This window comes from Oncorhynchus masou, chromosome 30 (genome assembly GCF_036934945.1).
Source record: "Oncorhynchus masou masou isolate Uvic2021 chromosome 30, UVic_Omas_1.1, whole genome shotgun sequence".
NCBI classification, from domain to species: Eukaryota; Metazoa; Chordata; class Actinopteri; order Salmoniformes; family Salmonidae; genus Oncorhynchus; species Oncorhynchus masou.
The window spans coordinates 21,166,323-21,287,145 of record NC_088241.1 but is presented as its reverse complement, the minus strand read 5'-3'; the positions used below and the strand labels follow the sequence as shown (position 1 = coordinate 21,287,145).

Sequence of the window (120,823 nt, the reverse complement as noted above, 5' to 3'; positions counted from 1 at the left end):
ATCTGATGGTCCATGCCAAATCTTTTCAGTCTCCTGAGGGGGAATTGGCTCTGTGGTGCCCTCTTCACGACTGTCTTGGTGCGTTTGGACCATGATAGTTTGTTGGTGATGTGGACACCAAGGAACCTGCTCCACTACAGCCCTGTAGTCCACAATCATCTCCTTTGTCTTAATCACGTTGAGGGAGAGGTTGTTATCCTGGCACCACACGGCCAGGTCTCTGACCTCCTCCCTATAGACTGGCTCGTCTTTGTTGGTAATTAGGCCTACCACTGTTGTGTTGTCGGCAAACTTAATGATGGTGTTGGAGTCGTGCCTGGCCATGCAGTCATGAGTGAACAGGGAGTACAGGAGGGGACTGAGCACAAACCCCTGAGGGGCCCCGTGTTGAGGATCAGTGTGGCAGATGTGTTGTTAGCTACCCTTACCACTGAAAATTTCAGTGAAGACACTTGCCAGTTGGTCAGCGCATGCTCGGTGTACACGTCCTGGTAATCTGTCTGGCCCTGCTGCCTTGTGAGTAAGACCTTTAAACAGGTCACATTCACATCAGCTACGAAGAGCGGGATCATACAGTCAGCTAGAACAGCTGATACTCTCATGCATGCGTCAGTGTTGCTTGTCTCGAAACAAGCATAGAAGTAATTTAGCTCGTCTGGTAGATTCTTGTAACTGGGCAGCTCGCGGCTGTGCTTCCCTTTGTAGTTTTGAATAGTTTGCAAGCCCTGCCACATCCGACAAGCATCGGAGCCAGTGTAGTCCGATTCAATCTTAGTCCTGTATTGAAGCTTTGCCTGTTTGATGGTTCGTCTGAGGGCCTAGCAGGATTTCTTATAAGCGTCCGGGTTAGAGTCCCGCTCCTTGAAAGCTCAGTGGGAATGTTGGAGGTAATCAAATCAAATCAAATGTATTTATATAGCCCTTCTTACATCAGCTGATATCTCAAAGTGCTGTACATAAACCCAGACTAAAACCCCAAACAGCAAACAATGCAGATGTAGAAGCACGGTGGCTAGGAAAAACTCCCTAGAAAGACCAAACCTAGATAGAAACCTAGAGCGGAACCAGGCTATGAGGGGTGGCCAGTCCTCTTCTGGCTGTGCCGGATGGAGATTATAACAGAATATGGCCAAGATGTTAAAATGTTCATAAATGACCAGCATGGTCAATAATAATAATCACAGTAGTTGTCGAGGGTGCAGCAAGTCAGCATCTCAGGAGTAAATGTCACTTGGCCTTTTATAGCCGATCATTAAGAGTATCTCTACCGCTCCCGCTGTCTCTAGAGAGTTGAAAACAGCAGGTCTGGGACAGGTAGCATGTCCGGTGAACAGGTCAGGATTCCATAGTCGCAGGCAGAACAGTTGAAACTGGAGCAGCAGCACGGCCAGGTGGACTGGGGACAGCAAGTAGTCATCATGCCAGGTACTCCTGAGGCATGGTCCTAGGGCTCAGGTCCTCTGAGAGAGAGAGAGAGAGAGAGAGAGAGAGAAAGAGAGAATTAGAGAACACACTTAAATTCACACAGGACACCGGATAAGACAGGGGAAGTACTCCAGATATAACAAACTGATCCTAGCCCCCCGACACATAAACACATAAAATCCATGGCTTCTGTTTGGGGTATGTACGTACAGTCACTGTGGGGACGACGTCATCGATGCACTTATAGATGAAGCCAGTGACTGATGTGGTGTTCTCCTCAATGCCATCGGAAGAACATATTCCAATCTGTGCCATCAAAATAGTCCTGTAGCTTAGCATCTGCTTCATCTGACCACCTCTTTATTGACCGAGTCACTGGTGCTTCCTGCTTTAGGTTTTGCTTGTAAGCAGGAGTCAGGAGGATAGATATATGGTCAGATTTGCCAATTGGAGGGCGAGTAAAGGTGGTCTAGAGTTATTTTTCCTCTGGTTGCATATTTAACATGCTGGTAGAAATTAGGTAAAACGGGTTTAAGTTTCTGTGCATTGAAGGCCCCGGCCACTACTAGCCACTAGCCAGGATGTTTGAATGTGATCAGGTTCCTACAGTACAATACGCTGACAGAGGATGAGAGGGAGGAGAAGACAGAGGTGGAGGTGGAGCGAAAGAAGGGAAGGAGGGAGGGAAGGATAGTTATCTCTCTCTCTCTCTTACAAGCCCCTGGGGTTCCATCCATCTTTGCCCTTCTCTGTGGAATCCCATTGAACTGATTTACAGAACGTCCGCTGAGACTCTAGTTCTAGGGCTCTGGCTTGGCCTGATTGCTCCATCAAAGCACACCAGGCTTGATTTTGCAAGGCAGAAGTCTCCATCTCTCTCCTTCTCTCTCCTTTGTTTTTTCATCCCTTGTTTCTGGACCCGCTCCCGTCGCGCCGCGACTGCCAACTTTCCGCCTGCGCTCTCTCTCTCTCTGGAGTGGGCCGCCTCACCGCTGGAGCCACCCAGAGCATTATGGGTATTAGTAAGATCAAGACTTTCATGGCTGAGGCTTACAGTGTGCATTCCAACTGACATCCTATTCACTATAATGTGTGCTACTTTTCACCAGAGCCCTATGGCCTTATGCTCAGTAGTGCACTATAAAGGAAACAGGGTGCCATTTGAGACATGGCCCTAAACTTCCATGGCTGAGGCTTTAGAATGTGCCAAGCCCATTGCTTCTGCAGTAATGACATTCTAATAGTGTGTAGACACACACAGCCAGGAGGTCGGTGATGGTGAATTGTCTTTCACTTTCGCTGACCCCAGAACAGTAGAAAGGTGAAAGGCCTCATGGACAGGATAGGTTTGTTGTGACCTTGGAGCATGGAGAAAATAGTGCTGATACGAGTTGAAAGAGTAGACTGAGACACTGAAGGAGTCCCTTGGTGACTTAATCATGATTGGGAACATAGCAGAATGTTGCTGTTGCTACATTACATTATTTTGCTACATTACTACTGCACAAGCAGTGTGTGTTATGTGAGTGTCTGCACATGCATGCGTACGTGCATGTGTGTGTGTGTCTGTTTATCTGTGTGTCTGTATGTGTGTGTTGGGGAGTGTTTCCCGTGGCTCTCATACAGTTGTTAGGCCCCAGACAGAGTAGCCTCTCTGGAGAGACATTAACCTGCTCAGCATCTCTCTGTTGACTGGGTTCAAAGACAGGAGTCAAGTGTGTCTGCTTATAGCGAAGAGGGAGGAACTAGACCCAGCAGGAGGAGGGACGTGTGTGTTTTTACTACATACATACACTATCGTTCAAAGGTTTGGGGTCACTTAGAAATGACCTTTGTTTTTGAAAGAAAATCACATTTTTTGTCCATTAAACTAACATCAAATTGATCAGAAATACAGTGTAGACATTGTTAACATTGTAAATGACTATTGTAGCTGGAAACGGCTGATTTTTTATAGAATATCTACATGGGTGTACAGAGGCCCAGTATCAGCAACCATCACTCCTGTGTTCCAATGGCACGTTGTATTAGCTAATCCAAGTTTATAATTTTAAAAGGCTAATTGATCATTAGAAAATCATTTAGCCTTTATGTCAGCACAGCTGAAAACTGTTGTCCTAATTAAAGAAGCAATAAAACTGGCCATTGTTAGACTAGTTGAATATCTGGAGCATCAGCATGTGTGGGTTCAATTACAGGTTCAAAATGGCCAGAAACAAAGAGCTTTCTTCTGAAACTTGTCAGTCTATTCTTGTTCTGAGAAATGAAGGCTATTCCATGCGGGAAATTGCCAAGAAACTGAAGATCTCGTACAATGCTGTGTACAACTCCTTTCACAGAACAGTGCAAACGGGCTCTAACCAGAATAGAAAGAGGATTGGGAGGGCCTGGTGCACAACTGAGCAAGAGGACAAGTACATTAGAGTGCCTCACAAGTCCTCAACTGGCAGCTTCATTAAATAGTACCCGCAAAACACCAGTCTCAACATCAACAGTGAAGAGGCGACTCCGGGTTGCTGGCTTTCTAGGCAGAGTTGCAAAGAAAAAGCAATATCTCAGACTGGCCAATAAAAAGAAAAGATTAAGATGAGCAAAATAACAACACAGACACTGGACAGTATCCCGGAGTCGCCTCTTCACTGTTGATGCTGAGACTGGTGTAGGCTGTCTCTTCGTTGTTGGTAATCAAGCCTACTACTGTGGTGTTGTCTGCAAACTTGGTGATTGAGTTGGAGGTGTGCTTGGCCACACAGTCATTGGTGAACAGGGAGTACAGGAGGGGACTGAGCACGCACCCTTGTGGTCCCGCAGTGTTGAGAATCAGCGAAGTGGAGATGTTGTTTCCTACCTTCACCACCCAGCAGCAGCCTGTCAGCAAGTCCAGGACCCAATTTCACAGCGCGGGTTTGAGAACCATGGCCTCAAGCTTAATGATGAGCTTGGAGAGTACTATGGTGTTTAATGCTGAGCTATAGTCAATGAACAGCATTCTTACATAGGTATTCCTCTTGTCCAGATGGGACAGGGCAGGGTGCAGTGTGATGGCAATTGCATTGTCTGTGGACCAATTGGAGAGGTAAGCTAATTGAAGTGGGTCTAGGGTGACAGGTAAGGTGGATGTGATATGATCCTTAACTAGTCTCTCAAAGCACTGCATGAGGACAGAAGTGAGTGCTACGGTGCGATAGTCATCTAGTTCAGTTACCTTTGCATTCTTGGGTACAGGAACAATTGTGGCCATCTTGAAGCATGTGGGGACAACAGACTGGGATAGGGAAAGATTGAATATGTCTGTAAACACACCAGCCAGCTGGTCTGCAAATGTTCTGAGGACATGGCTAGGGATGCCGTCTGGGCCGGCAGCCTTGCGTCGGTGCCACTGTATTATCCTCAAAGCGGGGAAAGAAGGTGTTTAGTTTGTCTGGAAGCAAGATGTCTGTATCCAGGATATGGCTAGTTTTCCTTTTGTAGTCCGTGATTGTCTGTAGACCCTGCCACATACATCTTGTGACTTCACTTTGTCTCTATACTGACATTTTGCTTGTTTGATTGCCTTGGAGAGGGAATGACTACTCTGTCTTAGCACGGGAACTTTCTGTTTGAGTTTCTGCCTATGGAAGGGAGGAGCAAAATGGAGTCATGGTCAGATTTGCCGAATGGAGGGCGGGGAGGGCCTTGTATGCATCGCGGAAGTTAGAAGTAAAATTGGTCCAGTGTTTTTCCAGCGTGAGTGCTACAGTCGATATGCTGATAGAATTTAGGTAGCCTTTTCCTCAAATGTGCTTCGTTAAAATCCCCACCTACAACAAATGCAGCATCGGGATATATGGTTTCCAGTTTGCATAAAGTCCAATGAAGTTCCTTGAGGGCCTTTGCGGTTTTGCTTGAGGGGGGATATACACGGCTGTGACAATAACCCAAGATAATTATCTTGGGAGATAATACGGTCGGCATTTGATTGTGAGGAATTGTAGGTCAGGTGAACAAAAGGACTTGGTGTGCGCACCTCCGAAGTCTGACTAGAAGACGGCGTTGTTTTGGGTCGGCCTCTGGAATCAGTTCAAATGTCTTGAGTGCTGCGGACAAAGGATTTGCGTCGGGAAAGTCGTATTCCCTGTCGTAGTGCAATTAAATTGATGGCGCTCTGATATCCAATAGTTCTTCCCGGCTGTATGTAATTACCATGTTTCAGGAGAAGAACAAGATGCAGACAGTGTTGAAGTAACAAAAGTTTATTACTAGAACAGGGTGCAGGCAAAACAACAGGTCATCCAGATCAGATCAGAGTCCATATGGTACAGAACGGCAGACAGTCTCGGGGTCAGGGCAGACAGAGATCAATAATCCAGGGTGGTGTTTAAAAATATATGTTTTACCTTTATTTAACTAGGCAAGTCAGTTAAGAACAAATTCTTATTTTCGATGACGGCCTAGGAACAGTGGGTTACTGCTTGTTCAGGGGCAGAACGACAGCACCTTGTCAGCTCGGGGATTTGAACTTTCAACCTTGCGGTTACTAGTCCAACGCTCAAACCACTAGGCTACCCTGCCGCCCCAACTGTGACAACGTACAGAACGGCAGGCAGGGTCAGGGCAGGCAGAATGGTCAAAACTGGGAAAACCAGAAAACAGGAACTAGAAAAAGACAGGAGTAAGGGGAAAAACGCTGGTAGGCTTGATGAACAAAACAAACTGACAACAGACAAACAGAGAACACAGGTATAAATACACTGGTGATAATGGGGAGGATGGACGACTCCTGGAAGGGAGTGGAGACCAGCACAAAGACTGGTGAAACAGATCAGGGTGTGACAGTAATAACACTAAGATATTCTGGGCTAACAACGTAAGAAATAATAAATAAAAAAAAACAAAGTACTGCAAAGTTTCCTAAGGATTAGAAGTGAGGCATCCCTCTCTGTCAGCGCCATTTTAGTCTAGTACTTTGTTGAAGCACCTTTGACAGTGATTACAGCCTTGAGTCTTCTTTGGTATGACACTACGAGCTTGGCACATCTGTATTTGGGGAATTTCTACCATTCTTCTCTGCAGATACTCTCAAGCTCTGTCAGATTGGATGTCTTGGTTGTTTGCTTAGGGCCGTTGTCCTGTTGGAAGATGAATCTTCGCACCAATCTGAAAACCTGTTCCGGAGCGCTCAGGACTTCATCAAGGATCTCTCTGTACTTTGCTCCGTTCATCTTTCCCTCAATCCTGACTAGTCTCCCAGTCCCCGCCTCTGAAAAACATCCCTACAGCATGATGCTGCCACCACTATGCTTCACCATAGGGTTGGTGCCAGGTTTCCTCCAGACGTGACGCTTGGCATTCAGGACAAAGAGTTCAATCTTGGTTTCATCAGACCAGAGAATCTTGTTTCTCATGGTCTGAGAGTCTAGGTGCCTTTTGGCAAACTCCAAGTGGGCTGTCATGTGTCTTTTACTCATGAGTGGCTTCCATCTGGCCACTCTACCATGAAGGCCTGATTGGTGGAGTGCTGCAGAGATGGTTGTCCTTCTGGAAGATTCTCCCATCTCCACAGAGGAACTCTGGAGCTATATCAGAGTGACCAAGGCCCTTCTCCCCCGATTGGCTCAGTTTAGCCGGGCGGCCAGCTCTAGGAAGAGTCTTTGTGGTTCCAAACTTTTTCCATTTAAGAATGACGGAGGCCGCTGTGCTCTTGGGGAACTTCAATGCTGCAGACATTTTTTGGTACCCTTTCCCAGATCTGTGCCTCGACCCAATCCTGTCTCGGTGCTCTACAGACAGTTTCTCTGACCTTATGGTTTTGCTTTTGCTCTGACATGCACTGTCAACTGTGGGACCTTTATATAGACAGGTGTGTGCCTTTCCAAATCATGTCCCATCAATTTAATTTACCACAGGTGGACTCCAATCAAGTTGTAGAAACTTCCCAAGGAGGATCAATGGAAACAGGATGCACCTGAGCTGAATTTTGAGTCTCATAGCAAAAGGTGCAAATACTTATGTAAGTAAAGTATTTCTGTTTTTTATATTTAATACATTTTTGCTTTGTCATTATGGGGTATTATGTGTAGATTGATCAGGAAAAATGTATTTTAATCCATTTTAGAATAAGGCTGTAACGTCATTTTGGGGGGGGGATAAATCAAGGGGCCTGAATACTTTTCGATTGCACTGTATGCATGCATGCATACCTACCCACATATGCGTGTGTGTGCGCTCATGTGTGTATCCCTGCCTGCGATTGAGGGAGTATGTGTTTGTGTGTGTCTAAGAATCTCTTAGCCCTGTTATGCAGATGTTTGAGTATTGCATCCCTCTCTCCTAATGTGGACTGTAGGCAGGCTAGCCATATGGACGGGAGGGGAGCTCTGGAAACATCCCATTACAAGTCATATATCACACTCCTGACAGCACCCATTCTGCGCTGTTTTCATTTCAATCATGAGTGCAGCTGCATGGGAGAACTCAGGGCTCCACCATGTTAACCCCCTACTGCCCAGGACAGCCACAGGTACCCCAATGTATGGAGGTGGGGAGCCAACGGTATAAGAAGAAAGGCTACCCTCTCACCTTGTGGCAGCTTTCTTGACTATTCAATATCTCACTTTATTTATAGTCAATGCAGTCTCGACGGTACTGTAGAAGCGTATCCTCCTTGCTCAGAAAGGTAGAACAGTATGTTCTATGTCTTGATTTGGACACAAGTTAACGGAAACTACTCAAAAATAAAGATCTACCACATTCATTTCTATTTGTCCTGCTCTGAGCCCATTTGTTTAACTCATAATGGTCCTCTAATGAACTACCCTCTCTTGAAATCAAAACAAAGTGAGTGAGAGTGGATTTGTTGAGATTCCTACTTGGTGAACCAGTGTTCTGCTCATATTGCCTATTTACAGACGATCAAACCCCCGCTTCCGCATGTAATCTCTTCCATGTGCATTATTTTCCCAGAGAAGTCTATTAAAATGTAGCGTAGTAAGGCCAACCGAGAGATGGGAGCAGAACAAATACAGTACCCCCGGTCGATCCAACATACAGCCCGGCCTTTTATGTGATTTGTGGGGTACTCCTGGGGCCTTGCTTCACTTTCAAACACAATCCATCTCAGGGATGGGTACAGTTCACATCACAACCTCATGTATCTGTAAAGTGCTGCAGTGTAAAAACGTATGTCCAACCTCGACGTTGTGACTTTGGTCTCAGGCCCATGTTACCTCCCTCTCCTTCTTTTCTTCAGCCCCCCCTCCTCCTTCCTTCCTTCCTTCCCTCCCTCCCTCCCTCCCTCCTCCATCCTCTCCTTCCCTCAGTGGGGAACCTGTTGCCAGGACAGGTAGTGAGGGGCGGAAAAGCGGGGGACATTCCAGGCCCTGTTGTGCTCTCTCACTCCCTCCCACTCTCCCTCCCTCTCGGAGGAAAACAGCTGGGGCGTCCAGAGGAAACGCTGCCTTTTTTCCCATCAGGCCGTTGCCTGTGATGGACAGGGGCCTGGTTTGGCTTGCGCTGCGAGGTAGGATGCAGTTTATGGGCCAGAACACAGAGGGAAAGGGGGTTGGGGGAGGAGGGACAGGCGCCACAGGACAGCTTTTGGCCGAAATCTCTGGCATATTCCCCCGTGGCGTCCGACTTCTTGACCCCAACATGAGAGCATCATGGGAGATGACTTTGCCGTACTTCTTAACCTTTGCCAGTCCTTATATATCCCGTGCTAATATGTCTGGGTCGCAGTCTTTGTGTTTTCTTTCAATCAGGTATTAAGTGAAAGTTGATGCTGTGTTATTTCCTTTATCAATTATGGGATGGATATAATATATATCCTTCCTTAATATCCTATGTATCTAGCTCTGTCAATCTGACCATCAATCATGTCCAGTGCACAGACAGACATACAATGGTGCACCAAAAAATGAGGGTAAGCGAATAAAGCAAATCAAATCTACTTAGAAGCAATCCAGAGTACTTTGGAAACATAGCTAAAAACAATGTAACGTTTGTTTGGGGTAAGTGCTCAAGAACAGCATCCAGTCACAACAAGATGTAGGTGTAAAATGAGTCAGTCAGTACTCACAGACACCTAATAAAGTAAAGAGCACATTGGCATAACTCCTCTCTCTCTCTCTCTCTCTCTCTCTCTCTCTCTCTCTCTCTGTCTGTCTCTCTGTCTCTCTCTGTCTCTCTCTGTCTCTCTGTCTCTCTGTCTCTCTGTCTCTTTCTCCGTCTCTCTCTGTCTCTCTCTGTAAGGCCTTTGTCTCCATCTCCCTGCTGTACTGGGGCCTGCAGACATTCAGCCAATTGATTGCAGTCAAGAAGAAGACAACATGAGTGTGTCAGGTCCCATTGGCTTACTGTACCTGGCTTCACCAAATGTTTGAAGGATTTTAGCCATGACTTTAGGTAGCCACACTTTACCATGTATTAACCAACTTACAAGCTTCTATGAATCAAAGATGATATATAATGAGCATATCTTGCCTCATAACAATATTTGATAGTGTTTTTAATCGGACAAGCATATTATGTATGAATGGCCATAGGCCACTATACCTATGGCCATTCATAGTGTTTCTACGCTTTATCTTATGGGAAGGCAGCTTTTCTGATTTTGTTCAAATTATACTGTTATATGCTGCTATTGATTGACTGATTGATTACAATCAATACAATACATTTCAGTTTAGTGAGCCATTGAGAATATTATGAATGACTTTTAAAACTTTACCTACACCTTTACCTGTACAACAAATACCTCCTAAAACTGCAGGATAACTTTTCCTAGGATCTCTTTTTTCATGAAATATAATTTTACATTTTACATTTAAGTCATTTAGCAGACGCTCTTATCCAGAGCGACTTAATACTTCTTAACTCTATATTTTTCCGTTCCATTTTTGACTAAACATTTTTCTGTTACCAGTTTCACTCATCAATTTCAGAAATAAACGCTGTATTAGATATTCATGTATTTTATATAATTAAAACGGTGAGTCATTTGTATTATGGCATCTGAATAAGTAACACTACAGTACACTACATTACTCTACTTCACTACCATGGGCTGGAAAATAGTTTCAGGATTCTGCACCAGGTGGCACTATTGTTGCCTTAAGACTGCGTTCATTTTATAGATAAGGTTGCCCCTAGACTCTGGTCTTGGGTCAGTTTTGTATTTTCCCAAATAATAGTTAAGGTAAGGATTGGAGAAGGAAGATCTGTACCTGGGGTTGCCTAATACAGGTAACTGACAAAATATTAGAAACACTTGAGTAAACAAGGGACTCAAAGTATATTGAAAACAGGTGCTTCCACACAGGTGTGGTTCCTTAGTTCATTAAGCAATTAACGTCCCATCATGCTTCGGGTCATGTATAAAAATGCTGGGCTGACCATTATTTTTGGCTTCCATGGCTATGCCCCCATAGGATGACAATGCCCCCATCCACAGGGCAAGAGTGGTCACTGGAGCGGTTCTGGGATGACACCAGAGACAGAGTTTTCCACCATCATCAACAAAACACCAAATGATGGAATTTCTCATGGAAGAATGGTTTCGCCTCACTCCAACAGAGTTCCAGAATAAATGCCAAGGTGCATTGAAGCTGTTCTGGCTTTGTGGTGGCCCAATGTCCTATTAAGACACTTCATGTTGGTGTTTCCTTAATTTTGGTAGTTACCTGTACATCAGACCGTGGGCAGCTGGCCTGGTCATAGAATAAAACAATCAAAAACAGTGTAGGTGGCCTACCCAATGGACGCCTAGTTGAACTGCAGAAACGTGAGTAGACTCGTAGGCCTACAGAACATATCGCTGGTGCCTGTTATTCAATGTCCAATGAGCTGTTCACGTACTTACCGTCGGGCAGACGGTATCAGAGTATAAGGTCTGATACCCACAGGCTCAGAGACAGTTTCTATCTTCAAGCCATCAGACTGCTGAACACTTGAACTGGACTGACCACCTGCTCTGATTCTCCTCACCTTAGCACACATACACCCACACATACATACACTTTTGTGTAAGAAACATTAAGAAAACACCTGCTCTTTCCATGGCATAGACTGACCAGGTCAATCCAGGTGAAAGCTATGATCCCTTATTGATGTCACTAAATCCACTTCAATCAGTGTAGATGAAGGGGAGGAAACAGGTTCAAGGAAGATCTTTAAGCCTTGAGACAATTGAGACCTGGATTGTGTATGTGTGCCATTCAGAGGGTGAATAGGCAAGAAGTGCCTTTGAACAGGGTATGGGAGTAGGTGCCAAGAACTGCAATGCTGCTGGCGTTTTTCACGCTCAACAGTTTCCCGTATGTATCAAGAATGGTCCACCACCCAAAGGATATCCAGCCAACTTGAAACAACTGTGGGAAGCATTGAAGACATCATGATTCCGCATCCCTGTTGAATGCTTTTCAAATCAAATCAAATCAAATGTATTTATATAGCCCTTCGTACATCAGCTGATATCTCAAAGTGCTGTACAGAAACCCAGCCTAAAACCCCAAACAGCAAGCAATGCAGGTGTAGAATCACGGTGGCTAGGAAAAACTCCCTAGAAAGGCCAAAACCTAGGAAGAAACCTAGAGAGGAACCAGGCTTTGTGGGGTGGCCAGTCCTCTTCTGGCTGTGCCGGGTGGAGATTACAACAGAACATGGCCAAAATGTTCAAATGTTCATAAATGATCAGCATGGTCAATAAAAATAAGGCAGAACAGTTGAAACTGGAGCAGCAGCACGGCCAGGTGGACTGGGGACAGCAAGGAGTCATCATGTCAGGTAGTCCTGGGGCATGGTCCTAGGGCTCAGGTCCTCCGAGAGAGAGAAAGAAAGAGAGAATTAGAGAGAGCACATGTGGGGTGGCCAGTCCTCTTCTGGCTGTGCCCGGTGGAGATTATAACAGAACATAGCCAAGATGTTCAAATGTTCATAAATGACCAACATGGTCGATTAATAATAAGGCAGAACAGTTGAAACTGGAGCAGCAGCACGGCGAGGTGGACTGGGGACAGTCATCATGTCAGGTAGTCCTGGGGCATGGTCCTAGGGCTCAGGTCCTCCTCCGAGAGAGAGAAAGAGAGAAGGAGAGAATTAGAGAAAGCACACTTAGATTCACACAGGACACCGAATAGGACATGAGAAGTACTCCAGATATAACAAACTGACTATAAATTGTGCCTTCCTGTATTATACTTATGCTAAAATGTTTATTCAATTCTACTGAGCCATTTACTTTATGTACGTGTTCTTATACTTTATTATTTCTTATCGTTGCGTTGTTGTGTTCGTATCCTGTACAACAGACTAATACAATTTGAAACAATGTCTCTGCAGACATGACCATGGTTGGTATAGAAGTGTATCAGAGTCACTAGCTGAGCCCTGGTCTTCTGATGCTACTGTTTGTTCTGTTGTTGTTGTGTGAAAACACTGTGAATTATTCAAAACAAACAGGAGAGTCAGATGGCTTCTGTCTCACATATTCCCTCAGCACTGTTTGATATTGCACTGTCGCTTTCCAAAATGCCAGTATGTTACACAGCATATGCCAAATAAAGCTACACGAAAGACGTGTTCCATTCAGTCAGTAGTATTTACTGCAGGTTGTTTTGGTGTAGGAAAGGATATCACATGCACTGTTACTTGGAGATACACAGTTAACAGGATTTTGTCTCTTACCTGTAAAGGTAGTCAGTATTTTTTTACAAACATTGGAGTAAATTAAGTTTATATTTGGGGTTCTGATGGGGTACAATTATTGAACTAAACTCATGAGGCATTTCTAAGTTATATTCTTCAAGAATCAGTTGGTACATAATTCATTTATGAGTCCAAAAATAGATGTAGTATAACCGGTGTCAGTGTGCTGGCTTAGCATGTAGAGCTGCCTCAGTGAACTTGAACCAGGGCCCTCTAACTCGCCAACACACATGACCACCCGCTTGACAACGTACGAGTTGTTTGAGCTATATAAAAGTTAGCTGTGGAGGGATGTTACAATTCGCTCTTAACTCTGTTATAGTTGCGTAACCTTTAAATGAGTAGGGCACAAGCTCTGTGACACCGATCAATGTCTCTTTTAGATAGAAATTAAGTTACAACCATAGGCTTCAGAATCCAATTTGATAGGATTACTTCTCCAACTCACTCCACCTATCATCACTTTGAGACGAGCCAAAGCATGCCGTCTCATTCCTAATAGAGCCTCACCATTCGGAGGCTCAATTAGGAAATAAAGGCATACAAATGCCAGACTCAATGCTTGAATAAAATGTGTCAACCCCAATGAGTCTAGAAGTAGTGCTGCAATTCGTTCTACATTATGTACATAGTGTTTAGGCCATATAAGTTTGCGAGGATGTTGGTTATGATGCTTCCAGATGTGTACTGTTTGTCTTTAAATATCAATTCAGACTGTTGTATGTGTATCAATCTATCATGTAAACTCAGCAAAAAAAGAAACATCCTCTCATTGTCAACTGCGTTTATTTTCAGCAAAGTTAACGTGTAAATATTTGTATGAACATAACAAGATTCAACAACTGAGACATAAACTGAACAAGTTCCACAGATGTGTGACTAACAGAAATGGAATAATGTGTCCCTGAACAAAGGGGGGATCAAAATCAAAGTAACAGTCACTATCTGGTGTGGCCACCAGCTGCATTAAGTACGGCTCTGCATCTCCTCCTCATTGACTGCACCAGATTTGCCAGTTCTTGCTGTGAGATGTTACCCCATTCATCCACCAAGGCACCTGCAAGTTTCTGGACATTTCTGGGGGGAATGGCCCTAACCCTCACCCACCGATCCAACAGGTCCCAAACGTGCTCAATGGAATTGAGATCCGGGCTCTTCGCTGGCCATGGCAGAACACTGACATTCCTGTCTTACAGGAAATCACGCACAGAATGAGCCGTATGGCTAGTGGTATTGTCATGCTGGAGGGTCATGTCAGAATGAGCCTGCAGGAAGGGTACCATATGAAGGAGGAGGATGTCTCCCTATAACGCAGGGTGTGGGAGAATTCTCCCCCTGGGTTTACCCTAATGAAAAAGGAATGTAATACCATTAGGAACAGTCCTTTTCCCTTACAAACATAATGAAGCCTCAGTATCTGTTTTCCTCCACTTCCACTCGTTTTGTCTCCGTCTTAATACTTCTGACCTAAATCATAAATGAATGCAATAAGACTCAGACTGCATGAATGTCCACTTCCCTGCATGACACACCATGTGCCTCCGTTCCCTAGTCCCAGAATATCAAGTAGTGACATCAAAAAGGAAGGATGCCCATAGGTGTCAAACCTAGTACACAACACCAATATTTGTGAGATTTCCTGTATGAGATACTATACAGTAATTGTACTGTACCTGAATTGTTTTGTTTTGGCCTCTTCAATAGCTGCACTGAGAGACAGCATACCTGTAAGTGATATCAACATCACAGTGTTTTGTGTTATGACAGCGTCATTTTGTCAGTTATCCCACGTTGATATCTTCTTATGACATCTGTTGTGCAGTTAATATGACACATAGCTTTTATGATCGAAATTTACAAAAAGCCTTTTCTCTGACCAAAGAAAACATTGTTTCCTCTCCATCTCAGTCTAAAACGATCCAAACAGTTCCATGATATCATCCAACAAATGAATGTCTTCTACAGGCCCACGTGTATCACTTGCAGACAGAGTTATTGGGTGAGTAACGCATCTCTGCAATCTCCCGCGGGGAACACCAAGCCTTCAACACAAGATCTCAGGCAAACATCAATAAGAATGCATAGACACTAATGCTATTTACTGTCATAATGTCTTCCAAGAATGAATCCTTATTCGTCGGAACGCTTGATTCAATCTCTGTTCTATTCTTGTCTTAAACGTCCCCCACTGAAAAATACTCCAGGATGAATTCTGAGTGAACGCCTATAGTGTGGACAAGGATGGCAGAGTATATTGTAATATACACTTTATATACAAAAGTATGTGGACACCCCATCAAATTAGTGGCTATTTCAGCCACACCCATTGCTGACAGGTGTATAAAATCGAGCACTCAGCCATGTCATCTCCATAGACAAACATTGGCAGTAGAATGGCCCTTAATGAAGAGCTCAAATACTTATTTTCCACCATTTGTCTGTCATAGTTGAAGTGTACCTATGATGAAAATTACAGGCCTCTCATCTTTTTAAGTGGGAGAACTTGCACAATTGGTGGCTGACTAAATGCTTTTTTGCCCCACTGTACAACATGGTGCAGAATGTGCCTCTTCAACCTCAGTTTCCTGAATAAATTTGTCATGTCACCTAAAACACTCACAAATTTTTACAGATGCACAATCGAGAGCATCCTGTCGGGCTGTTTCACCGCCTGGTATGGCAACTGCACCACCCTGAACTACAAGGCTCTCCAGAGGATAGTGTGGTCTGCACAACGCATCACCGGGGGCAAACTACCTGCCCTCCAGGACATCTACAGATGTCACAGGAAGGCCAAAAAGATCATCAAGGACAACAAGCTGCCGACCCACTACCTGATCACCCCGCTATCATCCAGAAGGTGAGGTCAGTACAGGTTCATCAAAGCTGGGACCGAGAGACTGATAGAAGCTGTTTATCTCAAGGCCATCAGACTGTTAAACAGCCATCACTAACATAGAGAGGCTGCTGCTAACATACAGACTCAAATCTCTGGCCACTTTAATAAATGTACATAATAGTCACTTTAAATAAAACCACTTTAATAATGTTTACATATCCCACATTACTAATCTCATATGTATATACTGTTCTATACCATCTACTGCAAAATCCATATATTTATATGTACATATTCTTATTCGCCCCTTTACATATGTGTGATAAGGTAGTTGTTGTGAATTTGTTAGATCACTTGTTAGAGATTACTGCATTGTCGGAACTAGAAGCACAAGCATTTCGCTACCCTCGCATTAACATCTGCTGACCATGTGTATGTGACCAATAAAGTGGTATTTGATTTGATTTGACTAGGGACCCATATTGTAGTTGCTGTAGTATACTGGGGATGGTACTTATGTAATATCCTATTATTATACACAGCCAGCCAGCCAGCCAGCCATACTAGACTCCAACCACTATACTGTGGCTATATTTAGCATAGAGAGGGAAGAAGCTTTAGGTGGGGTAGTCATTATATGTGTTTGTTGAAATAGCATACTTCCTTCCATATGTATTATTTGTGAGACAACATGCTTTGCCATCCATTAGTGAGACTAGGTTATAGGATTACTATACAGATACCGTAAAAGTATCTGTCCAGGGAAAAAAGTTTAAAAGTGAATATTCTGTTAACTCACAACCAAATAATGTTGTTGACTCGTCCTATACTCACATTTGTGGACATAGAACATGATATCATGTTGGATCATTGGCCAAGCTGGCCAATCAGCAGTCTACCCACATTAATATTTTGAAATACCGGTATGCACACACACCATTCTGTTTGTTGGAGTACTCCTACGCCATTCCAACAGAGAATAGATGCTTTTTAACATATTTAATTAAAAATAATTCTAAAGGAAAATGATTGCACTCATATTGTAATTAATTATAGGTCATATTTCCTAGAAATCTGGAAACACTGGACAGTTATTTGAAATATAGCTTATATCTTTAGTACATAGCTTATATAATGTGTCTACAGTATACATCTTATATACAGTTTATAGCTTCATCATATATATTTGCTAAGTAATAATATTTGATTAGTAAGCCCACAGGCTAAAGCCTCATCTGTGTGGTGGATGATCTACAGAAGACAACAGTCAATTATACAGTGATGCTAAGATCAATAACAATTGTGTCAGGAAGTGGAATGACGTAGGTCTCATCTATGCCCTGGTTCATACTTTGTTTGAGTGACTATTCATCCCCACAGCGACTGACTGTTTTCATTCATAGTAGGGATGATGTAAGCACGGCACAACAGACAGACAATCTGACTCACCTAGCTACTGCACGTTGATCATAACGCAATTCTATTAGCATTTACGTAGTGGTGCTTTCATGTCGTTCACCCGTCATTGTTTTGGTCTGTGTCACTGGACCATAGCATGGATGGGTGATGCGTGTGCGTGGATGCTCCCTCCAAAAAAAGAAGCCAGCCGCTACTACCCTACTATATACACTAATTGCGCAGTCATGGGTTAGCACTAAAATACACTGTATGGTAAATCCATAGTGAATTTGAAACCTGGAGTGGGAATATGACAAGTACATAAAATGTGATAAACAACTGCTAGGGAATGATATGTTTTCTACGTCAATGTGATGAGCTTTCCCCCAACCCCCCCAACCCCCCCGACTGTCACATGGGAGAAAATGTCAATAACTAGACTGGAGCCAGGCCCACTGGCAAACAACACAAATACCCTTGGCCTCGGTCGACTAAAGACTGAGAGAGAGCCTGTAGGTGTTTCTGAAAACTTAAACAGTATTGGCAGATTTGGCCTCTATTTTTCACTCATTGTTTCAGGCATCTGATATTCAATTCAATACACTGAGAGCTTATTGTCCAATGAGACAACCTCCCAAATAATGGCTAAAGGTGTGAAGATAGCTGACTATGTATAATCCGAAGCTGTTAAATGAATTGGTGGGTATTAGCTTTGGTCCAAATAGCAGAGTAGACTGCTGGGAGGCGCAGTGTTTTTTGTCCGACATGTTCGCTCTTTTGTGAGGCTGGTACATAACAGCAGCAAGTTGTACATTCTGTATGAGTAGAAATAATGTCACTGCTTTTCAGCAATAGCTGTTATTGTACTCATATGTTGTGTGCTTCTTTGGTGAACACATGGCGTCAAACTATAATATTGTATCCCTCCAGTCTTTTCCCTTTGTATTTCAGCTACAGCCATAGAAAACACAATGTATTTTAAGTATCTAAAATGTCAAGGACCCTTGTCTATCATTTTTCCTGTTGATTCTGAATGTAATTGGCCTTGGGCTGCTATCCAATAGCCCTCCACAGCTGCAGCACCACAGTGATGAGAGAATATTACTCCTGATTCATGTCTGTTGAACACGACACCCCCTCCCCGAGACCCCCGGCCCTTGCCCCTTTCACATCCCATCAGTTCAATCAAGAGGTGTTCCCACAGGTCGCCGCGGTTACCACCTGCCTGCTGAATGCTAATGGTGACAAGCGCCACGGCAACGGGAGATAGAGAACGGAAGAGAGAAGGTGAGGGATAGGGAAAGCGGGAGAGAGAGAGCGGGAGAGGGAGAGGGAGAGAGCGAGAGAGGGAGAGAAAGAGCGAGAGAGCTGGAGAGAGCGGGAGAGGGAGAGGGAGAGAGCGAGAGAGGGAGAGAAAGAGCGAGAGAGCTGGAGAGAAAGAGCGAGAGAGCTGGAGAGAGAGAGCGAGGGAGGGAGAGAAAGAGCGAGAGAGCTGGAGAGGGAGAGGGAGAGAGCGAGGGAGGGAGAGAAAGAGCGAGAGAGCTGGAGAGAGCGGGAGAGGGAGAGGGAGAGCGAGAGAGCTGGAGAGAGCGGGAGCTCAGGACATCATCCTCACGAGGGAATAGTGGGGGAGCAGAAAGAGGAGGAGAGGAGGGATAAGGGTGACGTAAGCAGTGAGTATGGGAACTGATTATCATTGCGGACAAGCGAAGATCGTTCTATGCTTTTTATCACTCTCTCCCTCTCACACACACACTCCCCCTTTTCTATTGGAGTTTCTATCCTCTAGCACTGACTGCTTCTAAACAAACACACACTTACACACACATACACAGCCACACACGCATACTCTTACACACAGAGAAGACGGTTGAGTCTAACACACACACACTCACAAACACAGCCACACACGCATACTCTTACACACAGCAGACAGGGGGGTCTAACACACACTCACAAACACACACACTCACATACACACCATCTGATGACAAACCCTCTACACTCTCCTCCAGTACATTCAGCGGGGACATGATGTGAGTGAGGGTGTGTATTTTGTATGTGAGAGTGTGAGAAAGAGCAAGATGCGTGTGTGTGAGAGTGTGTAAGCGTCATCTGTAAGCATCTGTCTGGAAGACTACTCCCTGCTCCAGGCAGTTTGCCTTGGCTGTCCAGCAGGTGAGTATCATGTTGATACTGCAGTCTATTGTTTGTTCGTTCATTGACCGTATGCGAGCGTGTATTTAGTGGGTGTGTAATGTAGTGAGTGTATTTGTTCATGTGTAGTGTCAGCTACTCTAGTCGTATCGCTGGTGTCTCTTGCAAGTAGAATCCTCTACCGGGTGTCATATTGCCGATGAATTAATTGATAGATGCAGCAACAGTGTTTGATAACCTGCGGTGACACCACTGGAAATGAATCAAGCCTATCGGTATCACAGTGCTGCTACTACAAATACAGTTCACTGCTTGTGGATGTAGACTCACAGCATTGAGACATTTGCTAAAGGGTTGAAGTACTGCTGTGATGCTGCTGTTGCAGTTCTATGGACATTATGATGAGGATTGTGTGTATTATACTGTATGTATACCAGTGGTGGCTGGTGGGTAGAGCTATAGGAGGACAGGCTCATGGTAATGGAATGAAATGGAAAGGAAGAGGGAAAGGGGGTACAACTGAATGCCTTCAACTGAAATGTGTCTTGAGGAGGAGGGGGGGGGCTGCCTTAATCGATGTCCACATCTCAGACTAGAGGGAATGGAGTCAAACGTAGCTGGAGTCAAATGTGGATTCCATATGTTTTATGTGTTTGATACCATTCCATTTATTCCATTCCAGCCATGACATTGAGGCCGTTCTCTTATAACTCCTCTCACCGACCTCCACTGATGTAAAAGGATTATAAACAATAGAGAATGAGAATAATTTTTATCATTTTGCTTTCCTGTGTATCTAACACTCGTAGGGAAGGGATTGTAAATGTGAATTACAAGATAAATGTAACAACTCATATTTATGATAGGTATAAGTATGTACGAGTCCTAGAGAGGGATTGCAGAGTAGCGATATGTATTTGTCGAACAAGCAATTGATCAAAGTTTATGGGAGGTAGTGCCAATGCCTGGAGCAAGTGATTCAATTGACTTCTGTGATTTTTCGCAGTCTAAATAGCATAATAATGCATACATGGCACCACATTACGGTCTATTTAGCCACAGATACTGAATGTATTTCAGATGTACAGTATATTCTTCTTAAGTCTTCTGTCAGTACTGTACAATTGCATCAATAATATATCATATATAGCACTATATAAACACTATATATAGTGCATTCGGAAAGTATTCTGGCCCCTTGACTTTTTCCACATTTTGTTACGTTATAGCCTTATTCTACAATTGATTAAACTGTTATTTTCCCTCATCAAGTTACACACAATATCCCATAATGACAAAGCAAAAATATATATTTTAAATGTAAATTAAATATCACATTTACATAAGTATTCAGACCCTTTACTCAGTACTTTGTTGAAGCACCTTTGGCAGCGATTACAGCCTCAAGTCTTATTGGGTATGACACTACAAGCTTGGTACACCTGTATTTGGGGAGTTCCTCCCATTCTTCTCTGCAGATCCTCTCAAGCACTGCCAGGTGGATGCTGCACAGCTATTTACAGGTCTCTCCAGAGATGTTCGATCGTGTTCAAGTCCGGGCTCTGGCTGCGCCACTCAATGACATTCAGAGTAATCTCGAAGCCAATCATGCGTTGTCTTGGCTGTGTACTTAGGGTCGTTGTCCTGTTGGAAGGTGAACCCTTGTCCCAGTCTGAGATCCTGAAAGCTCATGAGCAGGTTTTCATCAAGGATCTCGCTTCACTTTCTCTGTCCATCTTTCCCTCGATGCTGACTAGTCTCCCAGTCCCTGCCGCTGAAAAACATCCCCACAGCATGATGCTGTCACCACCATGCTTCACCATAGGGATGTTGCCAGGTTTCCTCCAGACGTGGCGCTTGGCATTCAGGCCAAAGAGTTCCATCTTGGTTTCATCAGACCCTAGAATCTTGTTTCTCATGGTATGAGAGTCCTTTAGGTGCTTTTTGGCAAACTCCAAGCGGGCTGTCGTGCCTTTTACTGAGGAGTGGCTTCCATCTGGCTACTCTACCATAAAGGCCTGATTGGTGGAATGATGCAGAGATGGTTGACCTTCTGGAAGGTTCTTCCATCACCACAGAGGAACTCTGGAGCTCTGTCAGAGTAACCATCGGGTTCTTGGTCACCTCCCTGACCAAGGCCCTTCTCCCCTGATTGCTCAGTTTGGCCGGGCGGCCAGCCCTAGGAAGAGTCTTGGTGGTTCCAAACTTCTTCCATTTAGGAATGATGGAGTCCACTGTGTTATTTTGGTTTGCTATCCTGTCTCGGAGCTCTACTGACAATTCCTTCAACCTCATGGCTTGGTTTTTGCTCTGACATGCACTGTCAACTGTGGGACCTTATATAGACAGGTGTGTGCCTTTGCAAATCATGTCCAGTCAATTTAAGATACCACAGGTGGACTCCAATCAAGTTGTGGAAACACCTCAAGGATGAGCTTTGGAAACAGGGTGCAGCTGAGCTCAATTTCGAGTGTCTTGGCAAAGGGTCTGAATCCTTATGTAAATAAGGTAAAAATATATATATAACGCCTTATTTATTATAAAAACATATTTTTGCTTTGTCCTCTGGGGTATTGCGTGTAGATTGATTAGAACAAAACTATAATTGAATCATTTTAGAATAAGGCAGTAACATAACAAAATGTGGAAAAAGGGAAGGGTTGGAAATACTTTCCAAACGCACCGTACGTGCCCATGCATATTCAAGTGTCTCAAGGGTTCCTTAAGTTTAGAACTGTGCAATTACTATGGGTATGTTCACGACATCCACATACAAACTATGCCTGTACACAGATACACATACACGCACACGAATTCCCACATACTAGTACACACACACACACACGGATGATTTCATGCCAGCTCTTTCATTATGAAATAGTTGTGAATTGAGGTGGTAAAGTACTGTTACATGCATTTGTTGCTGTGAGGTTTTATAATTGGGTCAAAAAGGAAGGAAGCTGGCTCTGAGACGAACACAGGTGCATTAAGAGAGCAGGGGGGAGTGGAACATTTAGATTCAGTAGCCCACAGAGCACAATACCCCAGGCTATATAATGTAGCAACCGACTAACCCCAAAACACTCATTCTCACACACACACACACACACACACACACACACACACACACACACACACACACACACACACACACACACACACACACACACACACACACACACACACACACACACACACACACACTATTTATTTCTCTTTACATGAATGTGTAATGCTTTTGAACCCTTTTCAGTAGTTCAAGTAGTTACAATGTAGAACAGATTAAGATTACAGTAAGCATATCTTGTATTGTGCTAACCCATTGTGTGTGTGTGTTTGTGTGTGTGTGTGGGGGGGTCTACTGCAAGGGAAAAGTGGCATAACATCCCTCTTTTCTGACACTGTCCAATCTTCTGTCACCATGGCATTGTCCATAATCAGTGATTCCAGCTGGCCCATCATCCTGTTGTCTTCAGACAGCGTCAGCAGTCCTGGACAATCATGACTTAAACTCCTACATGTTCCTTATACTGTCTGTCATAAATGCTTCTTTACGCATAAACTAAATGTTGTCCTAAGTAGAGTTGTAGGGTCTTAATTTGAGCCAGTTTGCTAGAGCAGGCAACAGGAAATGTGAATTATTATGTGAATTATAATTGATGGACATTTTTGTAGGGGTTGGTACATTTTTGTTAGGGAAAATGAAGCCTGAAATGTCAGCCTTTTTAAACCTCAAATACACTACATGTTTTAAATGTCCTGCATTGCAGGAAAGTTCTCCTGCAACAGGGTGATCAAATTAAGATCCTACGTCTGTAAGTAGGACAGACGTCAAATAATGCATTGAGTTGATGAGTTCATGTTGGACATTGACATGCCATTTAGCAAATTATGAGCTAGCTATAGCACATAGTGCTGGATAGGCCAAGATAGCATTAGCTTGGTTGTCAGTCATACTAAGAGTCATGTACTTGTCTGATGTAATACTTATGATAGCATGAAAAATGGGTTCATTAGCGGGTTCAATACGTATTATGAATCAAAAAAAGTTCTCAGCCTCTAATTGACTGACAGACTGATATACTTTTTGGTTACAGATGGACATTTTAGTTTCATAGTTTCTGCTAAACTACGCTATACTATACTATAGCAATGTAATGACGTGAGGATCAATATACAGTCATTCTATGCAATTTTATGACCGGAGATGATGGAATGAATGTCAGAACCCAAACCAAATCTCTTTCTGTTAACAGTCCGCCACTATGATGAAAGAGGCCTAACAACATGTTGTTCTACGTTCTGTTCCAGAGAGTGGACTGTGGGATGATAGTTTGGGGATGTGAGGGAGAAGAGGACTCATCACAATGACCAACCAGGACAAGTGGGTCACTCTGACCCCAGCTGAATTCTCCCTTCTGCAGGAGTACGCTCAATGTAAGTCTGTGTCTCTGACTGTGTGTGTGTGCGTGCGTGCGTGCGTGCATACACACACCGTCGCTTAGGCTCTCACAATCAAGTTTAAACTTCATTGAAAATTGAATCTAGTCAGGTATAAAATGTGACACTGGATTAGTAAACTACTGTAAAGCCCATCCCAGCAGTATGTCCTAATCCACCTCACACAGAGAGAGATTTCCCTACTGCTTGACTACAGCAGGATAACAGAGCCCAGTTACTGTAATGGTGACTGCATAAGAGCAGAGAATATCTCCATGCACTGTCACTGCGTTATGAAACCCAGCCTAAACCAACTAGATTTGGTGTAAAGCTCAAACAGTACAAAACCCCCTCTTTCTCTGATGACTTGGAATCATCCATATGTCTGTAATCTGTTCTTTAGCACCCCTTCTGATTTTGCAGCATACCAGGTCAAGCATGAAATCTGTCTGGTGCTCTGGTGCTGTTTATGTTAAACCGTTATTAATCATAACACAAAAGCTTCCCCTGCGGGCCAAGGAGAGTTATGAACGTCTTGAAGTTATACTGCAAGTATTCAGGTTTTTGGAAATGAAAAATTTGACACTGCAAGTTTTGAGATGGATGGTTTTGTTGCCTTTTCAATGGGAATAGTAAGATATACTGAAGCCTTTCTTGCGTTGGTGGTTTCCAGGGTAACAATTTTATTATATTTTGGTTTTAAAATAGTTTTCGTAAAAGGAAGGAATCTCAAAAGACCTCCCACATGACCACAACAATAAGAACTTCATCCCACTATAGTAGAGGAGAATAAAACAACAGAGCTCATTTGAGCAGCAATAAAGACTCTACATCTATATAGTGTCTTGACTGGAGGTTATTTTATTACATATTCACAGACCTCAATCCAAATCTGAATAAGGAATGTTTTTTTTGCTTGGGATCTCTTCTGCAGGCCAAGGGTTCCACTTGGCCATGACAAGTTAATTGCTCTACTCGTTTTGACAACATTGTTCCGCCGACAGTAAGCAGTTCTCCAGCCTCTCTTTACCGTCTCTGACTGGGATCGTTTTTCTTCTTCTGCAGGGTTTACCAGGGGCGCAGCTTTGGTTCTAGAAGTGTGTGTGGGGGGGGATTGAGGGATTGGAAATGATGCAGACAATTTACATCTGCAATATTAAAGCTGATCTACCCTCTAAAACAAATCCAGCTCAGCTATAATGTCTGAAAATCTGAGAAGAGACGGGGTTTGGGACCAGGGTAAATGAGAAGGAAAGAAAGAGTGAGGGACAGTGTGCGATAGAGAGATTTGGATAATCGTGTTTCAATGGGCTCACAGCTAGTCATTGTGCTCCGTGTGCAGCGACAGGTTATACAATATCCCATTCTCCGAGCTGCAACAATGGACTTTCCTCTGTTTCCACCTCTCCCTCCCTCCAGCTTACTTTAGCCCCTCCCCCCCACACCCTATTCTCATTAAAAGGTGAGGTGGATGATATTGCACACTTTCCTCACTTCAGATGCCGCATGAGCACAAATACTCTACAGTCTACCGTACTAGTTATGACTTCATAATCAGAGACGATTATTAGAATGGATTATTTTTTTTGCACAGTGACATTGCGGTTTGTATTGTCCCAGGTGCTGTGCAATAGAACACTGACGTGACATGCATTTTGGCCTAAAGTAACCTACACTCAGTCATTTCCTTTAAAGTGTTAGCATTAGGACGACAACGTGACAGTTTTTTGACCATGTAGAGGAGTGATAAAAAAAACAGTGCATGAGTTAATAGTTCATACTTTTGAAGTTTTTTTTGGTGGGTTTATCACGCAAACGACCAGTCACACGTTTCATGGTCTCACATGGTCATCCTTCCAAATCTAGTCTTGTTGCTCCAGAAGCTACACATATCATAATGGAACAGCTAGAATAACATAATAAAACAATGTCTACACCAGGGGCCCAAATGGACCAGTCCTGCCAGGACACTCCTAGGGCTACACTCCCATAGTTTGAAAATACAGGAAGAGACCGTGACAGGAACCAGACCAAACGGACCAGGCAGAGGAGTCTAACCTCCTACCGGTTCCAGAGTCTGGTGATTCCTCCTGTAATTTCGATGCGGTCTGGTGGGTGTCCGATGGAATTCCTCCTGTAATTTCGATGCTGTCTGGTGGGTGTCCGATCGAATTCCTCCTGTAATTTCGATGCGGTCTGGTGGGTGTCCGATCGAATTCCTCCTGTAATTTCGATGCGGTCTGGTGGGAGTCCGATCAAATTCCTCCTGTAATTTCGATGCGGTCTGGTGGGTGTCCGATGGAATTCCTCCTGTAATTTCGATGCGGTCTGGTGGGTGTCCGATCGAATTCCTCCTGTAATTTCGATGCGGTCTGGTGGGTGTCCGATCGAATTCCTCCTGTAATTTCGATGCGGTCTGGTGGGTGTCCAATGGAATTCCTCCTGTAATTTCGATGCGGTCTGGTGGGTGTCCGATGGAATTCCTCCTGTAATTTCGATGCGGTCTGGTGGGTGTCCGATGGAATTCCTCCTGTAATTTCGATGCGGTCTGGTGGGTGTCCGATGGAATTCCTCCTGTAATTTTGAAGCGGTCTGGTGGGTGTCCGATGGAATTCCTCCTGTAATTTCGATGCGGTCTGGTGGGTGTCCGATGGAATTCCTCCTGTAATTTCGATGCGGTCTGGTGGGTGTCCGATCGAATTCCTCCTGAGCCATAGACTGGATCTTTTGCACTCTAACTCCAAGTTTAGAGATAATTGGATGAGATCCTGCAGTGGGATCTCCCTTCACGGACACGATATCAATTGCTATTTAACGGGAAGCCTTTATGGTTATAACATGTGTTGAGTGTTTTTCTTTTAGACTCAACCAAGAAGCTGAAAGATGTGCTGCAGGAGTTCCATGGAGACGGAGTGTTGGCGAAATATAACCCAGAGGAGGTAGTCTTTCCTCCCATAAGACACTGTTCTGGTAGTAATGTGCCAACATTAGCATTGCATGAACCATTGTAGAACTATTTTGAGACTTCTTCATAATGTAGAAAACTACCATCACTTCAGACTTGCTGCCAAGTCTTGGTCATTTTGGATGGCAACAACATTCAACACTGGTATTGGTCTATCGTCACCTCAGACCAATATATCTTGGTTTAGTTTTGGAATTTGAATGTAAGAGGCACTACTTACTTTGGTTATAGTGGAAATGCCGAAAATGACACACCATGGTTGTTTGTATGCTTTTCAGGATATGAGTAACTTACTTTTTTAAAAGTTTGATTTATTGAGATTCCCAATGTCTTTATTCAATGCTGCATAGAAGAAAGACATACTCAATCAGGTAATGCATTCCTTGTTCTCCCAGACATGATTTGGTAATGATATGGTAATCAAAGCTTCCTTCATGGGAATTATACCAACCAGGATCATGTTCTGTGTCTTGTTTCAGGAGATTGACTTTGAAGGCTTCAAGGTCTTCATGCATACGTTTCTGGAGAGCGAGCTGGCAGAGGAGTTCTGTCAACACCTCTTCTTATCATTCAGTAACAAGGGACCAAAACCCAGCTCTTCTTCAATAGACAAGCCCAGAGTTACTGGTAAGACCCTGCACTTCAGCTATAACCTTCAGATGATGTCCCTAAGGGGAAAAGTAGCTTTTATGTTGTCTGCGTGCACTGTTACTGAATTGTTAAAGCTACTTTGCCCTTAGGACCACCGTACCTTCACTTCAGACAAAAGCAAAGGAACAGATCAAGAACGCATAGAAACTATGACCTCTATGACCCCAGCAGCAGATAAATAAAAGCCTAAAGTTGTTTAGGTCTGCTTTAGTGTTTCCTCCTACCACAAAGAGCATGTTCACTGGGTGATAGGTGCTGTTGTAATTGGTTCAGTATGGTTAACTCTGTCGTCAGACCCCCCCAGATTGCCTTGTTGTTGTGGACTGTAGCTTACAGGCAAGTCATTGAGTGCAGTGTATGTAGCCACAGCTTGTACTTTTTCACAAAATGTCCAAACTGTACGTGTCCTGAGGTACTACGGACAATCATCATAAACTAAAATCTGTGCTGTCTAGTCAACATTTACTACCGTAATAAGGGCAAAGACCACACCTATATAACATCTGTAATCAATTTCACAACATGAATTTAGATTTATTGGTAGACAGTTTGAAAGACAGTTTGAGGTTGACATTAGAGGCATAAAGCTCAGCAATGATCCTAACCGGTCTACATTTTGACCTTCTTCTCTGGCCTTCTTCTCTCTGCAGGCCTCAAGCTGATCAAAGGGAACTCGACCCCTCTGAAGGTGCCCCCTCTACCCAGGACTCTGCCCAGACCTCTAGGCATGGTTCAACTGAAGGACATCGTCTGCTACCTCTCACTGCTGGAGGGTGGCCGACCCGAGGACAAGCTGGAGTGTGAGGACTAATGATTGTTTTTCCTCTAAAAGGGGAATACAGTGGGGCAAAAAAGTATTTAGTCAGCCACCAATTGTGCAAGTTCTCCCACTTAAAAAGATGAGAGAGGCCTGTAATCTTCATCATAGGTACACTTCATTTATGACAGACAAAATTTGCACCATTGTATACTGGAGCTCCTTTGGCTATAATGCAGAATTAGGATTTCCAGAACAAGAATGTTATTTTGTGGTTTACCCGTGAGAATAATGACATTTGTGTACCGTAAATACAGACACTCATAGCCAAATGAGATAGAGCTTCATCCCAATACACTGCTAGATATTTCCCACTAAGTAGGAGTAGCAGATATTAGCAGATATTTCCCACTAAGCAGGAGTAGCAATCTAGCCTTCTCACTGTAGTCTACTTGAATCATTATGTTTACTGAAAGCCCTTATTAGCGTTGCCATGGCATCTCTTTATTCTACTTAAACTTTAGATGTGTACTTATTTATTTATGAGATTATATTAGATAATTGAACATCAGACTTTTTATGTGTTCTTATAATTCTCATCCAACTGCTGAATAATTGAAGAACAGAGGCGTTCATTAAGCGTTAAGTGTGTTAATAATTTAGCTGGTCTGGCCCAGGGAGCACATCATTGGTTTAGCCTTGGATGCTACAGTATCTCTCCTTGTAGTGAGAATCCCACTCTGCCCACCCTACCCCTCCTTCCATCCAGCCTCAATGATGTCTTGTGGAGCTAAATAAGGCCCTCTGCTGGTTCTTCTAAGAATGACAGGTTTCAATTTACACGTACAGTACATTCATTTAAGCTGCTATATCTGTTGGTCTACATACCTTGTTCAAAGTCAGGGAATGCATGGCAAAAAGAGAAACATCTAAAAAGTGAGTATTGATCATCAGTAGCAAGCTAAATTCCCTTGGTTCTGTATGGTTGAGGAAATATACCCTACGTCACCACAGTGGATTCAGTTATTGTTACTGCAACTAGTACTAGTTCAGCTTTGAAGAGGAGGTGAGGTGATGACAACGATAAATAACAGTCTTTATACTCTAGGTGCATAGGGTTAGATAACTTAGCTCTATGCCTTTTCTGAGTGACTCGACTGTATGCTATTCCTCTCATCTCTCTCCACCACAAACACCTTCCCAGCTCCAGCAGAGTTCTCATTCCTCCAGGCATCTACCTCACTTCCCTTCCTCCAGCCCCAGTGGACCGACGTGACCACACCACAGCAGGAAGCTGTCAATTAGCTCCTAATTAGCGTATGACAAACAGCAGCTTGACGTCAACCCCATATGAAATGAACAACCCCCCTCTTCGAGTCCTTAGTGAACTCACCAGCTCACCCTCTTCAATCCAGCTGGGTTTGTCACTAGCCGCACCACTACTGAGATTGAGGGAGTGGGTAGCGTCACGCTGAGACTGGGCTAAAAACACTTTTTCCACGTATTGGGAATATCCATTAGTATGTAAATTACTTGGGGCAGAGGAGAGTGTTGTCACGATTATACTACTATAGAACTGGTGTTTGTGTGTCTGTCAGTCACTCTTGTATTAGATAGCCAATCCACTGTTCTGGTGAGGGAGCTGTCTGTTTCCATGGTGATGGTGTTAAGCTGTGGCTGGGGGCTAGTGCAAGAACCAATCAGACTTCAACACTGAGATGCTAAGAACACTTTTATGAGGGGAAACATTGCTTTGAATTGATGGGAGTTCAATAGCTGATTGTACCCTTAAAAACTAAAGGAAGTTTTTGTGCTTCAACATAGTAAAGTGCATCCATGAAACTAAATTGGTAGTAAAAATGTGTCTCAATGACATGTATTGCATCTCAAACAACAATTGAAACTCATAAATGTTTGATCTCTTTCTCTACAGTTATGTTTCGTCTCTATGATACAGATGGGAATGGGTCTCTGGATAGTTCGGTAATCATTTTTCCTTCATACATATTCAAAAATATGCCAAACATTATTTGAACACAGCCTTACATGAAACAACATCTTTGTTATTTTCTAAAGCCTATACTAGTGCCATGTCTGGTTCTGTCCTATACACGCCATGTTGTTTACTGTACTAAAAAATGATTTGGTGCTGCAACCTGAGCTCAAGGGTAGACTTAACATAGTAAATGTAAATCCAAGTGACTCTCCAATTTGTTTCGTATGGCATGTATTCATTTGTGGTTGTATGTCATCCATTTCATATGATATGTTACAAATTTGCAATATGTATGATATGTTATGAATTTCAATTTGTTGTGTCTAACGTTAGCTAGGTGGCTAACGCTAACGTTAGCTAGGTGGCTACCATTAGCTAGGCTAGGGGTTAGGGTTAATGTTAAGGTTAGGGTTAAGAGTTAGGTTACTAAGGTTAGTGCTAGGGGAAGGGTTAGCTAAAATGCTTGTAGTTGCAAAGTAGCTAAAAAGTAGTAAGTAGTTGTAAAGTTGCAGATTAGCTAAAATGCTAAAGTTGTCCGTGATGAGATACGAACACACAGCCTTTTGGGTTGCTAGACTTTCGCGTTATAAGTCTATCCATTCACCCCGACCAACCACCCTGCTTTCGTTTTTGCCTTAAGTAACCTTCTGTATTATGTAACTATACCAAACATAACATATCATACTAATTTGAGTGTCTCAGATTTACATTTACTATGTTACGTCTAGTCTATGAGACCATGCTGCGTAAAATTGTACATAATAGCTACCTAATGTTCTATAAATACAATTATTATTTAGAGGACCTTCTGGAAATCTGAATCTTAGTCATTCTAACCATGACACTGACATATGGAAATGTAGAATATTTTGTACAGTATAATCTGAAGTAACATTACACAAGCCCAAGTGGTGCAGCGGTCTAAGGCAGTGCATCTCAGTGCAAGAGGCGTCACTACAGTCCCTGGTTTGAATCCAGGTTGTATCACATCCGGCCGTGATTGGGATTCCCATAGGGCAGCACACAATTGGCCCAGTGTCGTCCGGGTTTGGTCGGGTAGGCCGTCATTGTAAATAAGAATTTGTTCTGAACTGACTTGCATGGTTAAATAAAGGTTATATTTAAAAAAAAAAGCTTTGGCTTGTTGCGGAGGAGCAGGCGAGTGAATTGTCTCATGTTCATTGCTCTGGCCTGCATGTGATGACTCTCCACTAGATGATAATTGCCCTCCCGTAGGGCAACCATTGTAATTAAGTCATCAAGCCTGTATCAGTTTGCAAGCTGCTTTTGTTGTGCATTGTACAACTCTCCTTTGGAGAGGGAAGATTGAACCAACTGACTATTACATGCTGTTCATCAGTCTAAAACCATTGATGTTTGTCATCAACTGAAGAATGGCTATTGTACCATAGATGTGTTTTGACACACGATTTGTTTTCTACTTCTAGGAACTGGAGCACATCGTCTCTCAAATGATGCATGTTGCTGAGTACTTGGAATGGGACGTGACAGAATTGAAGCCGGTAAAATACATATTTTTCATGAACATTTAATATACTGCAGATCCATACACCTAAAGATCTATGGCCCCTTAGTTTCAGTTATATCAAAAACAGGAAAATACTGTAACTTTGTAAAGCTTGAATGAGGGTGTCATATATTTAATCTGTGTTGACAGATCCCACTGTACTGTCTCTGATTGTTTGTGAGTAGATTCTGCAGGAGATGATGCAGGAGATTGACTATGACCATGACGGTACTGTGTCTCTAGAGGAGTGGATCCAGGGAGGCTGCACCACCATCCCCCTACTGGTACTACTGGGACTAGAGACGGTGAGTAGTCATAAACATCATCACTGTTGTTACTTTCAATGGCAGATTTTCTAGACCAGAGCCATAGAGATGGTCTATGTATGGCTCTGAGGTGTCCAATTCTAGTCCTGGAAAGCCATAGTGTGTGCAGGATTTAGTTCAAGCCCAGTTAAAGGCCAAATGCAGCCATTTTTATTTCAATATCAAATCATATCTGGGTAACAATGTAGTACCTTACTGTAAAAAATAAACAAAAATAGCTTTTATAAAGCAAAAACTATTTCTCACGCTAGAACTTTGCTAGGACTTTCTGGTAGCAGTCTGTGGGGAAAACTAGCTGTTTTTGGCACACAGTAAAAAAAGGGGTGTAAAAATTACAGTGTTGACTTATTTTAACTCCGTCCATGCAAAAACTGCTAATTAGGTCCTGTGTAGATTGTATTTTCAACCAGCAACTGGGTTGTTCCACAAAATGGGTGCCTTTTGCGTCCCTTTGATATTTTAAGTAGAAATTATGCACCAATATTGAACTTTAAAAGCATGTTATATTAAATGAAGTGCACTTTAATATAGACCACATGAAGAATTCAATGAATCTTGTTTTTAATATGAAGAAAGGCTTGCTAAAGTGCCAAGATTTCAATCTACTTCAACCTAAAATGTATCCAAGTTACACCATCATTGTAAAGCCCTAGTTATTGTTCTTGCTTTCACAGTCATCTCTGAAGATTATGATTGATTTCTCATGTGATTAGTGATTAATGTACGCATGTCCCTCATGTTCAGTGAGGTGTGAATTGAACTCTTGTTTAAATTTGCTGGTACTACCCCTTTAAAAATATGTATTTCAAAAGAAACGTTGAACATCTAATAGTCAGATCATAGTGCAAAAGCAGATGAGCTGGTTCTACTCTTTTTGGCCATTTTCTGGTGTTTTTGGGTGGAAAACTGTGCGGGTCGAACATAACACGTCTTCCCTGTTACCCATAGATAGACAGGCTAGAAATGTTTTAGATATGTAATTGTTTTGTAAAACATGCATTCAATTGCTACCTCCCTGTTGCACACAACAATCAGGCAGTGTTAGTTTCATCAGCTGTTGTATAATATGATAGAAAACGCAGACAAAACATAATTTTGACTGCGCTGGGCCTTTAAACCCACCATAGCCTGATTCACACTACCAAGCCAAACCGAGCCAAGGCGAGCTGTATTAGGCCAGCCTGGTTCATCATCCAATATAGTTGCTGGAACCGTGGTGGAAAGGACAATGTGGGAAAAGCATATTTGAGCCAGCACAGTATGGTTGGGGTGGGCCCTTTTGTGTGAATCAGGTACAAGGTCTGGACATTCCCACCACTTCCAAACTAGTAAATAGCTTCGTCAGACGGCACCACTGATGTCCCAGCTCTCCTTGTCCACTAGATGGAGTCATCTTTTCAGTTTCTTTTGCTGCCTTTGTCTTCAATGATCTTGAACAAGTTGTCACTTATCACAGGCTAATGAGACAGTCTCTTACAGTGACACCAGACTGTCATTTTGCTGTGATTGACGTAATAGGTGACACGATTAATGACACAGGATTAAAGGGAAGAACCCAGGCAATCCTCCCCACTGAAGATGATGGCTTTGGAGAACAGTAAAAGAAATATCAAAATCGTTCACATGGGCCACATTCAGTTGCCAAACGTTGTCGAACGCTGGAGATGAAAGTGCCACGAAAACAGTCGGTGTGATTCCTTATTGTGCGTGTCAGAGAGGCATGTTTGTTTTACATGGCCTATTTATATCTGCCATGTAACGAATCACCCAACCTTCAACCAGTCAATAATTAACCAATCACTCAAACCAATCAGTCATCTTTCCTTTAGAATGTGAAAGACGATGGGCAGCACGTGTGGAGACTGAAGCACTTCAACAAGCCGGCCTACTGTAACCTGTGTCTGAACATGCTTATAGGCCTGGGCAAGCAAGGGCTGTGCTGCTCATGTGAGTATGGCAACGTCAACAGTTGTCTCCTCATGTCTACACTCATTTTTACCATTCCCAAAAGGTTTATTCCATTCATCTTTTCATCATTAAGAAGGCATTTTTGTAACCCAAATTGCCTCTCGGAAATGTGTGTCTCCATCCTCAGTTTAGTGTTTGCTATTCTTAGTTGTTTTTATGATTTTTTTGTTTGGGGGGGGGGTTCAAAATGTGTATTCCACCTCTTCCAGTTTGCAAGTACACTGTCCATGAGCGCTGTGTGGCCCGTGCTCCTCCGTCGTGCATCAAAACCTACGTGAAGAGCAAGAAAAACACAGAGGTGCGTCCAATTGGAGTGTTTACTAATCGGCACGCTCGGATCAGCGATGCTCCACGGAGCTTAGATCCAGGGCTCCTTCCTCACTAATGGAATTAAACAACTCATTCAGATACTAAGCATAGCTAATTACAATATTTAGTCTGGTTTAAATACATGCCCAATACACAGACAGTATTGTCACATTTTTGTTACTTTCTTTCTTGATTTCTTTCTTTCTTACTATTGTGGATTTCTCACTTGTTTTCTGTTCTGCTTTTCTCCTCTGTTTCTCTCTGTTTCTCGCTCCACAGGTGATGCACCATTTCTGGGTGGAGGGAAACTGCCCGACCAAGTGTGACAAGTGTCACAAAACCATTAAGTGTTACCAGGGTTTGACTGGGCTTCACTGTGTGTGGTGCCAAGTCACGGTACGTCCCCCCCTCCCCCCCCGAGGAGAATCAACCACCTCCTCATTATTTTCCACTGCTTCTTGCTGTTTATGATTTATTTTTTGCACCTTTTATCCGAGTCTTATCACTTTGCCAATTTACACCAAGTAACAGTTATTTCCAGTATTCTGCTAATAGAAAATAAACCACATTGAAAATCTGTTTTGATATCATTCTTTTTCAAATAAATCCAGTGTTAGGAGTTGTGTTTTTGTAAATCACACAACATGCTCTTACTTTTTACTCAACAGCACTTGGTGTTTAGCTTAAAACAATTCTACATAGCTGATACAAACTGAACGTTATATTTTATGGCCCCCATACATTTTAAAGGAACTGACCTCTAATATCGAATTACAATCAAATTAAAGGTAACATTGAATAATAATATGTTATGATCTTGAATGTCACCCTTATACTAATATGGTTGTAATCGAGTGTTTCCCCTCATCCAGCTTCATAATAAGTGTGCCTCCCATGTGAAACCTGAGTGTGACTGTGGACCACTGAAGGACCATATCCTGCCCCCCAACACAATCTGTCCTGTCGTACTGGTGAGTTTAACTTTCAAAACGATGCCATTTTCTGCTTATATACAAATTCACCACATGATAGCTTTATGAAAATATATGTATATTTCCTCATACATAGATCACAGTTTCCCATATTTATAGAGGCAATATCTTTTTGATAATGTCTATTAGATTGTTTTCAAGGTGTCCATTTCTACTGTCTGCACTTTGACCCCCAGGAAAGACAGTCTACGGTGAGGAAAGATTCCAGATCCAGCCAATCAGGAGGCAGAGGGAAGATGCAGAGAGCCAACTCGGTCACAGTGGATGGCCAAGGACTACAGGTGACAATCCAAACATTTTAATTTTTATTCAAAATTTTGTAGAAATTTGTGAAGAATGTGTACTGTAAATTGACATTTCTAATCTAACCACAATTTAGCCTTTGATGGGCGCAGGATAATATGAAATGACACTGGTGGGATTAATATGAGATTCGTTTCTACTGGTGAACAAAACAAGAATCAGCTCCATCCAAATCCTCCCTAATATCTAACAGACAGACAACCGGTGACAATCAACCTGAATCATCTCCCCGCCACATCCATCTCTGCCTTCTCCGGCTAACCAGAGTAATAATCAGGATTATTATTTATAATTAGAGGAAGTAATGGATCACTCCTGGCTGGACAGGGAGCTCATTAATCCACCGCTCGGCCTGCTGGGATAGCAGACAGGGAGAGTTAAGAGCTTCATCTGTGTCAAGGAGATGCACGGGCGCACTGTCACCGCCGCCCGCCACTGAGCGGCAGGAAGGCCAACTCGTAGGCTTCAGCCCGCGATTAGGGCTTGTTTTGTTTATGCCTCGCCCCAGCCCTGGCTGCCTCCTCCGTGGAAGTGGCCTGCTGCTTCTCTCTGTCCACTGCTCTACCAGAGGTAGCAGTGAAGAGGCTTGTCCCTAAGGATGGCCCCCATGTCACGCAAGACTCAAAGTGCTTCTCCCAATCAGGAGATGGTGATGGTTATAACTTGAATAAGGAGGGTTATCTTTGTTCAATTTCCTGGGATTTTGTTGGGTATTGGCTGTTGTTCACATGATAAATGTTTGAACCTTAACAATAACAAGAGAGGCCAGGGTGAAGCAGCCAGGCAATGTTTTAAGTAAATATGAATGTTTTTTGTATTCACTGTTTATAATAATGATTTTACTCTATACTCTAACGTCAGATCAGCCTACTGCATCATAAGCAATTGGACTGAAATCTCTTTCTGTTTTGATATATTTTGCATAGATCACAACAATAGAGGGAACTCATCCTCTGCTAGTGTTTGTGAATCCAAAGAGTGGAGGGAAGCAGGGAGACAGGTAAGCACACTCTCTCCCCACACTCTAACTCTCTGTAAAAAAATAAATAAATGGGATTCTCAGAACTGCTCTTCAATCAAAGAGCTGCAAAGCCTGGCTGCACACAGAGTGCTCAAGGCTTAGTTAGTCAAATAGAAACACAATAACATTGACCTACAGACTCCTGGTTGATTCTGCAGAGGTTCTTAGATGGCACTGTCTTTGACTGTCACATCCCTGGTTGTCAGTGTATAGATTTAGACCTCCTTCTTTAACCCAGGGCCTAATTGGGTTATTACTGAACACATTCATTCTACTCCTTATTACTCCAGTCCTCATTTGTTTAAATGATGAGATCAAAATATGACTTGAGCCAGTTGATATAATGAAATTGAAATGAAAATGAATTAGTCTTTCTAATGACTTCGTCCTCGGCATTGGAGCTGTCAATCATACTGTAGCAAAACGGCATAAGGACTTTGTACAGAGGTTCAGTTGATCACATTTCAATTAAGCGTTTGCATTTGGACTTTTCTTCACGAACCAGATGTTCTGTGGTAGCTGTAAGGGGGAGATGTTTCTGTGGGTCAACTCAACACTATATTGCTGGTTGACACAATTTTATCCTCTTCTTTCCTTGTTTCTCTTTTTTTCCTCTTTCCTACTCTCCTCTTTCCTACTCTCCTCTTTCCTACTCTCCTCTTTCCTACTCTCCTCTTTCCTACTCTCCTCTTTCCTACTCTCCTCTTTCCTACTCTCCTCTTTCCTACTCTCCTCTTTTCTCCTCTCCTCTTCTCTCTTCTCCGCTCCTCTCCTCCAGGATCTACAGAAAATTCCAGTACCTCTTAAACCCTAGGCAGGTATACAACCTGGCCAAGAACGGACCCATGCCTGGGTAAGTTCTGCTCTAATCATCTCACACAGACTAAGCAACATCACCTAAAGTGCACAGAACACTCTACAGTCATGATTCAACTATCATTATTATCCTCAAGTTACATGTGGAATCAGGGTGGTGGATGAGCGACTGTTTACAAAGCCCTAATGTATTCTGCTGTTGCCCAGTCATAATATCCAACATCTCATGCAGGGGAGGTCTCTCAATTTGAGCCTCTCACTCAATCCGGATTCATATGCAGACGTGATTGAAAGGTGAGATCGGAGATCACAAACAGTGAGACAACAACACTGTGCTTGAGTCTAGTATTGGTTACAGTGTGTGGGAATAGTGAAATATTGTGAGTGACGCGAGGCATGCTGATGTGTGATCACGTATACTGCTGTAGGCTGCACAGGCATGGGTCTGGGGTTGTTGGACTATGCGTGTCTATGATTAAGAAGATGAGCAGATCATCTCGATGCACAAGGTGCCGCCCCTTTTGTTTTAGACACACCAATTCCGGAACATTCTGAAATGCAGGAACACGTCACTGCCGTGCTCTGATGTTGCTGGACTTTGATTAGGTTTTGAAAGCAGAATGTAAATGGTTTGCGAAGAGGAAAAGTCCAATATAAACTTTTGTAGACAGTTAAGTTTATGCTCATAATTACAGTGGCCCAGAGGGGCAAAATAATGTCTTTATGCCATATATTTATCTTACACAGTCGTAAGATTTGAAATTGACATTGTCGGCCATATTGTGTCTTCAGTATTGATTCTCTGTGTTTGGAGCTTTGTTGGCTGGGAAGGCCATGTTTATTGACGAGGCTCTAAGAGACGTGTTGCACTCAGAAGAAGCCCCACTCTATCTTTAGTTGGGAACATTCCAGATGACCTTGCCCGGCTGTAACCTTGTTAATATTTGGTGAAGTGTACGTAATGCGGTTGGCATTAGCAAGGTGACTCGTCACCGTGGTCACTAGCAGGCTGAGGCAGCCGCACACACTGCTGTCAATTAGCACTAGCGCTAATGCAATTAGCCCAAATGAAGTGTTTGTTTCTTGGTATTTAAATATCCCCAAAGTTGCCTTTCATGTTCGCGGCCGTCTGTTTTGCACCTAATGCGGTTTGCAGTCCCAGTTGGAGAGTAATTGAGCGAATCATTTATCCGCCGTATGAGGTTTGGAGGCTCCCTGATTCAGTTAGGGCTTTGTTATTGTGAAGGAACGGAAGAAGTTGGACTGAACATTGGCCATCTTGATCCGATTAGCCTCTGAACAGACTAGCTGGCTGAAGGAATAATTGTCAATGTGATATGTGTTATTTTGAGAGATTATAGGGGCCTTTGCAGAGCCGCTCCAGTGCAGCAGAGTTACAATATACTGTAGATGTGAGATAAAATAGGGATAAGTATGGAGATAAAACACGTCCAGTACCTTTGAATAAGGTATCTTTGAGTTCAATTTACTGTTGGACAAAATAGTGCATTTTCTCAGGGCAGAATGTCTGAAGATTTTTATTGAATTAAAGTAAATAAAGAAAATAATGTGTTTCTCTCTAAAAAAAGGGATTATTTCCTGCATTACATGATTGATATTGTGTATATGATTTTTTTGTTGTGTTCAAGGTTGAATTTCTTCCGAGAGGTTCCAGATTTCAGAGTGTTAGCTTGTGGTGGGGATGGGACAGTCGGTTGGATTCTGGATTTCATAGGTGAGTGTGCACTTCCACTGCCACACCAGTGCTACATTGGTGAACAGACTGGTGAACACATCCTGGTAAATACTAGTGATTATACTAGTGGGATGAATGGAACTAGGCCTAAGTATGAATTTGGTCCTCTCAATTCTAAATATAACATAACTTTTGCATTATAACATTTGCCTTCTTTCCTTAACATTTCATTGTGCTTTCTTCAAAACCTGTACAATTGTGCCATACAGTGACATTTTTTTGTGCATTTCAATTATTATTAATTTTGTATTACTTTGGTGAAATTAACTGTGCTCTTGTTATTTTGCAAGAAAACATCAAATATACTTTTATGATTTGTATATAAACATTTTCATTACGTCCAAGCCGGCGTGTTCAAGGGAGGTAAAACAGGATGATTATGTGAGTTCAAAATCGGCATATTAGTCGTCATTTGAGAAACAGCCTCAAATCCATTTTTCCTTGAAGACTTATTCCTGGTTCTGCCTTTAAAAATTGCCTCCATTTTTTATCAATCAAGACAAAGAGAAGTAATAACATGGACAGAATGAATGCTACTCCTGAAATAGCCTGTGAGACTGGACATTCACATCACCGTTTGTTGTTGCACAGATGTCAGAGTTTAGATTTGAGTGATGGTCAGATAACCATGCTGCACTGAATGGGATTTTTATTTTTTTACTCAGAGACCTGGGCAAATGAAAGTTAAATAAAAATGTATACAGTATATTAAAGTGGAACCGTGTTCAGTTTTGTTGTTGTGGTCCGAATGTGGGGGTGAGGTGCTCTGCCGCTGGGCCAATTGTGCGCCACCCTATGGGGCGCATCGGTCTTAGGCACTGCATCTCTGTGCTTGAGGCGTCACTACAGACACCCTGATCCGAATCCAGGCTGTATCACAACCGGCCGTGATTGGGAGTCCCGTAGGGGGGATTGCCCCGATGTTGTCCCGGGTTTGGCCGGTGTAGGCTGTCATTGTAAATAAGAATTTGTTCTTAACTGACTTGCCTGGTCAAGTAAGGTTACATGAAACTCCCACTCACGGACGGTTGTGATACAACCTTGAATCGAACCAGGGTCTGTAGTGACGCCTCTAGCACTGAGATGGAGTGCCTTAGACCGCTGCACCATTCGGGAGCCCTGTTTGACTGTAAGTTGCTCTGGATAAAAGCGTCTGCTCAATGGCATAGTAATAATAACACAGTATGATGTTTTTGTTGTACCCCTTGTGTAGATAAGGCCAATCTGGACAGGAACCCCCCTGTGTGTGTACTTCCCCTTGGAACAGGAAATGACCTGGCAAGGTGTCTGCGATGGGGAGGAGGTATGTTTAATAGCAATTTACTGATCCAAAGTGTGCAATTTTTTCACAAATGTGTGGCCTCATTTTTTTTGTCCAATTACATGATTCATGAGATTGAATTTAGATTTGAACATATATTAATTTTCTCCTTTGACTGTAAATGTTACCTATGTTTTCATGTAGGAATAAATCAGTAGGCGTAAATAGTTACAGAGAATAATGTTATAATAAAATACTTATGGCCTATACTGTAACAGGTTTTAGATTATGTTCTGGGGTATTATCTACAACATAAGCTATCCTATGTTGTTTGTGTATTAGGTTATGAGGGAGAGAGCATTCTGAACATCCTGAGGGGCATAGAGAACAGCTCTGAGGTGATGTTGGACCGCTGGAAGATTAACGTCACACCCACGGACAAGGAAGAGAGGGGAGACCCTGTGCCTTACAGCATCGTCAACAACTATTTCTCTATTGGGGTGGTGAGTTATTTACACTAATATACAGAGCATATGTCACATTAAAGGCCTAGTTCAGCGATTTGAAATATTTGTTTCCTAATATTAGCAAATCTTGGCATTGTCTATTTTAACAAAACGAAAGTGTGGATTGCAGTCACTCCTTGTCCATAGACTGCTTTCAAGATAAGTAAACACATATCTAAATATCTGAAATGATCTATCCCTTTCAGCAAGAACGGTGGGTGAACAAACTGGACTAGTCAATAGGAAAGGGCCATGTTTGATCTAAGGCTCTCACCTAAAACAACACGACTGACAGCTTCATGCTTATCGTGGATCATCCATTTCAATCGAATGATCTATACAAAGGCCTCAATTGGATAAATTGGATACTGTATACCGAATTTAAAGAAGCAACACAATCATATGTTCTTCTGAGTAATCTTACTCATTTTGATCAAATGCTAGTTAATACGCCTTTATTGAGATGTGTTAAAGCTTCAACCACCTCTGATTGAAGAATATGTTGTATTTTGTGCATCTGCGTGGTGTTACGCACCTTTAAACTCATCAACAGAAGAGTCAGGCCCATCTCTGTCCATCTTCAACATAATGACACTGATTACACCCAGCTCGTGTGGGTCATTACTGATAAATGTCAGGGGAAATACGGTAATTGACATTTGCAGGTTGGGAGACAGCAGCATCTTGGTGTTGTGACATTCGAACATGACGTGGAAATGAGGGATGCATGTCCTTAGAAATGTTAGTCAAATAAATACCTTGGCTTTGTCCCGTATTGATGAAGGTAGGTCCACTTAACAGACGGGGTTGTAAGCATTGGAATAAATAAAGATAATTTCTCTCATAATTCCTCAATATTCGTCATGGCTTGAGGCAAAACATGTATTCTGAATGTATGTACAGATATTGCAATAACCTTCAACCAAAGAAGGGTAGCAGCCTTAGCAGAAGTATTACTTTAAGCCATTGCAACCAATAGACTTCATTGTTATAACACTATTTTCATGGCCTTCTAACAGTGGGATTAGTATCTAACAAACGTGTTGACAAATGAAGTTGTTTTCCCAGGATTAGGAAGACTTGGAGCTCTCGATGGAATTGAGTGTGATATATTTTGTCACATTTCACATCAAATCTTGCTTTCCGTTGGAAAGAAACACTGAATACAATAAAGATTACAAAACAAGTCAAGCTAATAATTACCTCAGAGATTATGCAGATGAAGAAAGATTGTTTCTGTAATGACATTTCTGCCGAGTCAACCTCGGAGGATCAGTAGTAACCAAAAGGGTTCACTATGTCGAGCCACAAAAAAAGTGTAATCATAAGCATCTTATTATTGGATTTCAAACATTTCATGTGCAGAGTACACATCTTTTTTTCGTCTCAAAAATTCTAAGCATTGCAACACCGGTTGGCATTCATTGTTGTTATTGCACAGGAGGCAGCTCTACAGAATGGTTCCTAGCTGGCACAGCCACCAGGTCATAAAATCTGATTTTAAGCCGAACCTTAAATTAAGACCAAAAATCAAATTTTTGTTTTTCCTGAATTTTTACAATATAGCCAATTTTTACTTTGCAGCTGGCCCATCCAGCGGAAATCGCTAATTTCAGATTCATGACAATAAGCATCAACCTGCCATTGCATCAGGCGTTGAAGTGGGCTGGGGCTTTGCACAAACCGAAAGGCGTGTTTGAACTTGCACAAGCCCAGGGGTTGGTGAATGAACGGGTAACCGTGTTGGATGGGGTGAGTATATTTCAAAACATATTTTAAACCCACCATCCCTGTCAAACTTCACAAAGTACCAGGATCACCTACAACTTCCTCTTCCATTTTTACAAGATTTACACCAAACGCCAAGTCATAAAGTCTTCCCAATAGACCATCATCCGACCACATCGTCAACTATTTTAGCACACCTCCTGTTCCTATCCTTCCAATCCAGCCATTCCGTCCAGTTGAATGGAATTAATGTTGCCATCCCTTTATGGGGACGTTAAAGTGACGTGAAGTGTAATGATCTCAATCAGGGCTTAGTGTGCTGAAGGAACAGACCTAATCACAGAGGAGGTCCTAAGATGATGCAGTCAGTTCGTCTAATGACCCAGGCTCGCATGTCAAAGTCATTACTCTCCCCGTGAAGGAGAGTCATCAGCTGCCTGAGCACCACTCATAATTGGACTAAATTTTGAGCTATGAGGGCACATTACATTACAGACGTCCTGTATTAATTTGGATGCCAGAGTTTTACAATGGTAATTATTTTAAGGCGCCCCCAAGATGAGTGAGAGGGAGTGTGAGAGTGAGACTTCATTGTCCTACTGCTGTTTGGGGATTGAGGTTGAAGGTGTTTGTATCATCAGCTCAGATAATCTACTGTTAATGTCCTCTTATTGTACATGTGAACCTGCGCTACATTAAATTGGCCCTGAGGAACAAAGTAGCTTTAGTGGAATGTAGTTGCAGTAGCAGTCCATCTAGTTACAGTTAAAGACTGACGGGAACTTCTACAGGAAGGACAGGAACTTCTACAGATGCACCATTGAGGGCATTGTGTCGGGCTGTATCACCGCCTGGTATGTTAACTGCACCATCCGGGACTGCAGGGCTTTCCAGCGGGTGCTGTGGTCAGCCCCACACCACACCGGGGGCACGTTGCCTGCCCTCCAGGTCATCTACAGCACCTGGTGTCACAGGAAGGCCAAGAAGATCATCAAGGACCTTGGCCACCCGAGCCACGGCCTGTTCACCTCGCTACCATCTAGAAGGCGGAGACTGTACAAGTGTATCAAAGCTGGGACAGAGAAACAGCTACTTTCTCCAGGCCATCAGACTTTTCAATAGTCACTACTAGCTGGCCTCCGCCCAGTAAACTGCCCTGAACTTTAGTCACTGTTACAAGCCGGCTAACACCCGGTACTCAAGACAGCTGCAATATGTACATAGTCATTGAACACTGGTCACTTTAATCATGTTTACATACTGTTTTACCCACTTCTTATGTATATACTGTATTCTAGTCAAGGTTCATCCTATATAACTACTACTGTAAACACATTTTCCATTCATATACTGTCCATAATGTCTATACATACCAATGTCTATGCACACCGAACTCTGACGTTGCTCGTTCTAATATTTATATATTTCTTAATTCCTTTATTTGAATTTTTGGATTAGCGTGTATTGTTTAGTATTTCTAGGTATTACTGCACTGTTGGAGCGAGGAACATAAGCGTTTCGCTACACCCGTGATAACATCTGCAAAATATGTGTACGTGACCAATAAAATTAGCTTTGATTTGACGTATTGTATACAAGGTTATAGTGTACCTTCTTCAATTTGAAGGTTACTTGAAGTGGTTGCTCACTGGTTTCTGAGCTGCAGTATATTTTCACAGATTTCAAACCAAAAGGGAAACAACTCCTCCTTCCTTTCACTCTCTTGTTTTCAGTTATTGTCCTGTTTGTAAGAAAATCAAGTTCCAATCTTTCAGATATATCCATCATCTCACCTCTTCTGGCTCATGTTGAAGATAAATAGAGTCTGCGGGGATCTTGGAAATTCTTTGGTCTTTATTTAACAGCGTCTTGAAAAGACATGAAGAAAACGGCATTGATTTTTTTGGTTTCTCCTACATGTTGTACTGAGAGCTAGCAGGGGGTCCTCCCTGTGGCTGGCGTTTCAATAGAGCCACTCAACATGGAGCGGGTCAAAACAGATTGCTCAAGTGGGGGGGATAGGAACAAACCCTAAAAGTTTCCTGAAGTTTTCCCCCCTTTTTGTGGTTGAAGACTATTTGTCAGTTGTTGTTTTTACTTGGCAATCATCGTGACTCACAAAGACCATGGTAAATTCTAGTGAGGTTTCATCTTCAAATGGCCCAAGGGTAGTCTACTTTTTTGGTAGCATTTCATAGAATACACCGAATTTTCAACAAACAGGCACAGATTTTCTTTCCTTAGATTCTCTTGATTAATAGAGTAGCTGTCAATCTCAGTCTGTCATTATCATCAAACATGCCTGCATGCATTCAAGCACACACACACACACACACACAACACTACCAGTGAGTCTACCAATGTGGTGCACTTCTAGCCCCGGGTCAGAGAGAGAGAAAGAGAGAGAGAGGGAGAGAACAAGTTGGTTGCCAGGGGAGCCGGCAGCATCCTGTACGTTGGGAGCTGTGATTACTAGCAATGTGTGTTTAATTAATTAGCCTGTGTGGAAAGACGGCGTGCTGTTCGTCAAGCTCTCTGTCAATACCCTCATCCCTGGCTCAAACCTCTACCACCGCCCGCCTTCCAGTTGGCCAGGAATTGAAAAACACCCTGGTTCTGTTTAGGCATATCAATATGCATTGGGCATATGTGTCGTTGTTTGGGTGCAATAGAAAGTTGGCTGAGATGCTTATCAGCAGAGGGGAAGAAGTCGACTTTAATTGATGTTAAAAAGCCATCGTATTGGTTTTAGTACCAACATCTTGCCTATATTTTGCGACATCTTTGTATCTCATAAATGTATTAATTTAAATAACAATATCCCACATGTAAATGTAAACTCTTTTAGTCTTTGTAGCTTATTACAAAATGAAAATATGTATACAGTTTTATACCCCTAATATACAGTACCAGTCAAAAGTTTGGACACACCTACTCATTCCAGGGTTTTTCTTTATTTGAACTATTTTCTACGTTGTTGAATAGTAGTGAAGACATCAACACTATGATATAACACACATGGAATCATGTAGCAACCAAAACATTATTTTGTTTTACAAATAAATGACAAAAAATGGAATGAGTTGGTGAGTTGGTTACTAATCTTTGACTAGTAATGTACCCCTTATTTATACAGTAACTGATTAATAGGCCTTTTCCACTGCATACATTAGTAAAAAAGTCATTGCTGAGTCCATGTTATTTTCTCTCCCTTATTTTAGGATGCTTCCATTGCACATCGGTTCCACATGATGAGGGAGAGACACCCTGAACGCTTTAACAGCAGGTATGTGTTGTTGGGTTTTAACCAACACTGCATGTTAACTCCTCCCCCCCTGTTGACTGTCAGCACCTGTGAAGCTGCCACTTCTTACTGGTGTAAGGTTAACTCTGGTATTTCCTCTCTCTCTTTCCTCATACTATAGACCATGTCTTTCTGAATTTGTTTGTTTTATTTACTACAAATATATTTAGGAGTCAGGCGGATTTTGCATTGGTACAAGGGGGACTTTTAGATTGTTTGATTGGTCAATGTATACAGTAGGTTCTGTCAGAGTATACAGTTCAAACATACTAGGGATAGTTCTGAAGTGGATCCTTCATTTAGCAATATGGGAAACAAGTGGCATTCAAGACCTCTGGTAGTGTGACACCTGTGAACAGAAATACTCACCAAGTCAGAAAGCTCTATACAATACTGAACCTTGGTCCTTTAAAAACATGGCTGGAACCCTCCTATTGCAATAGACTCTTTCTTCTTCTTCTTTCTTCAGTAGTCACTTGATGCAGTAAATGGACATGCCTCAAATTTTAGCATCTGTGATTACCTTAAATATCGTTGGAGATGAACAAATGTGGCGTCTATGTTCCCATTAATATTTAACATGACCAATACGTCTCCACTAGCAGTAGGGAGTAATGGCGTGGGTAATTGAATTTGCTTGGGTAGTTTGACATCGTGTATCTGTCGGAGTGATGACACACAGTCTCCTAATAATCCCATTTGTATTCATTTATCATATTTACTCTGACTTTAGTTCAACATTTAGCAAACTATTATCCAAAGGTTTGTTTCGGCTACGTGATCTGCAAGGGTTGCTGCAGTGCAAAATTATATATGGGAGGGTACTCAATTTTTCCTTGTATTGCAGTTTGTGGTTTTTTCTCTCCAGTATGTGTGTTTTAGGCATATTCCAATGCTAGTGTAGCCATACATTGAAGGTACAGGTTTAGCCACACTGCATCTTTTTAAATCATTGGGTTAAATCTCAATTCCCAAACTGTTAATATCAATCAATAACACTATATGGCTATATATATTAATACACAGTACACAAAACATGTATACAAAGACATCAAATATATTGTTTTATACCATTTTAAGCCCATGTGAAAAATGATTGAGATATTTTAAGAAAATTATACCATCTGTTATTTGAATTCAATGAATAATTTACAGGAGGGAATGGGTTTAGGATCTCTCTATTACACACTATCCTTGCCAATTGAATAATGCATGATTATAGTTTTTCAAGGTAGCATATATTTTGTTGGATTTGTCCAAGGGGCTCATGTCCATTGCAAGTAGAATGCAACTTATCATGGAGCCATTTCCTGTGTGGCTCAGTCGGTAGAGCATGGCGCTTGCAACGCCAAGCGTCGTGGGTTCGATTCCCGCTGGGACCACCCATATGTAAAAGTAGTGGCCCCAGCCGACTTGTAAGTCGCTTTGGACAAAAGCGTCTGCTAAATGGGATATATATATATATATATATATTTCCTTCCGAGTGTATGAACAGTGTTCAATAGCGGTTGTAAGGCAGAGAACACTGTCTGTACAGGATAGAACACTTGGGCCTGTGTAAAGCCAACACCAAGACACATTAAAAGTTCACAGCAGCCCCAACTCAAAAACACAGCCTGACACACATTCCCACGTGTCACAGTTGAACTGCCTATACATGTCTGACTCTTCCAAATCAGATACATTCACCATCTCTCAGTTACTGTATTACTGTCTTTCAGCAGCCATCAGGCCTGGCATGAGAGACTACTAAGTTACAATGAATCCCCCCACTCCATTCCTACCTTCCTCCCCCATCGAAATCACAACAGAGACTGCGAGTCTTTCTCTCTTTCTTCAGAGCATGTCAATTACATTTGTCATCGGGTTGACCTTAAAGAAGACATACATATTTGATCAGGTTTAATTAGCAACAAAATAATGGCATATTGTGTTTTAAATTATGAAACGAGGGGATTTGGTTGATGAATGTAATGAATACAGGGGCCGGGCCGGGGGTGACTCCCTCTCTGTTTTGGCACCTCTGGGCGGTTATGAGGAAGAATGTGTGAAGATTTGACACGTCGGCAGATAGATTCATTTACTGACTGCAGCCTGACCAAGAGGTGATAATGAGGTCGAGGATTAAAAGTAAGACAATCAGTCGACCCGTGACGACGCCACACACTACCTCCCTCTGCCTAGTTAAAATATACTGCTCCTTTTTCTCTCTCTTTGTTACTGATCTCCCATGTAATTACACACTAATCTCTGCCTCAGAAAGAGAGAGAGAATGTAAGGGAGGGAGGGGGGGAGAAAGAAAAATACGTGATTTATAGCCAGGTAGAGAGATTCTCGTCGTTTTTGCCTTTGTACCCTCAAAAACAGTTAAACTTTCAGCCAATTTCAATAACCTGTTAGCAACAGTTCAATGGCCACAAACACAGGTCTGTGTTCTAAGCCTGAGGTATTGTATTTGATGTATGGCAGTCTATTACTATTACTACTACTGTCTTAAGCACTGGTTATATTACCACTCTCCCTCATGTAGCCTGTGGCTGTTCTGTTGAACCACTCTGGCGTTAACCTTTCCTGGAGGCACAGGGAAGCCCAGGCATGGAGCGCTTTTTAGCATAATGAGTGTGTTCATCAAAGCCTGCCGTGCGCGCAGGGCCCACTGGATCCACTCGCACACTGCCACACACACTCCCAAACTGCTTCCCCACAGGGCCCCTGTGGACCCGGGCAGGGGCCGCCCTCGGACCTCATTTGAGGATGAAATCGTTTGTCTGACCAGGATGTCATCTATAATTAATGGCCACTTGTGAGTGTAATTTAGAGAGACCTCACCTGTGGCCCTGTCCCCAACCCAGCGTGAATGTACACACAGTCACACACATACGCATACATATACTGTACACACAAAAATGAACAAACGCACACACCCACTAATGAATGGATACACACATACAGCCGTATCATATATAAACATAGTTTCACACTTGTCTGGACCTCAGAAGTGAGCCACCAGTCTTGTTCAGTAAATCCCATAGACTCTAATTCTAACTGGTTGGTATGTAATATTTAATATGACACTTATATACAGCTTTAGAAACAAAAGGTGTAGAACCCTTTTGGATTCCAGATATCACCCTTTTGGGCTTCCATGTGGAACCGTTTCCAGAGAGGGTGATACATGGAACCAAAAAGGGTTCTACCTAAAACCAGCCGAAGAACCATTTTGGATACTTTTGTTCTAAGATTGTAGATGAAAGCCCTATAGTAGTCTCAATGCCCTGTGATGTCTCACATTGTAGCAGCAGCTCTTACTGTCCAAGACCCCAGCCACATATTGACTCCCCATCACTCCTCCAAAAGTCTCCTAGTCCCTGTTGTGTCCCCCATCCTCTGTCGAGCCCCCATAGCCCCTGCAGAGCCACCAGCTGGCTACACAGTTCCCTTCTCACACCTTCCCACCAGCAGTATGTTCACGTCTAGGGTGAGAGATAACAGACAGCAAATAATATACATTAGATAGATAGTTTTTAGATTTTATGTGTCTGATTATTGTAGTCCCTATATTATAACAATTGATAGGACCATATCTCTTACAAGCCATTCTGTTACTTCAGTACATTTATTGTGATGAATCTAGGATTATTTGTGTTTCAATATTGGACAAAAAAAAAAAAAGATCCCTCCTTATAGTATGAGCAGAGCTTTGTAACAGAAAAGTTCCAATGACAAGGAACATTTTTTATAAACTAAAATAAAATGATTCGAGCTATCCCAGGAAATCAGGAAAATTCCCAGAACATTAGCTAAGATTCCCATTAAGTTCTATTTATGGTTTTATTAACATTATGATGATAACATCCCAAAAACATTAAAATATATATTGTGTGAACATCAATGGAATGGTATGCAAAACCTAAAACAAATACAAGTAATAAAAACAGACTCATTTGGAAATTGTGGAACATTGTGCAACATTGTGGGTATGTTCTTTGCAACCTCTTAAGTACAATATGTTAACATTCTTGCAACATCCAGACAACTCCCATAACTTAATTAAATGTTCTGGGAACCTTAAAATTTTGGACCAGGTGTTCTGTCAACATTCTTAAAACATTAAGGGAATGTCGAGAGCAACCTAACTTAAACATGGAATGTCATCACAACTGAGCATATCTTGTACCCACACTGTTCCCATAACCTAATTAAATGTTCTGGGAACCTTTAAAAACTTAGAAACGCTGTTCTGTCAATGTTCTTGCAACATCAAAGGAATGTTTTGTGCACCCTGATACAAACATTATCTGAATGTCAGCACAAGTGTTTTGGGAACCTTGTCTCCACAATGTTCCCACAATCTAATGAAACATTCTGGGAACCTTTAAAGAACAGACTACATGTGTCCTGGGAGCGATCTTGCAACATCAGGCGAATGTTTTATGCAAACATTGTCTAATAATTAGCAAGACTGGACAGTTTTTGTGTTACGAGAACATTTGCAACATAACAAATGTTCTGGGACATTTGACAGAAATACTTTTGGTTTGCTGGAAGGATACTGATATTGTAAATACACCCAGGGATCCTTTGCTTGGAGTTCAAACAAACCCATTCATTGTACTGTTTTATTTGACATGTCTCTTTAAGAAAGTGGAGACAACACGACACAGGCCATTTTTCAAGCTGCCAGTCAGAGTTGTAGCACTCGGGGCGGTGTCATGTTAAACAAAACAGCGCATTGATGCAATGCACAAAGACTTGGTTATGTCAACGTGATATTTATCACCTCTGATCAAAAATAAATTAGTGTGAAAATAAGGTCATAGATCATGGGGGCTTAGATTAAGTGTCAGAGGGAAAAAATCAATGGCTCTGTGCCTCATGCTAACAGTGGACAGTAGAAAGATCATTGAAGAGTATTGCAAGGTGCTGTGGCCTGGGGATAGCCTAGCCATGCTACACTGAAGCCTGTTTGCCTTTGACACGTTCTAATACAGTGACGAGACAGGGGTTTATAAAGTAGATGAGTTGACTGATGAGGGGAGAACAGGGGCATAATACTGTGTTAAGTCTGCGCAAGGAGCTGCTTGCTTCAGTGGTTGGTGAAACCTGAGACAGTGTTGTCTTTTGACATCGCAGTTGTAGCTACATATAGTCTCTCCTGCACTCAGTGGTGGAAAAAAAGTACCTTTCTTTGTTTATCTGATCTTCAAAATGAACTTACATTTGCAATATACTATAAGTTATGATATTATGGACACACTCTGGTTAATGAAACCCCTTTATATTCACTTTTATTGCAAAGTCAAATCTCTTGACCCACATTAAAAGTATCAATGTGTTCAGATGATCATCATTTTCAGTTGATTCTCCATTGATCCTCAATGGCCATCTCACTGGAGCCTCTCCCTGTTCCAGTTGTGTTTCAGATCATGGTGCTGAGCGCCAGTCTATCAGCACATAAAGGATGGGAATCCGATGGGGCCAATGGGATGCTCCTAATTATCTCATGAACAGGGAGATAAGGCCGTGATTTGTTGCCATGGCTCTCTTGTTAGGTTAAGTGGAGGGAATCGACAGGATAGTCAGATGTCGACTCTATCAGTTCTACTTGTTTCCATGTTTAACTACTACACAAAGTAGTAGACGGAAAAGTGCTGGGTTTTGGTTTTGGTTATGTTGTACTGGAAAGAAGTCAATGCTGTAGTAGTATTGTGTTGATTTTGACTTTGTCTATTCCCTTCTTTGACTATGTTAAGTAGACTTGAGAATGACAAAGTGCTGTGTTTTGGTTTAGTTTACAGTAAAATATAACCTTGATATTGTACTGAAAGAGTGAATTTGCTGTATAAACTACGGTATGTTTTACACATGTTTCAGACATCCTACATTAAGTAGAGGGAACAATCAGGGTATTCAGATGTCAACTATCTATTTCCATCTTTAACTACTACAAAGTCGACTTGAGACTGTCTAGAAAGTGCTGTGTTTGGTTTTGGTTATATTGTACTGTATGTGCTGTGTGTACTGTATGTGCAGTGTGTACTGTATGTTATGTGTTTTAGACATGCTGTATTAAGCCTATTACTGTGGTGATAAGTGGTGCACTGTACAAAAGGTACTGTACATCAGAGGAGAGTAATAGCCTCTTGAGTTTGCCTCTCATGTAAACAGAGAGGAACTTTCCGCCTGGCAACCAAATAATACAGCTGCTTGGAAACCTGGGTAGTTCCCCTGTGACTTAAAGGTCGCAGTGCTTCAGATGTGCTAGAGCCTCTTGAAAATAACAAAAACAAACCAAAACAATTTCACCTCAGCGAGTGCTGCAAATGATTCCTCCAACAGCTCACTGCAGGTGTAAAGGCTGCACATCGTTTAGTTTCAGTCACACCACGAGTTGCTTTGTTTTTTAATAAGCTCGTGAATAGGCCACCACATTTGTTTGTTTGCAAATGATGCTCATGTCTGCATTTGTGTTTTGTCTGCGACAGGAGTGCTTGTGTGTTTTCGTTCTCGGCTGCCATAGACAAGTCTCTCGTGAGAAGGAACCAGACCTGGGTTCAAATAGTATTTGAAATAGCCTACATTGCGCATTTGCTGTGGCCGGCCTTGTGTTAGGTCTGCTAAGCACACAGATTTATGGTGAGGGTTGCACATGGAGCCCAGGGCAGCTGTTGGAAGTCATGTTTGAGAGATGCTAGATGTGTCATTGTGTAGTAGGCCCTCTCAGCACGCCCCATGTCTTCCCCCACTGTCTCTCGCTCTCTTTCGCTCTCTCTTTTGCTCTCGCTTTCCCTCTCTCGCTCTCTCCCTCTCTCTCCTTACTCCTCTCTTCCCGCACCTATTGACCATCTTGCACATTATAAATCAACTTTGAGCCGGGCTATCCTGCAAGTGGCTAATGAAAGCTAATTTATAAAGCAGCTAAATGGCCCTGACAAAACTCCTAATGAGGAAATCAATAATTTAGTGATTGTTACTCTGCTTACACTAATACATCCCGCTTGTAAGGCTTTGATTCCAGCGAAAAGAAGGCCATTTTTTATTGTCTTCAGTTCTGCATGTCAGCACTGTGGTAAGGTTGTTTTTTTCTCTCTCGCGAAAGCCCCATGATGATAAATCTTCTGTTGGCTGTGTGGTGTGCTTTCAAAGAAATCTCTAAAGAAAGTCAAGCATTTAGCTGTAAATAGACATTGGTGCTCATAAACTTTCTATATATGGATGGGATGTGATGTGATGTGATGCTATGAATGTTAGAGCAGCATTTAGTCCGCCATCAAATCAAATGTTATTGGTCATATGCACATGTTTAGCAGATGTTATTGCGAGTGTATCTAAATGCTTGTGCTTCTAGTTCCGACAGTGCAGCAATATCTAGCAAGTAATATCTAACAATTCCACAACAAATACCTAATGGAATAAGGAATGGAATAAGAATATATAAATATAAATATATGGATGAGAAATGGCAGAGCTCTATAGGCCAAGATGCAATAGATAGTATAGAATACAGTATATACATACGAAATGAGTAATACAAGATGTATAAACATTATTAAAGTGACTAGTGTTGCATTTATTAAAGTGGCCAATTATTTCAAGTCTGTATGTAGGCAGCAGCCTCTCTGCGGTAGTGATGGCTGTTTAACAGTATGATGACCTTGAGATAGAAGCTGCTTTTCAGTCTCTCGGTCCCAGCTTTGATGCACCTGTACTGACCTTGCCTTCTGGATGGTAGCAGGGGAACAGGCAGTGGCTCGCGTGGTTGTTGTCCTTGATTATCTTTTTGTCCTTCCTGTGACATCGGGTGCTGTAGGTGGAGGGCAGGTAGTTTGCCCTCGGGGATGTGTTGTGCAGACTGCACCACCCTCTGGAGAGCCCTGCGGTTGTGGGTGGCACAGTTGCCGTACCAGGCGGTGATACAGCCTGACAGGATGCTCTCAGTTGTGTATCTGTAAATGTTTGTGAGGTTTTTAGGTGACAAGACATATTTCTTCAGCCTCCTGAGGTTGATTAATACCTCATTAAATTCACTTATTAAACTGAGCTCCAATGTGTACTACATGTACAGTACAGAATCTACAAAGAGTAGCTAATATTCCTCATTCAGAGAATGCTCCATCTGTTTTTGCCAAGTGAAAGATGTTTGAACATCTTTCTTAACACATGTTGATAGATATCTTCTTTCTCCCACTTAATTCATGCTCAAAGGGCTGTGAGTTATTATGACTCTTTCAAGGCTCACCAACTCTATGGGCAGAGTGCAATAGGTTGAGACAAGTCATATTTGCTGGCCAAACTGTGGCTACCAGAGCGTTTAGTAATATTGATTCACCTTGTAGGCCTTTTAAACCAGGAGAGTCTAGAAGAAATCCTGTCTTCATAGAGATTTTTGTTCTCTGTTCTGTATAATAGTTTCCCTTTGGGTATTAGGCCTACAGTTATTAATTCTCACTCATCGGTCCACGTGGAGTATTTCAGAGTTTCCATTTGCTTTGTTTCAAAGCTTGCTCTGTCTTAAGGTGTAGCCTACGTTCTGCACCAATCTTCAGACTAACACCTGGGACAGTATTCAGAAAGCATCTCAGGGTAGAAGTGTTGGTCTAGGATCAGTTTGACCTTTTTAGATTATAATGAATGGACAACGGGGACCTGATCCTAAATCTGCACTCCTGCTCTGAGACGCTTAATAAATACAATCCGGCTCAGTAAAGCAAAAGCATATAGGCTCTATACAGAGTATCACACTGTTATAACAACAGATGGTGACTCTAACTAGCAGGGTCATTGATCATCAGGCTTAGCTCTGGGATCATGTGCCCCTAGGAAACCAGGGGAGCAGCACCCCAGTCCTCAGTTAAATGAAGGGCCAGTTAGATTACCCTCTCTCACCCCTTGCTGTGTTTTAATGCTAAGTACCCACCCCACATACTCTGGTGGTTATTCGGCTTTACGTTAGTCTTTCGGCTTCTACGTGTGTGAGACATTATGATTAATGAATGATGTATGTTTTCGGAGATTGGATTTTGTGAATATGTTTTAAATCCAATATCAAATGTATTTTAAATTCTCAGACAATAGTGGATGGTATTCACTGTAGCGGGTTATAGGGCAGCAGGTAGCCTAGCGGTTTTAGTGTTGGGCCAGTAACCGAAAGGTTGCTGGTTTGAATACCCAAGACAACAAGGTGAAATATCTGTCGATGTGCCCTTGAGCAAGGCCTTTAACCCTAATTTGCTAGTGCCGTACTACTATGGCTGACCCTGTAAAACAACACATTTCACTGCACCTCTTGGGTGTATGTCACCATAAAACTTGTTGCATTATTATCCATTTTTTTTGTTGATAAACAATGGTGGAGAATACTTCCAAGTCAATTCTGAAAAGTCTGAGATAAATACATTTAAATAAAAACTGTACATGAATTAAAGCTATTACAGATAGAGAGCTATTCCATAAAACGCAGACTAACTAAAAGAGAGGAATGCGAGAGAGAGGGGAATCGCTTCATCCCCTTTTTGTATTGCTGACTGTGGGAGAGAGATTTTGATGTGGGGAGAGAGAGATTTTTGTTTCCTCCTAGTCCCCTTACACTTCTTGTTGTCTTGTTTTTCAGAACAAAGAATAAGCTGTGGTACTTTGAGTTTGGCACTTCTGAGACCTTCTCGGCCACATGCAAGAAGCTCCACGACTTTCTGGAGGTTGAGGTAAGTACAACTGCCTGCTTTCAATTTTGGGAGATTGGACTAAGTATTTTTATGCTATTTAATGCTATGACTTGTCACCATTTGATTCCTCTACTGTGTAATGAATAAGCAATAATTCACCATAAACTACTCTCACTTGTACTGTTTTCTGCAACAATAACACCTACTGTTAACATGCAAAATTAAGTCTTTTGAAAGAAGACACAATGCAGTGGGAACAAGAAGCAAAAAGTATAACACCTAGGTACAATCTCCCGGGGAGAGAGAATAATGCCTCTAATCTAGTGCACACCATTTTAAGATACTGAGCACCAGCCACCTCCTGATCCACAAATAGCCTTCCATTTGTACCAATTTCAGTCTGGAAGTGTTGAGGAGGGAGGGAGGCCTCCCCTCTCCCCCTCCCACTCCCCTAACGGATCCTCAGCCCAACACACAGGTAATTATCCCGGCACGGTCCTGCTGTGTGTGATATTGAGGGATAATGAAGGTGGTGTCTAGCCGATCCATCTCCCCTCCTCAGAGCCATCAGCGGTGGTAGAGGTCTTCATTAATTAGCCGTGGATGGCTACTTAGAATGGTACTGAAGGGGAGCAGGTTCGGTGTGGAATTACAGGCCATGTATTTAAACTCCACTGAGAGAGGACAGAGAAGTGGCCTGTTATTATACAGCTGGCAACTGAGGGAATTCCTAATATGGATGCCGTACTGGTATAAGGTTGTTCGGAGTCATGGCTGGTGGCAGGTCCCCTTCTGGTGGACATTTCCAGCTTGTCAAAGATCGAATGGTTTCGACATAAACTGTTAATTATCACTCAGCAGTGAAGGCTGCCAGATGAGCATGGTCAAGTTTTGATAACACCTAACTGAGAAGCTCTGGCTCATGCATAATTAGCATGATCTACTTAATGTTATTTAATTGCTACACAAATGTTTCAAGAGGAACATTTTGATTATTGATTTGATGTAATCCCTCTCTCTCTCTCTCTCTCTCTTGCTCCCTCCCTCTTCCCTCTCTCTCGCTTTCTTTCCTGACCCTTGTCCTTTGTAAAGTGCGACGGCATCACTCTGGACCTAGACAGCATCTCTTTGGAAGGCATCGCAATTTTAAACATTCCCAGCATGCATGGCGGCTCCAACCTGTGGGGTGAGAGCAGGAAAAGGCGGGGCAACCGCCGGGGAGGGAAGAAGACCCAGGATAAGAGGACAACAGTGCTGGACCCCAAAGAGCTTCAATTTGCTGTCCAAGGTAGCTATCGTAATGATGGATACTGGTGAATTTGAAATGTATTTATTGCAATTCCAACTTTGAGGAAACATTGTTCACATATCCCATGTAAAATAAATGTGCCAATTTTACATAGGTCCTTTAAGGTCTTTTAAATTGTCAAAGGCTTGCTCATATTCAGGTATGCCTCTTACAGATCAGTACTACAACCAAACGTACACAGGATAACACCAGGCTTGAAATGCTACAACTCAATGGCTGATCGACTGCCATTTTGTGTATAGATTCTTTAGCATAGAAGACCCTTTCTCCTAATAACCTGTGACACTAAGAGGCAAGACCTTGTCCAAGCTCACATTAGACAGATCAGAGGCAAACTTTGGGACAAAGTTTTCCCTGGCCGCTGGTATGAATATTTCACCAATGACAAGTTGAATCACAGTGCTTAGATTTGGTTTGGGATGAAGGGGTGCGGTTTAATGTCACTGTTTCGCACTGTCACTTGACTGGTAATGGCTTGTGTAGGCGGAAGTGGACAACCCGGCTTAATAGGAGCAGACTGAGGGAGCTCAGTGTCAATTCTGCCGCCTTTATGGGCCCTGAACACAGAAATATGTCAGATGGGAGCTCATCAATGAGGATCTATGAATTAACACAGATGATTGTTTAGGAGGAGTTAAGGTCAGCCGGTAAACTGGTAAATTGTCTTCAACGGAACGCTGTGTTTACTTTGCAGCATCCCATTTCAGAGGCAGTTGCAGTGAGTTCTGTGAGGTGCATGCTTTGGATTTATCAAACAATATCATCAAGTTGTATGCGTAGACCACTTGACAGAAATGGTGAATGTTAAACTTTTGTTGCACACATGTCCAGATGATGCCGCATACCATTTTGCACAATGACACTGTAGCTGTGATCAAGGTGTTTGTATTAGAAGGTGTACAGTATTTTATTACAAGGGCATTGTACAGATATAGGATCTTAATTTGACCAGCATTGTTGTAGCAAAATAATAGCAACAGGATTTAAACGTTTAGTAGTTGCTTGATTGGTGGTTAGGCTATTAGCTGGACAAAAGTAGGCCACATGAAAAGTGCAATACTGTTAACACAACCATGTTTTAGTGCGGGTTTTCAGTGAATTTATGTCAATCACGAAACTAATCTGCCCTCCCTGCACCGCAGGAAGATTCTCAGCAACAAAAGAGTGATCAAATTAAGATTCTACATCTGTGGTATGTGGTAGTATTTTGCTGGTGTATTATGTCCAGGCTTGATTAGATCATAGATCAACCAAATCAGATCCATACTGTGTATAGTGAAAGTCAAATCATACATGACTGGGCATGTGACAATTTCTCACAGTCAAATGTACAATCATACCAAGGATGTTTTCATGAATTAGCAACACTGCGATGTACACGGCACTGTATAATAGGCAACCCATTGACTACATACCAAATCCATTATCTGCCAGTGTGCTTCCATTATCTGCCAGTGTGCTTCCATTATCTGCCAGTGTGCTTCCATTATCTGCCAGTGTGCTCCCATTATCTGCTAGTGTGCTCCCATTATCTGCCAGTGTGCTCCCATTATCTGCCAGTGTGCTCCCATTATCTGCCAGTGTGCTTCCATTATCTGCCAGTGTGCTTCCATTATCTGCCAGTGTGCTCCCATTATCTGCCAGTGTGCTTCCATTATCTGCCAGTGTGCTTCCATTATCTGCCAGTGTGCTCCCATTATCTGCCAGTGTGCTCCCATTATCTGCCAGTGTGCTCCCATTATCTGCCAGTGTGCTCCCATTATCTGCCAGTATGCTCCCATTATCTGCCAGTGTGCTCCCATTATCTGCCAGTATGCTCCCATTATCTGCCAGTGTGCTTCGCACAGTGGAGTATCGAGGAGATTCCACCTGCTCTTTAATTTCAGTCAATACGAGTCAAGCACTGATGGATGAACCCATTTGGATCATGCATGTTCTTTCTAATAACCTAGGGCATCATCCATTTCACTGAGTTCTACTCTTATAGACTGGGAGAGAGGCAATGGACAGAGCCCAAGAAATGTCAGCTTTGGCAAGGGGGGTTAAGATGGTAGTGGTGGTCGGAGATGATCAATTCACACACTGTTGATACACTACAGTAGTCCCTCCCTTCCATTAATTCACCCAAAAATCAATCGATTTGGTGCAACAGATTTTTTTTGTTTTATCCTAACCCTCAGCCTGAACCTGAAAAGGCACTTAGTGGCCAGTGAGTGAGTGCTGGTTGCCCTTGCTGAAGGTGTGCTCAAGATGAGAGGCCCAACTTGTCAGATCAGAGAATGGCGTATTAGAGGGGCCCGTAAACACAGAGTGCATTAGCCTGGGGGGCCGTGGGGCTGGGGGCAATGGGGGCTGTACATGTACCCAGAGCACGGAGTGCGAAGTGCAGATCAAACTGGGAAAAAACGACTGACCTTTCTGGAACTGTTAAGTTGTCCCGCTGTTGACGCCAGGAGACAAGCCCCTCAGGTGGAAGGGAATGGCTATGGGTGAATTATTTAGAATGGGGACGGGGGGAGGGATGGGGGGGACGGGGGAGGGATGGGGGGGGACTGATGCCCTGAGACATGTACCATGAAGATTCTAAAGGTGGTCTCAACGTCGTTCACCCACTCCCTCTCTGTCACCCTGCATATTGTCAGTGGAGTAGAGACTGCCATGGACAGGTATTTGACAATGACAAGGATGCTGGGAATAATCTTGCACTGTGACAACTCGATTATGAGGCGTGGGCTGCCTAATATAGGACTTGGCTGTGTGCGTAAGCCACTGTAACATCTCTGTGACTCGGTCTTGTCTTCTATCTGAAATAAGTGATGTTGATGTGCGAACAGGAACGATTTGGTCTTTATTTGGTCCCCTCTTTTTAAAACAGATTGTTTTGAACACTATGAGTGTAAAACTACATTTGTATTATTTGTATGACTGTATTTTCCATTTATCTACGATAAGGGTGTTGATGTATGAAAAAGACAAGTTGTAGTGCTAAGCGATTAAGCAATTTTTATTCCATTTAGTTCTGTTTTTTTTTGTGAGACCAATGTGCCGTTTTCCTAGAGCAAAATCAAATTATTCATGAGAGAAATCAGGTCAAGAACTATGTGGGATGCTGGGCTGAAGGGAGTTGTAGTTTTCATTAAGCAAATATTTAACCTAGTTCAGTGAAGAAACGTGGTAATTAACTACAATGGCCATGATCTGTTGCACCTGTTCTTTCTGGCTCAGATAGAGATGGATACACTTTATGCCTGCTACATTAGGTTAGATACACAGAGACCGCATAGACCACATGAGAGAGGAATGTACACAACACTACCACGAGTGAGAGAGATAGAGACAGTTTGTGAAAGTATGCCTTATCTACCTTGAAGAACTAGTAAAATGGTTTCTTGAGACAGCTTCGCAGCATACTTAGGCAGGCTAGCCTAGCTAAATAGGATGACTACAGACAGTACAGTATGGCTTCTACTGCCAAAGCAAAGATGAGATGATGACTTTAAGGAATGAAAATGTAATATACACAACTGAAATATTGTATTATTTCATAGTATATTTCTATGTTTCTGTTGATGTCTACCCAGTGTGGACCTGACCGAGACAATGGAATATTTTCCATATTTTGGCGATTGAATGATCATTGTTTTTGACTTTGGAATTTCTATTAAAAAGCTCTAAAATCATTTGAATGTAAATGCAATCTAAACCAAATATTTTTTACTAATCGAACCAAAACCAAACTGACCTATAAAAATCACTAATCGCCCAACACTAACGAGTTTTTATTTTTGCCAGATCTATGTTTCTACTTCACCCTCCACCTTTTTACCCCTTTTAAACACTGCATGATGAGTGAATGTGGGTCTTCTCTCAGAGTACAGCGCTTGATGATATGTTACAAAACATCTCCGCTATGACCAACTCTCAACCAATAACACTTAGCCAGAATGTAGTAGATAAGTGAGAGCACAGCCATATATTTACATGGCTTTGAGTTAGAGAAACCTGTCTGGAAGTGCTGGTGTCACTAGTGTTCTTCTTTTAAAAAACACTTTTTTAAATAAATCTTTAATCGGTGTCTCTCATCTGACAAGTGTAACCAGTGCTTCTGAACTCACATGATTTTCTTTTCAAATCTGGGAAAACAGGTCTCTGATCTTTCTTCCATGACTATAGACTTCAGACCAGGCTGTGGTTGTGCATCCATCACTATTATTAAAGGGCACTGCACTGGTTGTAACAGTCAGCTAGTATTAGACACGCATTCATTCATCCTTAAGGGTCTATTGACTCACCCGTGCCTCAATCTAAGAAACATAATCAAAAAAATCCCCATCGAAATCGGTCAGTTAGAGATAACCGTGTTTTTGTTGTTGTATGGGCTGCGTCTCAATCCTCCTCATTTGCATGTGTCGGCCTTGGAAGGTGGCAGAGCGACAGCAGTGTTTGTCAGACCAGGAGACATGCCGAAAATCGGTCTTCTCAAGAAAATGTTTGTAGCGTCCCGAACAGTTTGGCCTACAAAACGAATATTACACCACTATGGAAAAGGGAGACTCTCGTGAGTTCAATGTTCTATATTTTGCTCTATAACCCCACAAGTGTCACAAACAAATGGAAGTATGGAGGTAGTTTTGTGCCCCAAAAAATACATTGTTTAATATTTTTGACTGTCTATTTTGCCATTCATGAATGTGTTATTCAATGCATTTCTATGGGCTATAGTAGTAAAGGCCATATTCAATGTTTTCTCAAATAATTGTACTTTATTTTTGGGGGATACAGTTCTATATCAAATAGCTAAATAATCCATGGTATGACCATCTTAAAATAATTCCAAACATTAGCTTAGTCTCCCACCCCTCCCCCAACGGCTTATACTTAAACAACTGAAGTAGACTCACTAATACAACCACCACTGTTTATGATAATCATATACCAATCATTTGTTCTTTTCAAAAATAGGCAAATTCATGAAGTCTTATGTCCATTGATGATCTCCCTGCCCTGACCTTGGTTACTGAGAGCAGAGCACACTCCTGGCCTTGCCCATAGTAAGCACTCTGGGGTATACAATATGACCTGTGTGTAGCCCCGGGCAACCAGGAAGCTCCACACTTTAATCCGTCGCCGTGGTGATGCTGTCCATCATACATGTCAACCAGGGGCTGTGTGAGCCAGCAGCGCTAACGTGAGAAGGCATGTTGGGAGGGAGGGCCCAGTGTCAGGGGGCTAACACATTGTGTACACACACACAGGCACGGACTCATACACACGCACATGCATACACATACACACACACACACACACACACACACACACACACACACACACACACACACACACACACACACACACACACACACACACACACACACACACACACACACACACACACACACACACACACACACACACACACACACACACACACACACACACACACACACACACACAGAGGCATAAACACACAGGTATTCACACACAAGCACGCACGTGCGAACGCACACAAACTCTCTTTTTAGCTCTCATGCCACGGCAAGCTTTCCATTCACAATTTAACACAGATGGTGCCGACCCAGCCTGTTGCTATAGTGACAGCTGGACACTACCCCTCAACGGTAACATCCATAGAAATACAAATATGGTTGATTTATATACTGTGTCTAAGGCATCACTCAAACATCTTAGAAGCCCTGAACATCAGCCTGGCCCTAGCAGCAGCAACCTAGCATTAGCAACAGTACCATACAGCAGCACGATCAATGACAGCATGCTAGTTTGTTCTACCATACCCACCAAGTCCCTAAAATGGGTCTTAGTTTCAATTAGTGTCTCTCTGCACTCCCAACAGGGCTTAATTTGCGAAGGGACGAGTAGTCTGAGAGTAGGAGGAGTAACAGGCCCGCTGAAACAGATGGGCTCAGCGTGACACTGGGCTTCCAGCAGGGGCAAAATCAATGCTCATAACTTCAAAACAGAAAATAAATTAATAATTATAGGAAGACAAGATTGCTTTGCATTGCCGGCGCAATCTAATTAATAGGTGTTTTGTTTATGGCTGCTGGTTGTTGTTCTTGTTGCTTCTTTTTTTCCCTTTCAACAGTGAATATTCAGGCTTTGGAGAACGGAAGGCAAACTGTGCACCTTGAAAATGAAGCACACCTCTTTTTCGCCTCTTTTATCCCTCCTGTTCTCGCCATCTTTCTTCTCCTTCTTCTTCTTTTTCTTACTCAAGGTGTGTGGATTCCCGAGTTAACCAATGGCTTGATTTAGGATCCATTCAAACCTTATTGCTCAGCTCAACAGGATGGTCGAGAGATGGCCTGAGCTCTATGTGTGGCTGTGTTTATGTCTCCGTGTCTGTAGACCCGTCAGACCAGCTGTTGGAGGTGGTGGGTCTGGAGGGAGCCATGGAGATGGGACAGATCCACATCGGCCTGAGGAGCGCAGGAAGACGCCTGGCCCAGTGCTCCTCGGTCACCATCAGGTCGGTACCCCTTGACCACAACCACTGATCACTGTCTGACCACACTCACCTTCTTTTAACCCTTCCATTCAACATTCTACCTTATTGAACACTGTTTACCGTCTAACAACATAGAAACAATCTAGATGGATGACATAACAGAAGTCAAGATTCCTGTTTTAAGAGGGATTTTTGTTTGTGGTTGTCAGGACCACCAAAGCCCTCCCCATGCAGATTGATGGGGAGCCATGGATGCAGACTCCCTGTACTGTAAGTCATGTCAATGTTCCGTGCATTGTGGTATTATTAATGCATGTACTGTACAGTACAATGTGCACCACACAGGTGGTTCATATGGAAAGTTCTAGGTGTCTAGGTGTCTCTATGCTCCCACATAAGATATTAATGCTTTAAAGTACCCCGGCAGAAGTTCTCGAGAGTGAAGCTGCGTTGTTTTAAATATTTGTAATTTATCCTAACTGATATGTAATAACACAAAGCTTTATTTTAATGTGTTCACCTGGTCCCTCAAACTACTCCCCTGCACAAGTACAAGTGTTTGTTTTGTTTTACATTTTGTTCGCTTTTCAAAAAGAAATGGCTCAACTTGTGCTGATTTAAACCAGTGTTTGCTTTTAATTACAATGTGACAGCAGCATCACAGATGAAGTGGAGCCAGAATTTACATACAGATCTTTCAGTCGTTATGGGAGAATCTAGTGCATGACAAAACAAGTAGTTTATAAGTGCACTTGTGTCTGTTGGCAAAACTCCACAAATCAAAGTTATGTTCTGACAATATACACTGCTCAAAAAAATAAAGGGAACACTTAAACAACACAATGTAACTCCAAGTCAATCACACTTCTGTGAAATCAAACTGTTCACTTAGGAAGCAACACTGATTGACAATAAATTTCATATGCTGTTGTGCAAATGGAATAGACAACAGGTGGAAATTATAGGCAATTAGCAAGACACCCCCAATAAAGGAGTGGTTCTGCAGGTGGGGACCACAGACCACTTCTCAGTTCCTATGCTTCCTGGCTGATGTTTTGGTCACTTTTGAATGCTGGCGGTGCTTTCATTACTCTAGTGGTAGCATGAGCGACTTACAAATTGGTGAATCTTCTGACATCCACCCACACAAGTGGCTCAGGTAGTGCAGCTCATCCAGGATATTCGCATCAATGCAAGCTGTGGCAAGAAGGTTTGCTGTGTCTGTCAGCGTAGTGTCCAGAGCATGGAGGCGCTACCAGGAGACAGTCCAGTACATCAGGAGACATGGAGGAGGCCGTAGGAGGGCAACAACCCAGCAGCAGGACCGCTACCTCCACCTTTGTGCAAGGAGGAGCAGGAGGAGCACTGCCAGAGCCCTGCCATGAGGGTGGTATGAGGGCCCGACGTCCACAGGTGGGGGTTGTGCTTACAGTCCAACACCGTGCAGGACGTTTGGCATTTGCCAGAGAACACCAAGATTGGCAAATTCGCTACTTGCGCCCTGAGCACTTCACAGATGAAAGCAGGTTCACACTGAGCACGTGACAGTCTGGAGACGCCATGGAGAACGTTCTGCTGCCTGCAACATCCTTCAGCGGTTTGACGGTGGGTCAGTCATGGTGTGGGGTGGCATTTCTTTGGGGGGCCACACAGCCCTCCATGTGCTCGCCAAAGGTAGCCTGACTGCCATTAGGTACCGAGATGAGATCCTCAGACCCCTTGTGAGACCATTTGCTGGTGCGGTTGGCCCTGGGTTCCTCCTAATGCAAGACAACGCTAGACCTCATGTGGCTGGAGTGTGTCAGCAGTTCCTGCAAGAGGAAGGCATTGATGCTATGGACTGGCCCTCCCGTTCCCCAGACCTGAATCCAATTGAGCACATCTGGGACATCATGTCTCGCTCCATCCACCAACGCCACGTTGCACCACAGACTGTCCAGGAGTTGGCGGATGCTTTAGTCCAGGTCTGGGAGGAGATCCCTCAGGAGACCATCCACCACCTCATCAGGAGCATGCCCAGGCATTGTAGGGAGGTCATACAGGAACGTGGAGGCCACACACACTACTGAGCCTCATTTTGACTTGTTTTAAGGACATTACATCAAAGTTGGATCAGCCTGTAGTGTGGTTTTCCACTTTAATTTTGAGTGTGACTCCAAATCCAGACCTCCATGGGTTGATAAATTTGATTTCCATTGATAATTTGTGTGTGATTTTGTTGTCAGCACATTCAACTATGTAAAGAAAAAAGCATTTAATAAGAATATTTCATTCATTCAGATCTAGGATGTGATATTTTAGTGTACCCTTTATTTTTTTGAGCAGTGTATAATTGTGTGTTGGGTGATTTCCATGGTGAGTTACAGACATCTCAATGCTGAATTTTGAATCAGTCAACCTGTTAAATGTTCATTAAAATGGGATGTTATCCAACTAATTATTAACAACAACTGTTATGCAAATCATGTTTTGCATACATAAGATAATTAACCCCATTCATTTGCACTTATATCATGTATGACTACATCTCTATTGTACACTGGCATAACCTTTAAAGGGCCATGCATTTAATTTTTTTATATATAACCATTGATTATTGACAACTATAACTTATAAATTCCTTAATTATCTTAGTTTAACTGTTGTACCCTATCAGGAATCAAGGTAAGACCCAGATGCAGACACGTCAAATTAATAATGGTTTAATATTCCAACAGGGGAAGGCAATAGATAGGTCAAGGCAGGCAGGGGTCAGTAAACCAGAGGTGAGGCAACGGTACCGGACGGTAGGCAGGCTCATGGTCAGGGTAGGCAGAGGTCAACAATCCAGAGGTGGGATAAAGGTACAGGTCGGCAGGCTCATGGTCAGGGTAGGCAGAGGTCAACAATCCAGAGGTGGGATAAAGGTACAGGTCGGCAGGCTCATGGTCAGGGTAGGCAGAGGTCAACAATCCAGAGGTGGGGTAAAGGTACAGGTCGGCAGGCTCAGGGTCAGGGTAGGCAGAGGTCAACAATGCAGAGGTGGGATAAAGGTACAGGTCGGCAGGCTCATGGTCAGGGTAGGCAGAGGTCAACAATCCAGAGGTGGGGTAAAGGTACAGGTCGGCAGGCTCATGGTCAGGGTAGGCAGAGGTCAACAATCCAGAGGTGGTGTAAAGGTACAGGTCGGCAGGCTCAGGATCAGGGTAGGCAGAGGTCAACAATCCAGAGGTGGGGTAAAGGTACAGGTCGGGCAGGCTCAGGGTCAGGGTAGGCAGAGGTCAACAATCCAGAGGTGGGGTACAGGTCGGCAGGCTCAGGTTCAGGGGCAGGCAGGCAGGCTCAGAGTCAGGACAGGCAAGGAGGGCGAGAAAAAGAGGAGGGCGAGAAAAAGAGAGACTGGGAACAGCAGGAGCTGATAACAAAAACGCTGGTTGCCTTGAACAAACCAGACAAAATGGCAACGGACAAACAGAGAACACAGGTATAAATACACAGGTATAAATACACAGGTATAAATACACAGGTATAAATACACAGGGGATAATGGGGATATGGGCTACACCTGGAGGGGGGTGGAGACAATCACAAGGACAGGGTGTGACAGTACACCATCAGAACCCCATAATATTTGTTTTGCTCAATTGTTTGTATACCGTTCAATTGTAAACAAACACTGACTGTGTAGGTTTAAAACATGGTTAAAACTATAATTTTGATCTAATGGATGGTTAGTCCCAGTATTAATAGCTTTGTTTGGTTACGTTCTCTTGCCCCATCCCTCGGCTATTTACCAAATCAGCGCTAGGGTAGCCGCTTTGTTGTGCTGTGTTTCCCCTTTAATTAATCTATTTGAAAAATCAAATACATTTCTTTATCATCAAATACAAACTTTTATAGCCATTTAAGCTTTCAAACATGGCCAGCTTCTCTTTCAAGTCCTTATTTTGTGCTGAACCTTTTTTTGACCTCATTTCTCATGGAAAGGTTAATTTGTCAATTAAATGATACTCCAGTAACATTAAGTTCAATCACGTTGAATATAATTTGGACATCAAGCCCACGCACAATAGCGACCACTACAGCGTTAGAGTTCATGAACGATGAACGGCACGCTTCTCTTTGAAGCAAAAAGGGTTCCTTTAATGCTGATGATACCATTTACCTTGCTCATTATTCTTCTTTGTACTACGAGGGCTATAGTATAATGAGCTAGGTACAGGCCATGACCTCCCTTGCTGTACAATGAACAGGTATGTTCATTGGGTCCATGTGCTCCATGTTATGAAAGCATTCACCAAGTATCATATCACCATGTAACTCTATCCTGTTTCCTTCACTCTCTGTCCACACCAGATTGAAATAGTGCATAAGAACCAGGCACCGATGTTGATGGGTCCCCCACAAGGCAACAGCTTCTTCTCCTCTGTGGTCCGCCGAACATGCAGCGAGAGCAAAGACTGAGTGAGAGACTTAGCCTTCGGCCTCTTCTCCAGAGAAACAAGCGCTTTTACCCATGGAAGTCTCTAGGTTTGATGCCAGAATGCTAATTTGTTAGCTCCATTTGGGTCACGAGGTTAAGATGCTAGGATTCCAATTTGTTAGCCTAGCTCCATTCAATAGCATACTGTAGCTGTGCATGCTATTTCTGCCATGGAAATGTCAGTGCTCCCCTTTCTTATTTAGAGTGAGGAACTACAAGGACAGAGGCTTTGGTTCATGATGCAGTGCCATTCCACAATGCCAACGCAGTGGCATTGTCCTTCTGGAACAGTTGTTTACCTTTCCAGATTATAACTTTATACTGTTACAATGGCATGTTTTTCTAAATGTCATTTTTATAGTGGTCTTGTGCAACGTGCCATGTGGATCAAGTCCTTTGAAGGAAGCGACACATTTCTGTCAATCATTGAAAGTCATTTGTATGGTAAGGTATTGATTTGATCTGCATCAATATTTTGAATGTGTTTGCATTTGAACACCCCAATGCATGATGGACTTTGGATTACTGTTTATGAAGTGAACATATCTTTCAGGGTGCATAAGGACAGTGATGATATTGAGTCAACATATGGTATAAGCTTTTGGTCTAAGGTAAAGTTTCAGGTTATTTGCTTCACAATTCAACGGGGCACTGACTATCTCTTCAATGTTGACTTCATCCGAGAATGGATTTAAGAATCTCAAGGCTCTGTTAGGTTTCTCGCTAAACAAGTTTGCCGGGATAATGCTCAAATGTCTTGCAGCTGGATCATAGAAACTATTTCCATTAAGGATCATAGACCAATTAAGGAAAATGAATTGGTAACAAACGCATGCACACGTCACATGACATACACTTTTCTATATTGCACGGGATATCCAGACAATTTCTTCTAATTGTGCAGTTGTACATCTTGAGTTGCATGGGATAACCAAGATCTACTGTATTCTTGAACCTGTGGAATTGTACTGTGTTGGTCATTTTGGAAGTAAAACACTTTGTCAGGGTTCAACTACTGCCTTTCTCTCACAATATATGAAATCATATCAACCTGAAATCAACCTTTTGTGTTCAGGGAGTCCTGTTTTTCAAGGCCAGGTCCTCAGGTATTTTTAAGATATAATATTGCTCAAAGGTTTATACACTAACTATTATTATAGAAAAACCTTTCAACAAATAGAATTGAGTACACCATGTTGTACAATCATCACAGTCAAGACTCCAGAGCAGGTTTTGACCTCCTTAGGTTATTGATTTGTTCAGTCTTTTTCAGCTGTTTGCTATTGAGAATGATTCCAATACATCACTGATACATGCATACATTAACCAATTAGAACTCAACTCCAAATGTGAAATTACTATTGACATACTTGAGCTGGAATTGAAGAATCAATCATGAGAATCAGTCTAATCAATTTGTATGACTGGGTTATTCAGAGACGAGAAGAAGTTCTGTATTCTCCCTCTAGATATCTGCAGAGGCTATTTGGTCTTGCACATGATATGCAGATAAGTAAGACTAACCGTAAGAATGACCTGGTATTGTTAACCTGAACAGTTTTTGTATTTTTAATTTCAGAAATCTATATCGACTTTTAATTATATTGACATCGTTCCTCCAGTTTTCACCTAAACCACTCAATAACATAATATACTACCAAAGATAAACAGAACGGAAGGCCATATTCAGATCACATATTCAGATCAGATCCATACACTATTTGAAATTCTTCAAATCTGTTACACAAGAATGACAGTCAAACTGTACATGAATAGATTTATAGACACGTTTTCAACTGAAATGCATTCCTGCATGTTTTCTAAGTACAATTCAAGGATAGAAGATTACTGTATTGGATTTCTGTCTCTGTTTAAAGTGCCATCCTGCCTATGGAAGATTTGGGTCTGCCAACTTTTCCATTACTTTGCTTTGTAAGTGCAGTGTTTGTTTTGTACAGTGAAGTTGTATTTTTGTACACAATGTTATTTTTCTGCATAAAGTATAGCTCTTCTCTGTAAATCACGCCAATGTGTAGTTCTGTTCAAAAACTGAACAGAACACGAAAACAATTAAATGTTGTTGTCGTTTGACATGCTCATCTACATGTGTTTTTACCTTTGACCCCGTTGACACCTAATGGCTCTCAATGGCACAATGTCACCTGAGACTGGTTGACTGTCACCGACAGGACACTCCCTATCCTGTTAGTGTTCTTACACCTGCTCTAAACACCTGCTATTTATACAGTGGATACACTCAAGCCATAAGAGATGCCTGTCAAACTGTTTACACCCTGATCCTTCGATGACCCTTCAGCATGCTTTTTTCTTGTTGCTTGGTTCAACTAAATCAATATATGATTAGTCTTAAAAGAAATGCCCCTTGCCAAATCTAATCATTTACTTTAGCCTATATTACTTTTAAAATAATGAGAAGAATTTTGATTGTATTACATCATTTCTTTCATAACTCCTCATTCATTATGATCTCATTTATATCTTTGCTGTAGGCTTATGTGACACATAGAACAATCAATGCCTTCTGCACAAAGTAACTACATGGTGTTGCTACTAATTCAATACAATGTCAAATATAAACTGGAACACATAGCTAATGCTTTTTTTACTAACTCTCTAGGGATGTTGCAAATGAGTGTGTTTACCTCTTTGCTTGGTGTTAGATGGACAGGACACCTACGCTCAACCTGTGTTTCTCAGGCCTCCGGGGGGTTCCACAGGAGTGACAAGATAATTCACTTCCTGTCCCCACCAATGTCTTAGGCATCAGGTAGCTTAGCAGTTGGAGCTTTGTGCAAGTAACCGAAAGGTCGCTGGTTTGAATACCCGACAAGGTGAAAAATCTGCCGATGTGCCTGTGATCAAAGCTCTTAGCTCTAATTTGCTCCAGGGGTGCCGTACTTCTATGGCTGACACGGTAAAACAACATATTTTACTGCACCTATCCAGTGTATGTACAGTTGAAGTCGGAAGTTTACATACACTTAGGTTGGAGTCATTAAAACTCGTTTTTCAACTACTTCACACATTTCTTGTGTGAAGTGGTTGAAAAAACTATAGTTTTGGCAAGTCAGTTAGGACACCAACTTTGTGCAGGACACAAGTCATTTTTCCAACAATTGTTTACAGACAGATTATTTCACTTATAATTCACTGTATCACAATTCCAGTGTGTCAGAAGTTTACATACACTAAGTTGACTGTGCCTTTGTACAGCTTGGAAAATGCCAGAAAATGATGTCATGGCTTTAGAAGCTTCTGATAGGCTAATTGACATAATTTGAGTCAATTGGAGGTGTACCTGTGGATGTAGTTCAAGGCCTTCCTTCAAACGCAGTGCCTCTTTGCTTGACGTCATGGGAAAATCAAGACATCATCAGCCAAGACCTCAGAAAAAAAATTGTAGACCTCCACAAGTCTGGTTCATCCTTGGGAGCAATTTCCAAACACCTGAAGGTACCACGTTCATCTGTACAAACATTAGTACGCAAGTATAAACACCATGGGACCACGCAGCCGTCACACCGCTCAGGAAGGAGACACGTTCTGTCTCCTAGAGATGAACATACTTTGTTGAGAAAAGTTCAAATCAATCCCAGAACAACAACAAAGGACCTTGTGAAGATGCTGGAGGAAACAGGTACAAAAATATATATTCCACAGTAAAACGAGTCCTATATCGACATAAACTGAAAGACCGCTCAGCAAGGAAGAAGGCACTGCTCCAAAACCGCCATGATAAAGCCAGACTATGGTTTGCAACTGCACATGGGGACAAAGATGGTACTTTTTGGAGAAATGTCCTCTGGTCTGATGATTCAAAAATAGAACTGTTTGGCCATAATGACCATCATTATGTTTGGAGGAAAAAAGGGGAGTTTGTATAATATTAGGAATAACTGTTTAGAATTTTCCCCCAAATCATTTGATTTTTATATTTACATTTTAGTCAGTTAGCAGACAGCTTATTCAGAGCAACTTAGAGTTAGTGCATTAATTTAGTGCATTTATAGCTAGGTAGGAGAACCACATGTCATAGTAAGTACGTTTCCTCAATAAAGTAGCTTTCAGCAAAGTCAGAGCTAGTAAGGGGGGTCAGGTGTGAGTGTTAGTGATATCTTTCTTTTGTAAAAGCCCCAGACTGCTCTCACTGTGTGCTAGTGTCCCATTGTTTGTGATGCAAACCTGTCCTCAGTTGCCCGGTGACCTGTGATTTGCTTACAGGTCAGTGCCTTCTGCAGGTCTGAGGCACACAACAATGTATCCCTTACATTAGGGGAGAGCTGCATCTTTAGCAAGTCCCTCTGGAACCACTTGAAAACGCTGTTTCCATGGTCACAAAGTGTGTGTGCTCACGTCCGTGTGTGTTGCCTCTGAATGAGAGAGGACAGAGGGAGCATGTGTTTGTGTGAGCGATTGTGTGTGTGCGTGGATGTGTGTAACTATACTTGTGGGGACAAAAATTTGACCAACTGGGGACATTTTGTCAGTCCCCAAAAGGTCAAATGCTATTTCTAGGGGGTTTAGTGTTAAAGTTAGAATTAGATTTAGGGTGTGGGTGTCGGTTATTCTATCCTTGTGAGGACCTAAAATCACAAGAATAGTAAAAAAAATAATTGTGGGGACATTTCCCATGTCCAAATGAGGACAAAGGCTATTTTAACTATTTTAAGGGTTTAGAGTTAGGAGTAAGGTTTAGGTTTAGAGTTAGGGAAAATAAAATAACATAAGGTGTGTGTATGTGTATGTGACCGTGTGTGTATGTGACCGTGTGTGTATGCGACTGTATGTATATGTGACTGTGTGTGTGTTTGATCAAGAACGTGCTCTGAGAAACGTGCTCTCAAACAAAACAGGTTCTGTACACTGGTAAGCTATTTCCTTCTTTCAAATGTAGCATAAAGTAAAAGTGTAATAAGTGACTTTTTAAGAGCCCAATTTTTGAGAAACATTGTGCAAAGTGATAAAAGTTTAAACCAACATGACATGCACACGCAAACACACAGACAGAGAGACATGCGCACAGTTGTGACACTGTTCATCACAAGTTGTTCTCTTTAGAAGTTAAAAACACATGATTAAAACTGTGCCTGATTGAAGGGTGGAAATCGGATCCAGTGAAAGACATTGACAACCAATAGGAAACGGAGAGCCTTCTTTTTCCACCGGAGGCCCCAGGAGGCGAAGCCAAGCCGCGCGAAAGCAACACTAGAGCAGAGTGTGCGCAAGCTTCAGCCGGCAGATTCAGCAGCGGGCTTCACGTCGCTGACTTCTATTTCTTACTAAATACAGGCAGAAACCCGTGAATGAATGCGGCGCATGTTAATTAGGTGAGTGTCCCTGTTCTTTTATTTACTATTTTGTGTTTACCTTTCCCTTGGAATATTATATAGAGCTTTTGGTCACGTTTGGTGGTTGTTCTCAAAATGTATCGCCAACCTTGGCACAGCCTATAGCTAGAAGTGGACCGTTTGTCAACAACCTTATGTATAGCCTACTTCTTTACAAAGGTGAGTAAACACAACTCATTGTGAGCTATGCAGCTAATATATAAATTATTTACGTTTGTAGTGGGATAATCGTAGTGCAAGTTTACTGCGGAGGTGTTTGTACCTTTTATGAATGAAACTGTTTCAGGTCGACTACCTCGGTAGGTTTAGACGGTCCATTCATTTTATTCTTCCCCCAATCCATCTTGATATAGGGTCGGACGGCACATCTGCGGACAATTCTGGCTAATTGCTTATCAATTAAAGTAGAGCATTAGCGTTACAGAATGGATGGGATTCAAGACCAACAAGTGCCTTATATTAAATCCAATGTGAGTGAGAGACAAGTTTTTATTTTTTATTTTTTAAAATTTATAATCCAAGACCAAATAACAAATAAAACAGCACTTAGATATCATGACATTGTTATTCATTATTGTGTTTATTAAGTTGCTGTAAAACCTGCAAGCTGGTCACTCAGTTGGTTGCTCAGCCACCTCCATGTGCAGATGTATGTAAGGATAGCATAATATTTGAACTATTACTGTGCAATACATGATGTTATATATTCTAAGAAATATTGTAATAACGTTATTACTAATAATCACTAAAGTGTTGCATTTCCTCTGTAGTTATAGGTAAAGAAAAGGGACAGGGTCAAGTTTAAAAGTGTGTGAGCTGTGTGATTGATGGACATCTATTGCCCTCTCAGCTGTCATCTGTGTAAGTGTGCTAGTACACAACAGAATCACTCCAGTGGGAAACATTGATTTCTTTCCTCCCTTTTAGAGGCCACAAGGGAAGACGTCTTACAGCGAGAGACCAGCAAATGACAGAAAAATCAAATTAATTAACTCTGACCTGGCCCTGGACACTGAAGGTAGGTAGAGCAGAGGGGATGAAAAGGTTAATTTCACGGCTTCTTAACATTTAGCAAAATTCAATTGGTTTGTGGCCACCTGCACTCTTAAGTAAAATCTCAATTACAACACTTTCACCTGTGAAGATTGTGAGTAGCGTCTAACAGTGGCTACAGACCCAAACTGAGTTGTTATTAGTTACACACGTGCCTCTGAATCATCTGGCCAAGCCTCCAATGGCATTCTAAGCCTATCAGCCTGTCATAGTGGAGGGAATTGTTTCTAAAGCTTTTTTTGTCCTGTTTTTTCTTCCCCTCCATGATTGTCCTCCATTGTTTTATTCTCCTAGAACTCTTCCAGGACCTCAGTCAACTTCAAGAGACCTGGCTGGCGGAAGGTAAGTGTTTACTCGTTTACTATAGTGTTGAAGCTCAACAAGCTCACTTAGTTTAAAAAACAGAGTAAGAGAATTGGAGCGAAGGAAAGGGAAAGGTAGAGATGTAGACCAAAAAATCGGCCCCAAGTTCCATTCCTACTAACGTGCAGTCCAATTAAAGCTTGTGTGGAAGACTGTGATGAGCAAAAAAAATAAAAAAAATTAAAATATATCCTTTAGTTTTGTCCAAAGTCATGCATACATGAGAGACTGTGATGAGCGTGGTCTTGAGGGAGACTGAGGAGGCTCTACTCTGTGTCATCACAAATTACCAGGAGAAAGCTGTCCGCTGCTCACTGTCTCTTCTGCTTTTGGCAAGAGCTAACGCACACGAGCCGCCACCACCGCACCATCTCCACCGGTCGTCTACCATCTCCTCACTCTCTACTCTCTATCGCTCTCTCTCTCTCACACACACTCCCTCACTCAATCCCTTTCTTTTCCTCTCGGCGCATCTCTCTAAAGATCATCCTCCATAGCTGTAGTATCAGCTGTCTTTTCCGTTCCTTTATTTTTCTCTTTGGAAGAAAAAGAACGGATTTACTTCTGACTTAGAAAAATCAGTTGGTCTGTGATCAGCAACTGAGATTTTTTGTTGTTGAGAGTTCATTTTTTTGTTTTGTTTTATTTAATACTTTTTTTCTAATGGCAAGACTTGCTCTGTGTGGTATAACTCAGACGTGATGCTTCAGGATTTAAGCGCGGGTGTCTTCTTTCCACCCTGTTTGCAGCACAGAATTTTTGGTCAGTACAGAATATTGATCACATTGTGCCTGTACCATTTTCGTGAGATGCCTGTGTTTGTGCATGTCTTAGTTTGTAAACGTGTTCGTCTGCTGCTTGTATCTACATTTGATCTTCTCTTGAATATCATTTACATATTGAAAATGCTACATGCAAAGAAAAGTTTGCAATGTCTATTCCTTACAATTGATTGCCAATAAGCTGCAGTGTGCGTTAATAGAAAAACTTGGCCTTTTATTCTTTTGTTGGTACATTTTGGATGTTACTATTGCTTTGATTACCTTTAGAGTCACCTGTAAATTAAAATATGCAGTATGTTCAATCTATGTTATTATTATTAGGTTTTAAAACATGAAATCACAAAGGTTCAGACTCTGAGTAAATAGTGGTGTAAATATGAAGTAGGATGTGGATTCAACGTGCGAGTTCTTTGTGGCTTCTATAAAAGTAATCTACATGACTTTTTAATCATTATCATTTCCCTTGTCGATATGATTGTATGCATGCGTGAAGTTTGTGCTTCCCTCTTGCTTAGGGACCAAAACAAGCCCACGACATTGTGTGCTGTATAATTTGGTCCCATCACTTTAACTCGTATTGTAAATGTACCATGAGTTCCCTTTCTACACATAGTATAACAGAGTTGATCTCTGAATGTGGGACATCATTCTCAATGCACTGCATATTTATTTTTCTCCTTATATGCACTACACATCATTGATTTATGTGGACTTCATTATGGAAGACAAAAACATGCCAACATCTTGTGTCAGCTAACTATTTCATAGAAATATTGTTTGGATTATAATTAGGCTACATTTGGTATAAATAATGCCGTCATTCTTTTGTGGTTCAATCTATGTCAGTGTCAGGACTTTTGCCCTTTGGTCTCTCAAGCTTTGAGGGGGAATTGACGTTTGATGACAGATTGAACTTTTGATGTTTTATATTCAGACCAGATATTTCAAATTCAAATAGAAAAATGTATACTTATGGTAAATTGTTTAGATATTTTCTTCAGCTCTACTGTTACATTAGTATTGAACAAGACAACCTGTTCCTTTATCCAGTAGGCCTTAGTCTCTACTGGCAGATGATTCTAGTCGTAATGTTAAGGTCTAAAGTATACAGCAGATCGTTAACCAATAATATACATTTTTATTATACTCAATCAACTGTAATGTTTTTCTGGTCTTTTTTTTTCTTCTCGGTTATCTTATTACATTTTCCACGGAGGTAGAAACATATTTCTCCCTGCTTTGCACAGGTGGATAGGCAACTTAATCATTGATGAGATTCATCTATTCTTTAATACATTTAAAAATGCTTGCAGTGTAATTTAGGGGTTTTAAAAATGAAAAGTATGCTTTGAAATAGATATTGGAATACTTTACCAGCTACTCTCTGCCAGTTAGATTATGAAGTATATACCGCAGGGCTTGTAAAAGAGTAAGATGTCGTTTTAATATTTTAGTATTTAAGTGGGGAAAAAGGCCTTGGTTCCTGATATAGATATTACTGTAAGGAGTACAGTTCTGCATGTCATGGATCAATGTGATATACGTTTCAAGATTGAAGTAGATTTAATAAATTACTTCCTGTCCATTAAGATAAAAAGGAATACCTAGCTCCCCATTTCAAAGATGTATTCATTCAGGTAATTGGAAATAAGAGGAGGAATTATGGGAGACAGACTGAATTTCCGACATTACAAACCGAGAGGTTGAAGGGTTCTGAACCTGGCCATTTTGGCCAAGGCTTTTTTTCTCTCTCTTTTTGGGAGTTCTTCAAGTATCAATTTCACTTTGAGATCTATTTGCCGAGGTTGCCACAATTTTAGGATACTGTAATTTTTTGGAATAAAATGTTGACACAAATGTGAAAAGGATAGTTGACGTAGTCTGGCCTATTGAATTCAAAGTTTTAAAAGGAGACAGTAAATCTTTTCCTCAACCCGTTCTTTTCATCTCAGCCCTGTTGGCGCGCTAGCTAGATTTGTTTGAAACCAAACACCATCAAACACCAGCACTTGTAGGTACAGGGACCATGATGGTGTTGGGTTTCAAACAAATCTTGCTAGCGCGCCAACAACAGGGCTGAGATGAAAAGAAGGGGTTGAGGAAAAGACAATGGATGTGCCACTACTGCTCAGGGCCTGTGTATGGGGCTTTGCTGTTTTTCTTTTCTCTCTCTCTCTTTTTGTGAATGGCGGCAGAGTTCCAGTTTTGGTGCTCTCCCCAGGAATTGTTGCAGGGATCAGCTGGCCCATTCACAGACTGGGTCCAGTGACTCATACATCCTGCTGCAGCTCCTGGCTGCAACATCACTTTGTCCCGCTCCCCTTTCGTTTCCGCCTGTCCGTTGCCATCCTTCTTCCCCTCTCGCTTTGAACCTTGCGACTTTGTGATGTCTGGCAGTGCGCGTGTGTTACACAGTGCTAGCAAACTTGAGGCAGATAGAAGTTGTACACGGTTGTGGTCGAGACGTTGTTGTTTTTTCTTTGAGTGGTCAGGCTTGCACTGGGTGAATGTTTGCCAGTCATGGTCTTGTGGTGGAGCCAGTATTTTGAATTGAGAGAAAGTTCTGGTCTGTAATTATTTATAGTGGCAAGGTGTGACATTATTTTGCACTAAAAGGTGCTTTGTATGAAACGGTTCACGTTCTTTATAATGGCCATATTGATGCAGAAATCACAGTGCATACCACACACCCTCTACAAGAGGGGGCTTGGCTGGCACAAAGAGTTGAAGTCAGCAGGTGCATAGGGTTTTACAATTATACTTCAGTTGCTGTTCTGTTGATCTTTATCACTATACAGTATTGCACCATACACACATGGAAAGATGAATTGTATTGTATCAGAACAGTGTACTTTATTGATAATTGTTTTACGGTGAACATTAGCTCACACAAGGCTTGACCTAATAGTTTTTCACTTGTTGTTACACAACTTATATTGTGAGAAAATAGGAGTTTTTCTTTTTCTATTTTCTTGGATTGTTTGTTTTCTCTCGTTTTGAAAAGTGAACAGATCCTTTTGAAAGGGAAAATACAGAACAACTTGATCATGTGACACAGACCTGCCTCGACATGATACTGATTCAGTGATAATGAGAATCCACCTCTTTGTGCGTAAAAATAGACGTGCTAATGACACATTTACATTTCTAATATTGCCGTTTGCCACAATTCTCCAAACTCGTCAAACTTCAGGGACCTAAAAAGTACAAATATGTGTGATATAAATATGTACATGCCTAATTGGACCCTGTGCAGAGCCTTCATTGTCTTAGCATTAGCCGAAAGCACAGGAGTGTGAATGATAGGTGAAACACTCTGGATTGGAGCAGAGCTGACTTGGCAGGTACATGTGGATTCAGCAGTGGGGAAGAACCCAATTAGCTACTGTTAACAATGGTTGTTATTGCTATCGGCGTGGCGATAGCAAACTCCTGAAGCTACAGCATCATCAAAAAACAGACTAGACAACCTCAGGACATGTGTAATCAAGAGAAAGAGGGGAAAAACAATACATTCTTTCTCCCTAGAGACCGTTATTTGAACTTTTAGCTACTCTGTTTGTCCATCGGTGCTTTATAACTTAGATAAACATTGGGAGGATTCTGCGGTTACATTGCTTTGTTCATGAATAGATAAATGTCCATAAAGGGATTTTTTAATGTCTTTAGGGGCTTTTTGCCAAAGGAAAGGATTGCGATGGTTAGACTGGATATCATGAGTCTGCTGTTGTCCAGCGGCATGAAAATCACCTTTTCCTCTCCTCTCTGCTTCTTTCTCTAGCTCAAGTTCCCGACAATGACGAGCAGTTTGTCCCAGACTTCCAGACTGAAAACTGTGAGTATATGATGCCACAATCTTATTGTATTTGTATATGTATGTGTGTGTGTGTGTGTGTGGGTGTGTGTGTTTGCACTTGTGTGTTTTTCCATGTCTCTCAGTATCCCCACCTTCACTCTCACATGTGCTCTCCAGAGAGCTCGTCTTGCAGGTTGGCTGACGGGCAGAAGAGAGGGGGTAGAATAGGTAGCTATGATATTATAGCACTGGGGTTTATTTATGTAGGAAAACATCCAAATATTTTGAGTCGTTTGCAATGAGGGATAATAATCAAATAGTGTTTTATTTATATAAATGATATAATAATCTCAAACTCCAGTATTTTATCCTCTGTAACTGTCAGTATGTGCTGTGCTGATTATACTGGAAGAAATCCAATATATCTTGACATAAATGCGCTATACATTATAATGCACTTGGTGGCACAGTACAATGAGCATTTAAAGTGAGTGGAGGCGAGGCTGTTGTTGGCACAGTGGGGTTATGAAGGAAGTCAGCCAACGTGGAGACAGAAGTGGAGTGAGTGGAGCTCAGTGGGATCCAGTGCTAGCACATGTCTTTTAGATGAGCCAAAAGGCCTGTGCAACAGTGAGAAAGCAGGAAACTGTGTCTGTAATGACCATTACCCCCCTTTATCACTCACATGTTAGATATTCACCTCGGAATATTTTATTCATTTCAATACTTTTATTTCTACATTTGTCTCAAGGAACTGTTTGGCTTTGAGGAACCTCCTACCAGTTTCTCTGAGCTCCATAGACGTACAGTATGGTACATATCCACTATAGGATCCAAAATGGTTGCACAGTAACATCCATAAGGTCTTGAGGTCCCCATGTCCTTCAAAGCCATCCAAGGCCCACCATGTCCATTGTAGTAGGAGACTGCCGACCATAGGAAACGTCCTGTTGGCATGCCGGAGCAGACTGGAGAGGCACAAACAGATGGTGGGAGGGCGAGGGCTCCGTGGTTGGGCTCTCGAGCAGGCGTCCCCAGCCTGCATCACTCCAATATGGGTTTCACCAAGGAGAGAGTGAGAGAGGATGGTGGGATTGTTTAGAGGTCAATAGAGGTCAAACGAGGTATATGACATGTGCAGTCCATTCAGTCTTACAGTATGAAGAAATATACATTGAGAACAGGTGGAAACGTGGCAATAGACTTTGAGAACACTTTTGATATAAGCTGATATTTTTGACATATTTGTTTTGCGCTTCATAGAGAAGCATTCATGTCCTCACTTTATCACCTCACTTGTGGACAATTTTTCCATGTCTCCATCAACCATAGTTAACATCAAATTTGAAAGGGAAACTTCCAGACACTGAATCTTAAGGCTTTGCACATGGAGACATTTTCTTTGTCTAATACCTTCAATGTTAGTGGTTTCCATGCTCTCATTAGCATAACTTAGCAGGGTATGAAGAAGTACTGTAGGTGGTGTAAAATGAGACCACATAATCAGCAGATAAGCTACTAACATTAACAGTAATGGCAAGCACTTAGTTTGTGAAAATTGATCCCCCCTCCCCCCCTGTTGCTATTTTATGAATGGACTGGAGAAATATCTGCCAAAAGTAGACTTCACTGTAAATGCCAAAATACACAGTTTGTAACCCAACGTACACAACTGTTGCCCTCAAGGGCGTTTTGTGGTAATTTGGAATGATTGGCACCAAAATTACATTTATTAGCTTGCAGCTAATATAGTGGCTGTATTGAGAAAATTCACTGTGAATGGCATAGCTGGTTGGGAGGTATTTCAAATATGATTTAAATAAGGGAACTAAAATAATCAGTGAAAGAGATTGTGTGCACTTTGTGCACTGCAAAGTTTAAAGTCAGAGACAAAAGGCAAATAGACTCAAATCTGTATTTATAAAAATCAATGATCAAAATGTTGTTTTGAACCAAATGCATGCTTTGGTTTCTAAATAGTGAATAGGGCCAAACAAACAATAGTAATTTGTTATCAAAATATTGAAATGCTAATAACGTGGGCAAGCAAAACGCATGTTAATTTTGTACAGAAAACCAGCCAAAGAAATTGACAGAATATTTGAGAAATTCAAATGAAATCCATTCAAAATGATGTAATTAACTGTCGTAAATGCTTGTTCTTATGAAACACAGTGATTTAGATAAATCAATCTGTAGATAATCACAGCAATTTAACATTTATGGACCTGACATTCTAAAAAGGTTTATCTGTTCTCGTTACAGGTGATGTCTTCCATATTGATTGGTGTACATTTGGCACCCCACTGATAAATCTATTGTGACATTTCCATCTCTATTTTAGGTGCCTCTCTTAGAGCGCATGAGCTGTTCTTAACATTGTAGTTCATTCAGTTCATTTGCATATTAACTTACTGTGTTGTATAACAAAAACATTTCATAAACCATAATTATAGTGAACAAAAATATAAACGCAACATGTAACAATTTCAAAGATTTTACTGAGTTACAGTTCAAATAAGGAAATCAGTCAATTTAAATAAATTCATTAGACCCTACATCTATGGATTTCACATAACTGGGCAGGGGTGCAGCCATGGGTTGGCCTTGGAGGGCATAGGCCCCACTTGGCAACCAGGCCCACCCACTGAGGAGCCAGGCCCAGCCAATAAAAATGAGTTTTTCCCCACAAAAGGGCTTTATTAAAGACATAAATACTCCTCAGCATCCCCAGCCCCCTCGTACGATCCCACAGGTGAAGAAGCCAGATTTGGAGGTCCTGGGCTGGCGTGGTTACATGTGGTCTGCGGTTATGAGGCCGTTTCGACGTACTGCCAAATTCTCTAAAACGACGTTGGAAGCAGCTTACGGTAGAGAAAGGAACATTACATTCTCTGGTAACAGCTCTGGTGGACTTTCCTGCAGTCAGCATGCCAATTGTATGCTCCCTCAAAAATTGAGACATCTGAGGCATTTGGTTGTGTGACAAAACTACACATTTTAAAGTAGCCTTTTATTGTCTCCAGCACAAGGTGTACTTATGTAATAATCATGCTGTTTAATCAGCTTCTTGATACTCCACACCTGTCAGGTGGATGGATTATCTTGGTAAAGGAGAAGTTGTCACCAACAGGGATGTAAACAGAATTTGAGAGAAATAAGCTTTTTGTGCATATGGAACATTTCTGGGATTTTTTATTTCACCTCATGAAACATAGGGCTAACACTTTACATGCTGCGTTTATATTTTTATTCAGTGTATGTCCATTGATAAATACATGTACATCACAAAACAGTAAACAATAAGTCTATGTTACTTATTGTCCCTCTTGCCATAAGCCTTTAATTAGCCAGATAAGGCTGCAGCCTCTGTGTCTGCGACTCCTGTGACGCCGTTCGACCTCGTCAAAGGTCTCCCCTCAGGAAGTACCACTTTGACCTCCGATCGATGACCCGTAAAGGTCGCGCCCCACCGAGGCCAGCAAGACCTGTGAACCTCCCCTGTGCTTTGCCACAACGTGCCCCGTGCATCATTCCCCTGGGACCCAGGCGTCAGATGGGGTGTTGACAGATTGACTCCTCCACACAGAGAGACTGTGACACTGTCACACAGGCCAAGCTGTCAGTCAGCAGTGAGAAACTCAAAACATCCGCTTCTCTCAGCTCCTCAACCCGTAAACTAATTCCTCAGTCATCAGCCCCGGAATGGACTTGTTTTACAAGGCCCATTCAAGAAAAATATACACTGGGCTGGCAATCACCCATGTAGACATTTGAGCATGGTTGTAGCTCTAAATAACCGGTGAAAAGACAAGCAATTTTAGTCTTTTTTTTGTTTGATTGATTTTCACTTCCCTTCATGATCGCTATCTACTTTGTTTTGACGTCGCAGTGTGTCTGATGCGGAATTTAACATGAAAATTGACCAACCTCTTCCTGTCAACTGTAACGAGGAAATGATTGTGCCCTATTCTCTGCATAAGTAAAGCACTTTGGGTGTATACTCTTCTCAGTAGTTGTGGATGTTCCTGGTACAACCTCGTGTGCATGTTCGTGCACGTACGTAGCCTGTGTGTTTATTAGCGATGACACGGTAGCTCTCCAGGTACCCAGGACTGACTTGATCCTGACTGACTGGGTTTTCATCAGCGTGGCCAATTTAATTAGTGTTGATCATGACTCAAGATGATGGGACGTTGATCAGGACTGATTTGGCTCTTAACAGCTTCTTAAATGCACAGGCCACTGTGGGAAACTGGACATAGGTACAGAGAGTGGGCTCAGATCAATGGGCCTTGTTAGTGTTGTCTGGACAGTATTGGCAGTTAGCTGAAACGTGATATGGATTTAGTGGAGTCTAGCCCTGTTTTGAGATTGTCATATTTCAGGAATGAAGAAAGTGAGTTACAAGTGAGTGATGACTGGGATTCTGGACTTAGAATTAGAAATAGTCTGCATAGATATTCCCGGCCCTGTCCTTAGTGATAGCAGTGGAGTAGGATGAAGTACTGGATATGCTTTTATGTACACCTATTACCCAAGTGTTGAGCAAGGATTTTATATGTGGTGGAAGGGCCTTCAAAATAGGTTTACTTTCCATGTTGATATGACTATTGTACATTTGGACATATAGAGTACTGATAAATAATGAATTAGTTACTGAATAAATGTTTCAGCATCACCAATCTAATGTACCTTTCCACCTGTCTCCTCTCCACCCCCCCCCTCACACATACATGTCGTAGTGGCATTCCACGGACTGCAGCTGAAGATCAAGAAGGAGCCCCACAGCCCCTGCTCCGAGCTGGGCTCCACCTGTGGCCAGGAGCGGCCCTTCAAGCTCCACTATGGGGAGAAGTGCCTGTACAACATCAGGTAGGTAAGCCACAGCACCAGTCACTTTCCCCTATCTGGAACCAACAGAGCCAGATTGCATACCAAGAAATAGACTAACACCCAAAAAATGAACATCCTAGGTTTTGGTGGTTTGGAAAATATCCCGTGGGATATTGAAGTAGTATTTATTTGACCTGTAGAGACATCTCACAAGGATTCTGCAGGTAAATGTGGTTTGATTAAAAATAAACATTAAACACACTATGTGCAATCTTTTTTCATCTCCACAGGCTGTCCAATATATCTCCACACTGTTGGATGGATAATGACTGCTTCATTATGATAGCTTGATAAACTACAGTCCTTCTGGCTTCCCACCCTGTTTTCAATGTTGTATTACTTAATTACAGTCATTCCCTATGAAACAAAAGGCCAGGTGCTGTGCTAAGTGTTTCAAGTTGGATGCACTTGACTTGGAATAGATCTAGGATATTATACTGTCTACCTAAGGTGCAAATTCAATTCAATGAACTGCTTTTTCAAATGAACCAATATGCCCATGGCACAAGAGTCGGCTAGTTACGTTAAATCTTGAATTGATTTGACTTGTGATATATTGCATTGTGATATATGCTTATGATATTACAGTACCATGTACGTCAAGGGTCATATTGAAGAAGTATTCTAGAAGAGGTGACACAGAAGTATTTGAAACCCTAAACATATATGCTAAAATATATATTTTCTTAAAGAAGGAAAATGTTGTAAAAATTCAAATTCAAAATTTTGTCCAAAAAGTTTTAAAGCTGTCATTTTGACAATAACTATAACATAAAAGACGATTGGATTGCGTTTAAATACTAGGCCACACTACAATGGCTTCTGTCAAATGGCATGCTTGGATATAATGTAAAAACAACATCAGACTGATCCCTCCAACCCGTGTGTCTCTCAGTGCCTACCAGCAGCACAAACACCCCACAGGCATGAAGCCCTCCAGCCCAGCGACGCCCCCCTGCAGCACCCCCGTGTCCCCCCTTCATCATGGCTCCCCCACGACAGTCCCCACCCCCAAACCAGACAGGACGTACCCCCACCTCCAGCCCTCCCAGCCCCTCCCGGACAGCGCCTACTCCATGGACCACAGGTACTGTACTACACAGCTACTGTATACTGTAGGCTACCACTACATCATCTTTAAACTGGCACTAACAAAACATTATCGACATAGTTTCAAGTGCACATTTTACGTTTATTTGATCATTTTAGTTCATTCAGTACAGTTTTACCAGAATCTAGATGTACCATTCTAAGTAGACACACGTGTTGTATAAATTGTCAAGCTTTAGGTATAAACATGTATTTATGTCAGTCCGTCTGTCTCAATCGGCTATCATGAAAATTTGTGAAAATGTAATATTTTTTGTCTTTGTCAGATTTCGACGTCAGCTGTCGGAGCCCTGCCACTCGTTCCCCTCCCCACCGTCGATGTCTCGGGACGGAAGGCCCATGTACCACAGACAGATGTCCGAGCCCAACATCCTGTTCCCCCCACAAGGCTTCAAGCAGGAGTACCCCGACCCCTTGTTTGAGCACCCTGCCATGGTCGGGGCGCCCATTCCCCCCACGTACCCCCCCTCCATGATGATCAAACAGGAGCCCAGGGATTTCACCTATGACTCAGGTGAGTGGGCGTGATGGGTGTCTTCTTATTTTTGGGGGAGGAGGGGGTGGCCGTAGAGATACAGTAAAATATGTTGTATTTAATATTGTGGTGTCATTATCTTATTTGGTGTTTTGTTAGGATCCCCATTAGCTGTTGCGAAAGCAGCGACTCCTCTTCCTGAGGTCCACACAGAACATGACACATGAGATAATAGAGAACGTTAATAGACAAGAACCGCTCAAAGACAGAACTACACACATTTAAAAACTTCACACGTAGCCTACATATCAAGACATACGGCCGGCCTGTAGGACATGCTTTGTGGAGTGTCAAAAAAAGCAGAACATCTCTTTATTACGGCCGGACCTCTCCCCATCTTTACAACCATTGAATCTATAACTAGGGTAAGAGCTATAGAAAAATGCAGCCTACTGTATATTTATATTTTAGTGTCCATTAGAGAAATATGAGAAATTCAACCAAAGGACACTCTTTTCACTCAATAATATAACCAAATACTTGAGCATTTGGACCCACCACAGCATCAAACCAGATAGTTGTCATTTGAGGAATGGGCCTGTTTATTGGATTAACCCATTATTAGCGCAGGGGGTTCTGGTTTGGATGTCTGTGCCGGGCTCCATTTCCTGTGGTGCTCTAATCTTTGTGCCTGGTCACAGTCCGCCCCCGCAGAAGGGGTGGTGGAGTGTTCTAACCCCCCGGGTCCCAGAGGCCTGAGGCCACGCCGGGGCATGAATGAATGAACCTGCACTGGACTGCTGGCTTCATTCATAAGATAGAGCCAAGGAGAGATTACTGTGGAGTGGTGTAATAGTGTGCCCAGTCAGGGTGGAATGTGGCATCCACTGCAGATAAAGATTTCAATATCAACAGCACTGAGCTCCCTTTGAGTTGGCCTTCTCTCTGTAACATGAGCCCTTTTCAACAGGGACATGTTCATAGGAGAGTGCAACCGAAAACATTTGCAACAGAAAACAAATGTTTCTAGATCCAGGTAGTCCTCACTATTTACATTTGAGTTATTCAGCAGACTCTTATCCAGAGCATCTTACACTAAGTAGTAAGTGCATACATTTTCATACTGTTCCCCTGTGGAATGGAACCCACAACCCTGGTGTTGCAAGCGCCATGCTCTACCAGCTGAGCCACGCGGGACGGTTTGTTTCAGTCTGTTGTCTCCAGTTTGGTGTCTAATGAACATTACCCTGCAAACATTGACACAGGTTTCCATTTTGGCATGGATGAACAGGGGGAGTCCTTTTCCAGCATGTTTTGTTTCCCAGATTGACCATTTTGGCAAATTTATTAGCTGTCATTCTGCAGCTTGGTTACTAGACCAGGTCTGTCGAGAGGATGGGAGGGGAGCCTGGTAATGTCATTAGCAGTAATTTCCTCTACAAGCCCATTACTTTGATGAATTAAATTAACAGGATTAGTCATTTTATTGACCATTCACTTTGTAACTGTTTGATTGTAACCAGCAGCTGTAATGTGGAAGAGGGCCAGACATATACAGTATAATATTATACTGTTGTAAATAGTACCAGTGAAGTTGTCGGCAGTGAAACAAAGTCATCACAGCCATCATGCTTCACTGCTGAAGAAACAGAACAGGCAGAAAACATGGCCGGCATGTTATGCTACATTTACTCCAACGCTGCTAATAGGTTATCTTGAGCTTAGCCAAGACTAAGACACCACACTGTTCAGTACCAGTTTCATATTGTATGCTTGGTGTTGACTGAGCTCCAGTGTGATGCTAGAAGACATGTTGTTTTATCAGGGGCAGTGAGTGAGCAGTAACTGACTGCTCTCAGATATCTGATACTGTCCTAATGCTCCCTTAAGGGCTTCTAACACCCATTCTCCCCTGTCTCCAGCAGAAGTGCCTAGCTGCCATTCTGTCTACCTGAGGCAAGACGGCTATCTGGCTCACAGCAGCAGGACTGAAGGTGAGGGATGACACTTGGAGACATGCATGTTGTTTGGGTTATTCATCCCGTCCAAGTTGCCGTTTTCCTAATGCGATTTCTCAACACTGTCTCGTCTCTCAGGCTGCATGTTCGATAAAGTCGCGAGACATTTCTACGACGACACCTGCGTGGTCCCCGAAAAGGTTGAAGGTGAGACGTCCAAGAGTTGACACATACACTGCTGCTTTCACTTGTAATTTCAATCAAATACATTTTAAGCCATTGAAACATGTGAAATGACAACCTCCTTCCACCATCCCAACTGTCCCTCCACCCCCCTCCTTTTTCCATCCCCCCTCTAGGTGACATAAAGCAGGAGTCAGGTCTGTACCGTGAAGGTCCAACCTACCAGCGCCGAGGCTCACTGCAGCTCTGGCAGTTCCTGGTGGCTCTCCTGGACGACCCGTCCAACTCTCACTTTATCGCCTGGACTGGCCGGGGCATGGAGTTCAAACTCATCGAGCCTGAGGAGGTGAGAGCATGCCTGTCTCATCATATTCCACATAGAGTATCTTAGTCCCTTCAAGCAACAGGGACCAGATTATTCTGATCATTGATTTGAGTTTGAGGTTAAATCTGCTCTTTAAACGGTCAGAATAAATGTGTTAGGAAACGTTTTGAACGAGGCAATGTGTCGTACTGGCGTTCTTTTTTATTGCCTCACCACGTGCTAAAAGTATGTAATCTGATCAAATCAAACACACTGTCAACCGGAGGGTGGCCTACTAAATATTTCAATGAACCTGTTCCTAAAAATATAAACGGTGTTGACGGTTCGGCCCTTTGAAATGGAACAGGTCTGGGTTTGTGTGCTCACATCGCAGACAGAGGCACAGTCAGTGTCAGTGTCCGGTGTGTTGGTTGGGTAATGGTTAGTGGAGTGTGTGTGTATGTGTGTGTTGGGGGGGGGGGTGTAACTTGGCATCGGCCCACATGGCCCAACTCAGTGCGACCAGCCAGCTGCAGCGAACAGGGCGGCCATTCATACCATCAGGTGACCAAATGCGCTAACTTTGGGCTTTGGGTGGCCGTAAATTTTGCCTTTGGCCCGGGCAGGTGTAACACATGAATGAGCATGAGGACATGAAAGGGGGCGCAATGTTTTTAGTGTTGGGTCCAGGCAAAGAGAGCGAGAGAGAGAGAGAGAGAGAGAGAGAAAGAGCAAGAGCGAGAGCGAGAGGGGATGAGAAAGAGTCAGAGAGCGACAGGGTTAGAGAGAGAGCGACAGGGTTAGAGAGAGAGAGAGAGACGGGGAGAGAGAGAGAGAGAGAGTGGTATACAGAGACAGTGGGAGTAGGGCTTTAGAATGGAGGATGGGAGGTTGTGTGGTCTGGTAGACAGGTGCTGTAACATCTGCTGCCTGCTCCACTGGGTGGGTGACAAGTTCCTAATGAACACATCCCTGTCAAGGGGTGTGGAGTCTGGTTCCACTCTAATTGCTGTTATTAGGAAATATGGATTAGTAAGCTTTGACATTTAGACAACGTCATTCCATTCTTACCGGGAAGTTGTGTAACAGGGGGTGTGTTATGTTCTTACCTCTTATTATGCACAAGGAATATGTTACAAGGCTGAAGCCACTAATCCTCAACCAAACATAATGAACGTGATCTTTCTATGACATTCTGGTTCTATTCATTTCACCGAGGCCATTTCCCCTTTGTTTACGTGTGTCTGTCTGTTCGTGGATGTGTGAAACAAAGGTTGCACGTCGATGGGGAATCCAGAAGAATCGACCAGCTATGAACTACGACAAACTCAGCCGATCGTTACGCTATTACTACGAAAAAGGCATTATGCAGAAGGTAAAAGAGGCCTAAGGCTGCACCCTGACAAGAGACATATGACGATGGTTCTGCGTGTGATTAGCTGTAATACCTTCTTCTCCATAGTCAACCATGTGCTCAGATAAATGTCCCTTTGGGGACAATAAAGTTAATCTCATTTTATCTTATCTAATCTTATCTTATCTCCAGGTGGCAGGGGAGAGATACGTGTACAAATTTGTGTGCGACCCCGAGGCTCTGTTCTCCATGGCCTTCCCTGACAATCAGCGGCCCGTGCTGAAGACGGACATGGAGCGGCAGATCAACGAGGAGGACACAGTGCCGCTGTCACACTTTGACGAGAACATGGCCTACGTGCAGGAGGCGGGGCCCTACTGCAACCCGCCACACCCGTACAGCGAGGGCTACGTTTATTAACGTAAAGCCCCAAGATGCCGAACTGCAATGTTCTTCACAGTCACTACGAACAGGGGGGGAAAGACTGTCATCCAGAGGACCCCGACTCAGCCTCGCTCACAAACTCCACCTTTTTTTCTTCACATGTTTGTTGACCTCCAAGCCGTACTGCAGGATAGAGAGTGCACTTTATGGACTGACTGACAGTGTGTGAACCTGCGGGGGCTAGCTATGTAATTGGGTTGTTTCAGATGTTTATGTTGATTTTAAAGGAGGGATTCCCCCCCGAGCATGCCGTATTCGTATGAAACAGGACTCAAAGGCCGAAGGTCACATATGGACATATTCCTGCAGTCGAGGCAGGTGAATCCTCAGAGCTTGAAGGGGAAAAAAATCATCCTGATCTTTTCGACAGTTACAGGAAACATCCTCAATTGTTTCTCTCAGTCCTCTTTTTGTTCAATTGCCCTTTCATCTCCATCATGTGTACTTTCTTACTCATTTAAGTGAATAATGCAATGTATTGTAATGACATGCTTTTAAGATACTTTTATGGTGAAGTGACATAATTATATACTTGAAACAGTAATGTAATTATACCAATCTTAGTTGACATCTACATGCTGCCTTGCTGCCAGTTTTAAATGTGCCCCTTTGCCAATACTGACTGCCCAACAGTGCATCATGATATGACTCAGTTTTGGGTTCCTTTTCAAAACTACATTGACTGTGTAGACCTGTAGGAATTCGACACGAAACGGTCAGATGCAATCAAATTCACCCTAAACATACTTTATTATATGTAATGCAAATGAGCTGTATTTAAAAGACAAATGAAGCGGAGACTGTACCTTTATTTAGTTTTTGCATTTTTATGTATATCACACCAGCAGTCGACTTAATGAATGACATATTTAGAACAAACATTTCATTCTGATTTGTCCTACATTATATGACGCAAATGGTTTTTATGTTAATGATGTGTAGCAGTTCAGCCATAACACTAGTCATCTGATATTTCAAGGCCACAATGTGGGAAATGTACAAAACAAATGTTCCTTTTAAATCCCATTACACAATGTTGCTTTCCCCCTTTTAAAATGAAAGGTAATGTGAGGAATGGGTACCGTACAAAAAAGAGAAGAACATGCTAAAATCACATCTAACTTTTCCCTTTTTTTGCAGACAAATTATGTAAATGTTGCATACAGGAGTTGCATTTTAATAAAAAGGTATCAGAAATATTTGGAATTTTATAGTATTATAAAGATCCATGTTATATATGAAATAGGGTTTCCATGTGTTATCAGGTAAATGCACATTGGTTGCTGCTTCTAATTGTAACCGTCATTTTATAGTCTAACAATAATGGCGTCTGCAATTCTGCGTTCTATGTTTAATTGTTTTGTTTATTCACATGTTTTGTTTTATATTCTTCAAAAATGAAAAAAATGAAGTCACCACGATGAAGTTCTGTAAAAAGTTAACAGGTTGGGATGGGATTAGCAATAGCCAATAATTCTGTAATAAAATAGTGCTGAAAAACTGGTAAATGCGTGATTGTCACCCATGAAAATATATATATATATTTTTTTTTACCATGAATACAATATTTTCTGATTTAATTAAGTCTTAACAAGTAAACATTTGTAAAGATAATAGACATATGGGATCTTGGTGAGCGATCTATGGCAACTATTGAAATAGAAAATATAATTTCTGTCGTAATTTCCACAGCCAATCTTACCACAAAACCTCTTGTTGCATTTAAACACAAATATTCTGTAAGGTTTCAAAACCACATTACCCAGTAGATTTACTGACAAGCATAAACACAATTAGAGCAGTTCAACCAAGCATGTGTGGGTTGGTGTAGAGAATGGCAATGGAGAAAAGTAACTCGTCAATTTCCAGGTTGGTGGGGATACTCTCTACCGCAAAGCATTTAGCCAAAAGTGACACACAAAGAAAAATCTATGTCTAATTTAAAGCAGTATTTTTTTTCATGTTGGACAATTGTTGGTGTCTTTTATTCCTACTCTTAAAAAGCTGGAGTGTCAGTAATGAAAAAGTAACACTGCCTTAAAGTTATTATTGCCTTGTGTAAAGTGTCACTCGCAAAAAAAAAATCAATGACTAATTTAAGGAAGCGTTGTTTAATTGGTTTCACTGGGGGAAAAATGAAAACGGATGTGTAGGTAATGAAAAAGCACAGCTTGCCTTAATTTGTCAGGCCAGGTTACAGGCAAACCCTATTATAGGTCCTAGTCTTAGATGTTTTTATTGATTGCCTATAGTGCAATGTATTGCCCCTTTAACTTTATACATCTGATTGCTTTTTTGAAGCATTTACTAACACCTAACTTTTAATGTGATGGATTACATGTTTGATTACAGGGTCGTTCCACCAATTCAGTGCTTTGAGAAGTGTAACTTGGTAAAAGAGTTGACCTAATTTTAACATTCTGTCATAAAGAACACATGTTCAACTATACTGAACAAAATAATAAATGCAACATGCAACAACTTCAGTTCATATAAGGAAAATCAGTCAACTGAAATAAATGAATTAGGCCCTAATCTATGGATTTCACATGACTGGGCAGGGGCGCAGCCAATCAGAATGAGTTTTTCCCCACAAAGGGCTTTGTTACAAACAGAAAAACACATTTTTGTTAAGTATACATAAAAAACTAGATTGACCATAACAGGGTTGGAGATTTCATCTTAAATCAGCCATAAATCCCCTCGTGACAGGAGGAATGGAAGCTTGTGTGCAACAACAAGTTTTTAATGTGGCAATTTAATTGCAAAAATATTTCTAGTCTGTCTATTTGTGGATAACAGGGTTAAAGTTGGTATGCTCAACCCGCTCAGTTATCCACCACAAACATCAGTAAATGGCCAAATATGGTCAAACCAGCTCTTCTGATTTGACACTGATTTGACTGTTAGATGTTCAATGTTTCTTTGGGTTAATATGTTTGAAAGGAATAGTTTCACCATATTAAAATGAGAGTTCAGCTCATGTAACAGGGTTGACTTTAAAATGAGGGACAGAGTCACTAATCACATGAAATAAATAAATAATAGTCTTCAGAAATGACTTCATCAAAGCAACAAAATAACTAGGGCTTTGCAATGATGGCGAAACATGGACCCTTTTCACTTTAGCAAGCCTCTGTTCATATTACAAATGTGATCATATGGTATATATTAAAGGACATTTCATTTAATATAGCAGGCATTATATTATATTGATGCACAATATCTACACACAATATCTATTATCTACTTAAAATATCAAAAGAACATAAAATGCACTCTTTTCGTGGAACAACCGTACAGTCAAACTTGTGCTTCTGGAAAAAAAGCCTTTTTGTCTTGGTGCCTCATCGCAGTTGTGTGTCCAAGGCTGTGGTTGACTTTGGCTGTTGAAATGAACTTCACGGTTCCAGAGCGGACACAAATGACTGTGGTTTATTCAAAGTTCCACATTGAAATCCCATGCAAACCTCTGTGTTTTAAATACGTGGTGAGCATTCATGTCATCAGGGAAATTGAATGCCCTACAAAAGAGGACTAAGCAAGAGAGCTTATAGAGATCCTATAACATTTGATTTCACCAAGAAATAAACAGGTTTCAGAGAAAGGAGTTAATTTTGTGAAGCCCTCTAGGCTTCATGTATAGGAGCTGAAAATCGCCATGCTAATCCTGTTATCTGGTTACAATACATAGAACATGGCTTAAAGGGATAGTTCAGCCATTTTACATTTTTCTTTCATTGTCCATATACTGCTTTTCAAAGAAAATATGTATGTTAGTATGTCAAATCACTGAACTATCACTTTAAGATGATTATTTTTTTTAAACCTTATGCATTGTGTGACAGTAGCTACATTTTTCCCTTTCCTACCAGTCATGCTAATATGGGATGATTCGTGTGTCTCTGAACTGTGATTCTGTCCATTCTGTCCTCCCCCACTGGAGCAAGCAGATGGCCCTTGGTTCTTGAGTCATCACAAACCCATTACAGGAGTGACTCGTGTTCACCGTGGCTGCCTTGATTCGTGCCCGATGGTCCTTGCTATACCTCGCCGGTGTTTGCAGAGGCTCTAAGTTCTCTTTGGGCTTTATGACACACCATGTTTGCTCAGGTTAAATGGGTTGTGTTGCCAGCCGAGTCGCCTGATTGGCTCTGACACTGTAGTATTTGACAAGTGAAATGACATTGGGCCACCCCCATGTAGCAAATGTGTTTGGGCTTTCGAAACAAGTGTGCTTTTAATATGGTGTGTTTACCCGTGAGAAAGCCCCTAAGTGTGTTTCTATCTTTCCTGCCAGGGTATCTTTCCTGCCACTGGTCTGGCCATCAGTGGCCAGACCAGTGAGCATACATCATTCAGGGGTAAATCAGAGGAACAACAGTGGTTTTACAGGGAAAAGCAGGGAGATAATAAAGCCTTTGTAACAGCAGGCCCATTACAGCTGTTGGGACAGTTAAAGACACTGTCTGCTGATTTAAAAAAAAATTAATAGCGTGAGGAGGAGGCTTGAAGTGCTGGGCATCTTGCTATGGCATGCATTATATGAACTAGGTCTACAGAATTATAACCTAGGAGAAGCCACTTCTATCGAGGAACTTTTAATGTCCATTGAGCAAGCTAGATATCAAGTTTGTGTGTTCAGAGCGCCACCAGAATTAAAAACACATCTTACCTTTTGTAGTTAATAAATCCAACGTGAAAAGTGGTATCTAGGCCTATAGTGTCCTTAACTAACATTGAAAAATGTTAATCCATTCTTCTCTAGTTTATAAAAAATCTCTCTCCATAATCTCACAATCACGTTTGTAACTTCAGTAGCTATACTAAACTATGCTTCAGAGGGGCACTGGAATAAGTTTCTGATCGGCAGAGTGAGGGCTTTGCATAGGTGCTTTGTTGTGGGAATGTAAAAAAAATGTCTGGAACATAAAATAGCATTATTAACTGATTTCTATGCTTTAAAATAACTATTCTGTTCTGGAACAGTATGGCTATTTCGTTCCACGTTCCATTTCTGTTCCTTGAAAAATGTCATTCTTTGTCAGTTTTCTGTTCTGTTCCCTGAACAGGTTCCATATACAGTACCAGTCAAAAGTTTGGACACACAAAAAAAAGGGGTTTTCTTTATTTTTACTATTTTTTACTTTGTAGTGAAGACATCACAACTTTGAAATAACACATATGGAATCATGTAGTAACCAAAAAAGTGTTAAACAAATCAAAATAAATATAATATTTGAGATTCTTCAAAGTAGCCAACCTTTGCGCACTCTTTGCATTCTCACAACTAGCTTCAAGACGTAGTCATCTGGAATGCATTTCAAATAACAGATGTGCCTTGTTAAAAGTTCATTTGTGGAATTTCTTTCCTTCTTAATGCGTTTGAGCCAATCAGTTGTGTTGTGACAAGGTAGGGGTGGTACACAGAAGATAGCCCTATTTGGTGAAAGACCAAGTGCATATTATGACAAGAACAGCTTAAAAACGAAAAGAGAAACGACAGTCCATCATTAGTCAATATGGAAAATTTCAAGAACTTTGAAAGTGTCATGTGCAGCCGCAAAAAACATCAAGAGCTATGATGAAACTTGTTCTCATGAGCACCGCCACAGGAAAGGAAGACCCAGAGTTACCTCTGCTGCAGAGGATAAGTTCATTACAGTTACCAGCCTCAGAAATTGCAGCCCAAATAAATGCTTCACAGAGTTCAAGTTACAGACACATCTCAACATCAACTGTTCAGTGGAGACCTTCATGGCCGAATTGCTGCAAAGAAACCTCTACGAAAGGACACCAATAATAAGAAGAGACTTGCTTGGGCCAAGAAACACGATCAATGGACATTAGACTGGTGGAGATCTGTCCTTTGGTCTGATGAGTCCAAATTTGAGATTTTTGTTTCCAACCACTGTGTCTTTGTGAGATGCAGAGTAGGTGAATATGTATGGTTCCCATCGTGAAGCATGGATAAGCAGTTTGCACTTAGTGGGACTATCATTCATTTTTCATTGGGACAATGACCCAACACACTTCCAAGCTGTGTAAGGGCTATTTGACCAAGAAGGAGAGTGATGAAGTCCTGCATCAAATTACCTGGCCTCCACATTCACCTCAACTCAATTGAGATGGTTTGGGATGAGTTGGATCACAGAGTGAAGGAAAAGCAGCCAACAAGTGCTCAGCATATGTGGCAACTCATTGACGACTGTTGGAAAAGCATTCCAGGTGAAGCTGGTTGAGAGAATGTCAAGATTGTGCAAAGCTGTCATCAAGGTGAAGGGTGGCTACTTTGAATAATCTAAAATATTAAATATGTTTTGTTGAGCCCTTTTTGGGTTACTACATGATTCAATGTGTTACTTCACAATTTTGATGTCTTCACTATTATTCTACAATGTAGAAAATAGTACAAAATAACGAAAACCCTAGAATGAGTGGGTGTGTCCAAACTTTCAACTGGTACTGTATACATATATATATATATATATATATATTACACACCAATCATATTTCATCCACTAAACATGAGGAATAGAATGAAAGTGAAACATTAAAACACAAATTTTCATAAATACACATTGGCCCTTTAATGTCCAGTGTAGGTGGGCATACATCTACAACAGTTTCATCAATTGCACCGAGCCCATCCAGGTCGTGTACTGTATAGGCTGCTGTAATTGTTATCTCCAGTAGCCAGTCACAGCGAATGGATCAAAGGTCTCGGAGAAGCTGCTGACTCCTGAGACGAATAGCGTCATCTGTAATTGACGAGGAACCCTCTCAGATCTAGGCATCGCCGGTGGTTCCATCCACACTCATTACACTGTTCCCCCTGTTGATCTGGTTGCCATCTTCCTGTTCTGGAGCAGATGAAACACAAAGAGCAGACTGGGGGCTGACTGACAGAAACTGACACAACGATCATGGCAGTAATAAATAGGAGCGTGGTCCATGTTTAGAAAGCTGTGAAATTGGATATTGAGATGCTTTTAGGTGGGAGCGTCGGGTCGAAGTAGTTTCTGACCAGACTGTGGGCAGAAGATGTTCTGATCATTGGGAATGTAAGACGGGGTAGTAATCACTTGACTGTCCTATCCTTTTCCCAGGGTGGATCTGTTGTAGAATGGATGACCTGCTTGTTTTGGATGGGGATTTCTCACATTCATCTCATTTGGTCTACTACCATTTAAATGAAAACAAACGTCCTTTGCCATTCAAAGTATTTTCTCAATATGTAGGCATACCTTTCTTACCATTTACACAGTGACCCTTTGTCAAAATGGCTGACACTGTGTTTGTGTCTTGATGATGATCTGTGATTGCACGGCAGTATGGCATCTATTGTTCACATAGCTTTGAAGTTATGATTGCTGCCTGCATCTGCAAATTGTTTTTGCATTTAGTGATGATGATGATGATGATGATGATGGTGATAATTTGTTGTTGTACTTATTGCTAGTGTGGCTACTTTTTTAATCTCCTGCCTGCACTACGAGTAGTGAGGGTTAACACTCTCACACGACAGCCCCAACACACCATGTGGCGTGCCACATTCCCTGCCAGCCAACGCTCGACTCCGGAGACGTTTTGTACACACAAACGGGAGGCTGTCAAAACCAACAGTCGAGGCAGGGTTGCCACGACGGCGCCTCGTCTCGCATCTCCTTCTCCGGGTGTCACACAGTTGGCCTGGCGATCGACCCGTCTCTTCACCTTCCACAATGTCGTTTGATCTCTGCCACGCCAACACCACAGATCAGTCTCACGACAGACCCTAGTACACACAGCCACCCAGTGTCAGTGTGGTGGCCAACCATCTGTCGCCGGGCCCAGAGACCTTAGCAGCGTAGGGCTCTACCTCCTCACGCACAGTTCCCCCTCCCCTGGACCATTAGCTCTGCTACATACAGCAAGTGTATCCAGGGGGGGATCTTAATAGGCACAAAATGGAGTCCTAGCTACATAATTCCCATACGGCTGCTTTTCAGTGCATACATACAGTACATTATTCATTTTTTCAACCATTTACATGCCATTTCTCAGCTGTTAAACAAACATGTTCTGCCATATAGACAGTAGTGTAAATAATAATAATGACAACACTAAGAAAAATGTATCTGGGAGAAGTTCTAAAAATAAGTCTTAATATAAGAGTCACGTAACCCACTCGTTTAATTCCTAGAGAGAGTTTAGTCAGTGCCGAGCCTGGAAAGTACACTAATGTAGTCAGATGATGATAGATGTTGCATGGCTAAATTTAGACCATCTCACATTTATAACGACCTAATGCTCTTAAAATAGGCTTAAGAGGAGAACTAGAAATAGGTTCTGAGGCAATTATCAGTTTCTTTCTCTGTGGAGTTTTTACAGACGCGCTCGCTGTGCTAATACATGGCAGCCATGTCAAACCTACTAAATAATGCACCTATTACAATACACCTTCATTTCTTTGTGATGAGAATTTATGGGCCATTCACATGTTGAGTACAGGTGGTAATACTCTAGTCATAACTCTCTTAAAGTTATTTTATTCTTTTCTAGCTCAATGTTAAAGTTTCCTCAATGTTAAACAAGGTAGGCAGAGAAAAGGACCAGGACCTGGCAAGATTCTAAGGATGTGCATTGGAACTTAACAGAGTCAACAAAGTAAGCCAAACCAAAAATAGAAACACTATGATTTCAAGCTTAGCAAAATGCTCCAAATGGTGTACATATGAAATGACACAAGCAAACAATTGTCTGCGGAGGCCTACACAGACCCTGGCCAATGATTTGTAAAGAAGAAAAATAAACCCCAGTGTGGAGCCTGTCAGATTTAGAGCACTATCTCAAAATACATGTCATAAACAAGGGAGACAAATATATTTCTGAATGTGTTTCTTTCAAGGTGTAAACAGAAGACAGAAGACCAAGAACCCTCCTCTTCTCGTTAACCGTATTGGGAACAACAAAGGCACTGTGTGATATTGTAAATGGCACACCCAGGCTCCTCCACACGCTTACATGATGTAACGTCATATATATATATATATATATATATTACACTGTAATATATGCCTATATATGACATGTACGGTATATGAAATATACACAAAACCTGAACAAAGCCCGAGAGACAGCCATGGCAGTGAGTTTGAGTTGACCATTACAAACCCACTCATGTGAGGATCAATTCTGCTGTAGACCCCCGTCGTCTTGTTTTGGCAACAGAGGGCCGAAGGATTGGATGCCGAGCCAGGACAATATGTTTTTTCAAAGGCCCCTCGGCCAATATTTATTTAGCTACAAGCTGGCATGTCTGAAGAGTTTTACAGAGCCAAGGCTACTGTGGAACCCTGGTTTAAACACAACGAGACATTAGGATCATCAGGCTTCAAAACCCTACTTGACATTGACCACAGTAATCTACCGCTCAAAGACTCTGGCAGGAGACTGTCATTTCTGCCCTAGTAAGTAACACGACAATGAAATAATCGATAGGGGAAAACAACACTTATTGTGTGAAGTCAACCAATGAATATTGTTGCAGACAGAAAAAGAGAATCAAACAAATATGGGAAGTTAAATGAAGCCTATTAGACAGCGAGGAGAGTCCTGAATCAAGGCCATCTAGGTGTCGAGAAACACTTCATCATTCCTTTAAGATAGAGACAATAGGCACATTAGACACTTTTAACGCTATTCAGTGAAGTATGAGGAGTAGCCCTGTTGTAAAACACTGTTTACTGTAGCATGGCCATAGAAGGATGGGAGGAGGGAGGAAACGGGTGGTATAGAGAGGCTCTTTATTTATTTATTTTTGCCTTTAAACAGATGGTTCCTTATGTGCCGAGCGGAAGTGTCTGTTAACTCAGTTGGCTCGCTATAGTGGTGGCTGCTGGCCAACGACAACAACAGGATCGGGGAGTGCGAGCAACAGTGCAGTTTGCTATCTTCAGATGCACTGCTAACAGAAGGAAGGCAGGCTGTACATACTGTTGCACGGCCATCCCATGTCTATCTGTGCCAGGGGGACTCACTGTGGGCAACGGTTCGTCTTTACTCCTCCTGCAAGTCCAGGCAGGGAGAACAGTGGAAATGGGGGAAAAAGTAGTAAAAAGTGATGATGATCCCAACTCTTTGTGCAGAATGTGGGCCAAAGATGTCAGCATTAAGTCTGTTGGGAGGCAGGGAGGTTGTTTGTTTTGTCTCTTGCTCTGCCCTTCAGTGTCTGTAGGCTGGAGAGGGTATGGTTGTAAGATGTGTGATTACTTTATGAGTAGGTGTTCATTTTGTAGTGTAGTGAGAAGTGAAGTGAAGTATTTAGCCACAGATGTAGGATCTTAATTTGACTAAACTCTTTTGTTGCTGGCAATTTTCCTGCACTGTCGGAAATGCAGATGAGCTTCATGATTTACATAAATTCACTGAAAACCTGCACTTAAACACGGTTATATTAACAGTATTGCACTTTTCATGTAGCCTACTTTTGGCCAGCTAGTAGCCTAAACACAGATCAAGTAACATTATGGACTAAACCTGTTTACTGTGACAATATAGGTTAAATTAAGATCCTACATCTGTGTACTTCTTATCTTTAGATAAGATTTCATCATATAAGAAAGATATATACATGTTCAAGCCAGAAGGTCTGAATGAGTCATCCTCATCCTATATGAGATTTCACTCATTAAAAATTGAATTAATCTCTATGCTAATGAAGCAATATTGATAAACTTGAATCTACAGTAAGGTCTGTCACGCCCTGGCCATAGAGAGGCTTTTATTCTCTATTTCGGTTAGGCCAGGGTGTGACTAGGGTGGGCATTCTATGTTCCTTTTTCTATGTTTTTGTATTTCTTTGTTTTTGGCCGGGTGTGGTTCTCAATCAGGGACAGCTGTCTATCGTTGTCTCTGATTGAGAACCACACTTCGGTAGCTCTTGCCCACATGGGTTTTGTGGGTAGTTGCTTTCTGTTTTGTACCTGACGGAGCTGTTTCGGTTGTTCTTTTTGTTACTTTGTATTTAGTGTTCAGTTCTATTTAATAAATGACAAACACGTACCACGCTGCGCTTTGGTCCTCACCTTCTTCCACCAACGGCCGTTACAAGGTCCCTATAGCAACAAAAAAAAACTGCCATAAAATGTGTGTACTGGGAAAGTTGCTTCGCTAAAGCTTGATTGAATCAAACATCTCCCAATACGTGTTCCCCCCCACATTGAGAAAAACAGAGTCTCTCTCTCTCCCTTTCATATGGCTGTTTTTGTGCTGCGTCTGGCTCAGTGAGCGATAGACAGTTACCAACCTATATTTCCAGTTGTATTCTCACCTCGCGATGCTGAGCGGCAAAGTGAAAATTGAAGGCAGAAGGCTCGTGTGACAGGATTAATTAGACAGGGCCAAGTGAAGTCACACTCCTCATGGCAAACACACTTCAACCTTCAATTACACACAGTGCACAAAGCAATTAAAAGCTCATTCTCCCCTCCTTCCTATGGAGTTCTACCTGTGACTGGCTCTCAGGCTCCAGGTCTGTCTATAGCACCGGCCCCAGGGGCCTAAGAAGCAGCACTAGCAGCACTAGGCTAATCCACAGGTAGGTAATTACAATTGATCAATTGGTGTTGGAGGTGTAATGGCTTCTGGTTATTTTGGACAGGGCCTATTTTGAGCGAGCGTTCACCTAATTTTGGAGTTGTTTTGTAGGTGAGGATCTGTTGGAGAGGAGGGGGGGGGGATTCGGGGATAACTGTGTTTCTCAGTTCGTGAGATGTTGTTACTCTAATGGGCTCTGTATATTTGTGTGGCGCGTGTGTGTGGTAAAGCTCATGTTCGGAAACAATTTTATTTTGACCATTTAGTCTATATTTCACCTTTCTATTCATGGCATTTCAGAGGAATGGAAAACTATTATTTCCACTGTTTTGACTGATGTACATACAGTATGTACAGTAGGTTCATCAACGACCTATTACCACATATCTGTCATATCTGTCACAGTAGAATGACAGAGATCATGAGCCCACTCTCACTAAGTCAAACAGCAACGTATTATAAGACTGTAATATGGACACGATGGCTATAATTAGCCTAAAGTTAAAGCTGCAGTCTATAAAACAGTACCTCTCCCTCTTATCTACTGCACAATACAACACTAATGTGAGTTTTACACTGTGCTCTTCTCATTAGCGCTGTCTCTTCATGCTATTCCTCAACAGGGCCATTGGCACTGTGCGCCATTCACCCCCCCTTGCACCCCCTCCCTTGCTCCCCTTCCCATGCCCGTGGTGACCCCTAGGCCTGGGGCTGGGTACACCCTGTTACCACCCGTCCACCCTTCTCCCCACCGACCGGACACTTGATTGATTTAGATGTCTTGCTGGTGCTCCACCGCCCCGCCAGTGTTCCAGTAACATGTACAGCGCGGCGCTAGACAATCTTAGACACTACCGGATGGGAGTGATGATGTTTACTATATCAGACGCCTTTTTGCACTCTTTCTCTCTTTCTATTTCTCCCCCTCTTCTGTTTCTCTCCCTCTCTTTTCTTTCTTTCTCTCTCCCTCCCACGCCCTCTCCCTCTCTTTTCTTTCTTTCTCTCTCCCTCCCACGTCCTCTCCCTCTCTTTTCTCAATTGTTTTTCCCTTCTGTTTCTTGCTCTCTTGTTCTGTCTCCTACAGCGATTCCTAGCTGGAAGCTGTTTGCAGTGTCGGTCTCCCTCACAAATAGAAAGCCTTGGGGAGAAGTTATCTTACAGATTTAGACCTCAAAGCAGTGATTTTAGAGATTCTGAAAGTCCAGCCAAAAGCGCCATATCTCTCTCAACGGGTCCTTTGAGTCTTTTTATGGATGTTTTATAATTCAGAGATGCACATTTACTCTGAAAATCAGTTCATTTAGGGATGCATATCCAAATGGAAACAACACGGACCTCTTTAAAACTGCGTTCATTTTTCCAACATTTGAATGGTTGTGTATTTGCACATGCCAGTGCCCAAACATTCAAAGGAGAAAACCATTGGTCTGTCTGTATCTTGTTACATCAACAGATTAATAAATGAATGAACATACAGTGCCTTGCGAAAGTATTTGGCCCCCTTGGATTTTGCGAACTTTTGCCACACTTCAGGCTTCAAACATAAAGATATAAAACTGTATTTTTTTGTGAAGAATCAACAACAAGTGGGACACAATCATGAAGTGGAACGACATTTATTGGATATTTCAAACTTTTTTAACAAATCAAAAACGGAAAAATTGGGCGTGCAAAATTATTCAGCCCCTTTACTTTCAGTGCAGCAAACTCTCTCCAGAAGTTCAGTGAGGATCTCTGAATGATCCAATGTTGACCTAAATGACTAATGATGATAAATACAATCCACCTGTGTGTAATCAAGTCTCCGTATAAATGCACCTGCACTGTGATAGTCTCAGAGGTCCGTTAAAAGCGCAGAGAGCATCATGAAGAACAAGGAACACACCAGGCAGGTCCGAGATACTGTTGTGAAGAAGTTTAAAGCTGGATTTGGATACAAAAATATTTCCCAAGCTTTAAACATCCCAAGGAGCACTGTGCAAGCGATAATATTGAAATGGAAGGAGTATCAGACCACTGCAAATCTACCAAGACCTGGCCGTCCCTCTAAACTTTCAGCTCATACAAGGAGAAGACTGATCAGAGATGCAGCCAAGAGGCCCATGATCACTCTGGATGAACTGCAGAGATCTACAGCTGAGGTGGGAGACTCTGTCCATAGGACAACAATCAGTCGTATATTGCACAAATCTGACCTTTATGGAAGAGTGGCAAGAAGAAAGCCATTTCTTAAAGATATCCATAAAAAGTGTCGTTTAAAGTTTGCCACAAACCACCTGGGAGACACACCAAACATGTGGAAGAAGGTGCTCTGGTCAGATGAAACCAAAATTGAACTTTTTGGCAACAATGCAAAACGTTATGTTTGGCGTAAAAGCAACACAGCTCATCACCCTGAACACAACATCCCCACTGTCAAACATGGTGGTGGCAGCATCATGGTTTGGGCCTGCTTTTCTTCAGCAGGGACAGGGAAGATGGTTAAAATTGATGGGAAGATGGATGGAGCCAAATACAGGACCATTCTGGAAGAAAACCTGATGGAGTCTGCAAAAGACCTGAGACTGGGACGGAGATTTGTCTTCCAACAAGACAATGATCCAAAACATAAAGCAAAATCTACAATGGAATGGTTCAAAAATAAACATATCCAGGTGTTAGAATGGCCAAGTCAAAGTCCAGACCTGAATCCAATCGAGAATCTGTGGAAAGAACTGAAAACTGCTGTTCACAAATGCTCTCCATCCAACCTCACTGAGCTCGAGCTGTTTTGCAAGGAGGAATGGGAAGAAATTTCAGTCTCTCGATGTGCAAAACTGATAGAGACATACCCCAAGCGACTTACAACTGTAATCGCAGCAAAAGGTGGCGCTACAAAGTATTAACTTAAGGGGGCTGAATAATTTTGCAAGCCCAATTTTTCAGTTTTTGATTTGTTAAAAAAGTTTGAAATATCCAATAAATGTCGTTCCACTTCATGATTGTGTCCCACTTGTTGTTGATTCTTCACAAAAAAATACAGTTTTATATCTTTATGTTTCAAGCCTGAAATGTGGCAAAAGTTCGCAAAGTCCTAGGGGGCCGAATACTTTCGCAAGGCACTGTACATTTTTGTGTCTCTGACTAAGAATGATGTGACTCTGCGCCTGTTCGCGCGCTGTGTACATTGCTAACAAAATTTGCCTCCTTGGAAAAACAGACCTAACTTGAGCAATACTTGGGTTAATTCCAATTGAAGCAGCAAATTGACATACTTCCCTTAAGACCTTGACATATTATTAAGATTTAATGGTGGAATTATGATCATTAAAACAACATGACTGATACTGAGGGCAGATGATGAGCTATTCATTTAACCCTACTCTTCCTGTAATAATATTGAGACAGTCTGCCAGTTATTAGATCATAATTAGCTGGTGCAATCTGTACGGAATCTGAGGAAATGACGCCAAGTTAGCAGTGCAACAGAGCTCACTCTTCAGTGTGTACATTTCACTGTAAGGACCCACAGATATCAGTAACATTGTTGCTTACACAATGACTTACAAATGTGAAGAAATGATTGCAGTGGATGGGGTAATTAATATACCTTCAGTTTGGTGGCTAATATAATGAGCAGTAAATGAAAGGACATGAGTACCTCCCTGAGCCAATTTGAATTTGGAAGGAACACAATCCACTTGGCACTGGGCCAGATGGTAGCTAACCAAAACATAACTGGTCCGGTGCTTTATTGTGATACTGCCACCACCCAAACATCAAACCTTGTTTTGATTGTGTGCTGTCATTGACTCAAAGCAGAGGTCAATTGAGGGTTGGACTCACTTCCTGCCAGCTTGCCCTTTCCTTTGTCCCCGAGAGAGAGAGAGAGAGAGAGAGAGAGAGAGAGAGAGAGAGAGAATGAGAATGAGAGAGAGAGAGAATGAGAGAATGAGAGAGAGAGAGAATGAGAGAGAGAGAATGAGAATGAGAGAGAGAGAGAATGAGAGAATGAGAGAGAGAGAGAGAGAGAGAGAGAGAGAGGAATGAGAGAATGAGAGAGAGAGGGAATGAGAGAGAGAGAATGAGAGAATGAGAGAGAGAGAGAGAGAGAGAGAGAGAGAGAGAGAGAGAGAGAGAATGAGAGAGAGAGAGAGAGAATGAGAGAGAATAAGAGAATGAGAGAGAGAGAGAGAATGAGAGAGAGAGAGCTCTCTCATTGTGACTACATTTTTAGACATGTGTATTCATTCAAAAGACACAATGTGATCTGATTGTGATCAGAAACCATTTAAATCATCATTATTCTGATATCTATTATTCTGACAGGTGGCACCATTGACTGATTACATCAATATGTATCTTACAATAAATAAATAAGTATTATTTTTGAAAGAATAGCTGTGAAATAATTTGCATAAAGGAAGGGACCAGGAAATCTGGACACAGTGCAGACACAGTGGATGGATAACAGACACATTTTAATAGCATGTGTCGACACATTTCTGAAAATGTGGGCACAATGAGAATGTAGACAAGATCAAGACAAAAGACCCATGTTAGCACCAGGTATAAACAGGGCTCTCTCTCGCTCTCTCACACACACACACACAGTTTGTCATGCATGGCTGGCCTAGCTCTCTGATTTCCATACAGTGCGTGCGTTTGTGTGTGTGGGTGTGTGTTCACTGTGCCAGTTTCAGTGATGTCAAATCTGCACCATCAGCTGTTTCCCTCACTCACATGAGAGCGTTACCCTATGGGCGCCCTTCTCCCAGCCTCCCTTAGGCATTTCTCCAGGTAGCGTTCGCCAAAGCCGCCCTATTAATAAGCAACATATTTGATTTTCAATACGCAAGGTATTGTGTCGGGCTCCAACTCTGTTCTGATATCCAACAAGGAGACATCAGACGTATGGTAAGAGTTGAATTATTCAGGGTAGATCAGGAGTGTGCGAGAGGTGTCATACCACCCTGGGGTGCACACCATGTTTTAGGTGGGTGAGAATGTGAAACTGAGAACGTAAAGGCTCACTACATACATACCGTAGCCCCAGGCGGACTGGGAGCTGAGCAGGCCAAGTCTTGCAATTAGATTCAATTTTCCTTGCCACAACATGTTGCCATATAAATCTGTACGTCTGGAACCCACTGAAGTGGTAATGAAAGGCTTCCACTGTACACTGATATCATTGATAGGAATCGTGCACAGGAATATGTTTGTATTGATCAGAAAACAGAAAAAACATCACATAGCATGAACATTGCACTTATCTCCACTCAGTGCCGATAACCTGTCATGTAGGTATTGCAAGTAACGTTTAATGTGCGTACAATTTGAAAAGAGCACATTGGAATGTCCAACGGTTCAGATCCTATTTGGAGACACAACAACAACATGAGATTGGTCCATGCTGGTTGCCCCATCGCTGTCCTTGCGTGTCATTGTTTGGGAGTGGTGAGTGAAGGAGAGGAGCTTGTCCTGTGTTGATTACAGTACTGATGGGCCTCCATTTGTCACGCTCTCGCTAGCTCCAGCGCCGAGCAGCGGGGTTCCCTGATTACTTAATTGCTTGTAAGAGCTCATTAAAGCTTCCTATCCATCATAAGTCATATGGTGACTATCAGTTTGAGAGAGGGAGAGAGAGAGAGACAGAATGAGAGAGTGAGAAAGTAAGAAAGTGTGTGAGACAGAGAAAGACCGAAAGAGAGAGAGAAAGTGAGAAATGCGAGAGAGAGAGAATGAGAGAGAGAGAGAGAGAGAGGAGAGAGAGAGAATGAGAGAGAGATAAAGTGAGAAAGTGTGTGTGAGAGAGAGAGAAAGATAGAAAGAGAGAGATAAAGTGAGAAAGTGTGTGTGAGAGAGAAAGATAGAAAGAGAGAGAGAAAGTGAAAAAGTAAGAAATGTGAGAGAAGAGAGAGAGAGAGAGAGAGAGAGAGAGAGAGAGAGAGAGAGAGAGAGAGAGACGATGGCAAGGATGATATCACAGCAGCTCAGAATTTGGTCGATGGGAAACTGACTAGTCGAGATGTCTATGCATTTGCTGAGAGACAACGAGGTTAGTGGTGTGCTATAAAGGACAAAAATGTTACATTGTACCTGGTGATCAAGACAAAAAAATGAACTGAGATGGTGGGCCAGTCATTTGCCTCGGTTTGGATTTCAGGAGGATTTAACACACATCACCAATACAATGAGGATCTTTATGGAATTTCAATCCATTGGATCCTCAGCATGTATTAGATTTGGAGAACGATTCTTCTCAGAGACTTAACCAGGTGCAGCGCTAGAATTGGATGCTGTTCGTATTAATTGGTGTTCATTTGCAAAGCGGCTGGAAAAAAAAACGTCTTTTGCCAAGAGCAAGTCTTACAAGCCCCCAGCTGGGGTTGTCAGGGGCAGGCTTGTTGGCATTGTGGCAGCATATGTTTGGTGCCAAGAACACCATCGATTTGCATTTCTTTTATATCAATTTCACAAAGCAGAAATGCTCTCTCTTGTGCAGAAATGATCCAAATGTGAGTGTTGCAATTAATCACAAGTGAAATATATCGGTTGATGAAAAGCCGTAATTCTAGTTGCGACATTTTTGGGGAAAGTGGGAGCAATCATTTACGACACGCGTAACATCTGCACCATGCTCGCTTTCACTTTTTGATAAATGTGCCGTTAAAGCGGTGTGGCTGGGCTCCATTTGAGACTGGCTGGAAGGATAGGAAGAGAAAGAAGCTGTATGAACATTGAGATATTGCAAACACAATAAGTCACGAAGATTGTCCCTGCTGTCTCAAAAACATATACGGCGTAATGGCAAGACATGTAAACTTGACAAGTGTTTTCATGATTGAAATGGAATTGAAATCTTTGTGATACAGACCAAAGCCTACTAAATTAAAAAAACACCATATGTTGCCTAAAACCTAGAAAGGATCAAGATTTAATTCAAATTCCACTTTAGAGACACTTCATACAATCTTTTTCAACATTTTTGAATAAACGTTTGGCGGATTTAATTTTTTATGTAGGTGAATAACCCATACTGAAGCTGAAAAGTAGCAGAATGGAACGTGTTGTTATATTGCGTTAAAGTTTGCCATGAATTTTCAAACCAGAATGCAACTGGGGCAGATCAGTGTGACCAATTGGGATGCCTAATTGATCCAATTACACAATTAATTGTTTGGTAGGATTAGAGCCTTGAACAGCCTTGTACAGTATCTGTAGAGAGACAGGGCTGGCCTTGCCAAGAGCTGTTCGAGGTCCAGGTTTTTGCTTCCTCAAAGCGGTCTCCAGATGGGTAGGGGACTCAACACTCACCAATGGCCAAATGGTACAAACCGCCTACTGTTCCACAGATTCAGTATCATCCAAGGCCATATCACAATCTTTCTTTTGGTGGTAACTGAGGAACATACAGTACAGTCCTTCACCAATAACAGAAGAGGCGTTGGTAAAACTCAGAGTAAACAGTTTGTTCAACTATCTCTTGCTGATGCTGAGCGATGGTGGTTTCACTTTACTTCCTGTTTTCCCTGCTCACTTTCTGTCCCTCCATAAGATCCCCAATGATCAATATAGATGAGGGGAAGGACAGAGCTCCACCAAAGGCTCTGTGGAGAAACCAACCTGTATGTCCTCCTCTTGGTGCCTTGAGTAAGATTTGTTTAATTAGCTAAGTATCTCACTCGCTCAACACTCACGTGCAACTCCCAGTTGACTTCTCAACACACATCCCCGCGTTGATAGAAGTTGCGATCACAAATCCACAACAACAAAAATGTATCACCGGGGATTTTTTTTGTTCCTTTTGACAATGACCCCACTTTTCATCAACTTTTTCTCCTTACACCTAGCAGTTTTATACCCAGTCCAACGGCCGAGAAACGCTGCACCCCTTCTTTCTTTTCCTTGGATAATGATTTACAAAATGCCTCTCATCAAAGAATTCATTAACAACGAACATTAATAAAAATAAAAAAAATGAGTAAACATCAATATCAAATCTCAGCACTGTGGAAGTGAATACATTATGCACAGTAATGATGTTTGAAAGGGGCTTTAGCACCTCTGTGGGACTCTTTTAAACCCCTTACCTCTTTAGGCAGTTGCTTATTTTGCAACCCTTTGTTGTTAAACAACAAAGAGAATGGGCTCTCATAATGTTATATTAATCAGCGGATTAATATTTCAATTTGATTTGCTTTATAGTTGAGGTGCTGTTGGCATTTCCATTTTCCCTCCATATGTGCAGCGATGTTAAGTGGTATCATTACCATTTTCTACCTGGGGGTTCGGGAGATAACAGGCCCCAGTGATAGCTCTATTGGAAGGAGGGAGAGGGAGGTTTAGGGAGCGCTCATGCATTTTTAAAGGGCCTGTTTGGTGTGCCTTCACATTCAGTTTCTATAATGCAGCATGGAAACAGCTGAGTCACAGGCTTTCTGCTCGCCACAGGACAGGAAAAAAACAATAACGCCTTAGATTCAAATCAAATCAAGGGTTTTCTTTGTCACATGCTTTCATAAAACAACAGGTTTAGAGACTAACAGTGAAATGTTTACTTATGGCCATTCCCAATCAATGCACAGAGAGAAGAAAAGAGAAGTAATAGAAAAATAGTAAGATAAATAAATACACAAACGGTAACGATAACTCAACTTCAATCCTCATACTCTTGGTTAGTAGTGGTGTTCCCTAGCTTTGGTAGAAGCTAGGAAACATGGTAGGCTTTGGAGGGGACAGGTAGAACTCACAGATGATAAGTCTGATAAAGGCAGACGAAGAGTTTCCTTCCAAAACGCTATATATCCATTTTCAGAAATGTTGGTAAATAAGCTTTTATTGTTTAAAGAAATTCTGAAAGAGATTGGTGTGCTTTTTCACTATCTAATCATGGAACGGGGTTGTTCAATGACAGACATGTATTTGTTTTAAAATCTATCACTTGATGGTTTCATTACAGAGAGACAAATAGTCATGTTTTTTGTTTTGCAAAATGCTATATATCCACCTCACTCTCAGAGAAAGAAGTAGTAGTGCTAGGATTTCCAGTCAAATGTAACACTTAACTATGTTTAATAAAGAACTGTACAATGATACATGTGACATCAACATTTGTTTTAACACATAGTTAAATCAAGTAATATCTGTATGTAAAACATTTACATTTGATATTTTAGTCATTTAGCAGATGCTCTTATCAAAAAAAGAATGACAGTAAGTGCATTCATCTTAAGATGGCTACAGGTAGGCGAGACAAGCTCATATCACAGTCACGTTTACAGGATACAAACACTGTATTCCAGCTTATAGCGTTTTGCAAATAAACACATTTTCATACTCATCTAAAATCTATGAATAAAAACATCTGAGAACAGTAATATTTTACACACACATGAAGGTGTGTATAAGCAATCATTTCTGATGGAAAAACACAAATATGACAAATGTGTGGATATAGCATTCTGGAAATAATATTTTCAATATACACCAATCCAACGAGCCTTGAATGGACTAGATAATAAACGGCATGAGTTTTAATATGCAGTGGGAATCATGACAAACACTTCCTCTAACTTGACTCTTCAGATCTATAGCTTCGCCGTAATTATACATACGCTATAAAGCACTTATCTAATAGCTTAGATATATGTAATTTAACACATTTTGATAGCGGTGTGACGCCAAATATTTACATGTCACACATTGTCATCGCATATTTGATGACCACTTTATAAGTACAAGGTTGTTTACATAAGGTTGGCAATGTTCGTGTTAACTTTAAGGCTAATTTGTCTAATGATGTCAATCCTACTGCTAGCTAATCATACGACACACCTCTTAAAGAAAACAGGTGCAATTACATAATGGTTCATTTGTCATAAACACCACACTGCAATGCAGTAAAAATAAACATGATTGCCAGACGGATTTTGAGTGACAAGTCATTAGATAATTGTTTGCGAAAGCTGATTACTATGACAGACATTGTGGAATATAAACGTATCCTCTGGATGCGCAACTAATGCAAACTATTGGCACTATAATAAGCAGTGACTTTACTAAAGTATACCTTTGAAATAATTTGACAACACAATGAGCAATGAGCAATGACAAACAATACATTGGTTCGAAATAACATCATCCTTAATGCTGGACTCCATAGTGGTAAAACTGCCAAGTCCGTTTGCGATATTAAAACAGAAAAGACGTTAGTTCAAACTACTAACACAGTTTTTTCCCCATCCGACATCATTGCACGCGCGATAAAACAGCGAGTATGTACGAAGATGTATTTTTACCACAATGCTGGATGCTCATTTCCTCAAAACAAAAACAATAACAAATGCGCCTGGGGCTGACAGTGGTGCTGTTGCGCCTATTTTGAATTTTGGCTATAAATACTTTTGATAATCCTCAGAAAAACACTGCATGTAACGGAATGGATTCAAAATGTGTGTGTTTAAAAAAAATAATTTTACCTCAATGTATACTTTAGAGGGGCAGTTTACCAATGCACCACTTCCTGTCCTACGGTTATCACAGCTGATTGGTTAGAGAGCTCATTCTCTGACTCCCTGACCGCTGCTCTTCTGTGTTTATAGGCCCCTAATGGGACAGTTAACTAATGCTCCCTAATTCCCCCAGTGACCAGTGTGTGTGTGTGTGTGTGTGTCTCTCATCCTTCCTAATCAGGGGTCTAAACTGAAAAGGCCCCTCACTCCCAATGAAATGCTCCCAGCTGTAGGCCCCTCGTAGCGCTGGCAGCCTCCGCCCTGTCATCGAGCGCCTGCCTATCTGACCTGCTAATTTGGATCATATGTAAGTGCTCTTAAAGTGGCGGCCCTTTTGACATGCCACAAACAGCAGCTGTGGCAGCTGCCCCCGAGAAAACTTTATTTAATTAAATTACATCTTTTGGAGATATGTAAACGAGTCGTATACGGGGCGTTAGGGTGGTAGTGGTGGGGTAAGAGGGATTTGTAAGGAGAGTTAGGTGGGTAGAGGGGGTTTGTGTGGGATGGAGGGGGGGGGTCACGGAATGTTGAAACAACCCCTCAAGCCTCCTGCAGCCCTACCACCCCACCAGTCTTCCCCTTGCCCCCACAGACCCTCCAAGCCGCACCCCCCTCCCCCCTCCTTCCACACTCATCACCCCTAGTGTCAAGGCCCAGGTGGCTCGATAGGCAAATGATTGGGTGAATATCTGTTGCAACCTCCCTTGCCCTCCCTCCTTCAAGGGGGGATAATCAGGGTCAGGATCCTCTACCACACTGATCAGTGCGTCTCAACCCCCGGGCAGCCCTGCAATTAATGCGCCGTTGAAAGGGAGCGAAAATATTCGCCATCTGGCAATTAGGGTTCATAGGCTTCCTCTCTCTCTCGCTCCCTCTCTGGGCTTTAAATGCAATTGTGATCTTATTCTTACCAGCGCTCCACCAGCGCCTAATACTGGCCCTAGGCCCAGTGGTTGCTCAGTGCTCACAGGGCCTAGCGCTGGAATTAGACACATGTAATCCAGGGCAATTCAGCAGCCCCTCTTAGCCCCTCAATAGAGGTATAATAACAACTCTACCCCTCTGTTCTCTCTCCTCATGTGGAATTCATCCCTCGTTCATCTCGTGCTCTTAGCTCCAGCTGCTTGTGGCCTGAAAAGGCCTGAAAGAGCCTGGTGTCATCAAGATCAAATTAACTCTCACTACTCGGGAGCAAAGGTTGTCAATGACACCGCGTTTGTTGTTTCACACTTCAATGATGTTATGATTAGTCATTTAGCCCCCAACAATGGATGCCGAATGCGTGTGAATGCCCTTTTCACGTAAAAGAGTGAGAGAGGCTGTTGAAAGACAGTGATTTTGTGTGACGCCAGATTCTTTCCAGGTTTTTGGAGCACATTATGAGATTCAAATCTGGAGATGACAAATGGAGTGATTAGCTCTGGCATTAATGTAAATGGTTTTGAGTTGTAAATCCTTCACCTCAAAATGTGGGCCCTGAGTGAATCAGAGGCACAAACAAAGGAGGTACATATCTGAGGAAGCAATAGGTCACAGTTCATTTAGGTTACTCAAAACTCCAGAGCATACTGTGAACCTGTGAATGTTAAGCACTACCCAAGGGCAGTGTCTCATGAATTGATTTAAATGAATACATTTCCCCTAAAAATACATGGAATTCGAGAAAATACTGTCATTTGTGCTCGTGTCTATCACCTGAAGTGGCATGTAAATCATATTGTCAGTCATCCAAAGAATCCCAGACGATCAAGTTAGTTTGACGGAGTCTGTCTCGACGACAACACCTGTACGTTCAACAAAGTCGACTCGACAAGATGGTAGCCTGTCATGTCCCCCTTGATCTTGTGACCCCGATCTCTCGCTGTAATTGCTCTCATCATCCCTACAGCGCCTCGCCACCATTGTTGCTTTCCACACTGGGATAATTACACACATTGAATTATTAACAGTCATTATCAAAGCTTGTGCTTAACTTGTTTTGCTGTAGTGTAAGGTTCCTGTGATCTCGGGCAGTCATTACTTATTAACTCACTGGATGCTTTCCCCCAGTCGGAATGTGTGGATGTGTGGCTCTAAACATGCACCCATCCCATATACCCCTATTTTAACTTGAACTAAATGGCAGAAAAATATTAGGGTTATTCCGCGCGCTGATAAAACTAAAGTGAAAATGTCTATTTATTGACCCAGATGAAATCATTATCATAAGGGGGAATTAATTAAACCAGTATTTTGAATTGACTGTGTACATAGCTGAAAAGCCGTTTTGGCCCGGTTTTGCTTAATGCCTCTGTTTCTTCAGGGCCCGGCCCACTGATGGTTTTAACCCTGGTGGAGATAAGCTCATTCCAACAGAACACATGGAGACAACGGTTATGTAGGAAAGACTATTGGGGCTACTTTATGTAGATAAGACTATTGGGGTTACTTTATGTAGATAAGACTATTGGGGTTACTTTAATTAAATAAGACTATTGGGGTTACTTTATGTTAGAAAGACTATTGGGGTTACTTAATGTTAGAAAGACTATTGGGGTTACTTTATGTAAATAAGACTATTGGGGTTACTTTATGTAGATAAGACTATTGGGGCTACTTAATGTTAGAAAGACTATTGGGGTTACTTAATGTTAGAAAGACTATTGGGGTTACTTTATGTAGATAAGACTATTGGGGTTACTTTAATTAAATAAGACTATTGGGGTTACTTTATGTTAGAAAGACTATTGGGGTTACTTAATGTTAGAAAGACTATTGGGGTTACTTTATGTAAATAAGACTATTGGGGTTACTTTATGTAGATAAGACTATTGGGGCTACTTAATGTTAGAAAGACTATTGGGGTTACTTAATGTTAGAAAGACTATTGGGGTTACTTTATGTAAATAAGACTATTGGGGTTACTTTATGTAAATAAGACTATTGGGGCTACTTAATGTTAAAAAGACTATTGGGGTTACTTTATGTAGATAAGACTATTGGGGTTACTTTATGTAGATAAGACTATTGGGGTTACTTTATGTAGATAAGACTATTGGGGTTACTTTATGTAGATAAGACTATTGGGGTTACTTAATGTAGATAAGACTATTGGGGTTACTTTATGTAGATAAGACTATTGGGGTTACTTAATGTAGATAAGACCATTGAGGTTACTTTATGTAGATAAGACTATTGGGGTTACTTAATGTAGATAAGACTATTGAGGTTACTTTACTTAGATAAGACTATTGGGGTTACTTTATGTAGAAAGAATATTGGGGTTACTGTATGCAGAAAATACAATATGGGGCCACTATGTAAGAAAGACTATGTGGGCTACTCTGTGCAGGAAAGACTATGTGGGATACTCTGTGCAGGAAAGACTATGTAGGTTACTTTATGTAGATAAGACTATTGGGGTTACTTTATGTAGATAAGACTATTGGGGCTACTTAATGTTAGAAAGACTATGTAGGTTACTTTATGTAGATAAGACTATTGGGGTTACTTTATGTAGATAAGACTATTGGGGTTACTTTATGTAGATAAGACTATGTAGATAAGACTATTGGGGTTACTTAATGTAGATAAGACTAATGGGGTTACTTTATGTAGATAAGGCTATGCAGGTTACTTTATGTAGATAAGACTATTGGGGTTACTTTATGTAGATAGGACTATCGGGGTTACTTTATGTAGATAAGACTATTGGGGTTACTTTATGTAGATAAGACTATTGGGGTTACTTTATGTAGATAAGACTATTGGGGTTACTTTATGTAGATAAGACTATTGTGGCTACTTTATGTAGATAAGACTATTGGGGTTACTTTATGTAGATAAGACTATTGGGGTTACATAATGTTAGAAAGACTATTGGGGTTACTTTATGTAAATAAGACTATTGGGGTTACTTTATGTAGGAAAGACTATTGGGGCTACTTAATGTTAGAAAGACTATTGGGGTTACTTTATGTAGATAAGACTATTGGGGTTACTTAATGTAAATAAGACTATTGGGGCTACTTAATGTTAGAAAGACTATGTAGGTTACTTTATGTAGATAAGACTATTGGGGTCACTTTACGTAGATAAGACTATTGAGGTTACTTTATGTAGATAAGACTATTGGGGTTACTTTACGTAGATAAGACTATTGGGGTTACTTTATGTAGATAAGACTATTGGGGTTACTTTATGTAGGAAAGCCTATTGGGGTTACTTAATGTTAGAAAGACTATTGGGGTTACTTTATGTAAATAAGACTATTGGGGTTACTTTATGTAGGAAAGACTATTGGGGTTACTTTATGTAAATAAGACTATTGGGGTTACTTTATGTAGGAAAGACTATTGGGGTTACTTAATGTTAGAAAGACTATTGGGGTTACTTAATGTTAGAAAGACTATTGGGGTTACTTTATGTAGGAAAGACTATTGGGGTTACTTAATGTTAGAAAGACTATTGGGGTTACTTTATGTAGGAAAGACTATTGGGGTTACTTTATGTAGGAATGACTATTGGGGTTACTTTATGTAGGAAAGACTATTTGGGTTACTTAATGTTAGAAAGACTATTGGGGTTACTTTATGTAGGAAAGACTATTGGGGTTACTTTATGTAGATAAGACTATTGGGGTTACTTTATGTAAATAAGACTATTGGGGTTACTTTATGTAGGAAAGACTATTGGGGTTACTTAATGTTAGAAAGACTATTGGGGTTACTTTATGTAGGAAAGACTATTGGGGTTACTTAATGTAGGAAAGACTATTGGGGTTACTTTATGTAGATAAGACTATTGGGGTTACTTTATGTAGGAAAGACTATTGGGGTTACTTAATGTTAGAAAGACTATTGGGGTTACTTTATGTAGGAAAGACTATTGGGGTTACTTTATGTAGATAAGACTATTGGGGTTACTTAATGTTAGAAAGACTATTGGGGTTACTTTATGTAGGAAAGACTATTGGGGTTACTTTATGTAGATAAGACTATTGGGGTTACTTAATGTTAGAAAGACTATTGGGGTTACTTTATGTAGGAAAGACTATTGGGGTTACTTTATGTAGATAAGACTATTGGGGTTACTTAATGTTAGAAAGACTATTGGGGTTACTTTATGTAGGAAAGACTATTGGGGTTACTTTATGTAAATAAGACTATTGGGGCTACTTAATGTTAGAAAGACTATTGGGGTTACTTAATGTTAGAAAGACTATTGGGGTTACTTTATGTAAATAAGACTATTGGGGTTACTTAATGTTAGAAAGACTATTGGGGTTACTTTATGTAAATAAGACTATTGGGGTTACTTTATGTAGGAAAGACTATTGGGGTTACTTAATGTTAGAAAGACTATTGGGGTTACTTTATGTAGATAAGACTATTGGGGTTACTTAATGTTAGAAAGACTATTGGGGTTACTTTATGTAGGAAAGACTATTGGGGTTACTTTATGTAAATAAGACTATTGGGGCTACTTAATGTTAGAAAGACTATTGGGGTTACTTAATGTTAGAAAGACTATTGGGGTTACTTTATGTAAATAAGACTATTGGGGTTACTTAATGTTAGAAAGACTATTGGGGTTACTTTATGTAAATAAGACTATTGCGGTTACTTTATGTAGGAAAGACTATTGGGGTTACTTAATGTTAGAAAGACTATTGGGGTTACTTTATGTAGATAAGACTATTGGGGTTACTTAATGTTAGAAAGACTATTGGGGTTACTTTATGTAAATAAGACTATTGGGGTTACTTTATGTAGGAAAGACTATTGGGGTTACTTTATGTTAGAAAGACTATTGGGGTTACTTTATGTTAGAAAGACTATTGGGGTTACTTAATGTTAGAAAGACTATTGGGGTTACTTTATGTAGGAAAGACTATTGGGGTTACTTTATGTAAATAAGACTATTGGGGCTACTTAATGTTAGAAAGACTATTGGGGTTACTTTATGTAGGAAAGACTATTGGGGTTACTTTATGTAGATAAGACTATTGGGGTTACTTTATGTAGATAAGACTATTGGGGTTACTTTATGTAGGAAAGACTATTGGGGCTACTTTATGTAGATAAGACTATTGGGGTTACTTTATGTAGATAAGACTATTGGGGTTACTTTATGTAGATAAGACTATTGGGGTTACTTTATGTAGGAAAGACTATTGGGGTTACTTTATGTAGATAAGACTATTGGGGTTACTTTATGTAGATAAGACTATTGGGGTTACTTTATGTAGATAAGACTATTGGGGTTACTTTATGTAGGAAAGACTATTGGGGTTACATAATGTTAGAAAGACTATTGGGGTTACTTTATGTAGGAAAGACTATTGGGGTTACTTTATGTAGGAAAGACTATTGGGGTTACTTTATGTAAATAAGACTATTGGGGTTACTTTATGTAGGAAAGACTATTGGGGTTACTCTATGTTAGAAAGACTATTGGGGTTACTTTAATTAAATAAGACTATTGGGGTTACTTTATGTAGGAAAGACTATTGGGGTTACTTTATGTAAATAAGACTATTGGGGTTACTTTATGTAGGAAAGACTATTGGGGTTACTTTATGTAAATAAGACTATTGGGGTTACTTTATGTAGGAAAGACTATTGGGGTTACTTTATGTTAGAAAGACTATTGGGGTTACTTAATGTAAATAAGACTATTGGGGTTACTTTATGTTAGAAAGACTGTTGGGGTTACTTTAATTAAATAAGACTATTGGGGTTACTTTAATTAAATAAGACTATTGGGGTTACTTTAATTAAATAAGACTATTGGGGTTACTTTATGTTAGAAAGACTATTGGGGTTACTTTATGTAGATACGACTATTGGGGTTACTTTATGTAGATAAGACTATTGGGGTTGCTTTATGTAGATAAGACCATTGAGGTTACTTTATGTAGATAAGACTATTGGGGTTACTTTATGTAGATAAGACTATTGGGGTTACTTTATGTAGATAAGACTATTGGGGTTACTTTATGTAGATAAGACCATTGAGGTTACTCTATGTAGATAAGACTATTGGGGTTACTTTGTGCAGCAAATAATATTGGGGTTACTGTATGCAGAAAATACAATTGGGGCCACTATGTAAGAAAGACTATGTGGGCTACTCTGTGCAGGAAAGACTGTGGGCTACTGTGTGCAGGAAAGACTATGTGATACTCTGTGCAGGAAAGACTATGTGGGCTACTCTGTGCAGGAAAGACTATGTGGGATACTCTGTGCAGGAAAGACTATGTGGGATACTCTGTGCAGGAAAGACTATGTGGGATACTCTGTGCAGGAAAGACTATGTGGGCTACTTTGTGCAGGAAAGACTATGTGATACTCTGTGCAGGAAAGACTATGTGGGATACTCTATGCAGGAAAGACTATGTGGGATACTCTATGCAGGAAAGACTATGTGGGATACTCTGTGCAGGAAAGACTATGTGGGCTACTTTGTGCAGGAAAGACTATGTGATACTCTGTGCAGGAAAGACTATGTGGGATACTCTGTGCAGGAAAGACTATGTGGGATACTCTGTGCAGGAAAGACTATGTGGGCTACTTTGTGCAGGAAAGACCATGTGGGCTACTCTGTGCAGGAAAGACTATGTGGGCTACTCTGTGCAGGAAAGACCATGTCTTTTTATTCTCTGTAAAAAATACAAATATGACATCCTGTTGTCTGTTCTTGCAGTACTGTTCCTGCAGAAAAGATTAAACAAAATTGTAGAAGGGAAAGTGTTCAGTATATACAGCAATTGCAAAAACAAATTCTAAACGGGTGGTTACTTTCTTCACTCCTGGTAATTTCACTGCAATTGAACGATTTTTCTCCAATAACAATATGGGTCACTCATTTTCAAATGGAATAACACCGAATCTGCTAAACAGGTCTTTCACCTCACCATATTGACTAAAAGTAGTCTTCAGTAAAAGCCACCTGGCTCTAAATCCAGCAGCATCCAAATGTAATCAACTATGGAAATAGCAAGACAAACATTGAGGAGAGAAACCGTGACGGACAACTGTGACCTGTACTATTTCTGCCCTCCCTGACTGTGCACTCGGGCTACAGGTTATTTTCAATCACTGAAGTCATGAAAAGATGCGACCAGACTAGGTATCGCCTGTCAAAACACATCAGATCAGAGCTAAAGAGAGTTGTGATGAGCCCCTTTCATAAACACTTACACACAGCACAAGCAGTGACAACCACACACGCTTAGAGGAGAGGAGGGGAGAGAGAGAGACTGCCACCGCAGCGGATCAACACAAGCCCTTTTTGCACATGCAAATGTGGCGCAAGTGGCACGCCGAGCTGCAGCCAGCCGTGATGGGCAAGTGCCAAGTTGCCAACCGGCACTTCACCTGCATGCCCCCCCCTCCCCTCCCCCTCTCCCTTCTGTCCTCCGCTACTCTTACTTCTCCTATCTCACCCTTCTCATTCCTCCTCTCCTCTCACTTCTGCCCTCCTCTCCCTCTGCCCTCCTCTCCTCTCCCTTCTGCCCTCCTCTAATCACACTTCTCCTTTCTCACCCTTCTCATTCCTCTTCTCCTCTCACTTCTGCCCTCCTCTCCTCTCACTTCTCCTTTCTCACCCTTCTCATTCCTCCTCTCCTCTCACTTCTGCTCTCCTCTACT

At 41.8% G+C, this 120,823-nt stretch overlaps 2 protein-coding genes across 6 annotated transcripts; both read left to right on the top strand.

The window, feature by feature from the left end:
• The first annotated feature begins 18,964 nt into the window (after window positions 1-18,964).
• On the top strand, window positions 18,965-69,666 carry dgkb (diacylglycerol kinase, beta). The gene is made up of 25 exons (XM_064949840.1): window positions 18,965-19,017; window positions 23,813-23,938; window positions 26,804-26,880; window positions 27,257-27,277; window positions 27,386-27,533; window positions 28,208-28,357; window positions 30,248-30,297; window positions 31,759-31,833; window positions 32,024-32,143; window positions 33,994-34,111; window positions 34,342-34,430; window positions 34,721-34,837; window positions 35,314-35,412; window positions 35,610-35,714; window positions 36,663-36,736; window positions 37,536-37,610; window positions 39,223-39,308; window positions 40,543-40,632; window positions 40,933-41,093; window positions 46,046-46,110; window positions 55,739-55,829; window positions 56,883-57,078; window positions 63,466-63,586; window positions 63,775-63,835; window positions 67,901-69,666. The coding sequence occupies exons 2-25, from the start codon at window positions 23,869-23,871 to the stop codon at window positions 68,006-68,008; spliced, it is 2,367 nt and encodes a 788-aa protein (XP_064805912.1). The 5' UTR covers window positions 18,965-19,017; window positions 23,813-23,868; the 3' UTR covers window positions 68,009-69,666.
• A 3,572-nt stretch (window positions 69,667-73,238) lies between these two features.
• etv1 (ETS variant transcription factor 1) lies at window positions 73,239-91,622 on the top strand. 5 transcript variants are annotated; one of them, XM_064948456.1, is made up of 13 exons: window positions 73,239-73,375; window positions 73,750-73,866; window positions 74,324-74,414; window positions 74,744-74,791; window positions 79,376-79,429; window positions 84,136-84,265; window positions 85,182-85,373; window positions 85,663-85,910; window positions 87,794-87,865; window positions 87,968-88,036; window positions 88,189-88,358; window positions 89,590-89,691; window positions 89,863-91,622. In XM_064948456.1, exons 2-13 carry the CDS (start codon window positions 73,822-73,824, stop codon window positions 90,088-90,090), a joined length of 1,449 nt encoding a protein of 482 aa, XP_064804528.1. In that variant the 5' UTR covers window positions 73,239-73,375; window positions 73,750-73,821; the 3' UTR covers window positions 90,091-91,622. The 5 variants fall into 5 exon arrangements, with proteins under 5 accessions (XP_064804528.1, XP_064804530.1, XP_064804529.1 ...); XM_064948458.1 differs by having other exon boundaries at window positions 73,240-73,375; window positions 87,797-87,865; XM_064948457.1 differs by lacking the exon at window positions 73,239-73,375 and adding an exon at window positions 73,394-73,555.
• The last annotated feature ends 29,201 nt before the right edge of the window (window positions 91,623-120,823 follow it).

Excerpts from the sequence above, each read along its gene's own strand:
- dgkb (XM_064949840.1), top strand. The coding sequence starts at position 23,869 with ATGACCAACCAGGACAAGTGGGTCACTCTGACCCCAGCTGAATTCTCC. Across the intron at positions 32,144-33,993 it reads TACTACTGGGACTAGAGACG|AATGTGAAAGACGATGGGCA; the intron begins GTGAGTAGTCAT and ends TCTTTCCTTTAG. Across the intron at positions 55,830-56,882 it reads ACGACTTTCTGGAGGTTGAG|TGCGACGGCATCACTCTGGA; the intron begins GTAAGTACAACT and ends TCCTTTGTAAAG.
- etv1 (XM_064948456.1), top strand. The coding sequence starts at position 73,822 with ATGGATGGGATTCAAGACCAACAAGTGCCTTATATTAAATCCAAT. Across the intron at positions 74,792-79,375 it reads AGAGACCTGGCTGGCGGAAG|CTCAAGTTCCCGACAATGAC; the intron begins GTAAGTGTTTAC and ends TTCTTTCTCTAG. Across the intron at positions 89,692-89,862 it reads AAAAAGGCATTATGCAGAAG|GTGGCAGGGGAGAGATACGT; the intron begins GTAAAAGAGGCC and ends TCTTATCTCCAG.